The sequence below is a fragment of the Phocoena sinus genome, chromosome X (assembly GCF_008692025.1).
Source record: "Phocoena sinus isolate mPhoSin1 chromosome X, mPhoSin1.pri, whole genome shotgun sequence".
Classification (NCBI taxonomy): Eukaryota; Metazoa; Chordata; class Mammalia; order Artiodactyla; family Phocoenidae; genus Phocoena; species Phocoena sinus.
The window spans coordinates 117,638,316-117,782,494 of NC_045784.1; the positions used below are offsets into that span (position 1 = coordinate 117,638,316).

Genomic DNA, 144,179 nt, shown 5'->3' on the forward strand with positions numbered 1-144,179 from the left:
ACCACGAACCGGTCAGAAGAAAGTCCATGAGCTGATCACAACCTACCTCTTTGAACCATTTCTATAAAACTCCTCACTCTCCCCTCCATGTTGGGACACACAGTTTTGAGGGCATTAGCCCACTGTTGTCCCCTTTGCCTGGCAAAGCAATAAAACTATTCTTTTCTACTTCACCCAAAACTCTGTCTCCAAGATTTAATTCAGTGTTGGGGTACAGAGGCCAGATTCAGCTTCCACTGTTGCCTTTTTCCATGATGGACTCTCCATATGACCATAATTCTCTGATGCCTTTTCAGAAGAGAGTTAGGACCAGGATTAGCACTTTTCTTCAATATGCTGACATGTTCATAATATTTAGAAGAAATTTCTTAAAATTTCAAGTAGGTGAATAGCACCCTTACCTGGTCTCCAGAGATGAAATAGATCCCCTGCCACCCTTTTAACTCCTTTGTTTATTCCACAGGTGGATACTCGGGAAGAAGTAGACACTTTTATTCAAATCCCATCTTAGGCAGAGTTCCCAAAGTTTAGTTTAAACTTATGAACACACATAAACATTCAGAAAGGAAATTAAATTTCTCAGTTCCAAATATAAATGTCCTGCTACATGACATTTGCCACTTAATCTAATGCACCTCAGTCCAATCAGTGAGGTACAGTCTGAAGTGCACTGGTCTGGGACCGGGAGGGTCACATAACGAAGTTTGTGACCAAGGTAAAGGGATTTAATTTTCAATTTCTCCTTTTTCTCATCTGTAAAAAAAAATGTTTGGATTAGAGTGAAGTTCTCAACCAAACTATACAGAAGTATAGGAAACTATGCAATATCTGTACTGTGAACCTCAGGAATGAACAAATAGGATACAAGGCAGAAGAGCGGAAGAGGGTATGTTTTCAAGGCATGAAATAGAAGGTACTAAATTAACGTTCCTTCTAGCTCTGATATTCTGCTACAGCATGTGTTTTAGTGTGTGACAAGACATTTCTTGGAATTACCACAGTCTCATCAAAAATGGGTTCCACATTCCCAAGTGGGAGAAGTGTATATATGTATTTACACACACATACCATAGTGGTTGTTTATTTTTATATTTTTAGAAAGTTTATGCCTTTGTACAGTTCTCAAATTTTCTACCCAGCCATATATTACATATTTTATAATTAAAAAAAGAAAATGATCATTCTCTCCCCATAATGACATACTCATTTGGTAGGGGGTTGTCCAACAAAAACCAATAGACTACATAATATGTCCCTGTCAGTTTCCAAAAGGGATCATACAGCAGCAGCAGCAATAATGATGATAGAAAACATTAAACCCTTATTTGAGCCCCCTTTTTGTTTTATACCTCTATTTTTGTGTTATATAATACAGTGAAACTTTCTTATTTACCATCTGCTAGGCCCTGTTCTAAGCTCTTTAATTTAATCTTCATAAGAAACCTATAAAAAAGGCACTATTATGATCCCTATTTAATAGATAAAGAAACCTGGGGATATGGAGTTCTACAATAACAGAATGACACACCAGCACATGAAATAGCAATGGGGGATCACATTAACACAAAGAACTCTGCCAAGGTGAAGTCCACTTCTCTGTCAGCAGAGCATTAAGGAAGTGCTTCCTCTCTTTGTTCCCTAGAGCTGTGGGTCTCAATTGTATTGACCTGACACATAAGTTTTGAGAGATGTGAGACATATTTTGTTACTAATACTAGTTCAAAGACCAAAGTTTGCTAATTATGTACTTTTTATTTTATTTTTACTTTTGCTGTGCCATTCAGCTTGCGGGATCTTAGTTCCCCAACCAGGGACTGAACCTGGGCCCGGGCAGTGAAAGCGCAGTCTTAACCACTGGACCTCCAGGAAATTCCCAATTATGTACTTTTTAAAGCTAAAAAAATTGTGTACAATTTAGTGGGTTTTATTATATTCACAAAGTTGTACAAACAACACCACTAATTCCAGAATATTTCAACACCTCAGAAGGAAATCCCATACCCATTAAAAGTCGTTCCTCAATCTTCCTTCCCCCAGCTCATGGTAACTGCTAATCTACTTTCTGCTCTATCAATTTGCCTACTCTGGACATTCCATATAAGTGGACTTGTACAAATATGTGTCCTTCTTTTTTTTTTTTTTTTGCGGTACGCGGGCCTCTCACTGTTGTGGCCTCTCCCGTTGCGGAGCACAGGCTCTGGACGCGCAGGCTCAGCGGCCATGGCTCACAGGCCCAGCCGCTCCGCGGCATGTGGGATCTTCCCGGACCGGGGCACGAGCCCGTGTCCCCTGCATCAGCAGGCGGACTCTCAACCACTGTGCCACCAGGGAAGCCCCTATGTGTCCTTTTTTGTCTGCCTTCTTTCTCTTAGCATCTTTTCAAGGTTCATTCACGTTGTAGATATGTCTGTACTTTGTTCCTGTATGGCTAATAATATTCCATCATATAGATACACCACATTTTGTTTATCCAGTCATCAGTTGGTAGACATTTGTGTTGTTTCCACTTTTTAGTTATAGTGAATAATGCTGCTGTGAATATTCATGTACAAGTTTTTGTAAGCTACTATATGTAAAATAGATAACCAACAAGGACCTACTGTATAGCGCAGGGAACTATATTCAATATAGTTGAATATAGTTGTAATAACCTATAATGGACAAGAATCTGAAAAAGTTTTATATATATAACTGAAAAAGTCATATATATATATATAAAACTAAATCACTCTACTGTACACCTGAAACATTATAAATAAACTATACTTAAAAAAAAAAAGTTTTTGTGTATATACCTAGGAATGGAATTGCTGTGTCATATGGTAACTTTATGTTTAGGTTTCTGAGGAATTGCCAGACTTTTTTCCAAAGTGGCTGCACCAGTTTACATTCCCACCATTGGTGTATGAAGATAGCAGTTTCATCACATCCTCACTAATATGTGTTACTGTCTTTTTAAAAAAATGTAGCCATTTTACTGGGTGTGTTTACTGCAATTTCATTGTGGTTGTGATTTGAATTATCTAAATTACTAGCAATGCTGAGCATCATTTCATGTACTTATTGGCCATTTTAATGTAGTCTTCAGAGAAATAACTATTCAAATCACTTAACCATTTTTAAGTGGGTTATTGTCTTTTTATCGTCAAGTTGTAAGAGTTATTTATGTGTTCTGGTTAATTTCTAGAGTTCTCAAAAAGTTGATTTAGAATTTTTGCCAGTGCTCTCATGGCTTTTATGAAGGAAAATATTTTCATAGGCCCTAGCTCCAACATTCCCAAAGGCCTTCCCTAATTAGATACATTTTAAAAATAAATTTATTTATTTATTATTTTTGGCTGTGTTGGGTCTTTGTTGCTGCATGTGGGTTTTCTCTAGCTGCGGCGAGCAGGGGCTACTCTTCGTTGCGGTGTGCAGGCTTCTCATTGTAGTGGCTTATCTTGTGGCAGAGCATGGGCTCTAGGCATGCAGGCTTCAGTAGTTGTGGCTTGCGGGCTATAGAGTGCAGGCTCAGTAGTTGTGGCTCACGGGCCTAGTTGCTCCATGGCATGTGGGATCTTCCTGGACCAGGGCTCGAACCCATGTCCCCTGCATTGGCAGGCAGATTCTTAACCACTGTGCCACTAGGGAAGTCCCACTAAATTATATACTTTTAATAACCAATCACTGGAAGATTATTTGCAAGCTATATAACTGCCAAAGGATTCATACCTAGAATACATAACAAACTCATAAAACTGTATGGTAACTTTTTAAAACTCCAATAGAAAATAGATAGAAGTCATGAACAGACATTTCAAAAAATAGGATATAATAAAATGGAAAATTAAAACATGAAAAGAATGTTCAATATCATTAGCCACTAAGGAAAATGCAATTAAAATCATAATGATATATGTTATGCACCTGTCAGAATGGTTAAAATAAAATAGAATATTGACAACGGCAAATGCTGGTGAAGACGCAGAGAGTTTGGATCACCGTATGTTTATGGTGGAACCTATAATAATACAGCCATGTGGAATGTAGTCTGTCAGTTTCTTTTAAAACTAATTATCAGGGGCTTCCCTGGTGGCGCACTGGTTGAGAGTCCGCCTGCCGATGCAGGGGACGCGGGTTCGTGCCCCGGTCCGGGAAGATCCCACATGCCGCGGAGCGGCTGGGCCCTTGAGCCATGGCCGCTGAGCCTGCGCGTCCGGAGCCTGTGCTCCGCGATGGGAGAGGCCACAGCAGTGAGAGGCCCGCGTACCAGAAAAAAAAAAAAAGAAAAAACAAAAACAAAACTAATTATCATATGACCCAGCAATCACACTCATGCATTTAGCCCAGAGAAACAAAAACTAATGTCCACACAAAATCCTGTATGTGAATGTTCATAGCAACTTTATTTGTAATAGCTGAAAACTGGAAGCAACACAAGTGTAGTTCAGCAGGTTGATAATTAAACCAACCGTGGCACATCCATACTCAGAAATACTATGCAACAATAAAAAGGAATGCACTATTGATACATGTAACAACGTGAATGAACCTCAAGGGAATTTGGCTCAGTGGGAAAAACCAATCTCAAAGTGTTACATTATGTATGATGGCATTTATGTAACATTTTTTTAATGTAACATTCTTGAAATAACAAAATTATAGAAGTGGGGAACAGATTAGTGGTTGCCAGCTTTTATGGATGGGAAGGATGAGAGGGAAATGGATGTGACTATAAAAGAACAATACATGGGATCTTAGTGGTGGTAGTTACACGAATCCATACATGTGATAAAATTACATGGATCTTCACACACACGAGTGCATTGTAAAACTGATGAAATCTGAATAAGCTCTGTAGATTGTACCCATGTCAATTTCCTTGTTTTGATATTGTAGGATAGCTCCCATTGGGGGAAGGAGGTAAAGAGCACACAAAGTTCTCTGTACTCTATGCATCTTCCATGAATCTATAATTATTTCAAGATGAAAATATAAAGAAATCAACCAGAGAAGACTTGTGCTTAGTCCTACAGTTGTAATGTTGCCCTCTACATTCTGATAGCTTCCCTAAAGTGCAGAGAAGAGGTGAGAGGAGTCAGAGCTAGTAATCAGGAAATTGAAAGGAACCACAATAGATCCATGTGAGTGAATACCATGGCAGAAAGAAAGGTTCAGAAACTCCACCTTCTGTTATCAGAGAGTAAAGTACAAGGATAATGTAATAATGGGGGAGAGTTGTGAGAGTATAAGTTTGCTTATTTATGTGTCTTTGTTGTTAAAATTTTACCCTGTAAATGTTTTAATAGTGGATTTCAAAATGACAGTCTCTCAACCTCACTAAGGGTAGTTTTAGATCTAGGGCATTTTCCCACTATATTTCTATTTTATACTGTGGGAACAATTCTGGTTCTGAGAAAATGTAAAATCTTTGATGTGTTCTCACACTAGCAATGCCAGGGAAGAAGAGGCAGATGAGTTTTCCTTAAAAAACCCAAGGGACTGAACTGACTCTAGTTCCATAATTGGTGGCAGAAACTCTGTTATTTGCTATGATATTGCTAACATCAGAACGTGGTCCTCGAACACTTTCTAAAGAGTATACCTAGCATTCTAGTCAATAGGGTAATTTAATTGTAGACATCCTATCTTCCTCATTAGATTATATTCTTTTCCAGGACAAGGATCATATTTATTTCATCCCCATATCCTGAGCGCCTACGTAAGGCCTGGACCTTAGTAAGAACCCAATACGTTTTTGATAAATAAAGATTGAGTGTAGCAGATGAGGTCATCGTTCTTGGAAAATGTTTCTTTTGTGGTCCCCAGTCTTGATAGTAAGGGTAGCATATTTCATTCTCTTTACCATTTCTGTGAGTTTTACTTTCAGTGTTTGAGGTCCAAATATGGTCCAGTGATAGAATAGTTCTAGATCCAGGGCCAAGGTAATGTATGAATAGACTGGAAATTGCCTACGTACTATGTTTTGAGGGAAGGACTTCACACCCAGTTACCCAGAAAGCCTTTATCTTGGTCCATTCTGGTTGCTATAACAAAATACCACAAACTGGTATTTTCCTGGTAAAAAACAGGAATTTATTTCTCACAGTTCTGGAGGCTGCAAGTCTGAGATCAGGGTGCCAGCACTGTCGGGTGAGGGCCCCTCTTCTAGGGTGCAGATTTCTCGTTGTGTCCTCCTATGGAGGAAGGGGTGATGGATCTCTGTGTGGTGGCTTCTAAAAAACACTAATCTCATTCAATAGGCGTCCACCCTCGTGACCTAAGCCTCTCCCAAAGGCCCCGCCTCCTAATACCATTACACTGAGAATTGAGTTCAACATATGAAATTTAGGAGGGACGTGTTCAGACCATAGCAGCCCTCAGTAGACTCCTAGACTGGGTTAACTGGAGTATCCTTAAACATTGACTCTAAAACCCTCATCTTCCAAATAAAAAACCTGAGAGAGGAGAAGTGACTCATTGTAGATCATCAAGCAGGTGAGGGAGATGGCTAGAACTGGAGTGTCTATCTCCAAAATTCTAATAAAATAATGAAAACCACACTCAGCTTCTTTCTCCAATGATAGGCATTTCTTTAAGAAACAATGAGCTGGAATGGTCTGGAGCATGGACTGACGGATGCAGTGTGGGATTAGACACGTATAAAATACAAACAGGAAACTTGTCAGTATTTCCTAATGCACATTTTGAAAATAACTTCCTTGTTGTCATTAGAGCAAGAGAACAAAAGAATGAATGCCTAAAGTGTGCTCCCTACAGAAGTGTCTAGGAACACAACCAAGAGAAAATTCCTGTTCGGCATCCTTGGTCATGTCGCAGAGGACTTGAAGTTCTGATGGTCAGACTGGTCAATGACATGGTCAATGCCGAGTAGAAAGTGACAGCACAGTGAAGGGATCTAAGGTGGCTCTGGGAGCTTTAACCATCAACAGATGCAAGAATACTTTGAAAAGGTGGGACTTATTGGTTAAATAATCAAAGTTTATGCTGAAATGATTATTGAAAAGTGAGAACATTTAATGTAGTGTGGTTACTAAATAATAGGAATGGTTTTTTCCTTCTGACCTGAGAAAATTTTTTGTAGCTACACCTTGTAATATCTGGAAAGGCTGAATTTTATGGATTTAGAAAAACATTGTTGAAAGGCTCAAATAACTACCAGATAGCACCTTTATTTATAAAGGCTACCAGGAGAGGAGGTGAGAGAGTTGGAGGAAGACCACACGTGGAAGAGCCTCCAAGGGCCAAATCCAGAGGTTTAGAATTGATCAGACATTGTCTAATAAGGAAATAATATGGCCTAAAGGATTTTTAGGACGTTTATCTAGCTGGGATAGGAAGGGGAGATAGTGGGAGACAAGAGCATTAATTCAGGTGGAATGTTCCAGAGAAGGTGGCTGTAAGAATGGTTAAAAAATAGAAAACAAAAAGCAAATAAATATTTGGCAACCCTCAATGATTAGCCATGGGAGATGAAGAGGCAATGCAAAGAACTTGTTTTTCTGAGCTTGAAGCTGGTAAGAATGGTCTTACTCCTGATTTGGGCCAGCTTGTGGGAAAGCCTAGTGAGTTCAATTCGTTATTGATGTGGAGAAATAGCTAAGCTTTAGGGGAATGTCTACATGGGCTTGGGGCATGAATTAGACTTAGCCAGATATTACGATTTGGAGATTCATTAGTCAGCAATGATTTGTGAAAACAGGAGATCAGGTGAGCACTTGGAGTGGATGGAAAGGTAGAAGATTAAAGTGCAAGCCTGTGGGACAGCTTCAGCTACCCAGATAAGGACCTAGAATGTTTAAAAGCTACCTGGGAAAGAAGAACAAAGTGGAAGGAATTATTACCAGACTTCAAGACCTACTACAGAGTTACAGTAATTTAGACAGAATCAATAACTATACCAGTAGGACTGAATAGAGAGTCTGGAAATAGACTCACACATACGTGGTTATTTGATTTCTGTCAAAGACACCACAGCAGCCTAATGTGGAAAGAAAAGTCTTTTCAGCCAGTGGGGCTGGATATCCATATTTAAAAATTAACCTCAACTAGGACCTTACACCATACACAAAAATTAATTTGAGCTGGATCATAGTTGTAAATTTAGAAGCTAAGGATAAGACACAAAAATCAATAATAAAAAAAGGAAATTTATAAATTAGATTTTATCAAAATTAAGATTTCTGCTCACTAAAAGACACCATTAAGACAATCAATACAAAGGCCATAAACTGGAAAAGAATATTCACAAATCATATATCTGACAAAGAACTGGTATCTGGGTTATATAAAGAATTCCTACAGATCAATAATAAAAAGACAATGTGATATACATGGGCAAATCAGGGGAGCACCCACGTCACACAGGAGGATACATGAATGGCCAATAAGCACATGAAAACGTGCTTGACATCACTAATCATCAGGGAAATGCAGATTAAAGCCAAATGTGATACCTCTACACACATACCAGAATGGCTAAAATTAACAAGACTGGATACACCAAATGTTGACAAGGATTTGGAGCAACTGGAACTTTTTTTTTTTTTATGCGGTACGCGGGCCTCTCACTGTTGTGGCCTCTCCCATTGCGGCGCACAGGCTCCGGACGCGCAGGCTCAGCAGCCATGGCTCACGGGCGCAGCCGCTCCGTGTCATGTGGGATCTTCCCAGACCGGGGCACAAACCCGTGTCCCCTGCATTGGCAGGCGGACTCTCAACCACTGCGCCACCAGGGAAGCCCAACTGGAACTTTTATACACTGCTGGTAGGAGTGTAAAAGAAAGTACTACTTTGGCAAAAGTTCTGACAGGCTCATAAAATGAACCATACATCTACTCTAGGACACAGAAAATCCACTCCTTGGTATTTACCTAAGAGAAATGAGAGTCCATGTCCACAAAAACCTGTGTAAAACTGTTTATAGCAGCTCTCTTCCAAGCAGCCCAAATTTGGAAACAGCCCAGGTGTTGTCAACTGGAAATGGGTAAGCAAACTGTGGCTATAGTCATATTTTGTAATACTACTTATCAGTAAAAAGGGATGAAAGACACACGACAACATGGATGGATCTCAGAAACATTTTCCTGAGCAAAAGAAGTCTTACAGGGCTTCCCTGGTGGCGCAGTGGTTGAGAGTCCGCCTGCCACCGATGCAGGGGATACGGGTTCATGTCCCGGTTCGGGAAGATCCCACATGCCGCAGAGCGGCTGGGCCCGTGAGCCATGGCCGCTGAGCCTGCGCGTCCGGAGCCTGTGCTCTGCAACGGGAGAGGCCACAACAGCGAGAGATCCGCGTACCGCAAAAACAAAACAAAAAAAAAAGTCTTACACAAAGAGCACATATGTATGACAATATTTGTAATAAGTTCTAAAACAAAAACAAGTCATCTAAGGTGAAAAATATCAGACCACTGGTTGCCTGTGGGTGGTGGATGCATATTGACTGGGAAGTGGCACAAGAAAACTTGCTGTGGTGCTGGAAACACTCTATATTACAGGGGTTTGCTTTCCATGGTGTATGCGTTTGTCAAACCAAACTAATTGGTACACTTAAGAAGTTTGTACATTATATGAAAATTTTAGCTCTCCTTCCCAAAGAAGTATACAAATAGTGTGTGTGTGTGTGTGTGTGTGTGTGTGTGTGTGTGTGTATGCGGGCATGCGTAGGTGCATGTATGTGGTGGTGTATGGAGAGGGAGGGAGAGAGGTTATTTTAAATAAATGTGTAAATCTGAAAATTCCAAATAAACTGTATTCAAAGGAAAAATCATTAAAATGTACATTTTAGATGGAAGGAATTTGCTTGAAGAAAGTTTTCCTTTCATTATCTTGCTGCTGCTTTTCTTTCTCTATATGATTGTACTGGTCAAACAACCCATATTGCTTGACAAATTCTTTTCAGAGCAGGCAAAGAACAGATTGTTCAGTAGAGAAGGGGGAATTAGTAAGACCCATCCACTCCAGTCTAATAAGCAAGGCTGTGAATCATACTTTGCTCAGACAATTATCTTTGATTTTTGTCTACTGAAGAGAGTAATTTACTCATCAGGTTTTTACAAAACATATAGAGCAACTAGGTTTCAAAGACAGGCCAATAATCCAGACTTAGGTGGCTCACAGCCTCTTTCTGGCAGTGAGACATAATGGAATGAAGCACTGCGGGGAGGTTATTCTTCTCTGGAGCATCACTTGCGTAGCAGGGGCTCTGCCTCCTATCGTCCAGCTACACTAGGCTAACTGATGTTATCTGGACACTCAATGCTATTTAATGACTCTATGCTTTGCTTATATTGTTTTCTGTCCTAGAGCCACCTACACTACCTTTCTAGCTCATCTTTTAAGACTCAACTCAAAGATCAACTCCTCTTTGCAACTTTTTCAGTTTCCCTGATCAATTTCTTCCTCCACTGTGTTCTCCCAACACCTTGGTTATACGTTTTACAGTGTGTATACTAACTGACTAAATTTGATAGTTGCATGTCTACTATTCTAGACTGAGCGTCTCTGGAAAGTAGAACCTGTGTATTTGGTTCCTAGCACAGTTTAGTCACATGATATATTACTTGATGCAGGTGACTCCAAGGAGATTTGAAGACCTCCTGACTGAAACCTCCGAGAGCAGGTAGCAGGACTCTTTATTCACTGCCCTGGCCGCTACACACACACGCACACACACCATAGGGCAGTGTTTTGTGTGGATTTGGCATACAGTATGTTGGTGAACGTAATGATGGTGTACTTTGAAATGTCCCTAAGACCCAGGAAACTCAAATGTTGTGCAAGCTGTTTTGTTCAGCTGTTTTATATTCAAGGGAAAACTGTAGTACAGCCAGCCTTTGAGAACTAATTGAACCTAGTTTTGCAACTTTTAAAGAAGAAAAGAACACTTGGGTTGTGACCATCCAGTTTGTACCAGGGTATTAGTGATGGAGAGGTTTACATATACGAAGAATGTAAAGCTGAGCAATTATTTCCAGTTGGAATTCCACTTTATTAATTCCAGTAAGGAAGGGAAATTTCCACGTTGCTAAAACCCCAGAATCTCTCTTTTTCTGCAAGACTGACTCAGTCTCAATCCGTTTGTCCTTGCGTGAATGCTTTCTCCACGGCTCAGCTACGTGCCGCGCTGCACTGACAGCTTATAAGGTGATAAACGACCTGAGCAACTGACTCCAGGAAGCCAAGCTTTTACTCATTCATTGCCCTTGTACATTTCTCTTACTTTAAGCATTAACTTTACAGAATCAAAAACAAATTATTTTAAGAGTGCACACAATTATTTAGAGTACAGAATGTTGCAGGCATGCTCATTTGTTGTGAGGACACACCTGGGCAATCCTCCTTAGTGAACAGAAGTGTCATAGCTTCAGAAGCCATCTTACTTTATTCTTCCTGGTATTTTTTGAAGTATGGCTGACATATAATATTCTGTTAGTTTCAGGTGTACAACATAGTGATTGATATTTTTATCCATTATAAAATGATCACTATAAGTCTAGTTACTATCTGGCCCCGCACACAATTATTAAAGTATTATTGGCTATATTCTTTGTGCTGTACATCATATCCCCGTGACTTGTTTATTTTATAAGTGGAAGTTTGTACCTCTTAATCCCCTCACCCCCCCTCCCCTCTGGTAACCACCAGTTTGCTCTTGGTACCTATGAGTCCGTTTCTGTTTTGTCTTGCTTTTTTTGTTTTGTTTTTTCCGCGTTGTCACAAATGGCAAGATTTCATTCTTTTTCATGGCTAGTACTCCACTGTATATTTATATACCACATCTTCTCTATCCATTCATCTATCAGTGGGCACTTAGGTGGCTTCCATATCTTGGCTATTGTCAATAATGCTGCAATAAACTTAGGGGAGCACATATCTTTTTTAGGTTATCTTATTCACATTCTTTTTTTTTCAGTTGAAGTATAGTTGATTTATAGTTAGTTTCAAGAGTACAGCATAGTGATTCAGTTATACATACATATATATATTCTTTATCAGATTCTTTAAAATTAATGTTTTTGTTTTCTTTGAGTAAATATCAAGAGGTGGAATTGTTGGATCATATGGTAGCTCTATTTTTGACTTTTTGAGGAATCTCTATACTGTTCTCCATAGTGGCTGCACCAATTTACATTCCCACCAACAGTGTAGGAGGATTCCCTTTTGTCCACGGCCTCACAACTCTTATTATTTCTTGTCTTTTTTTTTTTTTTTCTTTTTCTTTTTTTGCGGTACGCAGGCCTCTCACTGCTGCGGCCTCTCCCGTTGTGGAGCACAGCCTCCGGATGCGCAGGCTCAGCGGCCATGGCTCACAGGCCCAGCTGCTCCGCGGCATGTGGGATCTTCCCAGACCGGGGCACGAACCCGTGTCCCCTGCATCGGCAGGTGGACTCTCAACCACTGTGCCACCAGGGAAGCCCTCTTGTCTTTTTGATAATAGCCATTCTGACAGGTGTGAGGTTAGGTATCTCACTGTGGTTTTAATTTGCATTTCCCTGATGACTAGCGATGTTGAGCATCTTTTCATGTACCTGTTGGCCATCTCTATGTCTTGAGTCCTGGCTTTTGAAACTTAGCTGTCCCAGCCTCCCTACTGAATAGACATACGTCATCTTCCCAGAGGAACAGAGCATCTCTGAGAACTTTCGGGGGCACATCTATGTGTGTGTGTATGTGTGAAGCGACTGATGAGAGACAGAGAGGCAGAGTGTGTGAAACAAAAATTAACAGGAAAGGAAATATTGGGTTGACATTTGGTAAATTAGTTTAGAATCCTAATACTGAAAACCATCCATTCCTGCATAATGACAGAATTGCAGCTGTTACAAACCTCTTCGAGAATGCCCACATAGAAAATGAAACATTCCCCTAAGGATGCCATGTACTTTTCTGTATTTATTATTAGAGTAACTGTGATGAAGAAAATACCATGTACTCATGTGATATTAGCAAAAGGGCCGACTGATTTGGCATAGATTATTGTTCTCTGTGCAACAAATTCAAACTAACCCTTAAAGAGCAGTACAATGCTTAGCGATTAAAGAGGTCCAGGATGTGACGATCCATGAAAGAATAGCACTCAAATGCTATTTCTCTGTCTGGATTTTTCTCCTTTTTCTTTTTTTTCCCATTTAGAGCTAAAGAGCAGCCCAGAATTTGAGGCACATTCTGTTGTGTGTACATGCTTGTAGCATTCCCATTCACTAGGGGGGAAAGAGTGTACCCAAGGTGACAGAACAAGCTAGCACGGCGGCCGGGTGTCTTCATTCCAGGATAGCTAAACACACATGGAAGTCAAACCATGGGACCACATGTTGGCATATAGAGTAATGGAAAGTATGAAAAGTTGTCATTGTCAATAAGGCTAATAATTTGGGGCACAAGTGGCCTACCCTAGCTACAGTTCTCCACTTGTTTTTTGTTTTTAACATCTTTATTGGAGTATAATTGCTTTACAATGGTGTGTTAGTTTCTGCTTTATAACAAAGTGAATCAGCTATACATATACATATATCTCCATATCTCTCCCTCCCTCCCACCCTCCCTATCCCACCCCCCCTAGGTGGTCACAGAGTACCTAGCTGATCTCCCTGTGCTATGCGGCTACTTCCCACTAGCTATCTATTTTACATTTGGTAGTGTATATATGTCCATGCCACTCTCTCACTCTGTCACAGCTTACCCTTCCCCCTCCCCATATCCTCAAGTCCGTTTTCTAGTAGGTCTGTGTCTTTATTCCTGTCTTACCCCTAGGTTCTTCATGACCTTTTCTTTTCCCCCTTGGATTCCATATATATGTGTTAGCATACGGTATTTGTCTTTCTCTTTCTGACTTACTTCACTCTGTATGACAGACTCTAGGTCCTTCCACCTCACTACAAATAACTCAATTTCACTTCTTTTTATGGCTAATATTCCATTGTATATATGTGCCACATCTTCTTTATCCATTCATCTGTCGATGGACACTTAGGTTGCTTCCATGTCCTGGCTATGTAAATAGAGCTGCAATGAACATTGTGGTACATGGCTCTTTTTGAATTATGGTTTTCTCAGGGTATATGCCCAGTAGTTGGGATTGCTGGGTCCTATGGTAGTTCTATTTTTAGTTTTTTAAGGAACCTCCATACTGTTCTCCATTCCACTTGGGTTTTCAATTGGAAATGGTCATCCATTATGCCTCTGCCATATCCCTGTAGAGATTTTGGTACTGTAGTGGGATGCTGCTATAATCAAGACCTAAAATGTGGAAATGGCTTTGACCAGAGGTTGGAAGAAGTTTGAGAAGCATGATAGGAAAAGCCTAGATTGCCTTGAAAAGACTGTTCGTAGGAATACAGTCGTGCCAGTGAAGGCACATTTCAATTTAACCTGTGAATGACACACCTCAGCTAAATGAGGCTTCTAAGGCACATCTGGATGACAGTTATTCAAAACGGTTATCAGCCCTGATTCCACCACCCCTTCTATGCAGATTGGTTACAACCAGACGGTGCAGATGAAAAGGTGATCCTACTGGATATTCATTTTCCCCCATGTGTTCACTTGGACAATGGGTGCTTGGAAAATTCGGAAACATGTAGCTGGCTCCTTTGAAAAGTTCTTCGGTGAAATTGACTGACTGGCTTAGGACTGGGACGGTGTGCTGCGGAGGGAGGTGAGGGCAAGGGCTACAGGTCACTTCTCCCCTCAATCCTTTAAGGATTCCATGGCAATGAGTACGTGTTCTCTCCAGGTACAAGCACAGGTCCTGGAGGAAAATGCTGGCATTTGTTTTTCTTTTAAATAACTGCAAGTAGCTTGAAGAAAGTCGCTGCAGTGGTTGTTGTTTTCCTTATTGGTCTCCTAGGCTCAATACAACGCAAGGATTGGATATACACTCACAGAGAGTGTGACGACGTGAGATTGACTGGGCGCCACAGAGCAGTGGGCTCAGACTGTGGTGGGAGCCCAATCCAGCATGTTCCCAGGCCTGGCCTAAAACCACAGATGGTCCTGGCACTGCCAAAGGCCTGAGGATCACCGTTCTCTGGCAGGGTTAGTATGTGCTCCGTGAAACTATGGCTTCATGGCCAAATAAGTCTGTTCATCCCAGCAGCTCCCAAAGTTAAGCAGGCTTCCTTAACAGAAGACTTTCTAGAATTCAATGTGCTAATGCTCATTTTCAATCCTGAAAGAGAGTGTGCGGGCCAGTGGTTCTCAAAGTGTGGTTCCCCAGGACCAGAGGCCTCAGCATCACCTGGGAACGTAAACATCCAAACACTTGAGCCCACCCCAGACCTACTGAATCAGAAACGCTGGAGGTGGAGTCCACCAATCTGTGTCTTACAAGCCCTCCAGGTGTTTCTGATGTGGACAAAGGTCTGAGAGCCAATAGTCCTTGTGATGTTTTTCCAAAAATATTTCATCACACGTGCGGCAGGGCTAATATTTTCAACCATGAGAAATGATACTGAAGTGTGTGTGTGTGTGTGTGTGTGTGTGTGTGTGTGTGTGTGTGTGTGTGTGTGTAATGAAGATGTGTGAAAGTATCACTGTTTGTAGGGAGGTATTTTGGAGGACGATTTAATTATTGATTTATTTAAACACCACCTTCTGTTAAAAACAACTTGCAGCAGCTCGTTGAGAATGCTGTGACTAAAGGATTATTCCTGGGCATTTTGGCCCCTTCTTATTTATGCCAGGCCTCCCCAAGACACCAAGGTTCTGACTTGTTTATGACTAGCAGACCTATGCTATTCCTGAACAATGAAAAAGCAAGAGCCACAAGCAAACTAATCAATAACCAAACCTTAAAGCCCTTGGAGCAAGAGTTAGACGATAGGGCTTCCCTGGTGGCGCAGTGGTTGAGAGTCCGTCTGCCGAAGCAGGGGACACGGGTTCGTGCCCCGGTCCGGGAAGATCCCACATGCCATAGAGCGGCTGGGCCCGTGAGCCATGGCCACTGGGCCTGCGCGTCCGGAGCCTGTGCTCTGCAACGGGAGAGGCCACAATAGTGAGAGGTCCACGTACCGCAAAAAAAAAAAAAAAAGAGACAATGCACTACTTTTCTCTTCGGACTGAAAATGAGTGGGACTGAATAGGGGGCAGGGTTGAGCAAGTCTACTTATGGTATATGGTACCCAGGCTCCTGTCCAAGCTGGGCAGGCAGCCTCTTTCATGCAAGCTGGACCTTAGAGCGCTGGCAGGATGAAGGCTTAAGACGGGATCACAAGGTGACCGAGCTGGGCTGGACTAGGAGATCCTGCTGAACCTGGCCCAGACATCTTAGGAATGCGCAGCCTCCCCTCTGTGCAAAAGCATGCTGCCTGGGGCCCGGGTAACTTCATTTGATGGATGCCCTGAAAAGTGCCAGTCAATTATGTTTCACCTGTTCCTCCACTCCTACTTACCTACATCGACTACTCTGAAAGCGTCATAACCAGGCAATGGCAGCTTTGGGGAGCTAGTGAAAAGTCATCAACATTGAAAACGTTTATGGTTACACAAATGTATGCCTTTGGCAACTCAACAAACATACACTAAAGGTACGCGCACTTCATTGTAAGTTTTATATTAAGAGAAAAAACTGCAGGCACTTCCCTGGTGGTCTAGTGGTTAAGACTCTGCACTTCCAATGCAGGGGGCGCGGGTTTGATCCCTGGTCAGGGAGTAAGATTCCACATGCTGCGCGGTGCGGCCAAAAGATTAAAAATAAAAAGAGAAAAAACTGCAACGAACATTGAACTCTAGTTACAGATATACATAAGGAATTAGGAGGAAGTGTACATATGTCTGCAATTTATTTTGAAATATGTCAAACATAAGATGGATTGATAAATTGATGGACGGATAGATGTATAGTATAGTAATATGTTAATGGTGGAACACAGGTGTACGTTTACCGACGTTCACTGTAAAAATCTTTCAATTTTAATATATGTTCTGAAATTTTAATAAAAAGAGAAAATGTTTATGTTTTCCTTCAGTTTTCGGAGGTGGAAAGGACTTGAGATATTTAGTCCCGTTCCTTCCCTCTACTGAGAGAAACGAGAAACAGAGAGGGGAAATGACAGAGTGAATGGCAGGGAGGGTACTAGAACATAGGTGTCTTTTGTACAATGCATCGCTGAATGGGAATGAGAATTCTTCTGTTCCAATCTGAAGTTCAAGTACAACAACTAGTACAATAACTACACTTTCAAGAGTGTTCGTGTAAATGTAAATCTCTAGACTAGATTATCTGAGGGCAGTGACCTGATGTACATAATTCAGTGTGTAACTCCAGTTTCTACCACAGTTCACGGCACATAATGGACGCTCAACAAATACACGCTGGAGGATTTTTCTTTGAATGAATAGAAAGAGTTTATTCGGTGCGTATCTGGGTATACAACAACAAATATTAAACAACTTTTTTTAAACTTTTTTGTGCACAGGACAGAAAACTGCCTGTACATGCTATGTCCACTTTTGGAACACAGATTTTAACAATTATTAATGCACAAAATCTTACATATCATGCAACTCTATGCCAAGATTCCAACTTTCTTCCATGCAACAGATATGAAGATCTAAATGGAAACCTAGCTAAGTCTTAAACACTTTTCCAGAAGCAGGTATAAGTATATGTTGTTTAGGGGTAACCAGTCTTTTAACATTTCCTTGTACACAATATTCACGCGCCAAATACAATGACAGGAGGACTTATACATACACAGATAAGACATTTCTTATTTTAACAACACAAAAGACAACATCACAGTTCCTGTCTTTACACAAGAAGCCACAATAGTAGTTTAACATGATAACACAAATGGAATTAAGAGAAATCTATACTTGAGGATAATCTTTTTTTTTTAAGTAATCTTTACTGACTGGGGTTGACAACACAACACAATTTCTACGCACAAAGTACAGCACAAGAACTCGATCAGAATACTACGAATGTAAAGGGAAAAAAAATTTGGTAAAATCACAAGAACACTGTTACCTTGAGCCTGAGATGCCAATTCAGCTTCAACCCTGAATTTGGTTGAGTTGGATGAAGTGACACAGAGTCAACAGAACCACTGAATTCCAGAAATCATAAAGTTGCGCTATGCTAAAGTAAAGAATACATACGACTCAAGCATAGACAGAAAACATTAAGCCAAGAATACAACACGGGTTCACAGAATTTTGTTTGCCCCTACAAAACATTGAAGCAGTTAATTTTGTTCTGTTTTGTTTTGTCGTTTGCTTTTGAAGAACAATGGTGGTCTTTTCAATTTTCTTGGTTGGAGAGCGATTTTTTAAATCAGCATTAGTGCTGTGAAATGTTTTTGGTTTGTCTTCCCCAAAGCATAGGTGAGATCATGAGAAAATTGGGCAGTCCTTCTCCCAGATTTAATTCACTGATCGTGCTTGGCACTCTTTTTTCGCACAAGCTCGTTCTAAATTACGGGGCGTTTGTATGGATGAGAAGAAGGTTTGATGGCAGATTAGAGCAGTGAACTCTGCCTTGTTTGTTTGGTAAACATCATGGACAAATCTGAACTTTTGGGTGAAGGACTGCTAGAATTAACAGCACCTGGAGGTAAGGTTCTGTTACAGAGCCCTTGTTTTGCCCTCACTGGCTACGTTGATTCATTGTGGCTCATGGATTTGCCTCCATTCAGTACGCCGGAGACACTTCTGCTCTTGGTTGGGGTCCCGCTTCCAGATCGGGAGAACTCCGTGAGGTCGTGCAGAGACGGCTCCTTGTACATGGCCACTGCAAAGCACAGAGACACGGCATCAAAGGCCACCGCACTGGCCCTCAACTCCCCTTCTGCCCACTAGGCTTCCAGGCTGGAGGCCAAACCTGAAAAATGCCGCTTTCAAGGACTCAGGAGAGAGCGGACTGGACCAGATGAAGCAAAATCCAGTCTTGGTACAGAAGCGTGTAGAGAATTCTAACGCCTAATTTCTATCACTGATGGTTTTAGATATATGAGAGGATTAATGAAAAATGCATTTAATAAAGCTCTTAGAAGTTTAAACATTTTCAAACACTGATTTCTCTCAGACTTTAAAACGAAACTCTCCAAGACTCTAAGTATCAGCACAGTTCTTAATGCAACAAATGGTAAATATCATTGTTGTGCTGTAAATAACGGCCCTGGCTTACGCTTATGGAGCACTTAGAATGTGCCAGATACTGTTGTAAGTGCTTCACGTGTGTTATCTCATTTAATCCACATGCAAATCCCACGAGGCAGGTGTTTGTATCCATATTTTACAGAAGGAACTTGAGCTCAATAATCTGCCCAAGACTACCTGGTTACTAAAGGCGGAAGCTGGGCTTCGGACCCAAGTAATCTGGCTGCGGAAAATGTGCTGTCAAGGGGCGCTGTGTTGATTTGACTGGATGTCTGCCCCTCCTGTAAACCGCTCTTCTCTGCCTGGATTTTCTACCGCTTCTCCACCACATCTCACTCCTTCTAACATCCCTACTTCCTGCAGCCCATTCCTATCCCTCACCCTTTCTCATTTACTACTAAGCTGCTATTAATGACAAAAAAACAAAATTATGAATGAATGAAAATTGTTGGGACAATACGGTTGGGCCCTTAGAGAGACAGGCCCAAGGAGCTTTCTGATAAGCGTTAAGTATGCACACATTTTAGCACCTGTGTTCCTGTCCAGGGATCATTTGGGCATAATCTGGGGTTCTTGGCTGTCCTGAGTTAGCAATTAAGCTAGTTCCACATAAGAAAGGTGTTACCACGTGCAGATATACTATGGAAAAGTTAAAATCAGGAGATTAGATGCTACTGTCAATGCTTTAGTGTTTTTTTAAGTGTAAAACGTTACTGAATTTTTGTATAAACGCCTCAGTATGGAAGAATTACATTCCACTTTCGAAAGCGTGAAAAAGGATTGATTTCAATACCGATACTCATTTAATCCATAGCTGGTATAATATCAAGTTTACCTTTCAGTGGTTTGGGCAGAAAGTGAGCTGCAGGCTTGTTCTTCTTCACATGGTTTCCTTTCATGATCTCTCCTTCTTTGTTCAGACCCAGATACCACCCTCGGCCTGACTGCTGCTGACGGTATATCATTGATGAATATGTCACATAATAATTTTCAAACACCGATTCTTTGAATTTGCACTCAGGTGTGAAATGTTCCTACAAGAGAAGTAGATAAACAAAAGCTCAATATTTATAGCTATGAATTTCATGGAGAACCATATCCTTCAGGAGTTCAGGACATACTTTGTTAGAGCTTGTTATGACTGGTGTTCTATTTTAATAGCAGAAACTATTATCATTGGAAACTAAAACTATATATAACATTTCATGTGATGCTTTAGAAAAGGCCCTAAGTGCAAGTGCTACTGATCAATGATTAGCTCTCTTTGTAATAAGGTAATGGAAAAATTAGAAGCAGCCACCTAAGTGTAATGTATTGGAAAAATACAGGAGCCAAAGATTGAAAAGACAAGCATAAAACTGTCACATGGAGCTTTGTTCCCTTCCGGATTAAATGAGAAAATAAACATCCGATCCCTGTACTTAATTTTCATAGATTATCCAGTTACTATGTACTATAATTTTCAATTGCCCCAGGCTGAAATCTGTGTTATACTGTTACAATGCTGGCTGCCTAGATTTCTAAAGAGATGCTACAAAGAAAGATTACCTTTTACTTTTAGATAAACCAAATTGATTTTTTTTTCAGATCATTGGACCTTGACTTAAAAAGAAAAAAATAATTCCCTCATCACCCCATCCTTGCCTTACAGTAACATTTCACACAAATCAATATAGAAACAAGGAATTTACAGTAATTCTACAAGCAGACATGAGAGAGCAGGCCAGGAGACTTTGAACCCGGCAACGTGGTTTCCTGCCACGTACGTGGCCATGTTTTCTTTGGACTTGCCCGTACAAAAGAAGGGTTCCTGACCCAACAGACTGTTTTTGAAAACAAACAAAAAAACCCATAAAACCTTCTTTCAAGTTTTGTAATACGTGTATGTACGCAATAAACAGCTATTTAAAATATCCATTTATAAGCAAAGTGAAATGAACAGCAGATTTTAATCTCTAAGTAATCTACAGAGCAGCAGTGGGTCCACTTGGAGTAAAAGATGATGAGGAAAATGCGAAGTGAGCTACATGTGAAAGTGGCACTAAGGAAGCCATTCAATTTGTACTATTTTGCTGAGATATTATCAGGAATAAGTTTGTTTTTTTTTTTTTTTTTTTTTTTTTTTGCGGTATGCGGGCCCCTCACTGCTGTGGCCTTTCCCGTTGCGGAGCACAGGCTCCGGACGTGCAGGCTCAGCGGCCATGGCTCACGGGCCCAGCCGCTCCGCGGCATGTGGGATCTTCCGGGACCGGGGCACGAACCCGTGTCCCCTGCATCGGCAGGCGGACTCTCAACCACTGCGCCACCAGGGAAGCCCAGGAATAAGTTTTGATAAAACCCTGAAAAAAAACCCACCTTGCAATAAAAATACTGCAAGCTTTCTGGACACCTGTCTTTTCTGAATGATGTCTCCATGGTCCTACCTTCCTTCATGTTAGATAGCATTCCAAGCAAAGCACACTATCTGAGCGACAGACAGTGATTTACTATCAGAGAATCACTTCCGCAAAGAGGGACAGATTCCTCAAATGAGGCAGCCTTTTTCTGAAAGTTAAATAATTGAACACTTTTTTCTGGAAATCCACAAAATCTGTTTCACTCAGTAATCTCACTGGTTCCCCCATCTGGCTTCCAGGGTGCACAGATCAGAGTCATCTTTTGGCATAATTTCAGCCTAGGGGCATACTTGATAGATCCTCAGAAGATTCAAACAAATTCAACCTACTCAAGAAGCAATGTACTTTGAAGGCAACTATCACGTGGTAGGAACGAAAGTGTTCTATTTATGGGGCTGTGAACGCTCCTCTTTGTAGAATTCTCAACGTAGGGAAAGCCAAGGTATGTCTACAAAGAAATCTGACTAAAATAGTCTCCATGTGTCCTCTAGGGATGAGGACAGTTGTACAGAATGTTGGTTTCGCCTTGCCTAGCGTAAAATGACAATCTAATGTGACATTTAAAATTCTCCACAATTCAGGGACATCCCTGGTGGTCCAGCAGTTAAGACTCCATGCTTCCAACGCAGGGGGGCGCAGGTTCGATACCTGGTCGGGGAACTAAGATCCCACATGCCGCGCGGTGTGGCCATAAATAAATGAGTAAATAAATAAATAAATCTTCACAACTCAGTCGCTACCTTGCCTTGTCTCCACCATAGAACCATGTGTGCCTTTACAGACGCCGTTCATGTCATTTCTGTACCTCTCCACCTACTGGCTTTCCTCTCATTCCTCAAGGTCTAGCTCAAATATGACTGCCCCTGGAATCATATATGATCTCTCCCAGTCAGAACCGATGACACTCATATTTGTGCTCCCGGAAACTCTATCTACATCTCCAGCATGGCCCCGTGACCCAGGCGTGTGCATTCCTTGCTCCAGAAGACAAGGAATTTGTCTTATTTCTGAATTCACCTTCCAGTCATAAAGGACTGGTCGTACTGTCTAGCACATAGCAGACCACTTGGTTTTGCTTACAGGATCTGCACTGCAGAGATTCAGATTGAATTCGGAAATTCCAGGATTCAGAAGTATCAACCAGTAAAAAGTCTGCAGGGAATTTCCCGAACACCATAGAACGAAATCAGCTGTATATAGAAGGAGGTTGTCATTGCAGGGACAGATCCTGCATGTGTGACTTCGTAACTGTTCAGAATAACAGATACTACACAGATACCGGCACCTACAACGTGAGGAGGAAAAACACTCGGCAATTGTTACAACTATTGGAAAATGGCAAGGAAGGACTCAATGAACTGAATGCTCTGTCACATCCTGGCAATTTCTTAGTCATCACCACTAAATTTGGACTCAAGAACTCAGTAGAGAGGGAGGAAAATGAGGCCAAAAAAAGAATGTTGAAGCAACCAAAGGAGTGCTCTGTTCTCTGTGTGTGACGCTGTCATTTTATCCAGTGCTGGAAGGAACAGGCAGAAGAGGCTTGATTTTTATCAAATGTGGAAAGACGTGAACATCCCACCCAATACAGGAAGGGCCACCAAAGGGAAGAGGGGGTGCAGGTGCCTCTCTGTCTCAGCAGTGGTTCACAGAAATAACAGAGATTGGATTGCATCCTAACCAGAGAAGCCCTGTTCAGAGAATACCAGGTAGACATCTGGCAAGGAATCAATCTCCTTTGACTGACCTGAAGCTGATTATTAGCGCTCTCGAAAAAGGTACCGTAGTGGCCTTGATACACAGTAGGCACTAAACAGAGGCAGCAGTCACTGTGCTCTGTATTTAACATGCATTAGATAAATACCTGTTATCATAATAAATGAATTAAAAAGATGTCAAGCATTCCTTGCACAGCCACTAAGAAATTATTTGGCGTGAATACAAAAGAAAAGGCGCTTTATATCTTCTAACCTTTTATGCATCGATTTCTCTTAAAAGTTGTTTACCTCTCTTGCACACCTATACTAATTTCAGAGGAATAATGTTAGTAATCTTCAGAGGAATAACTCTGAAAAAAATATAGATATTCAATCTCTCTAAAATCTCTTCTCTGTAATCATCATCTCTATTCCCCTTAAAGTTCAAGGTTCAGTGAATATTGAACTTCTTATCCAAGGAATCCATACTAGTTAGTTACTAGATCGTATTTTGGGTGATGAATGAAGAATCTACATAATGAGCAGATCCAGGAGCAAAACCTAATACCTCTCTCTTTTTTTTTTTACCAATTTACTCACTATTAAGGGCAAAATAGTTCTTTGGAGGTTGAAATATCACTGACAAGAAGAAAACATTTGAAACCCTCAACATCAGGTCAGTAGAGCATATAGGAGAATACCTACAGCTACAAATGGTGATGGTCAGCTGCCCTTATCAGGACATACCTCCACACAGACTTCGAGAGGCATTAACGCAATCAGTAACATTGGATATATGCAAAGAACCCCCAGATGCAATGGTGTGCTACAAAGCATTTTGGTCCAGAACAAAGGCTCTGGACCTGGGTAAATTGCTATCCTCTTTAGGGTCAGAAGAAGCAAGAGTGCCTTGAGTTGCCCCTGGCACCAAGGGCAAAGTATGGAGGAGATGCGTAACTCTCTGGCCTCCTGGAGCTGGAGCCAGTTCAGAAGAAGCATGGGCTGTGATGGTGGCTTCCTTGAAGGGAGCCAAGTAAGGGGCTCGTCACTCAGCAGGTGATGTGCAACTGCATCCTCAATAGCCATATCCAAAAAGGTGAGAGCTCGAAAACACCTGTATATCATGTACGTCATTCCCGTGCCCTAAACACATCTACGACAACCACAATACACACACCACGACTAAGTGCCTTCCTGATTAAAAGAAGTCATTCGGCAAACGTAGGCCTTAATATCAGGTTTTTCATACTTTTGCCCCCTGCTTTTGTATTTTCAGCTATGCTACCAACAGATAGGGCGGCAGTGTTTCACTTGAGTCTGTACCTCAGTAGGCTTTGAGGAGTGCCATGACTATTCTGGCTGTGCCATGCGGCATGCGGGATCTTAGTTCCCCAACCAAGGATTGAACCTGTGACCCCTGCAATGGAAGCGTGGCGTCTCAACCACTGGACAGCCAGGGAGGTCCTGCCATGACTATTGTAAACGTTTCCTTTGAACACATTTCTCTCAAAAGAAATCTTTTTTTAAATGGGTTGCGCTGATTTCCTTGCATCTCAAGAGAGCAGCAGAGTCTCCTCAGGTTGTCCGTACATAAAATGGCAACACTAAGGTCCTAGACTGTTGAACAAAGCCTGAACATTGAATATAAGCTTTCGCATATGTATACGCTATGTCAAGCGCACAAATCCCGGTAGAGGTGAATGTTTCTCAATACATTTTGTTCTAATCACATGTAATATTTTCATTGGCATCACAGAACACAGAAAAACAGTTTAGACATCGATGAGTGAGCATTTAAAGAAACTTTAAAAAATGAACCTAGTGAAACATGATTTCCTCTTTTCAGCAGGTGCTATAAACATATTATAACTGATCTATCTCTCCCTTTAATCCTCTCACTTCCTTCTCTTTTCCTCCTCTCTTCTGGCCACATTTTCAGTAGCCTGAAGATCCAATTAATTTAACAATTACTGCCAATAGCAAGGGTCACTCTTCTAATTCTCAGCCACGTTCTGATGACAATTTATTTTCTAGGTTTAAAGTTAGCAGGTTATTGAAGCAGGTCTGACTTGTGTGCGTCAATTATTCCCCAGCCTAAAGAAAATAATATGCAAATTAAAATTAGATTTTCAACTCTGTTAAAAAAGAAAACAAAATAGAGTCTTTAAAATATGGGGGGTGACACTGTAACTACATATATTCTCTATATAAGCTTCCCCTCTATCGGTGATTTCAAAATCCAGGATTAATGATTACATTCAGGATTTTGATCAAGGCGCGAGAAAGGAGAGGACTGGGAAGAGGGAATCAGTACTTAGCCGGTGCACTGTAGCTGAACAAAATTATTAATTCAGGACAAACAGAGTTTGGTTTGTTCACTCAGATATCCTCTGGACTGTGGGATACTTGAGGGCAGCTCCTAGCATGGGGCCTGGCTTAGAGTCAACGATCAATGTAACTCTGGCGAAATAAATAACAGAAAGAATGAAATATCATAGGAAGAGGACTTGGGAGCTAGCTTATACAGATCCAAAAAAGGGTTAAACGTGGCGGGGTATGAATAGAGGGCTGTTTTAGAGGAGAGACCGACAAGTCAGAACTTGCCTGCCGGGGCAGAAAGAGTAGGTGATAAAAGGAGGAAAGCAGTCTACAGGTAAATTCAATTTAAAAAACTGGAGAGGGAGGGAGAGAGGGAGGAGCGAGGGAGGGGTGGAAGGGAAGGATGGAGGGAGGGAGGTGGAGAGGGAGGAAGAGAAGGGGGACCAATAAAGACAAAACTGATGCTGAAGCTGCAAAATAAAGAGATTTCCTGGTAACCAAGATATAAGCATTAGACTGATACTCTTGGTCTTTGGGTCCGCAAATAGCAGACACTGCAACTAAATTCTATTAACTTGATTTTTGTAAAATGGTGCAGGGCGGGGGCGGGGGGGGGGGGGGGAAACACCTGACCTTACAGGATGGACGAGGAGCCAATGAGATGATGTATGTGAAAGAAGCTCTGAAAATTGTAAAGCTCCATACACATGAAACGTGGGATTACTCTGATAATACATGCCCAGAAAACCAAGGCAAAATAAATAAATTCTCTCTTCTTTTCGAAGTTCTTTTCACCCTGGAATCAATTTCTAAAGAAAGCATCTGCCCATCTGTGTTTTATTAACATGGAAGGAGATAAATTCCGCCAAAAATTAGGACTGCACATGAAAGACACTCAGTGTTCTCCTCCAGGCCTGGTTCCCCGAAAACTGTTTCGCTTCCTTCCATTTGTCATTTTGGTCCGCAGTCGGCTGAAAAGGCTGCAGTGCTTCGAGCCACAGCACTAAACAAATGAAGTGCTGAAGAATGGGCCTCGTCAAATACCGTGCCACAGAATGACTTCAAAGTACCCATGCTAACTGGCAACCACTTGTAAAGAAACACATTATGATTAAGAAGATGCACATGGGACTATTTCTCCTCATATGGTTATAGTGAAACTTCTTGGTAGCAGTTTTGTATTCCAAGACATCTAACAGACATTTTCATTTACCTTATGTTGAGCCCACAAAATAGGGAGCGGAGTATTGCTTTTTCTCAACTCTTCCCAAACAAAAAATGAAAAAAACCCCAAAAGTTAATGAGTTTGTCAACCGATGCCCTGTTTAAAACAGAATTAGGATGCAGATATGACCACATTTTAGCCCTGGGTTTCATTGAGTCCTTTGCATTGGCTTGTTCTGGATTGTCATACATCTCTGTAGAGCAGTCTCATGCAATGTCAAATTTCACAATCTGTTTTATAAAATACACTGAGATAAGCTACAATAAAGCAGGAGACAAAACAAAAACACCATATCCCTTACAGAGCCTAAGAGGGGTGATTTTTGTTGTGATAAAAAATTACATGATCCTAAGGCCTCACTCAGCTCCAAACCTGGTCTGCAGATACATTCTGAAATGGAAGTAACTTGCCGAGACTTGTGACGAAGCAGAGGGACAGGCCATACGTCTCCAGGGCTGTATAATTGGCCCAAGGCAGTGTCAGTCTGACCCAAGCCTTGTGGAAGAATACAGATTGGTTAAGAATCCAATTAGCAGAAGATGGATTTCATTTTACATAAGATATGCTACAGAGACTGTGGCCATCATATTATTTTTTTAATCTTACTAGATTAAATCTTGCTGTTGAACAAAAATCTGTGGAAAAGCATGTTTTTTCAGCCAAAGAACAATTCTCTGAAGTGAGTAATTCTCTCCAACTTTGTCTATTATGTGTATTAACTCGTGGTGTTGGCTTTTCTTATAAGCAGGGCTGACCTATGTGCTTTGAAAGGGGAACCAAATATCAGATATGATTTCTAAAAATAAACTTTCCTGTCTTTTGGCTGGTTACTGGAATTAATCTGTGACCATTAGCTAACTATTCTCCATTACTGTGAAGCTTTCTAATTTGTGGCAAGATTCTTCTGTATAATAACTTCACAGGGGGATCTAAGCCCATCGGCAAGAGAATGACTTTGGGAATATTTATAGTCAGTGAGAGAATAAACTTAGTAGGCTGTATCCTTTTAAATAGCTCTTCCAAGCTCCTGTCCAAAAATTCAAAGCCTGGGAACTCTGAAAACTTTTCCTAGACATCCAACAAACTGTCATGTAAAGGAGAAAGGTTCTTTCTGCGTAGATCAATTGAAAAAACTCTGGCAAGGTAGGTGGCCTATTAAAAATAAAACCATACCCACGTGGGTGCATAGCTTGTTCTAGTACTGCAGGCAATTGTGAAGGTGGTAATTCTGATTTGTACTGGATAGCAGTTGTGTTAGATTTGATAGGGTCTGTCTCTGTAGAAGAGAGTCATTTACAATTGCCAGGAGTCTACTTCGTCAAAGACTTTCAAAGAAGACTTCTTATTTTTTCTCTTGCACAGGTAGGAAAGCAATGCCACTGCTCAGAAGGAAATCACTAATGCCTGCTTTGCACCGCAAACCAGAAAACCTGGAATCACAGGGCAGGGTGCAAAGGCCTCATCTATAAACCAAGGATGAGAAAGACGTCGTAGAGGGCTATTGGACTGCCACATCACATAACACCTGCAAATGACTTCTGGGGATAGGAAATCTTACAGAGTCCTATTTCTACGTAGAGAGCACATTTCCACTAACATTTGCCCCTTGAAATGAGCTAATGAAAGGAAGCTTGTGACAGTCACTTACCATGAGTCTGAGTAGTACTCAGGGGTAGTCAGTTCATTAAGTTAAGACTCAAATGGAAGAATTCATTCTCAACTACTCCTTGCCCCGGGAGCCTAGGCCCCTTTGCGTATCTAACGATCTGACTTAATCTCGACAGCAGGCCTCTGTACCAGCTTCAGAATGGCCTGAGAGAGGAGTTCTACCACCTCACAAGTGAGAAAGCCACAGGAAAGAAGCCCTTAACAAGCCATTCCCTTATGAACTCAACTGCAAGTGCGCCTTTTCACCCAAACAGTCACTGTGTAGACAAGAGCTGTGATGTCAATTCTCTTCTCAACGGACAGTTCCAACATTGGCTGACGGTTCAGCCGCCCTTCCTCCTATTCGTGTGCCCTGGCTCTCTGAACACCAAAGAGCTCTGTTCAAACCTGCCTCTTCCACCTTCCAGATTTCTGACTTTGGGCAATTTACCTGGGCTCTGATCTTGCATCTCTTAAGAGGAGAATAGCATCACGTGCCTCCCAGGGAGGACTGCAGGGGAGCACGGAAAGCAGCTAGTGTATGTGTTGGTGCTCACAGACTGTGGCATCCCTTGCCTTCACTTAATTTTCTGTTCACGTGACAGCAAGGAGAATGCAGCGTCCTCCCAACTTGAAACTGGTATGAAAACTAGTGGTTGGCAGTGCGAACAAACGGAGTAGAGAAGCACCTTTCCAGTTCACAGAGAGGTTCATGTTACACATTAACTGTATGGGTGAGGATTGCTTTCGTTAGTGATTCCTATGCAAGGGTAACAATACATGAGCTCTTAATATGGGGCTTAAGATATCCTAGGATTCTAAAATTGGAATTACTGCAATGTGTATCAGTGAACCCACATGATCTTAAAGAGATCTGTGAACTAATCCAGTATTAATGGCCCAAATGACATCTACATGTCTCATTTTAATGCCACAAAAGTACAACATTATCTCATTTCTTTTGTTCTAAACCAGTGTTTTGCTAGTTCTACTTTCATAATGCAGGTTACTAATAACAATACCGAAAAATCTAATAGTACCTTATGTTTAAGCAGTGCCTACTTTTAAAGTTTTCTACAACTGCTTAAACAGTTTTGGCATTCGAATGAGATAAGGGACAGTTTAATAATGATGATGATAAGAAAGGTAATGATTACAATGGATTTGGTGGACCTTTTTTTTTTTTTAACAGTTGAAGAAATGAAACCAGAGATATTAATATACTGGAATCTGGCTTTCACACTTTCTTTTAGAGAATGAATCCAGAGCAGGGAAGCAGCTCCTTCCAGAGGAAGCTGAAATCTGTTTAAGGTAGCTGCTGTTGACACGCGAGAGACCCTTATTTTAAGGCAACCTGATCTCTAAGGGCTGAAAAACACCGAGGACCCAGCAGTGCTAACTGGCCCTGGGCTGCAGAAAGAAGGAAGAGCTTTAACTCAAAGCACAAGCCAAGCCCGCCAGCCTGTCTGCCACTGGCTTCTCCACCAGGCCAGGCAGCTTCCCATGGATCTTAAGTAAATGTGTCCATGGAACATTCTCCTAGCTCATGCCATGAAAACTTCATTCTTCTACTGCAAAATACTCATCTCTGAATCTCAGCACACTTGGGTTTTTTTTTTTTTTTTTCTTTTCAGGGACCTCTCTACACTCAGAGTTTTTAGGGGATGACGCCAGAGCAATTTTACTGAAAGTCGGCACAGAGGTGGGTAACCGGTCAGAGTCCTGCATGCGTGCATACGCTCGCAATAGAGACAGACAGACTGACAGACGGGGGTGGCAGACAAAAAGAGAACAAGAAGTGAACGCAGAGAAAGTCCATGCGATGATTTCTTCTTTTTCCCAATTCTGTAATCCTGTGGCCTTTGAGAAATGCCTGCTATTCCCCACCCCGTACAAGGGGGAAGGTGGGAAAGTGAGCCATCTCACTTGTTGGAGAAAATCTGTTTCCTGTCCCGATTCCCAGCTGTGCTCAGACCTCAGGGTAAAATCTGAGAAGCCACCTAGGGCAGGTTGTTCTTCTGTTAGTATCTATAGAGGAGCCTGATAAACGAATAAACACATTTCTTCCCAGAGATTTTCCTATATGTAATGTACATCCATCTCTGAAAGAAAAAAAGGGAATCCAGGTCTTTCGAGAAACTCAGGATGAGTGCAAAGTTCATTAAAATAAGATACTTTGAAAGATGAACGTTGCTATCATAAAGTGAATTATATTTTCATAAGAGGAATGTAATGCTCAGATGTGTAGCTATGGTGCAGTAAACAAGACAACGGTTCCCTGTTTATGACCAAACTGTGGTCACCTGTGATGCCGTTTATTATAAGCATCACCTGATATCATGGTCAGGGAGAAACCACTGCAGGGAAGCCTGAATTCTAAGAACGCAATGCTTTACAGGAGTGTTTAGGCCGAGTATCCAGCTACAATTCATAAATGAGCTTTTGATAGCTTAGTTTAAATTAAATTGGGTCTGTTCTAGATTTCCTGAAATACCGCAACATTTTTAGATTAATTTTTTAAAGGGTTTTGATGACATTCAATTTTGAGATAGGCAAATTACAGTTCTTTATCAAAATATGCAATTTCAATTTTCAAATATTTGTTACCTTAAGTATTACCGGAGTTTGAAAACACAATGCAAGGATATAATATAAACTCCGAGGATATATCAAAATGATTAATACTTCATAAGCTTTGCACAACCATGACCTGTTTGCAGTAATTTTCAGCTTCCATTTTCAACAGTGTAGACTGTTAAAGCATTTGCACGAGAATGCAAAATTATCCCTGCAGGGAACACTTAAAACTTAAGGTAATTATATAGCATAGAAGTGACTTCAAAGAACTCCAACAAAATAACAAATAATTCTACAGTCACCCTTCAAAATGCTTATTATTCTGTGTTACCAGTGATCTTGACCACTAAAATCCCTCTCTTTACAATTATATTCACATTATCAATTCTTACTTTGTTCTTTTACCATCAAGCTCTTACAGCTGGCCCTGAAAATTTGCATGCTGTAAAAGCTGAACTAGAAAGCTAGTAGAGATGAATTCCCCAGTTATATCCATGCTGTGAACAGAACCATAACACCCCCTTAATATATCTTATCATTGCACTTTTATACTAAACACGCATCCAAATCAGGTCCTATTTTTTACATTCCTCCTGTTCAAAATCTTTTAAGGGCTCCCTGCTGCCTACAGGATAAAAATCCAAACTCCCTGGCCTGGTGTTCAAGCCCTCCACAATCGCGCACATGTGTTCCTACAACTTTAGCATAAGATTCCTCCAAACCAGCCAGACTGGAGAAATAAGGCCAGGACCAAAAGGAGCAGAGATTGTTTCTTATGAATGGAAAAATATCTCCTCCAAACCAATTAGTGTGCTTCGGAAGCTGGGATAGTCACTGTGATTAGAGATAATATATATATATATTTTTATATTATATATTTTATATATTTTAATTCAAACAAACGCCTTGCGCTTCTGGAACAACCGAGCAGCCTCATGTCATGGTTCCACGCGCTGTGACTTAGCAGGGGCTGCCCCCGGGTATGCAATTCTCTGGGGGCCACTTGCTAATAATCGGCACCTCTTCCTTTCACAGCACATGGAGGAAAAAGAGTCAAATGTCAGCGTGCTAGGAACCTCCAGGCTCAGCTTCGGCTGGGATGCAAAAGCACTTTACAATTGATTATTTCTGAAGACTTTTCACAGTATCGAGGAAGAGGGTAATGAAATCGTATCTGAACAGAAGGAAGCTAAATTATTTATCTCATACTAATTTATACCAGACGGCTGGTGATGAAAAATCTATACTGGCAAATCTGCTGTATATATTACTTTAAAGATAATCAAGGGGGCTAAAACCTTAAATGGTCACAATATATTTGGATTTAGTTTTATGGCTCCTATCGATTCCATACATAGGTTCTTCTACGTGCACGTGATTGGGACGTGATAAATCGTATCACCAAGTCATTAGAAGCTGCATCATCTATTCATGAATTACATCAGCAGTTGGATTGCTTCTCTTTCTTTAACCCGCAGAGAGAACACATTTGGGATGTTGCCACACGAGGGTGCCTACTATAGCCCCCTGCATCAGGAGGGTGCAAATGACACTCCTTCCCCAAGAGAGAGAGAAGGAGTTGGCCCTTCAGCGAGATCACAGTCCTCAGGATGAAACTCCCTCACTGAGCTTCAGGCAGAACGGGTTAAATGCTGACTTCCGACTACAATAAACAGTTGATGACTGGAAGGGAGATAGGGTGTACCAGATGTACATCCTTTTCCTTTTCTGCCCAAGTTATGTGTCCTGGGAGAGGGTTGTATGGGTTCAGCATCCAATTTGGGCCTGTCCTGGATCCACCTCCTCTCTGCTCTGAAGCTCACCCCTGGAGAAAGCCCAGCCTTGTCCTTTGGTTGACTCTCAAATGCCAATTGTTCGGGGAAGGATAGAAGACGTTCAATTACATGTGCTGGTTCATATCAAACGACGTTCACATGAGCCTAGCTACTCGATACTGTTCTCCAGGTAAAGCAGGTAAAACTTCTGGCCCTGGAAAGGAATCGGTTTGTGTACAAAATCCCAAAGTATGATTCGCCTAGTGAATCAGAGCTTCTCTGAACAACATCTTTATATAATGTTTATTATTTTGCAGAACGTGCAGTATCATCTCTGGTTGACTTATGAAGACCAATTATCTTACATAATTATGGGGGTTATATGCCTTCAAGTCAACAAAGATTTTTTGAGTGCCTATCACATGCACCATTTTTCCTAAACTAGATGCCGATACTCATGGTGCTTTAGCACTCTGGGGAGAGCAGCTGCTGTCCCCCAAGAGCTGTCCAAAGAGCACTTCCCAAGCTGCAGCCAGAACTCATGCAATGCCCCCAAGTGTGTCCTTACGGTGAGAGACAACAGACCAAAATTGAGTTCCACAGTCTATTGTGGCCAAGCAAGATACAGACCTACTGTGGGTGAATATCTTCCCACTACGATAACCTGATTGAGCATTTATTCCATTTGCAAAGGATTCATTTAGTAGTCTCATCTGTTACAGTTACGTGTTCTGTCAGCAGCAGCAGCAGCTAAGCATTTACCAATCTCTGAAAAAGTATGACCATCCCAGGTCAAGGTATAGATTAGAATGGTAATAGCTTATGTTGAAACCTAAGAACAAATCCTTCAGAATCACGTGAGAATGATCGAAGTTGCCACTGTGATATTACCTAAAGGAACATAGAACCCGTACATTCTATGACTAGCCAAACTCGAGTTAATTTAATCATAGTAACTAACTGCAAGTGATACTGTACACCATCTGCCAATATAAGATAATAAGGCTCCATTGTTAAATCACTGTCCTGCACGGCGAGGTTACTAGTACTCCAATCACCAGCAACAGTATGCCGTAAACACACTTTGGTGTCGCTGAAGTTATACTTTCTGCAATTCTGATTTATTGAAAGAATGTTTTCAGAAGCCAGACATTTGCAGAAAATCATAGGGAAAAGGCATGAACGGGGGGGGGGGGGGGGGGGGGGGCTGTGAGTTAAGTGACCAGAATAAAAGACAGTACGAATACTCCTTTGAGTGAACACTAACAGAGTTTCAAATCTCAGAGCTTTGGGGGTGACTCCATAGGCCATGCCCAGTTGTCAGGGACTTTGCTAATTTTCTAGCGTTACAAAGAACCAGGAGGGGGCAAATCAAACGGATGTGACGCCATCAGAACTTCGGTGTTTAACTTTGCGCCAACGCATCAAATTACCGGTGGGTTCCAGTGAGAGAGCAGAGATGGGCGTATACACAGCAACCCGTCACTAAAGGACAGACGTAAACACAGAGTCGGTGTGAGAACTGCTGCAGATCACATTTTGTCTTCTTAGCAACATTAACTCTCTGTTCTTTTAAATAGTCTTAATGTTTATCCAAAGTTGCTTACTGTATCTTGAGTGAGCAATAATAGGTTCGATTTTCCCTGAGCCTGAGTCACAGCCTGGTAGTAAATTAGCTGCTCAGGAAGGTGCGTTACTTCCTTGAGGCCACTGAGCCATCATTTAAGGCATTAAAGCTTGCTTTCATTTATGAAGATGCTACTGACTCACTTCAGTAGGAGTTGTTTTTCCTGCACTGCTGATGCCTGAGTTGAAGGAATGTACTCGTTTTTTTTCCTCCTTGCAGTATGGATGGACTGGGCTAATGACACGTTCTTGTCAACTGCATTGTGACCCATGGAGCAAATGCCCACGATGTTTATTCTGCAGCTGCAGAACAAAGCGAAGTCCATGAGGGCTGGGGGAGACCGCAGATTCCTCGATAGCGTCCTCTAATTGACATTGACTGCGTAAGTGGCCACTAGTGCCATAAAAGCCACCCTTGTAGTAAAGCAATAATTTACCACATGAGGCAAATCCTGTCGCTCCTCTACTCAACACCCTCCAATGGCTTCCCTTCTCAAGAATCAAAAGCAAAGTCCTTACCTTGGACAATAAGATCATATGTTATCTGATCCCAGTTATTGATACTTCTCTATTCTAGTCTCTCACTTGCCCCTTTTTTTTTCTTTCACTTTATGTCAGTTACACTGGCTTCCTAGCTTGTCCCTTGAACATGCCAACCATATTCTCACTTAAGGGCTTTTGAATTTGCTGATACCTCTGTCTAGAATTTTTTTCCTTTAGATGTCCACCTGAACCCTTCCTTCCTGTCCATCAAATGCCACCTTAACAGAGAGGCTTTCCCTGACCACCCTATATGAAAGCTGCCCCTATCTCTCAGCATGCCCTGTCCCCCAACCCTGCTTGTTTCTTCTCCAAAGCAAATTATGTATGAATTTGTTTATATCTACTTCTGTCTACCCGCTCTAGAACATAAGCTCCACGAGGACAGGGACTATATTCTGTCCATTGTTGTATTCCAGTACTTGGAACAGCGCCTCAAGCTCTGTATTCACGCCGTAAAAATTTGCTGAATGAATAGACGGGTGAATTCTGGTGGCGTGATAAATTGAAGGGACAAGTCGGTCCAGATTATTAAGGTCTCTGCATAAGTATTAAAGAATTAGTTCGTCATAAAATGATATTTTGGCTCCTTTGAGGTACAGTTATTGGGGCGTTCATTTTCACTGTGGTTATGAACTGCATTGTAATTGTAAACCAGCAACTCTACCCGGAGAAACAAAATAAACCTTTACTAACATTCTTTTGAACTATACATGAAAGGCTATTCATAAAAAATGGTAGGTCAACATGAAAGGAAATAGCTAAAGAGAATAATACCTTTGAAAAGTATGCCAACAGGTAATTAATCATTGAAAGCAGCAAATCCTGATGGCTAGTAAATTTCAAGGGCTTATCTTGTAACATATGAAAGTGCAATCTTCTCCTCAACATATTAGAAATGTCAGTTCATTGTACTGAACAAAAGAATAAATGAAGAATACGTCTTTCCCAAGAAGATGCTATTATTTTTGATGATTTCATTAAAAGACATTAAATAAAGATTAAAACACTAAAATATCAAGAAGAGTTTAGCTAGGGCCCTAGTGCTTCACTCTGATGTGTTTTTCATGGGGGTTTAATGCCTGATATGACTTGTGCTTACATTGCCCCGTGTAGAGCACAGGCACCTCAGGCTGAACAGATGCAGTGTAGAAGGGTTCACATCTCATTTCCTTGCCGTGGACCACATTTCGTCTTCCACTTACCGAAACAAAGATAACGATTTTTAAAGAAAGAGGAATGTTAAAGAAGAGATAAATGCCACAACTTGCTAATTAAGTACAATGGGATACAAAAACCACTTCAGTGCCACACTTTAGATGTTGTTTAGAGAAAGGAATAATTTGGAAGGAAGCACAGTGAAGGAGAAAGAAAAAAGAATGGTTTAATTGTGAATACACTTTGCATAAATAAACATTTACATTTGTCAACAGCAATAAATGCAAACCTTACCACTACTGCACTCACTGGATGATTACAGGAGACAAGTGCCTTGCTTAATATGGACCCAGAAGGAACTTTATCTAACCAAATGCCTGGGATGGTTCTGCCAGTAGTAGAGGTTCAGGGCCCTGATCCAGGTGTAATGAAGAGGTTTGGCTGTATTCCCTGTGAGATAGTCTCTTTTGGATATAAACTAATGGACTAGATACTGGAACCTTATAAAATAAAGCAACATGCATATTAGGCCTCTAGTTGTTCTTTTCATGGAAACTGGTTTGTAAGATATGCTCACTTCAATCAAACGTCTTGGCCTGTCGATTTTGACACACGGGGAAAAGGAAAAGTAGATAAACAGTCCTAACTAAAGGCTAATGGCAAATAGCAGCCCAGAACTGTCGTACTTTCCACTCTCTTCTTCATTTTATGTTCTATATTAAGGCAACTTTGCGCACTGGTTGAGAAAATAGGTTTTCAAGTCAGACAGTGGCCGAGCACAAATTAGAACCCAGGTCTGTCTAACCGGGTAACTTTGGGCAAGTACTGTAACCTCCGGCCTTAGTTTCCTCACCCTTAAAATGGGAAAAATAATTTTATTCATAGGGTTGTTGGGAGGATTAAATAGGTTAAGATTTGGACTAGGCTGCCTAGCCCATAATAAGGAAGAGAATTTTCTAAAGCAAATGTTTTAAATTCAGGAACGAAGGGCACTATTGTAGGACACTGGCATTCACGTAAAGCACAATTACTCTGTGCCTGAATGAAACATCGGGGCAGTGCTGGCTGCTAACAAAGTCGTGTCACTCCCCTGTGCGAACCAGAGCGGGGCTGACAACCAACTCACGCCTGCGGTCAGCATCACATCTGCTTCGGGATGCTTTAGGCGTTTGGTTCTGAAAATGGGGTGGTGGCAGGTACTGAAATTCTGTGAACTCATTTTTGGGGTAAAGTCGGTTTTTCTTTCTGTCCTTAACCAGTCGTCCTTCGAGCGGAGGTTGGGATCCTCTCCCTTCAAGAACTGAAACAACAGCTGGTAAACATCTGGCTAAGAAATCCCTGGGGGGTTTCTCTGGATATGCTCTTCCACTCCTCTGCTCTTTCTCAGCTTTTGAGGAGCGAAGCCGCTTCTCCTGTTGCCAGGCAATGAATTCCAAGAGCTTAATTTGGTTAGTGACTACTAAAAATGCATCTCCTTCTAGTGCACCTTCTTGCCTACATCCTAGTTCCTAGGCCTTCTTTGTTTTTTGTTAATGCTGACGTCTAAAATTACTGTTCAATGCTGCGCTGCAACGGTGATCTGTTCATGGTACTCTTCATCTGCGAGTGGTCGGGTATTAGTGAAAAGGGGACCTTGAGTGGGCACTTGATTGTAATTAACAGTTCAAAGTCTGTTTCTTCCATTTGACTCTAAGCTCAGAGAAGGCAGGGGCTGTGTTTGCCAAATGTCAGGCAATCAGTGGATTATTGCTTGAATGGATGGATGGATGGATGGATGGAAATATATATACTATAGGAATCTATTATGAAAGGAGTAGAAGGACTAAAGATTCAAAAAAGAGAGCAAGAAACATTTATTCAGGATCTTACTAACCCGCTAAAGTAAAACAAGAGGAGCTGAGATTGGGTGTGTAATTTGGTGAGACAGTCAATAGTAGGTGGAAAAAGTGAAGAGAGAAAGGGTTAAGATGTGCTAAGGAGGGGCTACCAGGGTTGATCTATGCGTGTGATAGTTACTTGAGAGGGAAACTGCCTTTTAGGGGCTGCTATCCTAAACAGATTTTAGCCAATCAGTATCGATATTACATAATGACGGCGTGAAAGGATAATTATTTAGTATCCAATCAAAGGATGTGTAATTAATATGAAAGTGTAATGATTATGTTGCATCCAACCTGAGGTTAACATTTGGAGCTCAACTGCTAATATGAATGCTTTGCATCTGTTCACAGCACATACGTTGTTATGCTAACCCTATGTTTGGGGGGTGTAACTGGAGAATGCACACCTTCTTTGGGGCCACTCTCGCACGTGGGGGTCATACCTGTGATCCTAGGATACTTCATTCATTCACTCAGCAAACATTTATTGAACACCTACTACGTGCATGAAAAGTTGAGACACTAAGCTAAGCACTAGGGCTACAGAAGTGGACGAGACATAGCTGTTTTCTTCTCTTCCGGAATTTACGGTCTGGTTAAAGAAACGAGAGGTAAATGTGCAAGTACTGTTGGCAAGGTGAGTATTGAAGTAGGAGTTATCACGGTACACTATGGGATCTTGGAGGACACACAGTTAAGCTATCTAGTCAGGGAAAGAGTTGCAGTTTGGTAGACCCAGGTTTAACAGCCATTTTATCCTGAGGGCCACTAGATAGGCTCAGTCACAACACTGGATATTTGATAATAGAAACGGCCGACATTTACTGAATGCTCACAGGATGTCAGTAACATGCACGGGGCTTATCCTATGGAATAGGAGGAAATACCATATGGAAATCCCACAGGTGCTGGGAGGAAAAAGAACAGAGTTGCCTTGGGAAGTTTTCTAAGAAGGCTTTCTCTAGGCTGCAGTGGCTTCTCACAGCTGATAGCAACAGAGAACAAGAGGCATCCCGTGGCCCTCTCTCTTGGTTGGCGAGGAGTTCACCTGAGCTTGTTGGAGGGTGGAGCATAGCACCTTGGGGTTCTCGCGACAGCCAGTGATTGCACAGTGCCCGTCACCAGAAAGAAGTATATGGGTCGAACGTGAGTAAGTTTTCTGGCAGACGCCAGCAGGTCACTAGCTTAATGCTGGAGGGTAAAAATGGTTTTAAAAATGGTGGGAGGAAAGGAAACAGCCTTCTCTTCAATCTTCCACGTAGCTATTACTAAAGTATGAAACAAATGACAGGTGGAGAGAAGACAGACGCAACGTCCAGGGAAACAGAGACGGCTGGGAAATCCTCATTTGGGAACATGGTGAGGCATCTTAACCATGGACGTGCCATATACAGAAAGGAAGAACGTGCCAGCTACAGGCATTGTTAAGGCCTAACTTCCGCAGCCTGACTGACAGTGTTGTATTTAATGACCCCTATTGAAGCTTTTCAGAAATGATGGCATTTCATAGATCACCCCTGTACACTCTGAGCTCGATGCCCAATTATTGGTAAAATGACTTCTTTATAGCGTCCTCCTTGAAGGAAGCCTTGTCTTTAGGAGTTACAGAAAATCAGTCTCAGCAAAAACAAAGCTAATTAATTGACATAGGTTCATGGATGGCCTATGGGCAGGGTACTATACTAGATTCTTGGAAAGGAATGAAAAGATTTAATTGAACCTCTGGCTTTAATTTTGACCCCCAAGGGTCGCATTTATTATGAATAAACACAACCCATTAAAATCACTAACTGACAGATTAGGTGTCTATGTGACTCCATCAACTATTAAAGTAACATTAATCACTCCATATTCTTCAATGATCTTACTAGAACCAAACACAGATTCATCTCTAGCAGGCACTGACTTCATACCAGAGTGAGCATGTAAGAGATGGACATTTGCCTTTACCCCTAAAAAGCCAGTAACGGGAGCCTTCACTCAAGTCACATGGGTATGCACAATCTATTTGAAAATATTTTAAAACTTTGACCCAATGTTATACGATGATATCGCGTGTGATGCTGGAGTCACATGGCTTACTTTTTATTATCTCAACTTTTCACTTCATGGGTACGGCTATATGCTTAAAGAAATCAAATCTTTTACCGATGACTGGGCTTTATGGAGGCTTACTCTGGGAATTCACAACAGAAATCCAGTTTATTTTCCAGTATTTCACCTGCTGAAAGAAATCACCAGCCCCCACCATGATTACTGCTCTGATGCCACCAATCACAACCTGAAATATTTGATGACCCCAGGCTTTTGACGATTCTGTTTCCTCCTCAATTACTAGAGAAGACAGCAGAAGAGTCTAGTGAAGATCTCACCTTATTGATTTGCTTCAGATTTTTAAAGTGAGCTGAGAGTAAGGTATTTATTATGTTTAACTGGTTGGTTTATTTTCTTGAGTATCAGCATGAAAGTACAGACTGCGAAATAAGTTCCATTTGCACTCAAGTCATTTTCCCAAGTCATTTTCAGAATGAGCAAAAAGCGTGAGCCTGTCGAAACGGACAAGATTCCTTTAAAGAAAGGTGTGACCAAATACAACCAGCAATTAGGAGCAGAAATCGCCTTCACTACAACAGCCATCAGCTAAGGCGCACAGCACATGTGGGAAACTAATCCTTGAAAATCTTCTTTCCTTCCGTACGGCTACTTAAATGAAAGCACCTAGCTAATCCAATTATTCTAACTGTCCCTTTAAAATTAAATTTTTGATTTATTTTGGCTAGGTAGATAATTCAAAAGTTATGACAAATTTGAATTCAGTTGACCGGTATAGAAGAATTATCATTCTTCGGAAGTATTACAGAAAAGAACTTTCCAGTTTGTCTGAAAAATGTTTGTGCATTCAAGGGTCTGGAGTAGCTTCTGTAAGTCCAGTTACATTCTTTTAGATCAAGGAGTTCTAATGCGGAGGGATCCTGGGCTCTGTCACCCCATTTCACTAAGACTCTTACTAACGTCTGGCAAATGCTTTGAACCTTGGGTTTTACAATTTATATAATGGAAAGTATGATACTGACCTTTCTCATTCATATGTTAAGGGGTGATGAATACTATTTCTACAAAGCCATATAATTACAGCTTGATGTTTTTCACATAACCGTCTTTAAAGAGGAAGTTATGTTTTAAAGTGGAAGCCCTCATCTCCTGCATATTCTGACAAATACCTCAAATTGAAAGAAACTGCCCCACATCACACTTCAATGATATAAGGCGAAATATAGGATCTTAACTCAAACTGATGGTGAAATACCAGCTTGCTTTTTCTATCAATCTTATATAATCCTGAAAGTTGGTCTTCTTATCTCTCTAATCCTTCTGAAATGTGAAGGACATGAGTAATGGCTTGAAAAAAAAAAAGAATGACAGATCTTCACCATCACATTAATACCTTCTAAATCAATGACCTAAAAAGGTTCCACAGAGTGATTTTTTAAAAATTAAATGTAAAACAAACATTGGAAACATAACCATCTTTCTTGTTTCCATTAGCCATGTACTTTTGTTAATTTAATGTATACTTGGAGTATTCATGTCTAAACAAAGGTATCACATAGATTATTAACTCATCATTGGTCAGGGGAAATAAAATTAACTGGATTTCCAATTTAATCTGTCAAAGGAAATCATTGTTAGAACCCACTCCTTTAAAAGTGAAATGGTATAGCCTTCCCTGAAAATCCTTTGGGTTGCAAATAAGTGATGGCAGCCTTATAATCTTTTGTTAATCCATCTGTATATTTTGTTTAAATAATTTACACCTTGTCTAGCAAGGCAAGCCAATGATTTGGAGTGCCCTTCCTAGAAGTACTCTATGGAATACATTCTATTTGAATGCCGCTCTATCTATGTAAGATACTTTTCATTTTTAGAATACGTGATTTGCAATTTATTATATTTGCAGGAGTTACATAGGGAATACATGCTCACTTTAGTATTCACCCAACAAAAATATAACTGAGAAGAATAATTTCTGCACCAAAGACCATCTTGTACAGTCCAAGGATCCAACAGAAAGACATCTGAGGAGTTCTGCTCCTTTAGACAATATACACTGTGTTCTTTCCAGAAGTCTATTACCACTACTACTGATTTTCTGGAGGAATCAGAGCTGGTAAGTGGATAACAAGAGACCCAAACTGCGTGATTGCTTGGCTAGTATATGTCATTTTCCCTTCTTGCCCCAATCTCTATCAGAGCTGTCTTACTCAGCCTTCTCTTTCTGTTGCACACTGAATAAATAAGAGCTTGGGAAAGTTTATTAGCAGTATAACCCTCAAGTCTCACCCTGTCAGATGCTTGGTGTTCCTCTAGAATTGGCATTTGTGGACGCAGAATAGTGATTTGCTTTGTACCTATTCCATAAATCTGAACTGTGATTCTCTTCTTTACTGAGAGACCTACAACGAAGTAAGGCTCTAGCTTTCCAAGCTCCGATGCTGAGTCCACTCAGCACTCTGGAGCCCCAGTGGGGATGAATGAAAATATTTCACTGTGAACTCTGGTGATGTTACTGCCGCCGCGTTACTTTACCGTATTAGATGCTTTCCATACCCAGGAGTCCAGGAGGCAGCATGATTCTGTCGGGAAGTCTTCCTTGTTCCTCATATAGCCTTCTGTTTCAGCAATAATATTAGATAGTAATTTAATTTATCTGCCTATGATTACTTTGGTTAAAAAAAATGAGAGAGGGAAAGAACTGCTAGATTCGGTGAGATAAAGATATAGGAATAAAGATGGATACTTCTTTATTCACGTTCACGGGTAGTTTGCCATTTTCACGTGTTTCGTTCTGTAGGAATGGTTTCATTTTATTTGATTCGATAACTGGGATATAATGAGAAATAGAATCAAGCTGTGAAGATGTTCATGACAAAATCTCTCTCGCTAAACACTAGTTCTTTAAATGTGATGCAAATTTCATCAGGTGCTTTGAACCATCGTTATCACCTTAGTCTTTGGGAAGAAGAAAACACAATCTTCAGTAAAAATTCTAACTTGTATATTAACCAAGTTTTGCTTCTCTCTGGAGGAAGTAGGATAAGATGCAAATAAACAAAGCTTCACTATAAGAAATGAGGGAATTTGCACTTACATAAAGCCTCATCCGAGTCTATGTGAGAAATACAAAAAATTCCACGTCAGTCACGTTGAAATTCATGAGGTCCTAATGATGTTCCTGATTTCTATAGGCCTGGCACTGAATGATTGACTTCCTGAGCTCTGACAAAATCAGATCCATTGTCCTTTTAATTTTATTATTTTTTCCTACGAAACAGTTCCTTTTTACACAAAAGTACAGTGATAGGCAACGACAAGTACAATAAAACGGAAAACGTTCCCAGTTAACAATGAATGATTAAACTGTCTCAGTAGCTGTCAATACGGTTCCATATTCTTGCTGAATGAAAAGACGCCTTTGGAATATGCTTTAACCATGATTTTAATTTATATATTGTTCAGCACGAAAAAATTAGCTTACTAAATAATGCTTTCTAAAAAGCATTATCCAAAAATAAATCGCAGCAATCAGCAATACACATACTGAAATCTTCCTGTCCAGGAAATTCCCACTTTTAGGTAGAGTAAAGCATGTCTCCGTGACAGAGGAATAAAATGTAATTCAGGTAAAATGGCACGTCTGACTCTGAAAACATTTGGATTCCGTTCAGAAGTTGCTTCTGAACACTAAAAGCAGCAAGGGCCTCTTCAGTTTTCCATTTGCTGATTGTTTCTAAGCTACTCTGCAATGAAAAAACACGCCCACGCCTTACTAGTGGATGATCATTAAGAAGGAGAGAATGGCTTTTAGCGAGCTTCCATCCACAGTCCAGAGGAATGCATGGGCTATGGGGCAGAGACTCTGATGGCTGCTGAGTAGTTGCCGGGCGCTGTCACCAGGCAGCTGACAGACAAGATAGTTGGAGGGTCCCTTTGCTCCAGAAGGCTCTCGGCTTTCACATTTCCTTTTTCATTGTCTGCTCCAAAGCCATATTTAGGGTTTCTAAACTACCCGTGCTTTCTAAGGAGCTTCAGCTTGGACAGGACCAGCTCCTCCCCCACTCCCCAAAGTCAGATTCTGGACTAATGGAAAGAAAAAAAAATCAGCGTAAGTTATTCAAGAGAACAGATTGACCTCAAATGTGTTCTTGGAATTCTGTATTGGGCAACATGGTGTTCAGGGCAGAAGTCTGTCTTCCTAATTATATTTTGCTGAGGTGAATATTAAAATGATTGTGTATTTTCTGAGCCTCCTTAGATACGGAGGAAGAACTGGGAAGTCTAAGGCTGAAATAGCATGGAATTTAAAATTTTCTACATGTACAAACCACAATTTTCCATGTCCTAGTTGCTTCTAATCAATTCTGAGCCTGACTGCTCAACAAAATCCATAAAGTAGTTAACATTACCTTGATTATTTATACACAGATAGTTGAAGGTTGACTAATGAGCCTTAAGGAACAAAATCTACACAGCAGCTGATGCCCTTCATGAACGAGTACACAGTAAATCCACACTAGAAACCAGGAAAGTTGTTTCCAAGCTCAGGCCTTGGGCAGAGACACCCATTAAAATCTTGAGAATGGCAATATTTGAGTTACATTCGCATTCTGTATCTAGTCCCAAATGAGTCATCCTTAACTACTCTCCCTCACTCTCCAATATGTAAGCATATAGTAAATGAATGGACATATGGTTGCGGATAACCTTAGCCACAGACATGCAAATAAACCAGCACATGTTTCACTTATTAAAAAGCAAACTGGCAAACTATCTAAAATCCAAATTTATATGAGAAATAAGAGCTGGAGTGGGGGGGGAGGGGGAGGCGTGCACACACTCTGTTCTATATTTTCAGTGCTTTGTACTTCACCAAATCGTTGCAGCTGAAACTAGTTATTTCAGAGTCACGGTGGGGAAGCCCTACAGAAAGTCCCACAGCATCTTCTGTGAGTCACCTGTCTCTTTGGTATTCTTTGTTATTTGACAGTCTACTAGTCCCATTTAGGTCCCTTAAATTTAGCACCCCTGCCTCCTCCCCCTCCCCTCCCCCACCCCCCACCACAAACAGGCAGCTGCTTCGAGAGTGTCTTCTTAAATGGCTCCATAAATGAATAAGTAAAGACTATGGCTGTTCCAGTGGCCTGTTTTGGCTCAATGGTACAAACTCCCAGCTGCTGAATTCCCCAGGAAGTACCGCTACAAGAACAATCTGTTTGATTGATGCAGTGAAGTCTGAAAATTGTTATGACATGAAGTTCCCTATCCAGATTGGAAGGAAACTTTGGCTAATACAATCTTTTGAAGACAATAATGTGAGGGTCCACCTTACATACTTTAATTTTTGGCCAGGGCCATCATGAAGCTCAGTTATTCCGAATTACTAGTTGGTTTTGAAATATTATATTTGATACTTGAACAGGCTCTGAAAAGACACATCATTCCTTTGTTCCAGTGAAATGACCTCATTTATAGGATATTTTAGGAGAAAATATTCAGAAAAGCAAGCGATAAAGTTCAGCTGAAGAAGGGAAGTTGTTCCAAGAGAGATTAGTTGCTCATTAATCCTCAACACTAGTCTGAGGTTGTGTGTGTGTGTGTGTGTGTGTGTGTGTGTGTGTGTGTGTGTGTGTGTAAGAGCGAGAGAAAAAAAGGAAAATTAACTAAAAAATTAAGAAAAAAAATTTTCCACAGATGGCTGGTTCTGGAACACCAGGCGGTTTAGAAAATGCCAGAGGGTTTCCCACATAGGGCCAAGAAAAACTATTATACCTCTTTTTAAAAGAAACAGGGGCAGGAGGACCAAGAAACAGAGAAAGAAAGAAAGACATGAAAAACCTGAACCTCTGTCTACAAATATCCAACGGTCTGGCTGCAAGAAGTCAGGCAACATATAGTAACTAGTTTGGTGCTGAGAAGTGCAAAGAAAAGGAAGTGTATGAGAGAAGTTCCCTTCTCACCCTTTCTACCTTCCTCACCACTGCCCCACTCAGTTTGCTTCCTCTGTTGTTTTTAAATTCAGCTGTTCATCGACCTCAACACTCAAGGACATGCTGGGTCCACCGAGCTCCCTGGAAATGAGGGGGCACAGCCAGGATCTCTGTCTGTACAAAAGGGTTCTCAGTGCCCTAGAGTGTGCTCTTTTAGTTCCTTCCCTCCCCTTTAGCCTGCTAGCCCTGGAAAATATTCTCTAGGTCAGAGTGGGCAGAGGTCACCCCAAGTCAAGATCCAGGCCTTACTTAAGCCTAAAATTCCTTCCTTCGTAACTAATTCCTTCTTTCAAAGCCAGGCTGTCTGCTTCTCCCTGGTCTTGTGAGGCCTGGGAACCCACGTCAATTCTCCTTCAGGTATCGTGTTGATTCTGGGGCTCAGTTCAAGCCAAGGCTCCTGTGGTTTCAAGTTATTTTTGATCTGCAATTAAGATAGTTTCATCCCTGCGTGCTGAACAGCTATTATACTTACTGCAGTTGTTCCTGCTTGGTTTGATCTGCAATTAAGATAGTTTCATCCCTGTGTGCTGAACAGCTATTATACTTACTGCAGTTGTTCCTGCTTGGTTTGAGGGAATAGTGAGTGAGCCATACCTGTGCATTTTAAGAAGACACAGGGAACTTAATTTTGCAAGATCTCACAAACTCTTAGAATCTATGTATCTACAATGTGCCCTTCTGGCTGGGCCTTTGGGAAATGTATCTTAAGCACCTAGCATACTATAGTTAATCAGACATTAATTCTGAGCAGAGGGACACTATGAAAAGCATTTCATTCCCGTTTATGAGGAATACGCAGGTTACCCTGCAGTAGGTTGTTTCAGTATCCCGTAAGTGCTCGTTACATGCAGGCAGTTTGGCTGAGACGTAATGGCACTTAATTCTTGAAAGAAAAGCAAAGTCTTTAGCTTCATATAAAACAGATGGCAAAAGTGTGTGCCCGACCACTTTCTTAACAGGCACCAGGATAAAACAGAGCGTCAAAAGGTGCTATTTTAAAAGAAAAAAAAAGCAACTTGCTGAGAAGAAAAAAAAAAAGCAAGGAGCAATAATGTCATCAACTAAATTAAGGCTGATACAGGACTGGAGGCACTTTGTCATCAGTTTCCCAGGTAATCAGGTGAGGAGGGACCCCATCCTGGGTACAAGCACGTGAAGCCTCTCTCTCATTCTCTCTGTATCTCTGTCTCCGAGACACACACACGCACACACACACACGTGCACTTCTCACTCCTGTTCCACTACCTCCTGGGAGCCTAACTGAGAAGAGGACTAGATGACACACATCAACTTCAAGTCTGGCTACAGGGTAGGCTATTCTCACTCGTTAGCCAGTGCCATTTTACTTTAACACGTACTCTATCTCTAAGAAGCTGTAATAGGGACTTTCTGTCCTATGCTTTAATTCCCTGGCATTTACACTGTGTTTCTTAACCTGACCATCCACACTTTCAAATCAAGATGTTCCAACTGTGAATGACTGCAGTCCAGCCTCCCTAAACTGTTAGGGCAAAAGAATGGATTTCCCTCTTTCTGAGAAGAGCCCAAGTTGCTATATAAGGTACCTTGTGAACATCATCAATGCATATCCAACATCTAAGAGTTTTTTCCCAAGTATAATACACAGCATATTTGCATTTCTGAAAGGAAAAAATGTTTTTATTGTTAGAATCTAGCCGTATTCTCTTACTGCTAATGAGAAAATTGGTGAGAAAGCTACATTCTCCTAAGTCACGATCAAACATGTGTAAGAAGAGAATATTTGAATAAGAAATGATAGTAAGAAGCATTTAACTAAAGTGGAGAAGTTGGGACATGGCAAAATGGACTGGAAAGAGGACTGGTTTGGAATCAGAAGACTTGAGTTCAACTTCCAATTCTGCCACGTATTTTTGAACTGTGTGTCCTTTGGCAAATCACTTCATCTCTCTGGACATGTGTCCTCATCTATGAAGACATAATAATAAGCTGTGCCCTGTCTATCTCACAAGGTGGTTGCAGGGATCAAACAAAGAAATGAACACAAAACACTATACACTTTAAAGTGTTAGACTAGGTCAATTACCATTATTATACATGAGCAGGATACACGACAATATATAATCTGTAAGTCAAAGACCATTATTAACTATTCTGTTTCCTCCCATTTTTTCAAGGATTCAAGTGCCCTGATCTAGACATAGAGGTTGCACACATTTAGGCATTTGGGTGTTTCACAAAAACAAAACTGAAGAAACAGAAAACAATGTAAATAGACTATTATTCTTTAGCCATTCAAATAATGATGTGGAAGAATATATGAGGGAATATTCATGACAAAAAGAAAAGGCTTCAAACATGGTATGTGTAACACTCCTATATATAAAATAGATAACTAATAAGGACCTACTGTGTAGCACAGGGAACTCTACTCAATACTCTGTAATGGCCTATATGGGAAAAGAATCTAAAAAAGAGTGGATATATGTATATGCATAACTGCTTCACTTTGCTGTACACCTGAAACTAACACAACATTGTAAATCAACTATACTCCGGTAAAAATTTTAAAAAATATATGTATAGAGAATTCTAAATATATATATTTATAGAGAGAGAAAGAGAGAGGTAGAAAGGGAGAGGTAGAGAGAGAAAGAAACAGACAGCCACTCAAAGGAACTATAATAGAATATTAACATTGGTTGTCTCTGTTTAGGAGGATTTTTTTAATGGATACTTTTTCGTATTTTCCAATTTTTCTACAAACACACATGACACTGATAAACAGAAAATTAAAATGCACAAAATCAGGTATTCTGTTAGAGACAGGGACGGGACAGAGGGAGAAAAGGAGAGAGAGGGATGGACAAAGAGAGAGGGAGGGGCTCAAAATTCTTGTCCCACCTACGATGATAAGAAAGTTACGAGGATATTTCAATAATTACTGAAGAGACTTATGAGGGTAGAGCTTCTTACGAGCAGACCAGCTGAATTTTCATGAAGCACCGGACTGGTGGGGTAGATTCTGGTGAAATGGCTTTGAAATCGAGTTCCGATACACCTTGGCCATGCAGTGGCTGCCCGTGCCCTCTGTATGGGAAACCCTGCCCTGCGCTCCCTTCAGTAAGCATACAGATAGAGTGCAGACCAGGGTCTCCCAACAGCAGCTGAGTAAACGTTCCACTTCAGGTTTTGTCTTCAGTTGTGATTTTAGGTGGAAATGGATGGCTCGCTGAGTTACCTTTTCCTTTGGAATTGTCCTCCTGCAGTGAAGAGTACTGGCTGATGAGGGGAGACCGTGACCACGTGGATCAGTTTGTCCCCTGTGAATAACTGTACTTTTGGACTTTCTATAAATCCTTTTAATTCGGCCTTAGAAAAAAAGGCAAAATCTGACAATATAATACATGATAAGATCCTCAGTCTTCCAAGAATTATAGGCTGAAGTCAGCATGTCACTATATGGACTGTAACAGCAAATAATAAGTTGAACATTTATTAACTCTCTGTGCTTTTCACACTGTAAAATGCTGTGCCTGTGTTATCTCATTTAATCAATCAATCCTCTTAAGGACTCCATGAGGTCTATACTACTATTACCCCCATTTCAGAAATAGGGAAACTAAAGGACAGAAAGATTAATTTCTTTATCCAAAATCAGAAACCTTATAAGCAGCTGAGCTGGGTCTCCAATCCATGTCACCTGACAGAGCCCTCCCTCGTAACTCTGCAAGCATCTTGAAGGCAAATATTAAGTGTCATTTATTAACGATACTGGAGCCTGCTTAAACCCAGGACATCAAAAGGCTGTTGCCACAGGGTGAGAAGTAGGGTTATTCTGTTCTATTTTGGAGATAGAGACCACGGCGCCATTGTTGGCTATCTATCTTGAGTCTGAAAAGCCATTAGCAATAGACAAATGTAGAGATGCAGTAGCCAGTTGGATATACAGGTCTGGTTCTCAAGAGGGAAGCTGTTTGCATATGGATAGGAACTGGAGCCTGTGAATAGATTTAATAACCTGAGAATGTGTGCAGAAAAGAAGACAGCCATTGAGGCCGAAACCTGGGGGTTAGCGACGGCACCAACATTTAAGAAGAGACGAAGGAAAGGGAGGAATCAAAAGAAAAATAGAGAGAAAGGAGTGTTGGGAAAGCCAAAGAGAAGAGTTCGTTTCCATGAGGAGGAGGTGATGAACCTAGTCCAATGCTGCATGAAGAAGAAATAAGGTGAGGACTGAAGGGAACAGTGGATTTTGTTTGGTGGTCACTGGTGACCTTAGCAAGAGGAATTTAAGGATAGTAATAAGGGCAGAAGATAAAGTAAAAAGCATTGAGGAATTAAGAAGTAGATGAGAAAACAGACCCAGCAAAGGTAAAGTTGGCTCTTGGTTATCAAGGGAAAGAGACAGTTTGAGAGGGAAAGAGTCCCAGGAGAGACTTTTTAGGGTTGGACTCCTGAAATGATCTGTATGCCAATGGGAAAAAGCTAGTGGTCAAGGAGAGAGTTAAAGTATGGGAAAAAGAATAATTGATGGATCTAGGTCTACATGGCTTTGGGAAATGACACAATCAAGGGAAAGATAGAGGGCTTGGTCCTGAAAAGGATTTCTTTTGGGAGAGGGAGGTTGAACTGAATGACCTGTAAGATCATTCTCAATATTAATACTCTTTGATGAAGGATGAAAAAAATCTTAACGCTGTTACAGTGAGTTTTGGATGGCGAGGAAGGAAAAGTACTCCTATGGACTCAGGCTTGTTCTATGTGGCACAGAACAAAGTAATGTTAAAAGGATCCAGTCTACTTCAGACAACTACCAGTAACCCCCTCACCTGATGCTAAACCTAGACTTTTTTCAGCAAAGAGGTCTCTCTCTCTTTTTCTGTCTTACTGGATTTCTTCTAAAAGCTCAGAACGAAATGTGATACCTTTGCATGAAAATGACATGCAACATACAATCTACATGTACACTGACAAGAATATATTGGAAATATGTCACTTTAATAATGTGGATTGGGGCTCCCTCCCCCACTCCTGGCCCCATGCTGTCCTTACTATCTCTAGATTCCCCTTCCTGCTTCTCCCAAAAATACCTTTAGGATTTCTCCTGTGTGCATAACAAATAACAGCATGATGTACATTTCAGCACTCCTTCAAAGAGGTTCCCAGGTGCGGATACAAGCAGTAGAAGATCTTGTGTTTTTTCCTTTAGATCTAAATAGTCTGAATCTCAGTATTGCTCATGGGAACTGTTTCAAAGGCTGAAGTGTCAGAATCAGAAAGGAAAGAAATGTGTGGGTGGCAAGTTGCTACATGCAAACCTGTCATATTCTTCTTTCATTTTCAGACCTGAATATTCATGGATGCAGAAATTATAGCTTATTCCAGAGTTTTTATTGTCAGCATCAAATATAGCAAAAAATGTCAAGAAGATAAGATTGGTATATTTAAGTGTAAATGTTCAACAAATTTGATCTTTAACTCAAATATCTCTATCTGTTAATGAGCCCTTTCATTCCCTTTGAATATACTTTAAGGGAGGGTTCTGGGGCAAAGTACAGAGTAAAATCTCATTTATTCAAATTTCACTACTTTGAAATTTACAGTAACTTAAAAACAGAATGGGGAGAAACTTATCCTTGTTTCGTGATCAATTTAGACATGAGTACAAAATAATGACACTGAAGAAGAAACTTTAAAAATATTTGTTAATCAAATTTTTTAAATGTATGCATAAAGACTGTTTTATGACAACAATAAAAAAGAAAACATTCTAAACATTCATCAACAGAGGACTGGATAAGCAAATTATGGTACATACATACAACAGAATATTACCCGCTTTTAAAAATGATATGGATGTACATTTACTGACAAAATATGTGCACAAGATGTAAGTGAAAAAAGCAAGTTACAGAACAGCACATACAGAATTATCACATTTATGTACAACAAAGTACATATATGTGTGTGTGTGTGTGTATATATATATATATATATATATGTATATATATATATATATATATATATATATATATACACATAAAGAGGCATATGGGTGACAGACACTGAAATCTCTGGGTGGTGAGTTTGTGGTGATGTTTAACTTCTTTTCATTTTTATATAAAATAAAAAACAGAAGGAACAAAGTACCTCTGAACAAACTTTTCTGGAATTCACATGTAAACAACTGAGACATTAATTATACATCATTTCATTAAATCAGGTCATCTCAGGACCCTTACCAAAAAAGGAATAAGCATAGTTTGAGTTAATCTAGGGAACAGGTGTTATTGCATCTCTTTAAAAAAATACTTTATAAGACTGACCCACTTCGTAATTCTTTTTTAGTAGTGAGTGGGCTTTGTGTGTGTGTGTGTGTCTGTGTGTGTGAATTGAACAGCAAGTCTCAAAGTTGTTCTTTAGCTGTGGCACACACACACACACACACACACACACACACAATCACCACCATCACCACCACCAACCACCACCACCATTTCCATTATTAATCTACATCATCATAAAGGATATTAAAAGATATTAAAATTGATTATATAACTCTTAGTGGGAATAAATGTATACTTAAAATACTCATAGTGTTTCCTAGCAACAAGTCTAAACAAATGAGAAAGGAATCAATGGTTGGACTATAGGAGTTCAACATAAATTAGGCTGAATGACATCTCCACTTCATACAGTGGGATACTCTTAGCCAGAAAAACCTCTGGTTTTCATATTTATATTTACCAGTTCTTTAAATAAATCACCACTTCCATATAATGGAGTAGGATAAAATTATGAATCTTACAAACATAGTCAACACTTATCAATGTCTTCCTCACACAGAACTTGGATATTTACCCGTCATACTGATTTGAGTTTAAGCTTTACCCTTGGAAGTTGAAGCACCCACTGTATGTCAGGCACTGTTCCAGGCACTGAAAATAGGTCACTGAACAAAATAAAGACCCTGCCCTCAAGGAGCTGACATTCTAGTAGAGAGAGGCAATAAATAAACATGTACATATTCTTTCAACAGAAACAGTGAACAAAACAAAATTCTTGCCTGCATATAATTTATGTTCTAGTACATGGATACAAAAAACATACAAATAAACAGTTTATTCAACAAATATACACTGAACATATTTATCATGATTTGACCTATTTATACATACTACATAAATTATGGACAGTGGGAGATGGAGAATAAGGGGGACAATGTGCTATTTTAAATTAGGGAAGCTTTACAGATGAACTTATTTGCAAAGCAGAAATAGAGACACAGATGTAGAGAACAAACGTATGGATACCAAAGAGGGAAGGGAGGGTGGGATGAACTGGGAGATAGGGATTGACATATATATACTAACTAATATGTATAAAATAGATAACTACCAAGAATCGACTGTATAGCACAGGGGACTCTACTCAATGCTCTGTGGTGACCTAAATGAGAAGGAAATCTAAAAGAGAGGGGATAGGGCTTCCCTGGTGGTGCAGTGGTTGGGAGTCTGCCTGCTGATGCAGGGGACGCGGGTTCGTGCCCCGGTCCGGGAAGATCCCACATGCCGCGGAGCGGCTGGGCCCGTGAGCCATGGCCGCTGAGCCTGCGCGTCCGGAGCCTGTGCTCCGCAACGGGAGAGGCCACAACAATGAGAGGCCTGCGTACCGCAAAAAAATAAAAAAGAGGGGATATATGTATACGTATAGCTGATTCACTTTGCTGTTCGGCAGAAACTAATACAACACTGTAAAGCAACTATACTCCAATAAAAATGGATTTAAAATAAATAAATAAATAAATTAGAGAAGTTTATTTGATAAGGTGATATTTGAATCGGGACCTGAGGGCAGTGAGAGAGGGAGCAGTGGGTCTAGCTAGGGAAGAGGTCCAGAAGAGTCCAGTCCGAAGGAACAGCCAGTGTGAAGGTTCTACAGCAGGGGAGGCTTGTCATGATGTGAGGAAGGAACAGGATAAAAAACACTGTCACTTGAGCATAGTGAGTGGTGAGTGAGAAGCTAGTGAGTATGGGGAGGGTGCAGTCAGACAGAGAGCTGGGGGACCATGTCACAGAGGGTCTTACAGTCCATACTAAAGACTTTGAAGTTTGCTCTGAAGAAGCCATTAGAGGAATCTGAACAGAGGAGTTATTACACGATCTGACTTACATTTAAAAAGGATGAGTGGAGAATCGAGTGGGGAAGCATGGGATGTAAGAAGGAAGACTAATTAGGAGGCTGTTGCCATAATCCAGGTATGAGAGGGGGAACCTAAAAGGTAGAAATGGAGGCGATAAGAACTGGCTTGGTTCTCAAGCTGCATATATCCCGAAGCAAAAGCCAAGATCTGCTGATGCACTGGGTGTGTAATGTTAGAGAAAGAAAAGACAAAGACAACTCCAAGGATGTTGACCTAAGCAACTGGAAGGATGGGGTTGCCATTTATTGAGATGGAGAAGCTTGTGGGGTAGAGCAAATCTGGGGAAGGGATATGAATATTTCTATTTGGACAAGCTAAATGAAGGATGCTAATTACGCACCGAAATGGAGATGTTAAGGAAACGATTGGAAATAAGATTCTAGATTTTAGATAAGAGATCCAGGCTGGAGGATTTGGGGAGTCACCCATATATGGATAGTATTTACAAGTCATGAGAGCAGTACATCCAGAGAGTAAATATAGATAAAGAATAGATCCAAGATCTGAGTCCTGGGGCCCATCAAAGTCTAAAGGTGAAGAAGATAAGAAAGAATCAACAAAGGAAACTTGGAAGGATTGGCCAGTGAAGGAGGAGAAAAACCAAGAGAGTGTGGTACCCTGGAGGCCAAGTGAAGAAAGTGTTTTTAGGAGGAAGGGGTGGTGAATTGCAGCCACCGCCAGGGTTAGGTCAAATAAGAGGAAGAGTGAGGACTGGACACTAGATTTGGAAATGTGGAGGTAACTGGGGATTTCGAGAAGAGTAATTGGGTGGAATAATGGGGGGGGGGGGGCGGCTGGCAAAAGCCAGACTGGAATAGGTTTAACGGAGAATGAGAGAAGATGAGGGGAGATGCACACACAATTCTTTGAGGGGTTGTGCTGTAACAGGAAACTAATAAATGGATTGGTAGCTGGTGAGGGATGTATAATCAAGGGAGATTTTCCTTATTTAAATGGGAAAAATGAGAGCATGTTTGTATGCTGATGGGGATTATATGTTAGGAAAATATGATGACATAGGAGGGATCATTTCTGGAGTGATCATCTTGAGTAAGAGATGTGGGATTGAATCCAGTGGAAAACTGTAAGGGCTGGCTTTATATAGGAGCAAGGAAAAAGTGACATAATAACAGGGGGGGAAAGGCAGAGTATGTAGGCACAGATATACGTAGGTAAGAGATAAGCTGGTGGAAGTACAAGGGAAATTTTATTTTCTCTTTTCTCTGTGAAACAAGAATCTTAGCCTGAAGAGCGGGAGGAGACATTCAGGATTTTAGGAGAAAGAAGTACGAAACAATTAAGTAGGTTGGTATACAAGTAACTCAACTAGGGAAATTCTAAAATACTAATACTAATATGGAAAAGGAGGTAGAAGAAGAAGGCTTTATATATGCTAACATATTTAAATCCCTCGACCTTATGACTTAGTTTTCTATTACTATCCCCATATTACAGATGAGAAAACAGAGTCAAGTCAGCAATTCATCTGTGTAGTAGGCTTATTGGGCAGCATGGATGGTCCACCAATGATCAAGAATTTAAAGTGAAATCAGATGGTGGCACTGTGTTCACTTCCAGCAGCACTTGTACAGATGTTGAATTGGCAAAGATGTGAATTTAACGAGGGCGGGGGTGTTGCCAGTGATTAACAACGGGGGGAGAGAGGGGAAGTTGAATTAAATTGATAGCGTGTGAAAGAATGATTATCATAATGAATTGTGTCACCTAAGCAGGGGAAGGAGATAAGTGAGGAAATGGAATTGTTAGAGTCTGGGGACTAGAAAGAATGAACTGTATAGGCAGAAGGTGGTAGTCAAAGAATGGGATGCTTGAAATTGCGTTGGGGGTAAAGGCTACTTTGAATGATAGTCTAACGTTTTCCTTAAGAGTGGATGGCTGAGGTAGGGTGGACAAGATCATTGGAGAAGCAAAGTTCAAGGAACTGAGAGGTCAAAGCACTTGAGAGTCATCTATACGGACACCGAAATCATCAAGATTTACAGCAAGAGTAATGTGGGGGGTGTTTGTCAAGGGGCAATAGATATTAGTGTTGGAGAGAATGATAATCAAACACAAGAAACACTCCCTTTATCTCCTATTCATAGAAGGTACAACCAAAGCAGGACTAAAAAGTGATGTATGGCCCAAGGGTAAACTAAGAATGGAGAAAAAACACTTGGGAGTTCTCACGGTTATGGTTCCGAAGACCACCCAAAACCCTTGCCATTTTCCCAAATAATCAGTTCACTGTTCCTATCAATTTGCTACTTGCTAACTTCTGCTGCTATGAGCCCGTTAATTCTATGGCTACTCTCTCGTGCCCTTTTTTCCCAATGAAGCAAACTAGACTCTGTACGATGCAAAAGCAGAGCTCAAGCATTGCGATAGCTCCAAACAGAAAGCTTGCTAGATGTACACATTTTTTAAAAAGTCCTAGTTGCCTCGTCCAAGAAACGGGATTTACTCTACACAAAGGCAAAAGATAAATGAAATCTAAATCTCTCTTAAATTTGAACTACTCATGATTTCGTCACGAAAATCTTGAGGAATCGTAATAGTCATCTGCTACACTTGAAACTACGCTCTATACCACACGCAACAGTAATTCTGTGAAAGGAAAATTCTTATGATTTTTCTATCTTATTATTTAATTAACATATTTTCACATCGGGGCAATTCTGATCATCTAATATGCATCTTAGTGACAATGTCACATATTAATTAAACCAACACACACACAAAAGGGAGTGAAAAGCTGAAGTAACTTAGACACTGTCTAAAGGACACCCTGTTTTGCTTTTTTATCTTTTATAAAGGTAATATAATAAAATTAATTTTGGAAACTTTGATAAAGGTGTAAAAATAAGAATCGCATATGATTCTACCATGCAGTAATAACCATTCTTTAATCTTTTGGGGTATGTGCCTCTTTTCTAGGAAATGAGAGCCAAGAGATGGGGCCTGAATCCTCTAAGAGGTTTTGTTCTTGTTCTTGTACCTTCTCAATCTTTGCATTTTGTAATAATTCAGGCTCCTGTTAAATTATGGAGAAAATACATGCTAGTTGTTAAGGCATCATGACTATTAATGAAAGGTTTTGCTCTAGATGAGAAATAGCTGGTTTGAATGAATAAAAGCATCTTCAATCTGCAGCAGAATGGCTTAGTATAGAGGTACTGGGGGGTGACCAAAGATTAGAGACAGCAGAACAAAACGCAGAGAGGAAAAAGCTAAAAAGCCCATACTTCAGTGAACCTGCAGCTGTTTGGTCCTTACAAGATCTGACAGCCCGGCAGCCTAGGAAAACAGGGTGAGCTGAAACTGGCACAGGCGAGGTTTATGGGGCCATTCGAGGTTCGAGAGCGTGTCAAAAAGTGGATGGGATTAATGCACTTGGGAAACCCAGTTAAATGTCTAGCAATGATTTATTTCCATGAATATATGTTTTCTTCCCCTGTATGCATCACTGAATTCAGAAAGCCTTAACTGGTCCCTCAGTCTCCCTATCTATAATAAAGGTAGGCTGTAAAGGGAAAATGGTACATTATCTGAATCTGAGTAGATCACTTTTGTGGAGACGGTAGTGATTTCCTTATCAGGAATTCACAAAATTATGAACTCCTGCCCATAAATCAGCCAATCAGAAACTTAAAAGGCTGGGGAATATGATTAACATTGCAAACGGCTCTTTCAAATTTAGTTGATTCCTCCCCAGAGAGCTTTTCATACTTCACTACGTCATATGCACGGCCTGTTAGAGTCATGCACTGATAGAACATCTCTGCAAAACAGAAGAGCGGAGCCGGTGATGAACTATGGGTTGATATCTTAGGGAATAAAGCTGTGTTCCAAATAAATTATCCTGTAAAATGGATAGCTAAGCAGTTAGATTCAGTCATGTCAGCTTTTCTTTTAGTATCTTTCATGTGTTCTGTGTTCCTTTGGATAGATGGCTATACCACTCACACCTATATTGGGTCCAAATCAAAGCTAGAAAGAGGAAAGCGCTGACTGGGAAACTATCGCGATGCCCTACTTGTGCACATTTATGACTGGACCATATGGTTTTCATGATAGATAGGTGAGCCATGGAAATTTTGAGCTCTGAAATGGTCCCAGACTTATATAACATGAACTTGCATGAGTGTAGTGTTTTTTGGGGTTTTTCCACTGCTATTCTTCAGTTCATTTAACTTAGAAGAGCTTTCAGCTGATAATGAGCAAAGAAGTACACTCAACCAAGTAAAACAGGATAACAAAGCACCCAAAGAGACGCTTTTCTTTATAAAAAAGTTTCATAAAACACTCACAAAAAAACCCGATTGCCTTTTCATAAGCTGCACTTATATGCTAAAATTGAATCTTAGATTCTACAATTGCACGAGCCTCATGAAAAGTTTCCGAAACTTTTGTTACATAGAAGGATGCCTTAAGTCCAATGTTCGTTCAGCCACAGCGATGCGGAGGCAAACATTTGTTGAGGACCTGTGTATGTCAGACAATTCACAGAAGTAATCTTCATGAACCCCAGACATATGTGTTGGGTTGGCCAAAAAGTTCGTTCGGGTTTTTGTAAGATGGTACAAAAACCCGAACGAACTTTTTGGACAACCCAATAATACCCCATGTTTTAGATGAGGAATCTGAAGGTCAGAAATGAAAGGTAACTTGCCCAAGGTCACACAGCGGGCAAGTGATAGTGAAGGATGGACACGCTTAAGATGTTTGTACTGTGTCTCAGGTGTGGGTTCTCCTAAGTCCTCTATTTTCCGTGACCCTATGAACATGGAAAATAAGGATGGTATAATTCTTTCCCTTACATCCCTATAAATGTGTTTTGAGAGAGAAAACTTGAAGCATTGCCATGTCTAAGGAATATTTACACTGCCCCTAAAGATTGTACCACTGAGGTGCGCTGTGTCCCTAAGACAGAAAAAAAACTACTGAGAGTAGAAAGCTCCATCGTGAACTCTTCAGCACAGTCCTACAAGTTAAATGTGCTCAGAATCCTCATAGCTCCTAACAGAATTATATACATCTCCATCTTCAAGTATATTTTCAAAGAAGGGACCTGGGAACATTGATCTCACTGTGTTTCTCTACAATGAAATAATTTGTGCAGAAATAGGAATTTTATGACAGATTCTATTGTCCTCTAAAAGTTATCTTTAATTTTACTGCCATGTAGAGATCGATGAAAGCAAGGAGACAATAAACTATGAAACAGCTTTTCCTGGCTCATTTATGAAGGAATAGGACAGAGCTCCTCGGGTTTAATTTTCAGAAATCCCAAAGGCCAGCATTTTTGGTTCTCGAGGAAATTCAATATAAAGGAATAGATAAGCAAAACTAAGTCAAATCTGGTACATCAGACCTTCCTCTCCCTTCAGACCACCAATGTTTGGATGTTTTATCTGCTACCAGTTCCTCCAAAGAAATCTCAAGCATGTTTTCTTGCCAGAAAAAGTGATATAAATTCTAGGGAATCATGACTTGATAAATGTGTAGAAGAGAGAAAATGCCCATGAATATATCAGAAGCTTGCTGATACTTTGTAGTAACACTAACAAAACCTGTTAACATAGTATATTAACTAGGGTAACTTTGGGTGTAAATTTGTTTGTTTTAATTTGACCTCTGATTATATATTTGTTAAATCGTACATATTCAGTTATGCTCAGAGATCCCTTTTGATAAATATCAAGTTTTCAAATACTGTTTTACTGGGTTTGGAATGAAACTATAGAATGGATAATTACTATCCGAGAGAGGAAAGCCTCTAACTACCACAATTACCCACATTAATTCAAATTGCATGAAAAGAGAAATAACAAATGTTTAGAAGACTGCACTATGGGGGAAACTAAACAAACCAGCACAAAGAAAAACCTGATACTAACAGAGGGAGGAAATCATGTATTTTCTCCTGTTGTATGGGGTAATGAGATGCAAGCTTTGAGTCCACTCGACTTGTTTCCCGGGTCATTACCAGTGGGCAGGAATACAGGCTAGGCAAGTGAGCCCTTCATTAGGTGATGTAATAACTGAGTGCACCACAAAAGCCTATTTCTAAGCCCAAATGAGAAATTTTCACAGTTGAGAAATACCTAGTTACGTACCTTACCATTTTCAAAAGCTGTCTACCTCCCTTTATACAAAGCAAATTGCCATATTTTGACACCATTCAAACATTCATTTATTATATGAGTCACAGACCATGGAAATGTGACATTTCCCACAGTTCAGCGGGATGAATAGCAGGACCATTAAGCGGAGGCGATTAGAAGACACAGACAGTCATCCTTTATTGCTCAAGCCCAATTACGTCCCCAGTGGAATCCTAATGGTACTTTTATATAAATAAACCAGATAATCAAAGGCAGAGAAAAAGAAAATAATGTTATCATGAAAGATCCATTAGAAACTGATGACAATCGTTTTGATCACAAGTAGAAAATAACCGTTCCTTTCCCCAGGTACAACCCATCTATTTCAAAGATGATCCCCCGCCAACCAGTACTGAGGAGCGTTCATTAGGTCTGCACTCTACTCAACACCACTGCTGAGGATTTTATGAAAAGACTTAATGATGGATGCAAACTTGAGGCATTTATGGCTTGCAAAATAGATTCCAGGAGTCACAGGGATCAAATGTAATTTTCTCATTTCATGTAAGGAAGGGAGCTGACTGAGTTCATACATTCACTTGAACAGGGCTTAGAAGAGGCATCCTCAGCCTTCTAGCTCAGTGTGCTCACCTTGTAACTCCCCGTGCAACTGCGACATTACTACTTGTTCAACCAGTGTTTCTCACGTACGATAAAAAGGACCTGATTAACCAAGTGGCATTTTATGCAACCCTATTTTGGAATGGTGACAGAGACTTGGTAAACACGCAAGCCTCCATGAGGAAGGGGGAAACCCACGTGTAGTCTGGCTCTCCACATGGTTCCTTACTAAACTGTACCATTCTTGATTCAGTCATCTCTTACTATGTAAATGAAAGAAATCATTTCTTTTCTCTCAATCTTTGGCCTCTAACATAGCGAAATGTTCTTCTATCATTTACTAAGTGTTAGTAAAGTGTCTACCAGGTATTTAGTAATGAATTTGGTATGGGGGAAATATAAAAAGAGAAGGCACCATTCTCATCCACAAATAGCTTAAAATATGGTTTGGGGGTGCCCGACTTACACAAAAGAAACATCTGGGGAATAAAAGAGGTACGTGAAAATATGACACACATTCTGCTCTGAGAACACAAAGTGAGGCCCTGTGATGCTTCTACAGGCTTTTATAAGGTTGTAACATTACAAGGAAATTGTCTGATATTATCAGATACTTCTTTAATCTCTGTACTTAAAATTGGCTTAATGAAGCCAAACAGAGTAGGGCCTTAAGGATGTGTAATCCAGCTTCTATCAAGGGACTTCTGCTAAATAAAAATTTGAAGACTGTAAGTTCTCCCGCGAGCAATTCAGGAGAGAAGGGAACGACTGAAGACAAAACAAACAATGAAGCAAAAACAAACAAGATAGTCTACCTCATTTGAATTCAGAATGTCACACTTGAAGGGAAAATGAACTACCAGGTATTCTTAAAAAAGAAAATTTCAATTAAAAGCAGGAATAAAAATTGAGTTGGTAAGGAAGCTTCTTTGAGCAACCACAAAGACACACAATAAAACTGTCTGGAGGAACAATTTTCCCTTGAATTAAGTGGGATGGCCACATAATTGTTTGGGGGACTACAGTCGGTATCATAACGGCAAGAAAAACTTTCTATATTTCTGGAAAATATATGAATCTGCCACAAGGTTGTATCAGAGGTGGTGATACTGAAATTCCACAGAAGATTGAGATGCGCGAAACAACTAAAGAAAAGTTCACGTCTGTTGCAAGAAAGCCACTTAATATTTCTTGGCCACACTGCCTCACGTATAAACATTGCGTACATACCTACGACTTCTGGAACCATGAAGAATTCTTTCAGCGTGACTCTAGCCCACAATAATCAAAAAACTTTTAATGGACAAAAGGACGAATTTCACGTTACTCTTTTTTGGTTTATTTGTTGTCACAAAATATACCTATTTTGACTTCGCATTTAATCCAGCAGTATAACATCGTAACCCAAATATAGCAGTTTTTCCTGATCGTTTGTTACATACACATACCGTGATGTAAGCAATAGCGCTCGGAAAGAAGAAATCACCATATTCGATATTATGTATTTTGATATTATTATTACACTGGGTTGTCTCTATAATTCTACCGGTAGGGTCCTAGAAACAGGAAAAACTTAGAATAAAACTCCTTTTATGACAAGTTTCTTTCTCATGACACAAACTAAATTCTCTCAAATGGGATGCTCCTTTACGGAAAGAGTACATGTATATCAAGGGTCCCCCATGAACTTTTGACTCATCATGGATTCTGGTAAAGCAGCTCTGTGTATGGCTTCCTGAAAGATTAATTTCCTCAATATATTGAACGAAACACTGGCTCATGACGAAATGGTAATGGGTTTGGTGGCAACAATGACGACAAATAAAGGTTTAATAAAATCTCATAAAAAAAGACAAATTTTCTCTATTACTGCTGTACTTAGATAGACTCTCCATGAAAAATGTTACTGTTTTTTAATGTCTTGCTGCTAACTTTTAAGAACAAAGTTTTATCTTAAATTCTAAGAGAAAATACATTATTTACGCAAAAGCGATCCTGGTTGGCTTCAATTTTCCCGTAATGTTACAACAAATGTTTGAAAATGCAGTGTGGCCACTTGATTGGGTGAAGCCATATGCTAATTTATAACCTATGAAATAGTCATTCATTCATTAAGGAATTAAATGTTGGTAACATTCAGAAAAAGAAAGTGTTATTATAAAAGTGAAATGGGAACACGATGAACAATTTGTGAAGTAATTAACTAATGTGCCAGAAATGAGCAACTTCCTGATGAGACTTCCCAGGTTTTTTCACAGTGGGTCCTACTTTCATTTCCCCTAACTTGAAAACACCAGATGAAGTTTGAGATCCCTCAGGCTGAGGACTGCTGAGCCATTTAAAAATCAGGATTTAATTACTAATAGATGCTATTTACTCAGGAAATCAGTGGGTTGGTATCTCAAACTATTATGACACATTTCATATAGAGAGATCTCTATACAAATGATAGTGGGGTCTCGGTAGAATTTCTTGGATTACTGAAATCTGGGTTTGATGAAATCTATATACTGCTAGCTAGAAAAATTATATCATATTAAAGGAATGACTCAGAAACTGTACGAATGACACCTATACTTCAGGATTAAGCAGTTACACATAGAAAAATGATAGAATGTATGTTTGTAAAGCCTCTCAAAGGATGACTTAAGTCACCATTCAACGATGCATAACAACACTCCAGGAAATAACAATAATAATAAACACTCAATTAGGCATGGATGGTTAAAGCAAAGTAAAAATCCAAACCCACTAACTGTCCATCTTCTTTCAGCATGCTTTTGTTTTCTTAATAAGGAATCAATTTTATTTGGCAATTTATTATTTTAATATCATTCGAATTTAAGTATTTTTTATGTTTTAAAATGCAACAACATGTCTACAATTACCTTCTACTATGGAGAGTAAAGTTGGGTTTTGGTGAATGGCAATTTTTTTTTAATCTTTATTTTATATTGGAGTAGACTTGATTCACAGTGTTGCGTTAGCTTCAGGTGTACAGGGAAGTGATTCACTTATACATATATATGTATCTATTCTTTTTCAAATTCTTTTCCCATTTAGGTTATTACAGAGTGTTAAGCACAGTTCCCTGTGCTATACAGTAGGTCTTTGTTGGTTATCTATTTTATTTATTTATTTATTGTTTTAACATCTTTATTGGAGTAGAATTGCTTTACAATGATGTGTCAGTTTCTGCTGTACAACAAAGTGAATCAGCTATATGTATACATATATCCCCATATCCCCTCCCTCTTGCATCTCCCTCCCACCCCCCTAGGTGGTCACAAAGCACTGAGCTGATCTCCCTGTGCTATGTGGCTGCTTCCCACTAGCTATCTATTTTACATTTGGTGGTGTATATATGTCCATGCCACTCTCTCACTTCGTCCCAGCTTACCCTTCCCCCTCCCCGTGTCCTCAAGTCCATTCTCTACGTCTGCGTCTTTATTCCTGCCCTGCCCCTAGGTTCTTCAGAACCATTTTTTCTTTTTAGATTCCATATATATGTGTTAGCATACGGTATTTGTTTTTCTCTTTCTGACTTCACTCTGTGTGACAGACTCTAGGTCTATCCACCTCACTACAAAAAACTCAGTTTCGTTTCTTTTTATGGCTGAGTAATATTCCACTGTACATATGTGCCACATCTTCTTTATCCATTCATCTGTTGATGGACACTTAGGTCAGCATGCTTTTCTACATCAGCATTTAGTCAGTACAGTAACCACCCTATCACAGCACCGATCAAATCTCATTATGGTTCCAATTTTTAAACTCAAGCAGCTCACAATTATCCTGACAAAAATGCCAAGTACTTCCCTCTCCCAAAAGGAAGATCGACCATATAAAAAGACTATTGTATAATTGCTTCTATATTTGCCATTTAAAAAAAAAACACTTTGTCAAATATTCTGACAGAAAATTCTAAGTAAATTAACAGGAGAGCCTGAGCTTTAGGTATGTGATCAAACAATCTAAAACCTGCTTGCAGAGCTACCTGTATGAATATTCGCACAAATGGGCAAAAAAAAAAAGCAATGATGGTAAACTTATTTGAAAAGATCTGCCATCATACAATCTCCTCTACTGACTCATTGAATTTCTGCCATATTATGGCAGATCTTTACCACTACGGTCGGAACAGGGATTACGGTGCCTGGGCCAGGTGCTCCCACACTGTTGACCGCTGAGGTTGGAGCACCGCCCTTACAGCCTACTCAGAATTTCAGAGAGTACTAATAACCTTGTGGAAGAAAGAGTGTTTCCTTTTTCATTTTGGGTCCCTGAAACTAACAAGACTGAGGTGTCCCCAGCTGTCAGAAGGAAAGTTCTGAAACAAACCTGGACCAGAACTGTTTCAAAAACATCTGGAATTCTTCTATTTCTTTACTGTTATTACTCCTCACCAGTTTGCTTGCATCCTTTGGATGTTTGGGCGGTACACAGTTACAAGAACAACACTACCATCCAGCCAGCTGTTTGCCAAACTGCCTCTCTGTGTCCACACAAAGGAGCAAGCTAGGAGACCAGAGCCCTTACCTCTCCGACAGCAGGAACCATGGAAATAGAATGGACTTGAGGACACGGAGAGGGGGCAGGGAACGTGTTACAGATGTTGAAAGACAAACGAACAAAACAAAACACCCCCCACCCTCACCTTGATGCTGAAATCCACCAGTCTTGCCAAGGCTTGAGAGGTTCAAGGCAGCTGCCGTTGAGGATTGGCAAATAAAAGGATGAATTACGGAGTGGAAAAAGGCCCCCGTCAGAATCTGGAGAGAAGGTACACCGAAAAAGCTTCCAAATCATGTAAAATAAAACGCTGCTCTGCGTGCCCTCAGTGTGGACAGAAATCAGGCCAAGGTCCAGAGCAAAGAAAAGTACTGAGCAAAACCACCCATCGCGGTTCTGTCGATCTCTTTTCTCCAGGTTAATTATTGGTTTGAATAAAGTCTCCTGCCTAGATCAGAGACACTGGCACTTAATGTGTTTCCTGAGCCTATTATCTTACGTGAAGTTTAAGAACTGTGAGATTCAAATACGCTTGTGACATAAATAATGCTTTGATTTATGGGCAGCCCTACTGGAAGCAGAACTTTTTTTGTCTGAGCAAATAATTCTCTTTGGGAATATAGGAGTACAAAGAATCAAAGTCAGTTGGCTGGGTGGCTTCCCTTGCTGGTAAGGATATTAAGAATGAAAATATAATAAACAGCTTTAATAAATGTGCTTTTTATCCACTTGCTGTCTCTAGTGTTAAACGCCTCTCTAACCAGCCATCTAATCAGAGAGAAATGGTCCCTGAGTAACAGGGATCTCAGAGCAAGAGGAGATGCGAGCGTCAAAACCTCGCTCCATTTCCTCATCAGTGATGAAAATCACTGGTAGGAAATGAATTCCATTCTGGATAAATGAGCACTTGGTATTCCCCAAAAGATCAGATGTTAATATATCTTGCATGTTGTAACTCCAAGAAGGCGCATCTCTATCGATGGGTCAGTATTGTTTCTCTTCGCTATGCCTACCTACTACTGCAGCATGACATTCCAGAAAAATGGAGGGGAAGATGTCCCCATGTCACTGTCCAAACATGTGAGTTTGACTCTGATATACCTTGAAGCTTTGGTTGGTTGAATCCACTGTAATCCATCTGTTACCCAGGTGGGAGATTTTTTTTAAAGAGTTGCACATTTATAAAACTTCTAAAGCACTTCAACATATCTTTTCTTGATATAACTGAAAACCATTTTTCCCACTGCATTCAAGTTTACCTTGCTAGGACATATAAACGTGGTCTTAATGTGATCTGCTGAACACTATGGTGTCAATCACCCAATATATAGTCAACACAACCGGTAAATTTCCATAATGATGCCCCCCTACTCACCCCCATCCCCAAGGACGTTCGAATTATTTCCCTATATGGATTTTCTTACAGTGAGTTCTAGACTAAAAATAGCATTGCCAGGCTGTGGAAGTTGGGAAGGAACAGTTTATGCTGATCCGTCCAGTAGATCAACTGTTAACAGTTAGGGCTCTGAACTTAGGACGAATCTCATGTGCACTATAAATTCCAGCCATTGTCAGTAGAGATCAATGTGATCACTGGGCTGCCTAGTACCTTGTGGATGTTCCACAGATATCTGGTCACTGATTGGTTGATGAAGCTCCTGGACCATTTCAGGCGCAGATGTGTGACTGGGCTTTCTGAGACTGGAAGAATGGAGGGAGTTTTCAGGAAACCTTTACTTGAAAGGTTATGATAACACAACATTGTAAATCAACTATACTCTAATATAAAATAAAATAAAAATAAATAAATAAAGGTTATGATACAGTATAGAAACACTCAGCTTCAGATCTCCCCGAGGCTCTGCCTCTAACTTCTTCAGCGCAAAGGGTCTGCAAAGTGTTAACACTTGTATTACAGGAAATCATTGTTATGATGTGGGCAGGAACCAGGGAATACCGTATACAATATTTTGGAGAATTCTTTAATCAGACCAACAACCAAACATTTTTGTTGTTGTAGCCTTGCTGATTTTGTGACCAGATTATAGGCATCTCACTTCTGAAAGCTATCACTGTCATTTTCTAGTGTATCTTTGTCAATTATGAGACTATTACGGGATGATTCACACCCTCCCTCTGTTAAGCATTTTTCATTCTCTGTATTATTACAGTCTACATTCTAACACCTTGGGGCAGTTATTTACATTTGACTTTTCCAAATCTCTATAATAATTTTTTTCTCAGGTAAAAATGGACATCATCTCTCATTTTGGCTACTCCTGTTTTATGCTGAGCCAGAATTCCTATAGAGCCTACATCCGAGGCTCTTATGGAAGGGGATGTTATATATCATGGCTACTGGCTATATGTAAAATCTTTCCAAGAAATCAACTGAGGCTTTTCCAGTACTTTCACTTCCAGGAATGTCAAAAGCACTTAGTATCAGAGTATCTGATGAACAACTTAATCAGAATTTTAGCACAGACGTGTAATCTATTCACACATTCAGCCTGGGCAAAACATATTAAATATATTAGTCGGGGGCTTGCCAGTTATTAACCTTGGTTACAGCTATTATAATGATCAGAGAAACGCTTTCATTTAAAGTTTCCCTGTTCAGAAGTCACAATTCCCTTTAAGCGGTGTAACCATTGAAACCAGTACTATTGCCTTCATTTTTTTTCTCACGTCTCAGTAATTCACTTTCTTATGTAATCTTGAAACGTTAACACTTGAGAGAATGCATGAAAAGTTATAATTGGGCCCTTTCACGTATTTTAAATATTCAAAAGCCTTGACAGAAATAATGTGATTTTTCTTTACTTTTTGTTATACACATCTTTATTAATTATTTTAATGAATATTTATTTAAAAGATAATTTTTGCTGGGTATTGCTCTATGTCTAAGAAGGGGGTGGAGAAAAATAAAACCAGTTATTACTTACTGAGCATAGGATTTGGTAGGTAAACTATTTTAAAATATTTAACTTTCACGGAAGAAAAAGCATAGCAAGAAAAAGGGTCTTGATGGGCTCTGTGTTTTTCTATCACATGGTGGATTAAAATTATACAAACAAGAAGGCAGGGACTAAAAACAATGTCTGCACCAAGACATGAGATTCACTGAACGATTAAATGAAATATAGCTAAAAAGTCTTATTTGCTCTGTTTTATAAAGCTATCAAGCATTACAGAATATGTTGCCAGAGCAATCTCTAAAGGTATTACACGTTCAGTGCAGGGTATGTATTTAAAACAGAATTATTTTAGGAATTCCAAAATAACTCATCCCGTAATAGCAACAGAGCAATGAGCATAAGATTGGTTTCTTCCATTTGTCTTTCGTGTATGTGTGTTGTATGCGTGTGCATATATGTGTACGTGTGTGCATTATCTCCTTATATCTGGTTTTATTGGCTAAAATTCTTCTTTGTTATTCTTGCCAATTATTTTATTCTTTAGCTCCAACACACTGGCTTTTTTCCTACAACTATGAATTTAGCTCCTGAGTTAAAGCCATGAGACACTCTTTTAAATATGTACCCCATGACCTTTCATTTGGATTATTTTTTCAACTTGGCCTCAAAAACGCAATACAGAGCCAATCTTACTCTATTTAGCCATGACTACTATTGTCTCCTTGATTTCTGAGGAAGTATCGTCCTCGGTCATTTTTTTCATCTAAGAAACTACGACCTTCACCCGGAATAATTTCTCAGTTTGGTCATTTTTTTTTTTACAGAGACCATAAAGAGAAGGCCCTTGACTCTGAAGGCACAACCAACCAGAGTCATCTAATTTCACTCACATTCAAATAATGTCAAGCTAGATTTTCTTTCACATTTGAATGAAACTTCCATTAGCTGCAAAGAGAACTAAACATGTGAAATAATCTGTGACTTGGGAAATCTATTTTGGGTTTGAAAATTATGCTGATTCACTGGTATTCTGAAGGAATATCTAAAACGAATACAGAAAGTTTGGTATATTTTTCAGTACAATAATTGTAATGACCTCTAATTCAATAGCACCAACACAATAACTACAAAAGCCTCTTTAAAACATAAAGCTTGTCTGCTTGAGCTTAGCAGAGCGATTCATTAGCAAATAAAATCTGCTTGTTTTCTCTGCTTTTCTTCCTGTAAAATAATTCCATGTCTACATTTTCCATTTTTAGTGATACCACTCAGAAATAGGGGTGTATGTGTACAATCCATTAGTCTGAACTGAAAATGCCCATCAAAACTGTTTAACCCCATAGCCACTGAAAATGAAAAAGTTTTCTAGATGTAGGCACCAAAATTGGGAATCTAAGTTTTCAGAGTCAACATTTTTTAAATTTTATATTAAACAAATCAAATTCAACAATTTGTGAATTAACTGAAATATACAAATAAGCTAATGCTGTAGTTAGAAGTTAGAATTTATTCGTATCTACTCGTTTTGCAGGGGGGTGATATATATGATGGCTACTGGCTATATGCAAAACCCATAACGATCATTTTCTTCTATATTGGCTATGATAGCGCTCATGTTCATTTTAAATATATTTCCTTTTATAATTGAGTCAATCCCACCTCCTTAAAGAGCTGTAATGTTTAAACCAGTGCCCTTGCATTTAATTCTATTGAATTTATAAGTCTCTGTGATAATAACCCCAGAAGTTAAACTATACGAACTTGCTGATATACAGATTTGACATAACTCAAACATTTTACATGCTACAAATGTTTGCTGGGAGAACATTCATCACTCTGAAGTGATCGATGAATTCATCTAAATTTTAACATCCTTTCTGTACTACAATATGGTCTTGAGCTGTGAAGCCATATCACTGAAAATTAGATCTTAAACTGTCATACACTAACATCAGAGGAACTAAAGAAACCTGCAAATGAGTAAGGTCGCAGTTGACAGCGAAATGTCCTGAACATCTGAGGCATGTTAACATAAACCAAGACCCCACACATAGTATGAAATCAAAACATGTATCAGAACCGATTTTAATTCACCTGGACAATTTAAACTAACTTTCCATTAAATAATGGTATGGAAGCCCAGTGACTAGAATGGTGAACCCAGGAAATCCTTGCTGTTGGATCCTATTTTCTATGACACTTGTTCATTTGGGGGAAAATGTGTTAAATTTTCTCTACTTCAATTTAGCTATCAGTAAACTTATATGGCCTATCTAAAAAAACAGAAAACAATGGTCATTTCTCAATTTATTGACTAATTATCTTATTTTTCTAAAGAGATTTGGGATACCTGAAAATATAATGTTAAAAACTGGGTTCTTCAGAGCAGGTATTTACTCAAAGTGTCTCCCAATGGATTGTTTACTAGGTACAATAAAATAAAATAAATTTTAAAAAGCAACAACTACACAGTGGAAAATCAGTCAACATCTTGAATGGATCATCAAAATTAACATCTGTGAGGGGAGAAGAAACTTGCTAAGTTTAAGCTAAGTAAAAATAATTCAATAGAGAAGGAAAATATGCCCCCTTAGTTCAGATTCAAAGTCTGCCTGGGGCCCTGGGATCAGTAACACACACTGCCTCATTCCCATGGCATCAGGCGGACTCTTAGAGAGACCTGCTTCCTGGTCTTGCATCTAGTTTGCTGTGATAGTCCCAGGACCATGAAACACAGCAGTGAAATCACTCCTAAAAGCCCTCTCTAGAAATATCTGAATGGAAAAGGTTTACTTGTCAAAGGATTTCTACTTGTCTACACATGTTAGCTATCCCAACAACAACCCAAGCACCACAGTGTACTCTGGAAATGGAAAACTAGTGTTGAAGAACAGGAAATAATTAGGCAGGGAAAAATGCTGCTGCCAAGTTCTGGAATATTCCAAAAGCAGAAGAAAATGCTTTGGGCTCAGCTTTGAGTCTTTATTATCTTGTTTCTAATATCTGTTATTACTCCTCTATTAAGATAGTTACTAGGACATTAATAACATTTTTACATTTAAGACTCTTGTTTTCCTAGAGCGAATGTTCCTTTATTTCAAGCAGTTTTGAAATATGTATTACAAATGGCTTTATACTATTAAGTTTTCAGGAACTCTCAAAAGCTTGGGTCCAACTCATTATTCTTAGTAAAGGAAAACCAGAGGTATGAACAAAGTTCTCTATACACAATGAGTAATAATTTCCTTACAGTTCTAGAAAGACTTAGTTATATCATGGACAAAAGTAAATATGTTATGAAATAATGGCTAATTATGAGTCTCTGTGCCACAGATGGTTTCCCACTGCCACTTGAGCCTACATCAAGTCTGTCCCCCATGGCAACAAGGAAAAAAGGGAGGGGGAAGGGTGCAAGGATCCTGAGATTAATCATGGAAAGCAAATTGCTATCTCTGCAGCAATAACAATGTGGAGGTATTGTTTCTTTATTTAATGACCAAAGGGGGTAAGAAATGGTAAAAGTGTAAAACTGAATTTAAAAGAAACCGAGGAGAAAAAAATAAAAGAAATGGAGGGATGTAGAAGCAGAAATGCAAAAGAAGATAGAAAAAAAGAAAAGGAATCTCTCCGAAGGATCAGCATTTTCTTTCATCTCAAGAAACAAGCCTTCAGAAATGTAAAGGCAATTTGTTTACAAGTACAGAAAAAGAAGGTCAGCTTCAGAAATTTCAGATATAGGACAAAAGTGCCTATAAATTCATGGTTTCTGACTTCATTGCGGGGGGGGGGGGGGGGGGGGCGGGCAGTTCTCAGTGCTATTCAGCAATCATTTTTCTTAGTTGTCTATCAGTGGTTTTCAACCCAGGCTACACATTAGAATCATCTGGCGAGCTTTGGAAAATAGTACTGCACAGACTCCACCCTCAGATATTCTGATATTATTGGTTCGTGTTCAGCACAGAGAATGGAATTTTCTTAAAGGTCCTCAGGTGATTCTAATAGGTAGCTAAGCTTTCTATCATCTGACTAGGGCGTCAAGAAACGTTTTTCGGTAAAGGACAAGATAGTAAATAATTTATGCTTTACGGGCCACAAGGGCTCTTGTTGCAACTATTCAACTCTGCTGTTGTATCGCAATGGCAGCCATAGACTTTTGAATGGGTGTTACTGTGGCCCATGGGTCACAGTCTATCCACCCCTGGTCCGCATCTGTCCTCATCTCTTTGCCTCCTGTTGTAGAAACAGCATCTCTTCAAGGTGAATCTAATCCTCTCACTTCTACTCAGTTCCATCACTCTCTCCGACTCCTTTGGGACCCTACTCCACATAGGGTCCCATCTCCTATGTCTTTAGCACCTCCCTCGGTACTAGCTCTTGCCCTTCAGCTAACAAATATATTCAAGAGTTTAAACCAAAGAACCCTCAAAGCCTTCTTCAATCCCATGTCCTCCTCTAAATACTCACCCATGTCTCCCTTTCCCTTAGAAAGTCTACACCTACTGCCTCTACCTCCTCTCTTCCCATTCATTCCTCAAGTCACTGCAGTCTGGCTTCTGTCCCCACTACTCCACAGACAGTGCTCTTGCCAAGACTGCTGAAGACCTTCATATGGTGTGTTCCTAGTTCTTGTTTTACTTGTTTTCTCCGAAGCTTCTGACATTGTTGACTCTTCTGAAAACTCTCTCCCCACTTGGTTTTTGCAATGCTGTGATATCTGCCACAATTCGTTCTTTTGCTGCTGGCCGCTTCCGTGCTAGTACTGCCTAATATTATTCGACAAACTCTTTTCTCCTTACGCTATGTATTCCTCAACTCTTCTCGTGGCATCAACCACCACCTACATGTGGTAACTCCCGCATTTTATCTCTAGCTCACATCTCTTCCTCAAGCTCTAGGTTCATATTTTCAAACATCTATGTCAAGTTGTACTCAGGTATCTTTTTTTCTCCCCCCAATCTGTAGTTTTTCCTTTATTCTCCATCTTGGTTAATAGCTCACTATCAACTCAACTGCCAAAGGTAAAATTCTCACTCTCCCTCAGGGGCCCTAATAACCACTGCTGTGCAAATTTTAAAAAATGTCTACCTGAGGATACTTTATTTCCATCTGTGCAGTAAATGGCAGCTATACATGTTCAACCATACATGGTGTTCCTACTCTCCCTCCAAATCCAATCAACCACCAAATCCTCACGATTCTACCTCTGAAATGCCTCGCAAATCCATCTCCATTAAGCCATTGCCACTGAAAACGTTCTAAGGCAGACCTTAGTCAGCCCTCACCAAGATAATTTTCAATAACCTCCTAACAGATTTTTTTACTTGCCCACATCAGTAGCCTCTACTTCCTTTTCTTATTTTTGCTTCCTCCCTAAGGTCTTTGTCCAAATCTTATTTTCTCTTTGTTAACGAAACTGCATACAGTATTTCAGTAGCAGAAGTGCCACAGTTTTATGTAAGGGAAGCTTTCCCTTTGGTGACCGACCCTCTCTTCCTGATGAAGCAAGATATTTCATCTAGCTTTTTGGTCTTGTATTGTTGAAGTCACTAAGACAGACAATATCCTGAGAGAGTCTGAGTACTATATTTTTCTTTTTTTTACTTTTCTTTATTTATTTTTTTTGCGGTACGCGGGCCTCTCACTGCTGTGGCCTCTCCCGTTGCGGAGCACAGGCTCCGGACGCGCAGGCTCTGTGGCCATGGCTCAGGGGCCCAGCTGCTCCGTGGCATGTGGGATCCTCCCAGACCGGGGCACGAACCCGTGTCCCCTGCGTCGGCAGGCGGACTCTCAACCACTGCGCCACCGGGGAAGCCCAATATTTTTTAAAAGATGATAATAAATGGAGTACCCACTGAGGATAGTGATCAACGTGGTGATGGGACCCCAAACCACAATCAGTAAGAAGTAATGAGAAGAACTGGGTAATTTATCCTGGAGAAGATTCTGATTCTTTCCTGGAGCAGACTAATTTGGGTATTTCTTCCTCTACGAACTCTAGGATTATCAATCAGACATCTCTCCTCCTTAAAGAAAACCTCGTTTCTTTTCCTTAATAGGAAACACTTACTTAAGGTTTCCCTTCCTTAATAGGAAATGCATACAAAGTGGTCCACATTTTGCTGTATATTGGCCTGCCCACCAAAGAAAGGAAGCCCATCCATCCACAATGCTGATTCCCCTGGAAAGCCTTCCTTAGAAATGAGCTCACGTTGACATTTACCATCTGCTAGAATAACGGTCAACTTGAATGGTAGGCTATGAGTTTTTGACATCAATTCCCTACATGTAATACTGCATGCCCTAATTTTCTTGAGTGGGAGCACGTGACATACTGCCTAACTTACATGCCAGTTTCTCATTTTAACTTACATATTATTTGCGAACTGTTTTAAAAAATTTACTGTTGCCAGATTTTAAAAAAATCAACCTTTCTCATCAGGGCACTGCAATGGTGACCGCACAGGCTCAGTGAAATTCTGGATGCTTTACCAGTAATGATTTCCTACACCATCTGGTATTACCTTCTCAAAAGTATGCCCTGTATATTCCATTTCCTTCCCATACCTGCATAGTAGTTGCAGAAAGCAGTCATTTATTTTATGAAAAACCTACCTTTGCATCTGGTCCTGATGAGGTAGTCTGTTGATCTAAATGAGGTTAATTAAAATCCTTTGTTACTAAATTATCTTAATGCACAAATCTGAAAGACAAATCCCCTTTCCTATTGTTTATAATAATGGCCATGTATTAATAAAGTGACAGATGTCATGAAGTTTGCAATAAACTCAAATCTTGCATTTGTAAAAAGAATAAAACCCCTGCATTTATTAAACAACAAGACAGTTGAAATGGCCTGATAGGAATGCTGATCGTGATCAGGATTTGAAGATTACGCTTCCAATCTTTTATTGTGGAATCTGAAATGCACTACCCAGGTTTACCAAATGAATAGGCCCTTTGGTCTCACTCTTCTCCCGTCCCTCTTTCCCATCTTGGTCTCTGAAAAACAGAGTTATGACATGGTTTCACCAGGTCTGAGAGTCTTTCTACATACCTGGCTTTGAAATAAATTTAAGGAACAGGCCAGGGCAAGGGTGTTTAAAGGTAACCACTTTTGCAGTTTGAGGAACAGATTTCTCTAGTCATGGTAATAGCCTACTTCAAGGCTATCTAGAAGGAAGTTTGAGAAGCAGTCTTCTCCATTTTTAACATCTTATCCTTTTCTTAGAATATATGAAGTTCAAAAACAAAGATTAAAAAATATTCATATATTAAGTGGTCTCCTGTACTCTGCATCTAGATCTACTGCTAAGAATAAAATCCTAACCCTGGTACTGTACCATTTCTGCCTATGTTTAAGTGTAAAAATTTTAAAAGTTTAATGTGGCCCCAGGTTCCTAGCTGAACTGTTGTCTACATGGTTTATAAATTTCTTGGAAAAAGTTTCATTTTGTACTCTGTACATTATAAACTTTTAAGAAAAGGCAAGCAGGAATTTGTAAGGAGATTGAACTGTGCTTGATGGAAAAACAGAATTTAAAGTAGAGACAGCAAATGTGACCTAACTGAACTGAAGATAAGATACAGAAACACTTCTAAAACTGTTCTTTATGTCCTAGAGGTGATTTGAGGATGAGGTTTCATTAATTTCTTTAGGAGTAAACATGGATAAATATATGTTGAACTGAGTTATAGAAATGGCTTTGCTTCCCACAGCTGCAAAGCACCACAGCAAGACAGACCATTATATCATATGCTACGCAAAATAACAACCCATATGCCAATGTATGCAAAAATGTGTAGTGAATCTTTGAATTTTATACCCAAACTGCTAGCTTCAAATGATTAATTAGTAATAGATATAATTTTCACTGGAAATTAATGTCTTTTCAAAGATATTTCCATCCAGACCACTCTTCCTCAAATCACTCAAATCTGCAATGATAACACATATGCAGCCTATTTCACTTCATATCAGGTGAAAACTAGAAAAATCAAAACATGAACACAGTGAAAGGCTTACCGAGGTGTACAGGTATCCCTCGCTGTTCATTGCCAAATACAGCTTGGTCTGAACTCCTTGAATAGCCACCACTCGAAGACCCACAGGGATGAGGTTAAACAGAGCTGCAACCAAAAAGAATTGAAAACAAGGTTATGATTTCGAATTCCATAGCTTTTCAATGTTTCCAGCAGGACTGTCTGGTCTTCCAAAAGTAATGTGTGCTTGGTAGGAATATTCATATATATATATAAATATATAACTCCAGATAGATAGGGCCTCTTCTACCTTTCAGTATTTTTTTTTTTTTTTTTTTTTGCGGTACGCGGGCCTCTCACTGTTGTGGCCTCTCCCGTTGCGGAGCACAGGCTCTGGACGCACAGGCTCAGCGGCCATGGCTCACGGGCCCAGCCGCTCCGCGGCATGTGGGATCTTCCCGGACCGGGACACGAACCCATGTCCCCCGCATCGGCAGGCGGACTCTCGACCACTGCGCCACCAGGGAAGCCCCCTTTCAGTATTCTTGATTCATGGTTGCAGTCATATAATGGGGACTATAGCTACATATTTTTAAACACCCCGGAGAAAATGGAAGACAATTCCATGGTTTGTATAGTGTTGGAGGTGGGAAATCTTGATGCTTCTGTAAAGATCCAGTTCCAGAAATTGGTCTACATATTAAATAGCTTTATTTTCAACCAGCCAAGGTTTTAAACTACTCCCTTAGACAACTGCTGAAATTCAGACACAGATATGATCTATCAGCTGGGGAGAGATTCCTAGAATCTTAGAAAAGACACTAGTCCAACTCCTTCACCTAAATTATCTGTATTATTTCCGACGCAAGCAGAAAAAAAGAGTTCCAGGCCTTGAAAAAAAAGGAGTCTTACGTTCCCACAGTAGTATTTCTTAAAGAACATTTTCTAAGATTGGGTTGAGATAGGTTGTCTTTTAGTCTCTGGGAGCAAAGGTTATAGGAATAAAAACAATGAACTTGAGAGGTTTATTTATTTCATTTTTTTTTTTTTCCTAAATAGTTGTAAGTGGGCAGCTGGCTGGTGCCCAGGAGGCCTTCATTTCTCCATTTGAAGGTTTGATTGCGTGAAACTTACACCCCGGCTCTCCTCACAATCACACACCACTCACTGGATGAAACCAGTGGGCGTCTTCCCCCTACCAGCTGTCTACTCCCTCCTACACCAGGAATAAAAATAAAACAGTACATTTTTAAAACGTAGTGCTTGCCACACACATCTTTTGAAAATAGCCTGTGCACCTTTCTCTCAAGAGTCCTAGACCAATGTTGACGATTTTTGCCTTGGTGTGTAAGTTTATGGAGGATGATAAATTGGTCTGCTATCATTCCTGTGAACGAGAACGTAAAGCAGTCACCCCGTGGGTAAGAATAGTTTCTCTCAGATCTCTTATCTTGGTGTATGTATGTTCTACTACAGTAGGTGGGGTTACAGAGTTGAGAAATATTAATGAAGAACTCAATATTCCTTGGCGAGCCTACAATGTACCTTTCCCTTAAAGTCAGCGTGTCACCAGAGAGGAGCTAGGACATTGTACGGTTCAAAATACAAGTGCTCCTACCACATGCCACTGATGGCATTTCATTCAATACTCATCATATTTGAAGCTGTGCCCTTCTGTTATGTGAGGTGAAGGAAAGTAATTGCACAGATTGCAAGCCAGGATCTAATGCTATATTTGACCATGCAGTGCCCAGGAATGAAGTCTGATCTCATTGAGCATGTCACGTATACGTTCTATCTCTTTCTGTTGATGGTATCTTGCTCACGGCAGGTGCTCAACACACATTTGTGGACTGCTAGCAATCTGTATGGTGAAACCATGATAATATTACATTTTGGGAATGTAATCGATCACAATCCCATTATATAAAAGCTCATAGTTTTAAATTCTGATATCTAAAAAACCAAATGAAACCAAACAAAAACCTCCATATGGGTTTGGCTTAAAAGCCATACCACTAGACAACTAGAACACCAGTGTATGTCTGAATCCTAGTTTAGTCAAACTAATAGATGATAATAGATGATAGATGACAGGTAATAAAGGGCGCTCAGAATTGTTTCTAGAACTTCAATTTTTACAATATTCTGAACCTTCTTAGTTCTCTGAATGCAGGTGGTAACGAGCAAAAAACAGAGAAAGAGAGAGAGAAATATTTGATTTTCACCGTGTGCCCTAACTCCTCTCTGAGGTGGGTTTTAATGGGCAATAAAATGCTTAAGTCCCAAACATCAGATAGCAGTAGGAGGAAGAGAAGCAAAGAACATCAGTAACCCATGCCCGGCATTATGTATTCCTGAATAATGGTATGAACTCTATAGTGGCCATGGATTTTTCACTACGTACCATAAATTTCTGTGAAGCCTGATTCAGAAACAAAAAATACCACTCTAAAATAAAAAATTGAAGAGAGCAGCAAAAGTGGAGAGTGACGGGTGATACCAGTCCAATCTTTTTTCTTTTGACATTCAAGATAGATCATAAAACAGGTTTGTTTCAAGTCTGTCTAAAGGGACAGTATTTCCAGATAAAAATGCAAAGAAATTGCATCAAGGGTGAGCTTGCACAGGTTCAATATTCTCCAATATGCCTTTGCTTCTCTAAATCTGGAGTACTTCATGGACTTAAGGTATTATTTTGATTAGGATGAAAATATGCTGAACATGAAAACAATTGATTTTATTTGTGTATCTAAAACACATTCACTAAACACCTAATATCTTTTTCCATTTCTGCCAAAATTTTGAAGATTTTAATAAATAAAAGGGCCTTCGTTTCTTGTTTTCTATTGTGTCTACGTAAAAACAAACTCCTTCTACCTCGAAGGGACCATTTTTCTCAGAGATGTGCACACAGTTGGCACTCAGTGTTTGCCGAATACGAAAGCGAGGCCATCCTTTTTTATCAGTTGGGTTAAGATCAATTTCTCAAAGGGAGTAATTTAAAAAGTATATATTAATGTAGACTGGAAAGAGTTGACCCATTGAACTGGTAACACTACTGGAGTTTTGAAAGGAAAGCTGCCTATTCTAACATCGCCCTCATTGAACCCATGGCAGGTATAATAAAACCACTCCCTTGAAATGTCTATCATCTTTTCCTTTTCAGGGGGCAGTAGATAATTTACAATGGTTGACTTGCTCATGATGAGAGTTTATTGGACTAACATTTATCATTGTACTAAAGCTACCTAAGGTCAGCTTGAATGCATAACATCAAACGTATGTTTTTAGAAACAGATGTATCTGGGTAAACGTGAACTGATTTGTTTTACCATGATCTGGCTTACCGTGTCAGAATTAAAATATCATAAAATCAACCACGTTGAATTAAGAAAAAAATGAAAAATCCTAAAAATTAATAAAAATATAAACATAATACCAGGAATGCATATTAAGGAAACAGTATTAAAATGAAAAAGTGATAGTTGGGAAAAAAAACTTGTATTTTTGTTCCACCCATTTAAAATACTTAATTAAATAATGAATGCCAAGAAAACTGCTTGGCTTAGGGGAAAGAAAAAGAAGCCATCTGCACGGCTAAACTTCCATTTCAATGATGATCATTTTAATGATCACTTTAACCATTAAACATTCTTGTTTCATGATGACTTACACCCTACAATGTACTTAAGTGGGAAGAAAAGCTAGCTCTCTGGCCCCTGGTTATACTTGGCAGCATGGGTAGAGTGAAGCCCCACAGACCTGCTATTTATTTTGAGATACTTTTCATTTGTATGCTTCATGTGATGGTAATACCATCAGCTGACGCACCTCTCATTATTTCATTGTGCCTAAACACAGATTCTGTCTCTTTAAAGGCCTGACAATATCATTAGTATACAGAAATGCCATGCATATCAGTCAGTTATAGGACAACCAAAAGGCACAAGCTATGCATATGCAAGAATTGAAAAGTAAAACCTACTACCTGATTCCATAGTTAAGAAATGGAACCTTGATTTACATACATATGTGTGTGTGTCTGTGTGTATATATCTACGTGTGTGTGACATCCTAAAATGACTACATATACAGTGTGATCTTGATGCGTATGCCATATTGCTGTTTATAAACAAATGAATTGTCTGGGTTTTTTTTTTCCCTTTTCAGGAAACGCATGTGAACACTGGACCAAAAATAAGTTTTTCACTGATTTCCATCTGCAAAAAAAGTTAAAAGTAGATGGGGGAAAACCTGACCGCGTGGGGTTCATTCGCAGCTGATCGTGAACTTCCTTCCAATAACGCCCAATGAATCTGTTTTGCTGAGGCACTTTGGAAAACGGAGCAGCTTACATCCCCTAATTTCTTTCCCAAACACCTATTTAAACATACAATTTATGGGAATGTTTTATTACTGGTCATAATGGACTCATGTCTGTTACAGGAGTGCAGTAAAACCTTCTAGTTACCCTTGACTCATTTTTTTCGAATAGAAGAAAGTATGCATGAAAGAACATCTAGCATACTCATCGCAGAACTTCAGGATCACAACAGTAACACTGCATTTTGCAAAACAGTGCAAAAAAACGAGTAAACCATTTAAGTATGGAACTTTTTCACCCTAGGTACCAACAGAGCTTTCTTTAAGGGTAATTAAAGGTGACTTCCTCTTGAGGTCTTGCATTGGCCGTCAATCAGCCCACCAGCCCAGGAAGGTTTCTTAAAGGATGTGAAAACTCTTTTAACACTCAACATTGGAACCCTTGTCTATGGCTTTGTCGTCTCTAGCCCCACATCTCTGAAAATGCTGCAGAGGACTTGTTAGCATTCAGATGGGCTTTCCTTGGCAATGGGACTATTTCTGGGAAAATAACAAAGCCTGAGGGAAATGCAATATAAATTAGGGAAAATTGGGAAGGAGTGGTGAGAGCTAGGTGGTTTAGCCTCATGGAACACTGAATAGGTCTGCAGCAACCTGCTAATTGCAAAACCCCACCAATTATTACCATTGAAGAGGGCGTTACTATTTGTGAGTTTATGTTTTGATGACTCCAAATAAATAAAGCATATGTAACAAAAGGTTATATAATATCTTGGAATCACTATCCTTCAGTAATTGGAAATAAAATTGACTTTCTTTTTGATGTGTTTCTCTTTTAGGTTCACCGTGATGGAGACTCTCCAATTCGGTCCTAAGACCACGGTTAAAAATAAAGCACTCAAAGAAATGTCTTTACCCACCTGTGGAGGTATCTCAGCGTTAAAATCCCAATTAGTCTGAGAGTTATCAGTGTCTGTGGAGGTGGGGGGAGCAGAAGTGAAAGCTTGTAATGATGAATTCTCCTGACATGAAACCTCTCCTCTCTCTTGGGATGAGACCGGTTCTTAAGAGTAGAGATAACCGTGCTATTTCAGGATCAGTGTGTGGGTGAGTAAATTTTCTGTGGGAAAAAAGTAATAAAATCCAAAGGACAGCCATAAATCTATCCAGATTACCATGGAGATGACATTTGGATTGTTCTTTAGAATGGTGTCAACATTATTTGCTACAGTTCACTATTCTAGATATTTTCATGTTCCCCTTCCTTTAGGTTAACCTGCTGAAACAGGATTATATAGTGTTGACTCTATTTTGGATTTGCTTTGGGATTTAGCAAGGGTTGTTAATTTAAAAAAAAAAGAAAGAAAACACAGTGTCAACAACATGCTGGGATATACTATTATTTATTTTGCAGTCACTTACTGTAAGTGCTGTCCTCATCTTTCGTGCCATCAATGGTTCCATCTGCCTGCAGCTGCAAGTGGTAACCTTGTCGGCTGTATAGTTTGGTAACTATACCCTTAAGCTGAGGCTCTGCAAGGAGAAGGATGGTTTGGATCAATTGATAAGTTGTACATATATAGTTGAAAAGACTCAGATTTCAGAACTCTAATTTTATTTAAAAATTTTAGTGGAAAAGGTCAGATGACACTTTTAAAGAGTCCCCTGAAAGAAAGAAAACAAACCAACAAACTCCAAGCTTCAGAACCAACCTCCGAACTGAAGAAACATTTGATTTCTACCTGGTAACACTGGTAAAGCCCTAAAGCTACTGACAGCAGAGACAGTTTCTGATAGCGTGTCCTTTGGCTTACAGAGTGGCACTCTATCTCACTGAGCATTCGAAATGGGTTGGCAAATGGCATATTCTGCCTTTTAACAACGTGCTACTTCTTATGTGGAAGGAAAAGGAGAAATACTAAGATGATTTAGAGTGGTTTACCAAGCAGGGACCAAAAACACACTAGCAATGATTTCCCTCAGAAATACCACAATTAGAATAAAGAACTCCCTCCATTCTAAGAAGGTTGAAAACGCATAAATAACCCGGAACCCCATCAAAGGACTTCTATTTAGAAAATTGAGCCGCGATACAAAAAAAGGGGGAGGGGAGAATAAAAGAACCATTATCATACCCTATCGTATTAATTATCCTTAGGGAAAATGGGTGCAAAGAGCAGGGGTTTTGTTGGTGGGGAGGAAAGAAAATTAGTTCATATTTATTTTCAAATTTCGTATCAAATATAATTATCCAAAATATTCTCAAAATGATTTTCAATAATGAATCACCATAGATTAATGAAGTGCCTCATTTATCAATAACAGCCATGTTATCCAAAATTTGCTTTTATTGAATACAGACACTTGCACTGAAATGATATTTACGTGATTATTCAGGCCACATAATCATGCTTTACCACAGCTTAAACCTGTTTAAAAACAAGCCTAATTTACAGCTAATGCCTTAAAAACTTCGAGCAAGCAGAAAATGTGTGTCTGCATTTCTATTCCAGGATGTGTAGAACACACAAACAGCGAAATAACAGATTGTTGAATAAGTCTGAAATTCTGTGATATTTATCTAGTAAAAGGAAGGAAACAGCTTAAAGGATACATTTGGTTGAGAATAGCCAAATAAGCTGCCTCTACGCCTGAAGGTCTACCTTGACGCAACCCGACACCTCTAGCTGTGTGAATTTCCCCTGGCACCGGAATACCGCGCTACTCTTCTCACTGAACAGGCTCAAAAGGACCCACGATCTGGCTCTGAGTTTAAACTCTCTTGAATCCTGCATTTTAGTAGCAAGTAACCACAGTTTGACTAGTCTCAACCAGATCACTAAGCTCTTTGCCACAGGTTCTAGGAATCCACCCCCTTCTCTCCAGCAAATATTTCAAAGCTGCACCACAAGTCTGTCCCGATAAGCTTAAAAGTGATCAAAGAAACAGAATGCCTAGATAGCGGAAGCCCACGGCCCTTGGGGGTGGAAGCTGGAGGGGAAGGGTCAGAGCTTCGGGGGTGAAGGCAAGGGAGGGATTCCCCGGGTTTCCTGGGGTGGGGGGTGGGCAGGGGTCTGCCCAGCTCCGCGCCTGCAATTACACGCCACTCACGCGATAGCCACGTCTGGGTCACGCCTGCCCAGAGCCCACGGGCTTGCACACATGTGGCCTGCCTGAAGCTGACTGCGCGCCCGCTGGGCAGGGTATGCCCCCAGGCTCTGCGCCTGTCCCACGGCAGTTGCAATGCAGCAAGCCTGTTACTGTTACGAAGGAGGCGAGAAAGCGATCGCTTCCCACGCACGCACACCAGCTAGGTGGCCACATCCGCACTAGATGGGCCGCCGACAAACTCACCTCCGCTTCCATCCACGCCCCCCAGCCCCCTCCACACCCGTAAAGTACGGGGGGGCGAAAAAGCCAGCCAAGAGCCCCTTCCAACCTGGTCTCCTTCTGCGCCTCTTCTTGGAGCCGAAGAGTTTGACCCGGGAAAAGACGTTTAACTTGTTCTTGTCGCAGCTGGTCTTGCCTTTGCTGGGGCTGCTGACACACTTGCAGGCGTTCGATTTCTCACGCTCCCGGGCTTGTCGCTTCTGCCGGATGAGCGAGCTGGCGATAGCCGCCGCCATGGCCACGACGCCCACCACCACCACTTCTTTCCGGGCCCCTCTCCGGGTTCGCCTCCTCCCCCCGCTCCTCCGCCGCTCGTCCGCTCGGTCTCGCGCCTCCGCCGCCTTCGTCTCCGGAGCCGGCGCTCGCCCGGGCTGCTCCGCGCTCGGGCTTCAGCCGAGGAGGGGGCTCAGCATGCCGGCCGAGCTCCTCCGGCGGTGGTCCGGATCCCGCGCGGGCTGCCGGCTGCCTGGGTCCGAGCCGACGCCACAGCCCCGGGCCGGGATCGCGGACGAGACTGCCAGGCGGAGGCAGAGCTGCGCGAGTGCGTGCGCTCGGCCCCTGCGCCCCGAGGACACTGTGCGAGTCCAAGTGGCTCGGGTCGGAGTTTGGCGGCACCCACCGCCCGGTGCCGCGCGGCGGGGGCCGGAGGAGGGAGGCAGGCGGAGGGAGGGAGCGCGGGCGGGAGAGAGGCCGGGAGCGCGGGCGGCAGCAGGGAGGGGGGGATGGAGGAAGCGCGCGGGGGAGCGCGCCCTCGCCCTGGCCCCTCCGAGCCTCCGACTAGTCCTTGCAACTTCTTGGCCTGCCGATCGGGAAAAGTTGGCCTGTGCCAGCTTTCCGACGGGGCTCAAACAGGTAATGGCCTTGCATCTTCGCTGCCGCCGCTGCCGCCGCTACCGCCGCTGCTGCTCTGGGCGCGGCACAGACTCAGTACAGGAATTCCGTCGCCGCAGGCACCCTCCGGAAGAGCGCGACGGCCTCCCGCGGCCCCCTCCCCCGGCGGCCCCTCCCTCCCGGAGCCCAGCCCGCTGGCTCCCTGCCGCGGGCCGCCCCCACCCGCCCCACCCCCCAAGTCCCCGGCGGGCCGCTCGGGCTAACACCTGTAGGGGCTCAATCTCCCAAACCCTTCTCCCCTCCTCTTCCCCGAAGGAGCTTAGGGAGGAAACCGTGATGGAGGAGGCACTGGGATGAGGCAGTTGGGTTGGAGGAGCCGGGGGTTGCTTGGCGATGGGGGCGGCGGAGTGGGATGTTCCGTTAGTGTGTGACTCTTAGCTGGCCAGGTTACGCCCGGGCTGGAGCCCCCGCCCCAGGCTCGGACTCACAACACCCACTCCCCTCCAAACACACACTCGCTGAGGTTTTTCGCATGGCGACACTTGTAGCCATTGAGGAAGGAGGCCGGGGCTCGCAGACTGCTTTAGCCCCCGCGGCCGCGGCAGCAGCAGTAGCAGCGGCGGCAGCAGCAGAAGGCACTGCAGAGCTGCGCCCGCACGCCACGCTGCCACCCGGTGCTTTTTGCTGACTTTTCATTTCAGGCCAATGTGTGCGGCCCGAACCCCGTTTTTCCTCTCCACAAAACAGAATGCGCCCCCTCATCATTCTGTTCGGCTTTGGGATCCAAACAAAGAGCTTGGGTGGTGTACCATAAGCAGTATCTGGGAAATGCAGGGCTGAGCCTCTTTATTTAAGCTCTGGCGCGTCTCCAATACCCTAACTTTCCCCACCCCCTCAAGCTCAGGCAGCCTGCCTCCCTTCAATTCAGGAATCAAGTCTGGCTTGTTGCTCACTTCGCTCAGTTCACAAGTTCTGTCCCTTCTCTGTTCTATATTTTAATCTGGAGAAGAAAGAAGGAATTTTGAGGTCAAATGTAACAAAAAGAATAGTCCGTCCACATCTCTCCCTTCAAACAGACATGATGGTTTTACTATGTTAACTTGATTTCTGATGCCAGAAAGGAAGCCCCCCAATAGTAAGTCTGCTCCAACGTGGAGCTACCACTATGCTGTTTACTGGACCTCCACCCCTTTGCAGATCTTTGCAGAGTTGATACAGATGCAAAACCAAATGCCTAGACTCTGGTCCTTTCCTGAGCTCTTTTGCCTGAACCTCAACTAAGAAACTGAAATCTTTCAGGCTCCTTAGCCCATCAGAGTTGAATCACTTGAACCTTCTGTAAATTTCATTGCTCCACCGGGGAGGCTGCTGCCACCTCCCTTCCACCTTTCCCCAACCTTGAAGTGTCTCTTGCCCTGTCAGAAGCACGATTATGTGTCTGCTAAAGTGGGCGGGGGTGAAAGTGCAGGGACCGAAATGGATAGATACAGGAGAATGATGCCGAATGGTCTGAAATCCCCTGCAGGTTAGTCTACTGCTCCTTTGTGCTTTGCACTTTCCCAAAAGAAAAGGAAGGACAAGGTAGGAGAGTTTTAGCACCTCAAGCCCATCGGAAGTATCTTCAGACCTGAATTCACAGGGGAAAAACCCTGGTCTGCTCCCACAGAACTCTGAACACCTTAAAAATTGGGACTGGGGCTTGGTCACCACTATATTCCCATCTCCTGGCACAGTTCCTGTCACATGATTTATGCCCAATAAAAGTTTATTGAAAATAATTGACAAATGACTGATCGATACTGATTCTGAAGGGTAGGAAGATGTTCCCTGGCTCAGAGTGTATGTGATTTGAATTCCAAGTACCACGAAGGGAAATAATCTCACCAAAAGAGGGGTCAAAAGGAGCTCTGACCAGGACCAAATATCTGGGGTGTGGGACGGACAGTTATGAGATTCCTCCTCACTGGCCATGTTTTTACCTTCTGCTGAGTACCAACTCCAAGGGCCTTTTTTTTTTTTCTTTCTTTCCTCTTGCTTCTCTCTTGGGACCTTGAACCAAAGCAGGCATGACAAAGCTAAAGAAAGACAGAGTTCTGATTCAGGCAAGGGAGAGAACTTGGGAAGAATGAGGGAATGGTACTGAGAAAATGAGGAGGGCTTTCCCAGGCTCTTTCCTCCGCTTCTCCACCGGGAGAGCACTCATTGTTTGCTTGTCCAAATGCCATTCACAAGGTATTTTCAGGTGGGTATTTGAGGTAGACAGGCACGAAGAAGACTTCAGGAATATATAATGAAGAGGGGGGGAACGTCATTACAAAGTCACAAACACAAACATGTAAATACGCCAGCTCTGTCACTAACCCCTACCCACCACCTCAGGCTTTTTTTTTTTTTTAAATACATTAGAGGATTAAACTCTATGCCATGAGCATGGAACCACTGGGTCAAAGCTGATAACCAAATGATTCTATGGGTGTTTATAGATATCTTTCTTGCTCTAACGTCTCTTGAAAAATGAGAGGTATGGGGGAACCAGACTCTGTGTCCCATGTCCCTGTCAGCCCATAAAATGTACTTCTGCCTATTTATATCCCCCCTTTATTCTTTCAACTCCATGGACAGGAAAACGAATGACGTGTGATGGGTGAGACTGGAGACAGGGGCAGCTAACTCTCTGTGGTGTGTCTGCCTACAGACCCCATGTGTTCTCCTGTCTCCTTCAGTGAGAGAACTCACAGAGGTCTATCACTGGAGAGGGATCATGGTGGGCAGCGGGTGGCGGGGAGGGACTGAATGAAAGCCATTTTGACTTTGGGTCCAAACTGTATTGTACAATCACGTTAACCACTAATGAAGCAGATATTTTCATCCTCTCCTAACTCTCGTGTGTATTTCTCAGGTGCTCTCAGAGAAGAGTGTGAATATAACTCTGAAACCCTCAAAGCAGATCTGTGCTAAAACCCCATTCATCTTTTTTATTTCTAAAAGATTTTTTTGATGTGGACAATTTTTTAAAGTCTTTATTGAATTTGTTACAATATTGCTTCTGTTTTATGGCCGCGAGGCATGTGGGATCCTAGCTCCCTGATCAGGGATTGAACCTGCACCCCCCTGTATTGGAAGGCAAAGTCTTAACCACTGGACCACCAGGGAAGTCCCAAAACCCCATTCATCTTGGGAAGGCAATAATGAAAGAAAGACTCGCAGGCCACCCTAGAGAAGCATATTTTGCCTTTCCTTTCTGTCTTACTGCCACCTCAGGCCAGCAGCATGACATTTCAGTGGGAGGATGAATAAAGAACATTCCTTTGACACTTCCAAAGTGTCTTTTGCTCCTGTCTTGCTCTGTTGCTACCAGTTCCCCCTGCGCCCTTGTTAGGGAACTTCCTGGATCTCCTGCAGATCCAGAGTTTCAATTCTCCCTGCTTAACTCCAAGGCTCCCAACTCTTCTATGCTAGGTGGGCCTACTCGCTGCAGCTCCTCCCAGACCTTTGCTCCCCACTGCCCTAACCACCAAGCTCTCTCCTCCATCAGATTCAGGAAGAAAGCATCCTTGGCTCCTTTCTCCGAGTCAACTCACAAAGAGTTCTAGCCTGGGAGACAGGAGGCATACCCTTGAATCCTGTCTCTACCACCAACTGGCTGTGTGACCTTGGACATGTCGTATCTCCTGTTGGCGCTTCATCTTTCCCACCTTTATTTATTTTTAAAAAATATTTATTTATTGATTTGGCTGGGCCAGATCTTAGTTGCGGCAGGTGGGATCTCTTAGTTGCAGCATGCAGGCTCTTAGTTGTGGCATGTGGGATCTTGTCCCTGACCAGGGATCGAACGCCCCCTGCATTGGGAGCATGGGGTCTTAACCACTGCCCCACCAGGGAAGTCCAAGCTTTCCCATCTTTAAAATCATCCTTGAGACTTGATGAATGGCTTTCAAATCATATCCTGCAGAGCCCTAAGAGTACACAGATGTAAGTTCCCTCACCCGTGTTTCAACCATAGCACTTCTTTCCTCTCTTTTATATATTGGGACTCATTGTGTGATTTCTTATGAAAAAGATAAAAATAAAAAGATTCCACTACTAAAAACAAAACATTTGAAGACCTCTGGATGAGATGTTCTGGAAAGTCTTTTGGGCCCTGGGAGCCTATGATTTTTCTGCCTGTTCCTCCTACCTCTTCACCTTGCCCTCCTCATACTTGCCCTCTGCCCTTTCTCTTCCCATCCCATCAGAATATAAACTCCACATGGGATCCCCAAGAAAAATACGAGTCTCTTCGGCTCCATTCTTCACGGCTTCACTTGAGAAGCAGGCTTTGGCATTCTTTTCAGGGAGAGTTATGTGAGTTATCAGAGGAGAGAATGCTGATTGTTGTCTGCCAATCTCTTTTGGCAGGCCTTGGCGGAGCTGGAAAGAAGCTGGGGGGACCTGCTCTCAAGAGGCATCTCCAGGAGAGAGGCAGAAACCCAAACAGATGTGACTGTGACGAGTAAAAACGAGAGAATTCAGACAGCCTATTCAGGAGCAGCCTCAGTACTTTCTGAGCAGGAAGGAACTGGCTGTCTTTCTGAAAAGATTTCAAACACCCTTCCTCCACGAAGTGAAGATAAACACACTCAGAGCCACTTGCCAGTTGGCTCTCCAACTTCACTGACAGTCCATCAAAACATCTCAGTGACCAGCTAGTTACCAGGTCAAGGACTGATGATGAGCTCAAAGGGAGGGAAGGGGGGCAGGTTCAAGTGCACCATGGTCAAGCAGCACTGGGATCCAGCTGGTAACTGAGTAGGGCAGCAGAGGGGGTATTGAAGAGACCGGGCAGCAAGTACCACCTTTTGTCGTCTATTTAATTATGTCCAAAAGCTGAGAGAAACGACTGGATAGAAATACAAATGAGGAGATTAGAGAAACGCCATTAGCAAAGGCTCCGGCCACTTAACTCCAGCCAGGAAGAAAAATGAAATTTAAGGAAATCTCGTCAATGTCACACTGGAATTCTAGAGACAGAAAGAATGACTACTGTATTCTGTAACATAACCTGACAAATGTATTAGCTGGCAAAGAGTCTCTCCTAGTCAGATCATTTAGGGGTATTATGCTTCAGAAACAAAGATCTCCAGAATCAATTTTTTTAGCAATTGATTGGCTCTCTCCTGATTTGCATTCGGAATGAAAAGCCAGGGAACCCTAGGCTTGCACTGCTCTAGAATAGTGGGGTTGGTCTTCATTATGTCCCCTTTCTGAGATCATTCTCTAAATACTTAAGCTATAGAATGTACTGAAGCCACCTCTGGTTTATATTTAAATCAAATAAATAAATAAATAGATAGATAAATAAATAAATAAAATCAATTGGGAACACACTAATTAATTCTGATCCTTAAGAGGAAAAATCCTATAACCCATATGGAAATTTCATTGTGCAGTCATAATTCATGAACATTAAAACCATAAAGCACCCTGATGCTATTAACCGTATCTATGAATTCAGCTCCTTGCCATTTTAATTAGCCATAGCAGCTGCAGCATCAAGAGTTCAAGGTCCCCGATTACCTGCTTGGTCACTTTAATCAAGAAAACCTGGACAGGACATGGAAGCAACCTAAGTGTCCATCACTGGATGAATGGATAAAGAAGAAGTGGCACATATATACAATGGAATATTACTCAGCCATAAAAAGAAACGAAATTGAGTTATTTGTAGTGAGGTGGATGGACCTAGAGTCTGTCATACAGAGTGAAGTAAATCAGAAAGAGAAAAACATATATATATGGAATCTAACACATATATATGGAATCTAAGAAAAAAAATGTCATGAAGAACCTAGGGGTAAGACGGGAATAAAGACACAGACCTACCAGAGAATGGACTTGAGGATATGGGGAGGGGGAAGGGTAAGCTGGGACGAAGTGAGAGAGTGGCATGGACATATATACACTACCAAGTGTAAAATAGATAGCTAGTGGGAAGCAGCCGCATAGCACAGGGAGATCGGCTGGGTGCTTTGTGACCACCTAGAGGGGTGGGATAGGGAGGGTGGGAGGGAGATGCAAGAGGGAGGAGCTATGGGGATATATGTATATGTATAGCTGATTCACTGTGTTATAAAGCAGAGACTAACACACCATTGTAAAGCAATTATACTCCAATAAAGATGTTTTAAAAAAAAAGAAAGAAAAAGAAAACCTGGAGAAAAATATCGGATTGCTGGGGTGGAAGTTTCTCCCTTGATCATTCGGAGAGGGGAAGGATCACAAGAAAATGAGCTTAAGCTTCAAGATGTGGGGATTGAAGTTTTGTACGAGGAAAACATTCTTTTCAGCAAGGGTTGTCAAATACCATAGCTGATTGCTGATTTTCCTATAGAAGCTTTTGTGACTACAACAGAAACCTTATCTACCTTGGTGGATATGTGGACTCAAGGCTCTCATTCTGTCATTAAAACTACACATTCACATACCCATGACCTGCAACCAAGAAGGGGTCACGAGGAAAAGAGTAGCAACACCATTACTGAGAAAGCGTAAGGCCCTGTCTGATGGGGCATGGAGATAACTAGTGCCTTTGCCTTTGGAAGATCATATTGGGTGAACTTGGAACATGTGGGTCAAGGCAGTCGCACCCATTTTCTAAAGTTTCTCTCGTTTAACGTGTGGGTAATACTTTGTACATACAATACATTTATTCTCTACTACATGGTTTGCCCCAGTGGTGACAGAGCATCCAGGGCCAGCAAAAGCACCAGCTTCTCTGAGATCAATTTAGTTTTATTCAATAATATTTGAAGATCTTGAAGGAACAGTTGTTATTTTATGAGGTGACTGGTGGCTAACAAACATAAATGAGGTGTTTCTATGATGAAACACTTCTGGCAGATGAGAAATGTGCAAAACTCAGAGGCAAAATATCTGTAACACTGGGTTCATTTCTTGCCCAGTGAACTAAGTAATCTAAATGAAAAGCTAGGGGGAAAAAAGAATGGAGGATTTGAGGCAGAAGCAGACAGTCATTTTTCTGGATCTAAGCTGTTTCAGGAAATAGGATTTCTGGAGGAAGGTGACCTAAACTCAAGATGTGTGGAAGGGAATGCAGTGTTTACAAATGATCTAATGTTCACTGTTACTCAGCATAGGGGGGCAGGATTCACAAGCAGTATAAGGAACTCTGGATTGATTTCCTATTTGCCAATGGCACTGTTTCCATCAACTTCCTGTCAAGAGTTGCCATCTTTGAAAGGAGCAGAGAGGTATGGGAAACTACTTCAGTGCTCTTTCAGGATTAAGTCTTAACACATCTCTTTTCAGACAGCAGCCAGAATTTGGGCAGCAGAACCTGCCGAATTTGGAGAAAATGGTATCCTCCAGATTGTAAGGAGGGGTCAAAGGCCAGGTCGATGATCCCCCTGAGAACTGTGCAGATGCCCTAGAGGATTTTTAAACTCTCCGCTCTGCTTTAGTTGTTGTTCATTTGTTTTTCCGTTTGGGTTTTGTGTTTTTGTTGTTGTTTTTGCCCAAACTGGGGTTTCAAATGGTGATAACACTCGATAAATACTGTGGTTATAATTGGATAAGCAACTTAAACCTTACAACACCTGTAAGGTAGGTGTTGTCATTATTGCCATTTTATAGAAGAGGAGAAGGCAGTCTAGAGAGACTAAGCGATATATCTATGGTTTCCTGGCCTGTACGTAGGTGGCAGTGCCCATATTTAAACTAAAGATCCTCAGCCAATACAATGTTATGTGTACAAGGCCAGCCCTTTTTCTTCTTGGCACCGGGTTTGGAATTTGGGTCGCTAAACAGTGGTGCTCGGATATGGCTATCTCTTGGCTTGGTTAACAGAAAAAGATGGAATATGGCATGCTTTTCAACTCAGCTATGCTTTTTTCTTTTTTTTTTTTAAAGAAAATTTCACTACCTTTCTCACTAAAATTCAATGATTATAAATCACTGCTTAATGCTACTCTGGGTTTCTCAGTCCAGGGAGTAAGTACTTTGACACCAGGGCCTGGTCTGACTCAGGTAATCTGGGGTTTGGGGATGCTATGAGACCCAAAAGACATTCCCCGGACTTTTTCTTCACCCCTACTTAGTGGAGACAAGAAGTTAAAGCTACTCCCAATTCTCTCAGTTCTTTTCATACAGGGAAAACTGGCTTTCCACACTGTAAGCATTTTTGTGCCATCTGCTTCCAGCTACAGGAAGCTTGAGTTCAGCCAAAAGAGAGAAAAATATTACACACAATGTATTCACTTCCATGCTCTGACGCCCGTGACTATTCTTTTGCAATCGGGTTTCTCCAGTATCCATTCTAACGAATTTGCTCTAACTTTTCCCTTCTGACAAACAGCTAAAAGTATCATCAACAGATTGAAACTATTTACTAACTTCTCCTGTAACCACTGAAGACCTCAAGCAATTTGAGAAGCTGATTTCATAACAGGGGCCTTGATGCTCAATTAACAACCTCACTTTAGAGAAGGGATCTGAGGCAAGAGAAGTTAAATGAATTTGTCCTGGGCCAAATTGTTCATTCATTCATTTAAAATCGACTGAGAACCATTTGCCATGTACCAAGCTACACCCTGAAGGGGTGCGAAGGTACCTTGAAAGACGCAAAGGTACGAATAGCTACAATGGGTTTATCGAGCACTAACTATATCCCTGGCACTCTTCTAAGTCCCTTACCCTTATTGACTCACTTAATACTTAACAACCACCTTATGGGCTTATCCCCATTCTACAGATGAAGAAGCTGAGGCAAAAAGAGGTTAATGAGTTCATTCAGGTAAGAAGTAGAGGATTCAAATCCATGCATTCTGACTTACATCCCGTGTTCTTAAAACTGCTCTACTGCCTCTCCAGTGACTGTCCCTGGCCTCAAGTGGAGGAGAAAGAGAAGTAAATAAAATGACTAAAACCAAATGTGATGAAGCACAGTAAGAGTGGTACCAATGTCCAAAGTGCTGGGAGCATGCAAAAGGAGGCACAGCTAACTGTGGGCAGAAGTCGTCAGCTTCAGAAAACACACACACACACACACACACACAAAACCATCCCACTAAAGATGGATTTTGGAGGATGAGAAAGAGCTAGGAAGTCGGGGAATGAAACCGGGTAAAGCCAGACTTCAAACCTGGGTTAAACTGACTCCTGGTGCTGAGTTCTTACCAGGCTATGTTACTTCACCTCAGGTGAGAGGATTTACACAATCTTGGATTATGACGCCCCTACACTTTGAATCACTTGGCAACAAGTTGATCCCCTATTGTAACCATTCTCCAGGAGTGTACTTTTCTGTGAAATATTGATTACAGGTATGGTCGTGAAGCATTCTGGGGATTGTGCTAGGTGGAGGCTCTGATGCACGTTTGTGAGTTGTTTATTTCTTGCTTGTAAACCAACTGTCTTCCCTTCCCCACTCACTGATCGTGTTCCGCACAATATTGTCAATGGTGATGTTCAAGTGTACAGTAGTTTATCGATTTACAACTGCCATCAGCAGAGGGTTTAGTAGAAGTAATCCTTTTGGAAAGATGCCAATCAAAATGAAAATTAAATTGGCATGTATGCCACAGTGAGTCATGCATTCTCCTCCTGCAATAACTGGGGTGAGCTTAGCAACCAGAGATTTGCGTGTGGGCAGTTATTAAATAATTTTATGATGATGATGATAAAACTTTAAGCTAACAAATGAAAGATTATGGGGAGGGCTTCCCTGGTGGCGCAGTGGTTGAGAGTCTGCCTGCCGATGCACGGGACACAGGTTTGTGACCCGGTCTGGGAAGATCCCACATGCCGCGGAGCGGCTGGGCCCATGAGCCATGGCCGCTGAGCCTGCGCGTCCGGAGCCTGTGCTCCGCAACGGGAGAGGCCGCAACAGTGAGAGGCCCACGTACCGCAAAAAAAAAAAAAAAAGATTATGGGGGGGGAAATGACTGTCCAAGCCACGTAATCCTAGTAATTCCTCTATGTAGATTTCAGTATTCCTATTGGAGAGGGACAAGTAGGATTTGGTTAGTGTTTGAATATATTTAAAACAAATGAAAAAATCTTCCTACTTACTCATTCCTCTTTCCTGCCGCTAAAATACCAGTGCCTACTTTCTCTATCAGAATATTGGTATCCTTTGGTCTGAAAAAAATATACTTAAACAGAATTGTTAAGGAAAACAACAGTGCCCTATTTCATTATAAGAAGAACCAAGACAACATGCTGTATGTACGTGTGTGTGTGTGTGTGTGTGTGTGTGTGTGTGTGTGTGTGTACACTCCGTGTAGGCTTCAGGCAATGCTGTAAAGCCAGCACCTCAGCCCAGATGCCCACCGCCCTTATGAGGCCCCAGCTCTTGCAGATAAGACTTTAGCATCCAGGTTGTCCTAATTCTTCTCCTTCATTAATATTGTCCTTCCCCATATCCCATCCCTGGGTCGGTGCTTTCCAATAAGACAGCTCCTCTCAGCTCCTCTCATCGGTGCTGGGTTAATGATTACTAATAATGTCCTCATGACCCCTGCCCCCTGCCAGTGGCTCATTCTAACAGAATTTATGGAGGCAATATTATATTGTACTACAAAAGAGCGCCTCTAGTGGTGATATTAAAATGACAGAACAGCCTGCCAAAGTAGCTTCGAGGGAACTAACAGCTTTGGAGAATCCCTCAGTTTAAAGGTCCCCTGCAGGGCTTCCCTGGTGGTGCAGTGGTTAAGAATCCGCCTGCCAATGCAGGGGACACGGGTTCGAGAGTTCATCCGCGGAGATTCCACATGCCTAGGAGCAACTAAGCCCGTGCGCCACAACTACTGAGGCTGCCTGCACTCTGGAGCCCGCGCGCTGCAACTACTGAAGCCTGCGCGCCTAGAGCCTGTGCTCCGCAGCAAGAGAAGCCCGCGCACCACAACGAAGAGTAGCCCCTGCTCGCCGCAACTAGAGAGAGCCTGCGCGCAGCAACAAATACCCCACATCTTTACCAACAATACCCACTTCCCTTCTTCATATTCACCACTCACTCTAATTTTATCATATATTATGTGTGTGTCTGTGTGTATATATTCCTGGCGATTCCTCCCTATAGATGTCAATATCCCTTTTAGAGAGGGACAACTAGTATTTGGTTGACCTTTGAATATATTTAAAACATCAAAAATATTCCTACTCACTGCATTCCTCTTCTTATGCTCCTTCAATCGTTCAATTGTTTTGCTTCAATTCTGGAAATTTAGCCATCAACTCTTCATCTACTGCTTCCCCTTAAGTCTCTATTCTTCTTCTGAAGCTTCTATTAGGTGTATGTGAGACGTCATTCTCTCCTCCATTCTTTCTTCTCTTTCCTAGTCCCATCTCTTTAACTTTGTAGAATCGGGGTGCTTCACCGATTCCCTCTCTAGTTGGATTTAGTCTATTGCTTGATTTTGTTTTTATTCCACTGATGCACACACAAATACTGTATTATACATAATATAACTCACATATAGCATATTAAAAATTATATATGTATATACATACATGCATGTGTATACATACATACATACACATATATACTTTTTATAATGTCTGTTTCATCTTTTCTAATATGTCTGCTATTTTTTTCACAGCATGCTGTTTATACCTTATGGTTTCCTATTCCTTCCTTTATCCTATGGAACATTTTGAAGATGCTTATGTTAAAGTCTCTTTCATATTGCCTTATTACACAACTTTTCTGGAATATAGATCACCCTGTTTATTGTCACTTCTGACTACCCCTGCGGTGTCTTATTTCCCTTCTTGCTCTGTAAATTTGACTGTGGGCTCACCTTCAGCCGGAGAGTTCTTTTCTGTAGAAGTCCTATGTGAACCCTGCATGGCAGACTTATCCATCTCTACGATTCTGTGTTCTTTCTCTGCCAGTCTGCCAGTACTCTCTGAGTTTCACTGGATCAAAGTCCATTTTTAAATTTTAATTTCCCAGCTTTTTAGTATCAATTAAGACGTGGGGCTTTGATTTCTTACATTCTAGGCCCAGAATGCACACTCTACCCATATTCTGCATCCCCAGGCCTTGAGTCCTGATTTATCATGAGCTGGACAGGACTTCTGGCTCCTAGCTTTATGCAGGAAGCTCGAGGCTCTGCATCAGGGCTGTGGCTTCACCTTAAGCCCCAAGATATATATCCAAGTCTAGTACTCTTGATGGCCATGTAGCTTTAACGGTTGCACTTTGCTTTGGCTTTGAATTGCTGCCTTGTTTCTGTCACCTGGGAAGTTTTCTTTTTAGATTTTGAATTTTCTTTCATACTGTCAAAGACATGCTTCTGTTTTATCCACTCTTTCTATGTTTTTATGGAAGGATAGGGGCTTCTGCAAGACCTTAGTTCAACATATTGACTAGAAGTCCTGATTCAAACTTCATTTCCACCATAACACTAAAATTGCTTATACTAAGATCATCAATAACCTTCTTATTGTTACTTGCAATGACTGCTTCTCAGTCATTACTTTACACAACCCTTCGGCAGCATTGGATGCCACTGACCATTCTCTTCTTGACATTCTTCCATAGGCTTCTCGAGGCTCTGTTCTCCTGGTTTTCCTCCTACCTATATTTCACTACTCCTTCTCAGTCTCCTTCTCCTGTTACTGACCATTTGAGTTCCTTAGGATTCTGTCTTAAGCTGTGTAATTTCTCCCTCATTCGCCTCTTTGTAGGTATTTACTCTTCATTCGTCCACTCAACGAGTGTTCTTGGAGTACTTACTATGTGCCGGGCTGAGTTGTAGGTATACAGCAGTGAACAAGGCAGATGGGATCGGGCTCACATGGACATGAGAGTCCCATGAAGAGCCAAAGAGCGAACTCTTAAACATAAATAAGTAGTTATAAATTGTGATTGCTGCCGTAAAACGAAAGAACAGAATGCTAGTCGAGAGTAATACCAAAGAAACTAATTGAGATTGGAAAAGTCAGGGAAGGACTCTAAAAGGAGATGACACCTAGCTGACTCTTGATATATGATAGGGACCCAGTCTCACGAATAGGGTAGGAAATAACTACCTTTTCTACTGTAACAACTCCAGAAATATCCATCATTTTTGATGGAGTTCAGGACATCATGCCCCTAAATATGGCACATTGAAAATGTTAAGCTGAAGGAGTCTGAGAAAACAGCAAAAGCAGGAAAGTCACTCTCACCTTCCATCCTCCCTTCTCCCCAGACACACATCATAAAACCCTCATGTGATGGGCTTCCCTGGTGGCGCAGTGGCTGAGAGTCCGCCTGCCGACGCAGGGGACACGGGTTCGTGCCCCGGTCCGGGAGGATCCCACATGCCGCGGAGCGGCTGGGCCCGTGAGCCATGGCCGCTGAGCCTGCGCGTCCGGAGCCTGTGCTCCGCAACGGGAGAGACCACAGCAGTGAGAGGCCCGCGTACCGCAAAAAAAAAAAAAAAACCCTCATGTGAGAAGTGCCCTTCTCGTACCCAGGGGAAAGGAGCATCATTATCTCCAAAGGCCTTGCTGAGTTTCCCCCAGTTTACTACACTTACCTCATACTCCTTGGCCTATTATATTTCTACATGACTGCCCATTCTTCATCAAAACTAGCATAAAAATACTCAGGTCTAATTGTTCCTTCTGGTCTGCATTTCCTTATGAAGACTCTTAAGTCACGTTAACCTGACGCTAAGTAATTTTGTATGCTTTTCTCTTGTTAATTTGTCTTTGTGTGCTGTTCAGACCCAGCCAGGGTTGAGGCTGGGTCTGAAACCCAAAAGGGTTGAGGAAACCTTTGTCCTCCCCTACACTTTCATCAGCTCAGATAGCTCCTCTGAGCTCTACACATGGATAGTTCTACCCGAATGCCATTCAGGACCTCGAACTAAACAAATCTGAAATTGAACTCATCTCCCCAAACTGTTTCCTCCTCTCTTATTCCACGTGGCTATTACATGTGTTTCTCGTAGCCTATTCCTTTCTGGATTCATCCACCATCTCAATCAAGCCAGGAACTTAGGTATGATCCTGTGTCCTTTGCTTTCCCACCTCACTTCCAAGGAGTAACCAAGTACTGCAGGTTCTGTATTCTTACTGTCTTCTGTAAATCCCTATTGTTAAGACTTTCACCTATTCCAGTTTTATTTCTCGCCTGAATTTCACCATGGCCTCCTCTCTGCTCACTGCTCCAACGTTAACAGACAAATCTGATCATGCATGCCCTGTTAACAACTCTCGGCGGCTCTCCACTGACAAGCCTTCCATTATGAGGCCCCAGACTTCCTTGGCACCCTTCCTTTCTCAGCCGCATTGTATTTCAGCCATACCAAAGGACTTCCCTTCCCCAAGACACCCCTTCCAGCCCTTCAGCCACTCCAAGTGCTACAGCCTTGAAAATTCTCTTCCCTCTCACTAGCAAATGCTTTACGATTTATTTCAGGCGTGATGTCCCCTGGGAAACCTTCCTCAACAATCCCCCTGTAAAGACAGTTTCTTCTTCTCTGCTCCATAGCTATTATGGCATTTACAGTGTTCATTTTCCGTCGACTTGTCTGTCATGCCCACCAAACAGTGAGCTCCCACGGCAGGGACTGAGCCCTCATTTCTGGATGCCCACAGCTACAAAGAGTAGGGACTCAATAACATGACTGTTTCTTGGCTAAATGAATTAGCTAACTGTCCCTTTCTCTGTTTATAAAGGAGGCATCTGGAAAACTGAAATGCAGGAAGGGTCTATTTTGATAAGAGTAGGTTCACCTACAAATGCATGTTAGAAGGTAGCCATGTTTTCACATAGACAGAAGAACTATATAGTTCAGGCATCCAACTATAAGCCGGGAATGACTGGATCCTTGTGAAAGGGAAAGAAGTTAAATCACGTTGGTAACTAGGTTGGCCCATATTTCATATTAAAATAATTCTTCAGAAGTATACAACACGTTAAGGTCTGACAGAGCCCTTTTACAACCATTGTCTGATTTGATATGCTTGAGAACTGGTGACAAAGCCAGAGGAGATTTCAATTGGCTCCATTTTACAGACCAGAAAACTGTTTCTCACCAAGAGGTCACGGTTTGCCTACCATCACACACCTAATTTATTGATTGATCAGTTGAGGCCCTGCCTCATTCCAAGGAGGCAGTGTAGTTGCTTACAAAAAGGTATCCAGGGAAATAGAGGGCAGCGGAGTGAAGAAAGAAGTCAAAGGGTAGCAGAGGCCAGCAGGCTTTCAAACCTCAGGTTTCTGAGTCCTAGGCTCCTTCCCTTTCAGCTCCATTAGGCTGTGACTCCAAAAGGGTTTCAACCACTGGGCAGTGATCGGCAGGAGTTCTGTTTGCATTTAAAAAAAAAAAAGAAAAGAAAAGAAAAGAAAAAAGGAGCAACGATTTTGACCTCACAAAGCAAGTAGCCCGGTATCTGTTAGAATAATCTCCCCTCAAATGTAAGCACTGACAGTTAAATCCAAACTTGAATTACTGTAACTATCCTGCTTGGACTAGAAACCTAATCAACCAACAGAGAGAGGCATGGTGAAATGAGCTGAGACCACAAAGAAAACTGGCCCACGAGGGTACAGGGGCTTGGGTTTGGTTTTCAGAGAGAGAGAGAGAGAGAGAGAGAGAGAGAGAGAGAGAGAGATTTATATATAATTAATAAATATATTTAATACATATACATATTAAATATATATATTAAAATTAATTAGATCAAGAGGTGACTCGGTTTCTGAGGTAAATGAATTCAATTCTGATCACATCCCATTTTACAGTCATCCGCCTGCTCCTAGATTTTGATGAGAGTTTAAACAATGATGTGGCTTTACTTGGATCCCATGCCTCAACCAGAATCACAGTTACCATTTTCCTAAGTGTTTTATTGAAATTGAAAATGATAATACCTATAAAACCTCTCCAGGGCTGACATTTCCAAGTCTTTTTCAGCACAAACAAAATTAGAAAATGGAAAATATAACCTTTCTCGCCCTGTATTTTCTTCACAGTGTATAAAATTGAAAGGTAGTCTCTATTCCAGAATCACGACCAACCAGCAGGAATAATAATAATGATGAGGAGTGATAACAGAAGCTAGCATGTTTTGGAGCTTTTACTCTGGACCAGGCTCTGTTCTAAACCCTTTACGCGTGTTGGCTTACTCAACGATCACAGCAACCCTATGAGGTAGGAACGATTGTTATCCCCATGTTACAAAAGAGAACAATGAGGTACAATGAGGTTAAAGTTTTGGCTAAGCTAGTGACTGCTGGAACCGGGTTCCTAACCCAGACAATCCTGCTACACTCAGATGTGCAAATAATCTTTTTTTCTTTAATTTTTCTTTTGATTCTTTTCTCTTTTTAAAAAAATTTATTTATTTATTTTTGTCTGTGTTGGGTCCTCGTTGCGGTGCACGGGCTTCTCATTGTGGTGGCTTCTCTTGTTGCAGAGCACGGGCTCTAGGCGCACAGGCTTCAGTAGTTGTGGCACGCGGGCTCAGTAGTTGTGGCTCGCCGGCTAGTTGCTCTGAGGCATGTGGGATCTTCCCGGACCAGGGCTCGAACCCGTGTCCCCTGCATCGGCAGGCGGATTCTTAACCACTGCGCCACCAGGGAAGCCCCAAATAATCTTAATTTATAGTTGTTTGGTCAAACAGATGGATTACAGATTTCATGGGTCACTTCTGACTTTTTCTACTCCTTGTTGCTGTTTTCTGTTTATATCATTGTCAATTACCATTCCAGTAGTAGAGGCTCAGGGAAGTAAAAACCTATAGGAAGTTGTATGAATTTCTTCAAGAAGTGGAAATATGTTTCAGGGTTTTCTGTGGGTTTTTTTTCCGCCTTGATGCCCGTTGCAGTGATTTCTATCGTACTTCGCAGCTTTGAAATCACTTTTTCCCCTGTACACAGCTAACCCTGGTGTTGCCATGGAGACTGAGATCAATGCCACAAGAGGGGCCCTCATCTGCATATTTTGTTGATTAGCAGGGGTATTTGCTAATCCCTTCCAAATTCTCCCATCCACTACCATGACTAATCTCACACGTTGGCAATATATGGGATTCAAGAATGGTAGGAACTGATCCTCTCAGGTTATTTAACACTTGAGTTCTGTTCAGTAACAGCTTAATTAAACCTCGAGGGAAAAAAAGTCAACAGAAAAATAAAAGTAAGTCTTTAAGGAAGTTTGTTAATACGAAGGGAAAGTCAGAATTCACCGCTGTGAGGAAGAGCGAAGAATACAATAATATAAGACAACATAAATGGTACTTTTCATCCTGAGTATTCAGGAGTTGCTCATCCTGACCAAGTCTCCTGTATTAAGAGTCTTCTCTGTGCCTGGCAATGCGCCAGGTGCTGTCATATCTGTTACTTCATTTCATTTTCACAATAATCCAATGAGGCCCAGAGCAGCTGAGTCACATGCCCCAATTCAGACACCCACCAAGTGATACTATCTTAACAAAGCTGGACCACCCAAGTGTCTGACTCCCTCCACGCCCCTGGAGTGAGTGGGACTGGAGATGGGGCTTACTTGCCATCCAATAACTTGATTCTCTAGAAGATAGCAATAGGGTCAATGAAGAGAAACTACAAGGAAACAGATCAGGGCTCACTTTGACAATGCCATTTCTAACAATAGGGGCTGTCCAAAATTGGATAGAATGGATTCTCTCGGGAGGTAATCAGTGCCCTGTCATTGGAAGTGTTCAGATAGGGGCTGCGGGGTTCACACAGGCCTGGTAAACTCTTATCAGATGTTGTAGAGAGGATTCTAGCATTTAGTGAACGATTGAATCAAATCATTATGGATCCCACTGTCAAAGCCCAACACAAAAAGACCACCAGAGAAGCCCGCTGGTCATAAAAACATGCTGGGCATGAGAAAGGCACCCCCTGAGTAGTGGCTCAAAAGGGAGAGTTAGTGGAGAATACTTCGAGCATTCTAGAGGCTGGGATTGGTCATAAGGTGGTTTTAAAGCAGAATTTTGTTAAGCTCAGTCCTTTCAAATCCAGATCAGAATTTGTAAGTTAGGTGAGTTGCTGGAATAGTCAGTGGTCTTATCTTTGAATCACAGGAGTAAATGTGGATTTACTGTTAGAACAGTCCAAGCTAAAAAACAATAAGACACAAAGAAGCTGTCACAGACCAGAAGAGATGAAGATGTGACGATTAAATGAGATATGGTACCCTGGATGGGACTCTGGAAGGGAACAAGGCTATTAGTGGAGAAACTGGTGAAATCTGAATAAAATCTGGGGTTTATTTGATAGTAATGTACCAGTGTTGGTTTCTTAGTTTTCATAGATGTACCATAGTAATTTAAGATGTTAACATTAGGGAAAATTGGATGAAGGGTAAGTGGGAACTCTCTGTATCATCTTTGCAACTTTTCTGTAAATCTAAAATTATTCAAAAAATTTTAAGTTTATGAAGAAGCAGTTTGAGTTTCATTTGTCTTGTTCATCATGGCTTGCTTCAATTGATCTAGTTTTTGAGTCATAGATCAATATGTTTTACAAGTTGTGGTCTGTTTTGTTTCTCACCTTGATTTGGAAAACATTTCACGGGCCTTCTAGTCTGAATAGAGTTTCTATGTAACCTGAACTATGGGGAAATAAGTAATCGGATTTGATGGGGATGGAAAAGATGTGTCTAAAATGAGACCTATTTTTTCACTTTTTTTTTTCCAATTTTATAATTTCCTGAGTTAAGGGGACCATCTTGAGTACACAAATGATGCTGTACCAACAGGGCAGCGAGAAGAAAGCCGCTGAGTTTGTAGGGAAAGGCACGCACGCCCTCCATCACTGCTAATAGAAAAGCACTAAGTAAAGACTAGTGAAGCCCATGATATGGTTATTTACCAGGGGATACAGCTCGCCGAATCTAACACCCAGAGCACGAGAAGTTGACACAGGCCTAGGACAGCTCCTTTCTGTCTCATTGAATCAGAAACTGCACTCTTGTTCTTCCTAAGCTGTACTGGGAGATTTCTCAGCTAGCAAGCACCAGACGTTACGCATTTCAAGTTTTTCCCTCTTCAGAGGAGCCGGCTGCAGATGGTGTTTGTGACTGCAGCAGAGGAAATGCCACTGAAGGCAAAGAGTATTGATAATATAATAGCTTCTTTCCTAACTAAGGACATTTGTTTTGGCATGCATTTCCACTGACATTTCCTTTTACGTGCCCGGGAAGCTTGAAGTTCCTTTTCTCCTCCCTGCAAAAATATTGACATTATTGGTAATGGACAAAGCATGACTTAGCATTTGCAAAAGCAAGGACTAGGCGTTGTATTGAGGCAACTTTTGTTACGGGTTTGCACATGATAATTAGAAATAGTATTCAGTTGTGTCCAAGGTCAACTGTCATTTCCACTTTTCGAACTACAGGCTTGATGGAATGATGGAAAGAAGAATCCTGGGCCTGAGTCTCAGTTCTCTTCATAACTTGTCTTGAGACTTTTGGAAAACTGTCTGTACTCTGTCTAGATGTTTCCTCATCTAGAAAATAAGAGGCCTATGTACACAAAACCTCTTTGAATTTAATTAACCCACCACTAATCAGAAAAACAATGGTCATGGGAGTTTATCACATAGCCATAGAATTATTTGTCCATCATATTCACTTGCTTCATCAAATTGAAAAAGACATGAAGCACAGGAAGCCTGAAGCCCCAGGGCAGGTTCTCCACTTAATACAGAAGATAGTGGGCCATATGGCAAAGTGGTTAAGAGCACAAACTCTGCCACTAGAAAACTTAGGTGTGATTTTTGAGTCCATACCACGGGAGCTGTGTGACCTTAGAACACCAATTAATCTCTCTGTTCCTCAGTTTCTTCAGCTGTAAGATGAAAACAACTACAGTACCTATCTCCTAGGGTAATTGTGAGAGCGAAATGGATTAATATTGGTAAAGAGCTTAGCATGTATTTGGCATATAGTATATACACAATAAATTGTACTTGCTGCTTCTGTTATTCTTCTTGTTGACACGTCTTATTAAAGTCAATTTTATCTGCACAGATATCTTGACAAAAACAGCCAGAACCTTCCATCTAGTACAGACCAACAGAAATGACTAATATTCAGTTGAGACCTCCAATGGGATCCGATCTCCTGAGCCCGCCCTGGTCTGAACTGTCTGGAATGGAAGAGAATAATAGCAAATACTTACATCGTACCTACTGTATGGGCCAGACACTGGTCCATTGCATGTATTAATTAATTTTATCCTACTGAAGAGGTGGGTACTATTATTCTCCATAATTTGGGGGATGATAAAACTGAGGTATGAGGAGGTAAAGCAACTTGCCTAAGTGGCAGCTAGTATATATCAGAGGCAGGATTTGGACCCTAACCGTCTGGTTCCAGAGTCCCTGCTTTTTTTTTTTTTTTTTGCGGTACGCGGGCCTCTCACTGCTGTGGCCTCTCCCGTTGCGGAGCACAGGCTCAGCGGCCATGGCTCACGGGCCCAGCCGCTCCGCGGCATGTGGGATCTTCCCGGACCGGGGCACGAACCCGTGTCCCCTGCATCGGCAGGCGGACTCTCAACCACTGTGCCACCAGGGAAGCCCCAGTCCCTGCTTTTAACCCTATGCTTTGCTGCCATAATAATAGCTCATATCTATTAAGTGCCCACTGAGTGCTACACTCATTACAAACCTTAACTCTAACCCTTACGGTAACCCTGCAAGGAAGGTATTATGCTTACCTCAGTTTTTAACAGACATGGAAAGTGATGCTGAGAAAGCCTAAGTAACTTGCCCAACACCACAGAGCGACGGAGGGCTAGAGGCTGTCTCTTTAACCCGTGTTCTGCCCACTCTACTGCATTGTCTCTTAGCAAGAATGAAATTCCTGTTTTTTAGCTTAGTTTTTTTTTTTCTTCTCTTAAACTCAGAGTCTTTCTAGTGGGAGATGAAGGTAAATTTTGCTCAGTGACAAATTTCTGGAGGGGCTGGATAACTGCAACACCAACGTTCCCTCTGGGAAATCTGCATAGCGGGCCCATTATTGAGGGTCAGGAAGCAGTAGCCTTGGGTGAAGGCCCCCTGCTGCTGGCCCAGGTCCCACAGGCACTGAGGAGATCTGTAGATCTCTCCAACAAGAAGATTTTCTCTTCTATAAAGGGAAAGCGTTGCTGAAGCACATAAAGAAAGCTTTCATATGAAATTCAAATTTGCTCAACCTTCCTGAGAATGAATCTTAAGGGAACAAAATAACATTCTGACTAAAGCCCATAATCACATCACTTTTTACATGATGAAATACAATGAGATGCCTGGAAGAAATCACCGTGGAACAAATTCACCCGACTTAATTCTATGGGAGAACCGTTCTTCTAGATGTACTCTGGAAGTACACAGGCTATCAAAGAAGCCAACACATTTTTGTGATCTACTAGGAAAACATATCTAGTAAAATGTGAGACAGAGCCAATGATTAATATTCCTTGTCCTTAGATGCTTGGAACCATGGCCTACAAAGAATGCTCCAAAAGGCATTACAGTGAACAACAAAGGGCTGGAAAAATGTATCAGCTCTGCAGTGTTTATGCTTTTCCCACTGGACATTACTTTTATATAGCTCCTTATTTCAATTTTGTGTAAAAAAAGTCTCCCAAGTTCAAGAGGGTCACAACACTCAATATGAAAAAGAAGACAGACTGAAAAACTTATATTTTAAATAGAACAGTGAGTGACTTTCACTCACCCAGTATTTTAATATTATATTATCTTTTCCAAAGCTGCAGTTAGCAAAAACTGAAGAAAAATGTGTGAATTCATACTGCTGAGGAACCTTATAAGCAGTAAAATATGAACACATTTATATTAAATAAAAGCCTTTTATGAATCATAATTCATCATGCAATAGCTTATTTGCTTATACTCTAAGCTGATACATTTTTTGTAGCTTTCCTGTTTTGGCTCTGTGGATTATAACTCCAGGATATGCAAAGTTTCAGAGGGAAGTCACTCTCTTATCTAGCATTTAAATACGGGTAGACAAGAGATAACATTTTTCCCTTCTCTCGTTGCCAATGAGCCATAGCCCCTTGACCCTACAGAGAGCACTCGTGGAAATTTACCATGAACAAACTCTGACCTCCAAATTGGAGAATGGGTTTAACCAGGCCATATGCATAATTATCGCATAGTCAAGCACGCACAGAATTTTGGAATATTATGTGGTTGGTGGATTTTTACGAACATTATGTTGGGTGCTCTTACTTCTGCAACAATGGTACTCAAGCACAGATCTAAGATATCATGGTAAACAAAACTCAGAAAGTAGGAATTAGAACTCTTCTCATACTCTAGGCTTTACAATGAGTAGGAGACAGTGGTCATCTGCCACTGGAGGAGGGGCAGGAAAGCCGAGGGAGGCATCACCCGCTCCTCAATCCTAGGTGCATAGCGTGGGGAGGGCGGGAATAATAACCCGGAGAAACCCCACAGGCGCTAAGGACCTGGAGTACACTGAGTACCAGCCAGTGGCCCTCTACTGCTGTGATGGGCAAGAGAATAAAGAGAGAACACCCCCATCTGTCAGGGTTCCAGTTTAGAGCCTGCTAAAGCCCGGGGTTGAGGAAGGAGAACAGAAACAAAGGATCCAGGTACACAGATTGAAAGCCCTGCTAAAGAGAAAGCTGTAATCCTGCTCTTAAGTACGGTGAAGCCTATTGTGAACTGAATAGAACTAAAGCAACAACAAAATTCAGCTCCAGATCAATCTCACAGTGGACTGACCCCAAACCAAATACTAATGGCCTAATAGAAGAAAGGTATTCCCAGTTTGGGACACTGATATAATTTACCTCAGTTTCTGTTCTTTCACATATAGTAACTTGTATTCAAGCGGAAATTACATAAACAAACAAAACAAGACTTCCAAAAAAGGAAGAAAATAGGAAACTTTCTCAAGAAATAGACTATAGAACCAATCCCAGAGATGGCCTAGATGAAGGAATTATCAAACAGGGACTTTAAAGTAACCATGATAAATATTTTAAAAGATCTAGTGGAAAAGGTGAGTAACATGCATGAATGGAGATAGAATTTCAGCACTGAGATGGAAACTATGAATAGAGAAAGATGGAAAAGCTGGAAGTGAAATGTAGACTCTCAGAGATGATGAATTTGTTTTAAGGCGTTATCAGTTGACTGGCTATAGCACAGAATGAAATTTGTGACTTGGATGCATGTGAATATGAAGTATCTAAAAAGAAACAGAAAGAAAGAAAACAGTAAAAAAAAAAAAAAAAAAGGAACAGAGCATCTGATATCTGTGGCACAATAGCAAACCAGCTGACATACGAGTAATGAGAGTCCCTGGAGGAGAAGAAAGAGAGAAATGAGCAGAAGGAATATATGAGGGGATAACTGCCAACAATTTTTCAAAATTTATGGAAAGACAACATCTTGACTATCCAAGAAGCTCAGAGAATACTAATCAGGATTAATACAACAAACAAAACCAGCTAGGCATATCAGAGTCAAACTACTAAAGACACTAGGATAAAGAGACAATCTTGAAAGCATCCAGAAAAAACAGAAATACTACATACTGGGCAACAATGATAAGAATAACATATAACATCTCATCAGAAATGAGGAGACAGAATACAGTGGAATACCATCTCAGCCCCTCGTTGAAAGAAAAATAAAGCCTGTCAAACCTGAATTACATATCCAGCAAAAAATAGTTTTCAAAGATGAAGGTGAAAGAAAGAAATTTGCAGGAAAGAAGAAGCTGAAAGAATTTTTATGCAGCAGAAATACACTATAAGGAATACTCAAAATAAGCTCTTTATACTGAAGCAAAATTATACCACCTAGAAATCTAATTCTGTAGGAAGAAATGAAAAATGCCAGAAGGAGCAAATATGTTGGTAAATATAAAGAATCATTATTTTAAAAAATAGCATGTACATGTTTACATGTGTGTGTGTAGAAATCACATCAAAGACTATTGACTGTTTATAGTAAAATAATAATAACATAACAAGGAGGGGTTATAGCACATATAGAATAAAACGTATGAGAAAATGATCATAAAGGCAGTGAGTGGGATAATTGGAAGAATAATTCTGCAAATTTCTTACATTCTATGTGACGTAATAGAATATACATTGAAAGTAGCAGAGATAAAGATGCATACTGTAATCTTGTGAAACTGCTAAAAATAATACAAAGAATGTAATATAAAAATATCTGATTCACTTCAAAAAGGCTGGAAAAAAGGAACAGGGGGATGCAGAGAGATTGGACAAACAGAAATCAAGCACCCAAATGGAAGATTTAAATCCGAACATATTAATAATTATGATATGAATGGTCTAAGAACCCTAAATAAAAGGCAGAATTTGGGGACTGGAAGAAAAGAAATGACTCAGTTACATGCTACTTACAAAACACACTTTAAACGTAAAGACACAAAGAGGATGAACGTCAAAGGATGGAAAATATGTATTTTGCAAACACTGAGCCTAACGTTGATGGTGTGGTAGGTAGGCTTCGTGGAAATGAATACCACCAGAGATAAAGAAGGAAATTTAATAATTATACAATGGTCAATTTATCAAGAATATAAATTCCTATGTGTGCTTGCACCTAACAGAGGTATTACATATATGAAGCAAAATTTGATAGCAATGAAAGAAAATACGGATAAGTTCACGATCATGGTTTGGGGTTTCAATACTCATCTCCAAGGCACTGACTGATAGAATATGTAGACCAAAAATTCAGAGTATAGAACTGAACAACACTATCGGTCAATTTGACCTGATATAAATTTGTAGAACACTGCACTAACCAATAGCAGGAAGCACATCCTTCTCAAGGCCACCAAGCAGACTATGAGCTCGGCCCTCTAAATACTTTAAATAAATGTCTAAAGATTAAAATCGAACAGAATATGTTGTCTGATTGCAACAATATTAAGTTTAAAATCAACATCAAGAAAGTATACTAGTCCCTCCACCCCAATTTGGAAATCAAATATCACATATTTAAATAAGCCATGGGTAAAAGAAAAATCTAAAAAGGAAGTTAGAAAATACTTTGAACTGAATGATAATTAAACACAATATATCAAAAAATGAAATGAGTCTGAAGCAGCCCTTGTAGGGAAACGTATAGCTGCTTTAAATGCCTTTACTCAAAAAGAAGAAAGTTGTAAAATAAATGAGTTATATTTCCACCTTAAGAAGCCATAAAATGAAGAACTAAATCCCAAATGAATAAGGAGGAAGGACATAATAAAAATGAGGCTTTCATCAGCGACACAGAAAACAGATAATCACCAAAGCCAAAAGTTGATTCTTTGAAAACATTAATAAAAATTTAAACCACTAGCAATACAGATGAAGAAAAAGAAAAAAAATACAAACTATGAATATAATAAATGGAAATGAGGACATCGCTAGAGATGCTGCAGACATTAAAAGGATAATGAGAGGCTGTTGTGGACAACTCAATAATATGACAGAAAACACACTGAAAAATAGGCCAAACCCTTGAACAGATACTTCAGTGAAGAAGATATACAAAGAGCCACCAAGCTTATGAAACAGTATTCAGCATCCTTCATCATCAGGCAGATGAAAATTAAAACAAATGTAATACCACAATATGCACACAACAATAGGAAGAATGGAAGTAACTGTCAACCCCAAATGTTGGTGATTATGTGGAACAATCAGAATTTTCACTCTTGGGAGTATAAAGTGATGGGAAACTGTTTAGCAGTAGCTTAAAAGTTAGGGAACTCCCTGGCGGTCTAGTGGTTAGGACCCTGCGCTTTCACTGATGAGGGCTCGGGTTCAATCCCTGGTCAGGGAACTATGATCCCGCACGCTGGCTGTGCAGGCAAAAAAAAAAAAACAACCCCAAAGTTAAGCTTCCATCAACCTTAATACCCAACAGTTTCACTGCTAGGTGTTTGTCCAAAAGAAATTAAAACATGTTCACGAGAAGATTTTTAAAAATTGTTTATAGAAGCTTTACTCATCGTAGTCAAAATCTGGCAGCGGTCTAGACGTCCCTCAGTGACAGAGTAGGTAAACAAGCTGGCATATTCATTCAATGGAATACTTCTCAGCAAGAAAGTGTCATGACTTACTGATACACACAGACACCTGAGTGAATTTCAAAAACCTTATTCTGGGTGAAAGGAGCCAGACACAAAAAACCCCCACCTACTACCATGTTTCCATTTATATGAAGTTCTAAAGTAGCAAAAACAACCTATGATGATAGAAATAAGTTCAGGGATTGCTTCTGGCAGCAGAGGGGTGTTGACTAGGAAGGGGCATAAGGGAACTTTCTGGGGTGACGGAAATGTTCTCTACCTTGAATATAGATTACATGAGTGAATGTATTTTTCAAAACTGATCAAACTGTCTACTTAAGATCTGAGCACTTAACGGGATGTAAATTATATCTAAATAGCAAAAAGCAAAGCAAAACAAAAAACTTTAAAAAGTAATACACACTCAACTTCTAATGTGTGGATGTGGGAGGCTGGTGAGGGAAGGAGACTGAAGACTGGAAAAAGAGTAATGAGTGGAGAATAGTTCCAGGAGGATTTCTCTAAGTGAGATATGATATGGAGTCCTTGTTAGAATGTATCAATAGATTCTTGGGTCCCAACCAAATCAGCCAGGAATCGCCAATTTTAACCAGTTTCACAGAGGATACTGATGGCACACACTGAAGTTGGGGAACAGCTGGGTTACAAAACTTTCAGCCCAGAATACAGAATTTTACCATAGGGAAATAGTGTAGTTAGACAACACTGAAGCTAAGGCTTGAAATGTGATTTTGGATATTTTCATGAGTGATGACTGTTATGAGTCTGCTTTCATATGTCTATAAAATCAGATCATTTTATTTTACTGAGAAGAGTTGACATTGTAATTTTTGGTTGGATGCTTGAAACTTTGAGCATCTGACAGAAACTATAACATTAACCGAGAATCTAAATTTTCCTGTTATTGAGATGAATTGTCAATATGTATTCATGTAAAAAATGTTTAAGGAAATGGAGTTATATTGTATCAAAACAATAATTTTGCTTCTATTACGCATAAAGCAGTCATAGAATTGCTATTGGAACAAAAAGACATGAGCTTGGGATTGATAGCAACCTATCAACTTTTTTTTTTTTTTTTTTTTTTGCGGTACGCGGGCCTCTCACCGTTGTGGCCTCTCTCGTTGCGGAGCACAGGCTCCAGACGCGCAGGCTCAGCGGCCATGGCTCACGGGCCCAGCCGCTCCGCGGCATGTGGGATCCTCCCGGACAGGGGCACGAACCCGTGTCCCCTGCATCGGCAGGCGGACTCTCAACCACTGTGCCACCAGGGAAGCCCCGGACTATCAACTTCTGACATTGGCATTTTAAATATATAAAGATCTTGCAATCAGAATAGTAACAATCAGCCAATCAACAAACCAGTATTTGTTCAAAATCGATTATACCTGGGATAGTATGGCATTACATGGACCTATTTTAAAGACTGGCTCCAATGTTCATGAACTGGAGAGCTCGGTCTCATTATTTAATCTCTCTGAGCCTCAGTTCCCCCAGCAGTAAAATGAAGAAATTATTCACCTCCCTTGCAGGATGGTTGTAAGAATTAGTTATCAGTGTACAGTATTTAAGCTGGGGACTGGCCCATAGTCGATACTTAACGAATGGTAGCTGTTTTCTCTTGGTCACACGGTCTAACCACTAGGGTTACTTTAGCTTCTTTTTCTTAATGAGGAAGAAGGAAACTGCTGACCAAGAACAAGGATCAAATGGATCACATATTTAGAGAATGAAATAATATGGACAGGAAAAAATAAGAGTCTGATTGGATGTTTTCGGAGTGTTAGGGTCTATAGAGCAGGATCATGATGTGATTTCGGGGAAAGGGACCAAAAAGGCTTCTTCTAGAGCCTTTTTGAGCTGCTTCTAGACTATATATTCCATGGTTTGTACTGTACATCCAGAAGCCGGCAGAGCACCTGTAACACAGTAGGTTCTCAGTGTATATCTGTTGAGCGAATGAAAGGGGCCAAAAGGAATCGTCACAGCTGTGTGCAGTCCAGGCTGGTTCGGCAGTAGTGAACTTGACTAGTTGTGCTCTATCTTGGTATTCTACTACGTAGCAGTGGTTAACTGAGAAGTCAAGGAATTCTCAGGACCCAAACAAGAGTTTGTGAGTTTGTGTTTTCACATAAATGGCATTTTATGTTACTACTGTGATTAGTCCTGTGCTATTGATTAGGGGGATAAACAAAAAGAAGGGTTCAATGTGAGCCTTGCCTCCAAGGAATTTATAATCCAGTGGGGAAATGAACACAAGGTTCAAAACAAATGAAGGAGTTTAGAATGAGTGTCACATGATTGGTTTAGCCAGTAAGTCCTATGAGAGCTCTAGGGGTGAAAGAATCTTATTTGTCTAGGGGAGGGCTTTGGAAGGGCATCTCAGAGGACATGAACCAAAGTCGAACATACATTTAAGTCCCTGGTTAAATTACACCTTCCGAATGAGGCCGTCCCAAATGCAGCCAGCAGAAGGCTGCTATCCTGGTCTTGATCCCCCGTGGCTTTTTGTATTTCCATTCCAGCACTTGTCACAGTGCTGGGCAACCAGACTATGCCTTCCTGGAAGCCAGGCCCTATGGCTCTTTCATCTTGGCACCTTCCTCGGTGTGTAGCACATCACGGAGAGGATGCTGCATAGAGGACACGTTAATGAATTGGACAAATTCCTCTCGATGTAATGGAGGCGATGGGATTGGTTGAAGCAGTTCTTTTAGGGAAGGATGGAGATAGGACTGGAAAGCTATGTTAAGCCAGCCTGTTGTGAGCTTTGCTTACAGAATAAAGTCGACCACCCCCTGCCCCCGACTTGTTGGCATACAGAATGAAGCCAGTGAAGGTTCTTCCAGAGAGAAGGAACATGGTGAATGTGGCATTTGAAGACCTCGTCATGTTCCCTTACACTAGCTAGTGTTAGAGCTGGAAAAGTATCTTCTTATTCAAGTATGCAGTTAAGCCCTAGGAGAACAATGAATAGTACAAAGAATGCCGGAGAGGCATGCAGATAACCAACCAAAGAAACAGTCCCGGTAAATACCCCCAACTCCGACTCCTCTAGAGGCCTCGTATATGCCTAAATAACACCCATGATGTCATGCAAGGAAAGGCTCCTGAATCAGCAGTCAGTCCTCTAAGAACAGAGTAAAGCATGGAGTATGTTGGGAAAGGGTTACTATTTGGACATTGCAGCTACATGTTGAACCAGACATGGGAAATTGGCATAGGTAACAGAGTAGAGTTTTGGGTCCAGGAGACATGCGCATACCCTCTTTAAATATGTAAATGACCATACCTGTTATTTACAACTCCCTTTGAGGAAAGTTTTTTAAAAATTCTATTTTTAGAATAGAAGTAGTAGCATGTCATATCAGATAGCTGCTAAATCCTAAGAAATGCTAATAAATTACTCAGAAAATTGCAAAACAAGGTAAGCAGATTCAAATGCAACCATTTTTGACATTCTCACAAATGAGGCACTATTAAAACATACTTCAGCAAGTCCTGGTCAAAGAACTCCTTCTCAACAGAATGTAGATATGTTTTCATTCTGGTATACAATATTCAGACTTCCCAATGGATAGATTAAAAAGTAATCCTTTAAATTACATGTATTATAAAAGAAGTCTTCACTTTACAAAAACATTCACGAGGATCCTTTCTTACTACACACCCCGTGTGGATTTCAAATGGTACTTGATTTACATATAATTTTCTGGAAACAATTTAATTGTATAAAGCAAGACACACTTGTTCTGTAGACTGAGATATGCTTAAACTTATAGGCCATGCCCAGTGGCACTGCTGGAATTAAAAGAAATGTTATGGCATATTCATCTTTCTCCCACAGATCAGATTCCCATCTAATCTGTTTGGTTAGATTCAAGTACAAACCAACTTTATGCTTACAAAAGACTTCTAGATTGACTGATGAAGTGTTATAAATAGACGTGTCTGTAATATCCCCTGGTATTCCCAGGGGAACTTACAGAACTTTTTCTACCCAAAAGGCACTTGCTTCCTGTAGATACTCTCCTTCCTTCTCAAGAAGGATGAATTGTCCCACCACCCAAGATCTCTTCACTTCCAATAGTATTCCCAACTCCAAGCCTCCAGTTTCTAAAGCAAATGGCAAGGGCAAATACACACTTCCACTACACATTCTAAAGACACGATTTGAAGGTAGTCGTTTCGGTCCATTTTATAAGATCAGCTTAGATTGTTTAATCATTTGTCCAAAGCAAATAGATTGAAATATCTTTGAGTGTTCTCTATGCAGCCATTGTCGAGATATTCATTCGCTCAACAAACACTGAGTATCTACTAAGCCCCAGGTCCGGGGCCAGGCAGTCAGAGCTATGTATTATAAGAAAGTACACTTTGAAGCACTGCCCAGGTTAACAGTGGCCTCAATGTTTGAAACGAATGATCTATGGAACAGCTGAAAATACACATCTGCATCCCCTGAAAAATAGACTAAGCGATCACTGATAAAAAAAAACAATTAATACATACATCATTTCCTAAGTGCCTATCGATAAGAAAATGAAACAAATATACTGTTTCCTGTAGTTCCCAAAGAAGGGGAAATCTGTCTTCGTATGTTCTAAATTTCGGAAATTCTCAGTCAACATGATACGTGGACTATTAGGCAGAGGTAGGCATAGCCACGAAGAGAAGGCCCACAACCAGCTAGAAAAAGAAAAGAACACAAAGGGACCTTGAAAAGCTGAAACAGTAGTCACGGGGACAAGCAGAAAGCAGCACAGCGAGGATATAAACACTTAGAGAAATAAATGGGTGAGCTACAACGGGACTGGTTAGACACAAGACTTTTAATAGGCTAGAGAGGCTTAGGATCCTTCAGCAAGCATGATCACGAGGAAGGGTTACACAGAGCACAGCTACTGTCTGTTCTCTGGTTTCCCTGCGGACCAAATGAGAGCCACCAGACTTAAGTAGAGGAGGGGGGATTTAGGGTGGATGTTCTTGCCCTGAGAGAGCCGTTGAAATGAATTCTTTAAAGAGCTTGTGTGTGTGGTGGCTGAGACAGTCTCACCTGTATAAGAGAGGTGAAGCGTTCTCCAGTCTAAAGGCAAAGAGATAAACTACCTGACCTTTCTTGGGACTCATCGTTCTTTGGTTGCATAATCCTTTCTCCTGGTCTCATATGCACTGTGTTACCATGGACCCACAGCTTACCCTATATCGCATCAGGTACTTTTTAACTTTCCTTTCAAAGAGACACTGCAGCATCCTCGGTTGCTACCAACCTGTCCCTGAGTTTGCACTCATTTCTGCAAAGGGCCTTGGTTTGCCATGAACATACACCTATTTAAAACAGACACGTCTATTTACAACACTTCATCAATCAATCTAGAAGTCTTTTGTAAGCATAAAGTTGGTTTGTACTTGAATCTAACCAAACAGCTTAGATGGGAATCTGATCGCTTCCAATGAATCTATGCACTTGTCAGTGCAGTAACTGTTTGGTGAGAATTTCTTATGGCACAGACCTTACTCAGCAAAGAATTAATGTATGCATTCCACTCAAATACTTTACAAGCAAAGGGACGAGTTTAAATGTTTCTGCCACGTGTACTATAAGGGACGTGGAGTCCGTAGTTCCCTTAAGGATGATTATAAGCCGTGCCCCATCTGAGTGGTGGAAACTTTGGTGGGTTTCTTGCAGGCATGAGTTGTGAAAATAATCAGAAAATGAAATGCTGACCCAAACTCAGAAAGTCTCTAATGACTTCCATCACTAATATTGCCCGTGATGCCCTAACCGTTCAAAGAAGCTTTTCTCTCCTTTTCATGAGGAGATCAGTTGAAAATAACCAACTAAGCAATGCCCATGCAACGTGACAGATCAATCGTAACCTTCATCTGGGGATGCTCCGGGACCACTTCGAGTAGTTCAGGAGATCTTGTGAAGTTCTCAGAAGGGAAAATCTATCATCAATCCCAGTTAATTCCATGAATAAACACATGCTACTCAGCAGTTTTTGAACAGGGGGGAAGGATTTTGAAGAAACAAAAATTGCAAAGAGTAATCATGCATCTGGATGAAGTGTCCTAGCAAAATAAAAAACATTTAGAGGGGTGAGCATTCTCCAGGGTCCTCTCGAGTTCAATGATCAAGGAAGTGCAAAGGGCTGCAATGGAAGCGTTTGCTTGACGATGCTACTTCATTCAAATAATAGGAAGCCTGGCATAAAGTTTCCAAAGAAAAGATGCCATTTTCCATTTAGTTACGTGTTAACATTCCTCATCAAAAAGTAGCCAGCGGAGTGGGTGACGCCCTCCCCAAGAATCCCTGTCCTGTTATTTTCAGAGGCTGGAAAGTGGCTGCTTGGGCAACCTTGTCTCATTTTGTTTTCCTCCGTGAGCCGGAGGCTCTTGGGCGTTGGTTCCATTAGCTATCTGCCGCATCTCCCTGGCCGCCATGGAGGAACCGATCGTCTCCTAGTTTCGCTTAGATATGGAGTGCCTATCTTCTGTGATTTCCCTGAAGATACGCCTAATAAGATTCTCAGAATTAATATGTGATTTTGTCCACCTCCCCTTAGCTCTATGTTGCCTTCTCTTTCCTTCCTTTCCTAAGCTAAAAGCAACATACATTCCAAGCCTATTATAATTATTTATTCCCTTTTCTTCCTTTAGAAATTCAAATGAATGTTTTGTGCTGTCTGCCCAGAGTAAAGGCAAATCTGGAGGTAGGAAATCTCTCTTGAAGCAGCTTGTGTCAGTTTCCTAAATACAAACAGGGCTTTAAATAGACAAACATTCACTCTTCTATAACAATTAATATCCAAAATTCCTTAGGCAAAAACCAAAACAAAACAAAGGAAGCAGTTTTCAAAGAGTCTATGTTCAACAGCCACACATCATGGAGTACGGGGGAAACTCAAGAGCCCCTGTCCATCCAGAAAGAAAAGATCTCGACAGAAAGATCGCCAGCATAATTTTGTTAATTTCCACAAAGGCGTTAATGTCCAGGATAAGCTCTCAAATCTCTGCCCTTCAAAAACATTGCTTAAATAAATCTTACCTGAATACGACTTCCTTAACAAAGCCATGCTTCTTTATAAGCTGGTCCTACCCAGACAGTTGCTGTCTACATTTGGAGCAGACACAGAGAAAGGAGATCAGAGAAAGTTTAGGGCATATCTAACGTATTCTCCAAGGTACTGGCCAGAAACATCAAGCCCATACTCGCGGTATAGAGAGATCATTAATGGGCATTAGTGACAGACCATTATGACTCTCACAGATCATTAATGATTCATCACGCAGCAGTATTGTTCTGGCAATAATCAGACCATTGCTTGGTCTCAGATATAAGCTTTGCCCATACTATTTGCCTAAACTTATTATTTCCAAGCAAAAATTGTATTTTGCCTTCTAGAATTACGAAAAATGGTCTGTAACAGGATCCCTCCACATTAGAGGAGTTTTTGGAACTAGCTGCCTTCTTTGGTAGATGCCTCTCCCACGGTCAGAAATCTTGTTGTCTGAAAGGCTCCCCAGTAGCTTTTGGGACGTAGACAATGTGTCTTTTATTTTGAAATTGAGTTACTGATGAACTGGACATGCTACAAGCAGAACCAACATTTATAAGAATTACAGCTGTTCAATCTTCTGTAACAATTACTTGTCAAATGTTGAAATTTTACCTGAATTTTGAGTTTCTTGCCAAGAAATGCATTTTCATATCGAAGTCCTTTGTTAAAAATTCAGAGAATCTACTAGCAGCTTATGATGAGGCTTTCAGCTAATTATAACAAAAAGCAAGAAACATTTTAGCATTATGCCATACACGTTACGGAAGCACTCAACAGTGTTAATGTAGGAATCAAAATTTTAAGGAAAAGTGAAACCCCAAACCAAATTGTCATTCTTTTTATTTCTGCCTTATGGAAGATCCACTATTTTGGTTAAAAATTCAAATGGAAATGGAAATAGAAATTTAGTTATTCCGGGAGCAAATGAGTCTTTCCTATTGAACAGATTGGATTCTCCTTCTGTGTGGCTCTGGGAAAATTTCCCTTGAGTCAGAAAGAAAGGAAATCTGTCTCAAGGTCTGAATATCGTCACTATCAATGAATATTGAAGGATTACTGACACCCACAAGGAGCTATATTTATTGAGCCCATCACCCATACTCAGTGCTATATGGAAAGGAAGATTATGCATACCCAAAGGCATTCCATAAACTTACATAATTTTTTTTCCCTTAAACGTCTCTGCATAATCAAAATTGCCTTGCGCTCTCTCCCTCCACTTTTCCATCCAACACAAGAGTATATGAGACAACAGCTGCAGACGGGAGCCCCTCCCAAAGGGATCCAGCCTCAAGCGAAATTGGTTTAGCTGTAAGGACGGGATTTCAGCAGTAGGCAGAGGATGGAGAAAATTTGTTCTGCCCTGAAATCAAGCATCCTCCCCCGCCCCTTTCCGCCGCCCACAGCCCAGGGGCCAGAGCAGCAGGAGCCCTCAGAACCCACAGGGGCCAAGGAGTTATTCCTCAGCAGGGAAGTGTGTCCCGGTTTTGTAAGCTTTGCTGTCACCGTTAGTTTTTGTTTGTTTGTTTTATTTTTTTTTAATTCTTAACAATTTTGGAACAGAGAGCAAACATTTTTAACATTTTCATTTTGCACTGGGCCCTGCAAATTAAGTAGCCAGTCCTGACCCCTGCCAGCCATTAGTCAGTCATGCTAAGAGGGGCAGAGTGTGGCCACGGGGTCTCCCCCATGGCCCTGGGGCTGGCAGGCCACCAGACACACAGTTGCATATGCTCGGATCCCTGTTTGCAACCCAAAATGGCTAATGGGAGAATTCAGGCTTCAGTGAACTCCTTACACAGGAGAGATGCCAGCTTCCTTCAAACAAAAATAGAAAACCCTAATACGGAGGCAGTCTCTCTTGGCCAATGGAAGAACTCTTTTTAAAAGGCATTTCTCAAGGGGTGAAATTAAGTCATCTCAACCTGGGTGGTCTCATCGGGTCTAATCAAGAGACTCAGTCTTTCTTGTAGCTGTGCCATAGCTTCTTCTGGCCGGGCAGGGGCTGCACTGGTCAGTGCACCGGAGAAGGAGGTTCCCCTGGGATGAGAGCAACGCAATCTTTGCCTGTCTAGACAGCACAGAAATAAACAAAGTGAGGCTGACACGGAGCCAAATTGCAAGGCAGGTGAAATTTATTTCTGCTCTCCTTTCTCTCCTTTCCCCCAACTAGTTGCCAGGCGCTCGGGGCCTAGGTGCTGCTGTCCAGCTGCTGGAACTCCACTGCAGGAGGAGCCCCCTACTAGGTGTGGCAACTCCCTCCGTACCCCAGGCCCTACCTTCTCTTGCCTTCCATGTCTCCCCAGGTCAGGCATCATGGAGGAAAGCAATCTGATTAAACTAATTCACACGAATTTGTGAATAAATGACAGCTCTCACAAAGGTGTTTTCATTTTGAAAGAAAGTGTCTTGTTCTTCGACTGGCATACCCTTGGGGAGTGGGACCAATGGAAGGACGTCAAGCAACAGAAAGGTACAGGGGATGTTAGTGCTCACCTGTTCTATTTAGCCTTAGGTGGGGATGGACTTCAACGTTTTCATCACTTCTTGCTTGATTTCACTTTCTAAACCTTAGGGCTAAGGTCCTCCCACCCTTTCAAAAGTAGCAAGGCGGGGATGGGTTTGGGCTGAGCCAGCCCATTGGTTCACGGTACCACTCCCAACCTCACAAGCCAGACTGATTGAGTTCTCGGAATGTACCAGGCTCTTTCACACCTCGGCGGGTCTGTTCAAGATCTTCCCCCAGCGTGGGGTGCCCTTCGCCCTTTGTCTGCCTACTAATCTTTCAAGTAGGACATCTACTGGGAAGACGTGTCTTCCAGCCTCTCCACACTTCTCAGTTGACCATAGCCTCCTTGGTCCCTTCACTGTACCCAACACAAACGTCTATCACTGAACTATTCAACTTGACTGCATTCAGCTGTTTATATTTACCAGCCTGTAAGTGGCTCGAGGGCAAGGGCCCCATGTGACCTGACAAGCACCTGTGGACAAATGAAATCAACAGAGAACGGGGTAACCTAAATGGTGAATGCACTAGGAGTCTGAGCCTACGCGGCTGTCATAATTGTGACAAACAGATTCGCAGGCTGTAGGGCGCAGTTTTGCGCTAGTTGACTTAGACAGGGGTTGCATGGGTGCCTTCACTTCCTTTACGAGGATTTCATCCAGGTAGAATTGATACTGGGGTCAGCGCTCAGTGCTGTGTCACTCACCCTCTTCTAAGAGATGCCATCAGCAACTAACTCTCTCTTTCTGCCCATTGGCCAACAGCACCCCTCCAAAGTCACAATCTATCGTCTGCCCCTACTGGCAGAGTCCAAACTAAACAGAAGTTGACAAATCTAGTTAACTCTCTGGCGAGTGGCCTTTCAGCCCAGCCCAAGAAGTTACAGATCTCCAAGCTTTCATTGCACTGTGGTCCAGCAGCCCGAGTTAGCATCCTGCCTTCCTGGAGGCCCCAATCAATACTCTGCCCACCTCTTGCAGCCCAGACACATCAAAAGCAATAATGCCTGATATTTAATCATTTCCCATTAAAATGCAAGGCTCTGCCTCCAGGCCCCCTTGACAGTCTAATTGTTTTAAAATGTCTGCAGAAGCCGATGTAAACAGATTTGTAGTACGTTGTTTACATGCCGCGCCATCACAGCCTCTTGGCTAATTAATAAGAGCGTTTTGCTGCAAACTCGGCATCTTGGCTGCACTGATCCCTCATGTCGGGAAGAAGTTATCGGAGAGAGGAATTTATGGGAGTAAGGACAGATACATTTTTCATTAAAAAGTACCAATGCCTTGAAATTTTATGCATACAAAAAAACCCTGCATGCAGATGTTTATAGTGGCTTTATTCATCATCGCCCAAAAGTTGGAAGCAACCAGGATGTCCTTCAGTAGCTGAGTGGATAAATAAACCGGTACACCCAGACAATGAAATATTATTCAACACTAAAAAGACATGAGCTTGCCGGCCACAAAGAGACATGGAAGAACCTTCAATGCATATGACTAAGTGAAAGCGGCCAATCAGAAAAGGCCACATACTGTGTGATTCCAACTCTGTGACATTCTGAGAAAGGCAAAATATGATGACAGTAAAGTGTTTGCCAGGGATTGGGGGGAGGAAGGGATGAATGGGCGGAGCACAGAGGATTTTTAGGGCAGTGAAAACACTCTGTATGATACCATGATGGATACATGGCATTATACATTTGTCCAGACCCACTGAATGTATAACACCAAGAGTGAACCCTAAGGTAAACTATGGACTTTGGGTGATTACGACATCACTCTAGGTTCATCAACTGTAACAAACGTACCACTGTGGTAAGGGATGTGGATAATGGGGGAGGGGACAGGGGTATATGGGATGTCTCTGTAGCTTCCCCTCAATTTTGCTGTGAATCTAAAACTGCTCTAAAAAATAAAATTGAAAAGTACTGAGTACCTAGTATGTTCCAGGAGTCCATGTTTTCTCACTGGATTCTCAAGACAACCCCGTAAGGTTTTCTTTGTTGTGCTTTTTGTTTTTGTAAATGAGGAAACTCAGGCCAAGAGAGGGGAAGTTCCTTGCCCAAGGTCACGTAGCGGGCAATTGGCTGGAGTTTTGTCAAGGGTTTCAAAAGCTTGCTTGGTGGTTAAACTGGATGCCCTTTATGGTTTCTCCCGAGCCAGAGTTTTCACAATCACGAGTCCCTCCTCCCCTACAGAGCGTTCTCCAGTGAGCCCAGCTGCTGGAAGTCCGTCACCAACTGCCCGTGTCTCTCATTTTCCACAACACCAAAGAGTCCCAGGGAGGAAAGGAAATCTCCCACAGGCAGCCCCACCCCAGTCAGAAGATAGGAACGGCTTCACCCCTGTCAACTGCCAAGGGCCGCATCTCCCTGTCAATTTCTCTGAGTGCAGCAGGGGCAGAGAGGCAGCCAGGGAGATCCACTTCTCCCTTACCCCCATGAACACAGGAGTCAGCTTCAATAACAGTTCATTGTTTATCCTGCCCACAGCTCAAACCCCAATCAGCACCTGCACTGCCCTTAGGTACAAGAGGCACAGATGAAGCCTTGGCCACTCCCAGGAATACTCATTAAAATTGAGTATTTTAATGTAACAGTCACAACTGTGCAACAAGTTAGGCGGTGGGGTCGGGGTGATAATCATTTCTTCATTGGGCTACTGTAAGAATTAGATGAGAAATTCACGTAAAGTGCTTAGGGCGGTGCCCGGCACACTGTGATCGGTCAGTGAAATGAGTCCTCTTCTCTTCCCCTCAGTCCCTACTGGCCCATTTACTTGTGTCCCCTGTAATCTCATCATTATCCTTCCCGACGTTTTTTGGCAGCATTTTTATGGAAACTGATCAATAAGCAAGCAATCTATGAACACTAACTGAGTCCTTACAATGTACCTTGGTACAATGTACCTTTGCCATGTGCAGGAGACACAGATGGAAAGAACACACATACACACAGAGCTCAGACTCTAAAAGGATGATAAACATGAATGCAATTTAAAAATATCACTCAGCACCCAAGGCCATCAGGGATATGCTAAAGGCAGAAACTGGAGCTACGATGTTGAAAACAAGATTTGATTTGTCTAAGTCACTGGTTATACAAACTACGGCTTCCCAAATATTGATCGTGCTGTCTGTGTTCTCCCATTACGGTCTTGTAAGAACTAGTGCACACAAGCTGGATACTGCTCTATGTGCTCTTAGTAACAAGAGCTGGCTGATAGCCCATCTCGGATACTTGGACGGGTCTTCTTCTAGAATAGTCTATTCTATGTCAGGGTTAAAAAGCAACGTAGCACACGCTTTGTTCTGCTCGATTCTGCTTCTGACATCGTAGTAAATAACACCTGAATTTGTCAATGAACAAATTCAAGATATACCAAAAATCATACATTTTTAAACTTGATGCCTGGTCTTTTAAAGGTGCTGAGGGTGTGTGTGTCTGTGTGTGCGTGCCCATATGAGCACACATGAGCAGGCAGGCACACATCGCACCTTATCAGCAGGAAGACTTGTTCCAGGCAGACGTGATTTTCAAGCATGATGGAAGACTTATTCATCTCTTGCAAAACTGTATGCAATGCAGGGACAATAGAAAAGTTGTTTGGTTTCTGCAGTTTCTCTGAGGGAGAACAAATTAATGAAGAACCGTTTCTCTTTGTGTTCATAGCACCCCCTGGCGGAGAGCTAGCATATTTCAGTTGCACGCTAATCCTCCCCGCTTGAACAATTTTTATTTTCCTCTCAATCTATGGAGGGAGGGAGAAAGAAATTAAATATTTTGACTTTTCTAGATTTATATTTCATGACCACAGGAATAAATTACTGTCCACTTTGTTCACTTACTCTGAAGATTCTCTTGACTGAATTTAAAATTAATGTCAAATCCTTATTCTAGGGAAATTTCTTTTTATTCACCAAACATTTCCTGAGTGCCTATTATTATGTGCTAGGCCTGTTCTGGGTGCTTGAGACACAGGAATAAAGAAGCCCGGGTCCCTGCTGGGGAGGAGCTTGTCCAGAGCTGAGAGGTATCTTGGAAGGCCATCTTCAAAAGTGCAAGGCTGGGAGGCTCAACCGGGCCTGGTAAGACTCACAGACAGTGACCAGGAACCACGAAGGCGTCATAGAGAAGGTGACGGTTGACCTGAGCATTGAAAGTTGAATAGTTGTTCACAAGGCAGATGTGGTTGGTGAGGGACACAAGGTATTCCAGGCCGAAAAAGTAGAAAGAGCAACCTGAACCCACATGGGACTTACCGGAAGGTGACGTCGTTTAGCATGGCCACAGGGTAAGGGACGAGCGAGCGACGAGCAGAGGATTTTGGAGGCGTGAACTGAAGAGGCAGGCAGGCGATCGTTTAGAAAGCCAGTTTAAGGAGTTTGGACGTTACCCCAAGCGCAACTGGGTTTTACACTAGAAATGATTAAAAGTGCTCTCATAAAGGTAACGTGGGCTGCAGCGCGTAGAATGCAGGGGAGGGGGGAGACGAGACAGGGAGCTCTGGTAAGTGATACAGTGAGAGATGATGAGGGTAGAAAGTGAAGTTGTAGGTTCCTTCTGAAGACCCCACCAAAGCCTGGATCATTGTCTATATCAAAACAAAAGACAAAACAAAACAAAACAACCCCACAAAAGACAAAACAAAAAAACCCCTAGTTCTCTTCACTATAAAACAATTGATTCTTGGGTTGGGGGAGGGGGCAGGCAGTGATTACGTCAAATAGTCATCTAAGCTGCTCTTTGATTTGGCCAACACCAGGCAGATGGGCTCCATCCCACCTGTAGATTCACAACGAAGTGAAACTAAGTCCCCCTAAAACCAAGTTCTTTTGCCAAGTTTATGATCAACCTCTCTACCCAAAACGTTGTTCCCTTCCTTGTCCCACCCCTGCTCCCCCTCAAGATTGAGGAGAATCAAAGAAAAGGAGGGACTGCAACTGAGTAGCACCCTCTGGGATCCTCCCAGGTACAAAAGCTTTTCCGTGTCCCCCGTTTCCTCTTTGTAGGAAAAAGGCTTCAGCCTCCTAGACCTTCCCCGAGTTCCAAAGGGCAGATTCAAGCAGTTATAATTAGAGGAGTGAGGGAATGCAGGAAGAAACAACAGTGCAGCCATGGGGCAGGGTCCTGGCTCCTCCTGCAGGGTGGTGCGTAACAATGTGACGCATATCTCTGAGTCCTTCTATGGAACTAAGATCCCCACCCAGGTGGAGGATGGTAACTTCAGGCTGAGCACAGGCACGTGGGCCCCAGACGGGTTGGAACCAGAAGGCTGATGACTGAGATTCCTAAAACACCACCCCATTACCTCACCACCAACCGTCGGGGAGTTTGGGCTTTTTGAGCACTACCCACCCGTTCTCCTTGCTCGGCCCTGCAATAAACCTTTCTCTGCTCCAAACTCTAATGTTTCAGTTTGTTTGGCCTCACCGAGCATCAGGGTGAAGTGGTGAAAAGCATGGGCTCTGGGGCCAACAGACAGAGACTCGAGTCCTGGCTCTGCTACTCGTCGGAAGCTATGCTTCCTTGGGCCTGTTTCCTCACCTCTCTGAGTTTCAGTTTCCTCCTCTGTAAAATGAATGTAATCATTGTACCTATCTCTCAGGGTGCTTGTAAGAACTCAATTAGGTAATGCACGTAAAGCACGTATTACAGTGTCTGGCACATAATAAGCAGTTGATAAAAGCTAATGTATCTCCCCTTCCCCTTTCTTGTTCAGCGCACCCAGGAAGGTGAGCGTTTTGTAAGATGCCTGCCTCGGGTACTCTACCTTGGGCTGTCAGGAAAGCCTCTATTTGAAAGGTACCCGATGATTTCAGCAGTCTGTTCCCTTCCTAACCAGGACAGAGTCTAAATTCCACAGGGAGAGCTGAGAACAAGCCAGGCTCTCTCGATCCAGACGGCCTGCTCTGCGTACCTGCCAATTCTTACTGGAAAGCACGGAGCCTGGAAACAAGGCTGGCAGCAGAATCCTATGGGATTTCTAAGTCAGCCAAGAAAGAGACAGGTGAAGAGGAAAAGGCCCAGGCAAGATAGCTGGACAAGTGGATTTGGCATTACTGGGTACGGATGCAGAGAGGCAGAGAGCAGAGCTAGGCCTGAAGGAAGTCCTTGGGTCAAGGTGCACCTCCCACAATGGCTTTTTACAGGAGCCTCCCAGAGTTAGCATTCCTAAGAGTGAGTCCTCGGGAACACTAAACCGACCAAGACGCTCTGACTGAAATGATTCTGTGATCAGTAAGTTTGGAAAAGGCCATTCACCATGCCCTACTCGTGGAGATTCATGTTCTACATTTGGATGGCTGAAGGTTCTCATAAAGCCTACAGTAAAGAAACCTATTATCTGTGAGAAACTCTGGGTTAAACATACTCATTTGCCCCTGGAATCGTTTATTTCCCACATTAACTACTAGTGTTACTTAATACCAGTATTTAGTGAAAAACATTGGGGACATGTCGGGCTAACGTCTCCTTGGGCACGAGCCTCTTTAGCCAGGGCGGAATCACTCAGGGGGCCCCTGTGAGTGGCTCCAAGGGTTCTAATCCTAGGTTGGCACTGTATTTTCCACATATGTATCAGATGACCCCAGAGGGATGGGGTCGGAAAGATGCCCCGGATAGGGCTGCCTCCGCGACTTCTGGTATTTCTGGTTTCCAGGTGAGGGCTCCCTTAAGGAGGTTTTGAAAACCTGGTACCCAGAAAAAGGTAAAACTGAAGCCCTTGAAGAAGGCAGTCCACTTGACTTAGAAGGAGTGGAGCTTCTGGGTCGGCCACAGTGCTTCTAGGCTTCTGAGGTAATGAAGGGCTGGAAAAGGGAAAGAACTCAAGTATCATTTCTCCAGCTCGAGGGTGCCCCGCAGGTCCACCTGCCCCAAACCGCTCCTGCAGCAGAAACTCCCTCCTTTGACACACGAGGTAACAGAGACTCAGGAAGTTTGATCATAGGTTGGTGTTACAACCAATCCTGCTGCTTTTGTTCCAAGACAATTTAAATATCGTGTTTCATGGAACTACACAAAATGCTGATAACCTTGCGATGTGATACTTGTTCTGGACTGAATTGTGTGTCCCCCCCAGAATCCCTATGTTGAAGCCCTAGCCCTCAGTTTGGAGATAGGGCCTTTAGGGAGGTCATTAAGGTTAAATGACATCACAAGGGTGGGGTCCTCATCTGACAGGACTGGTGTCCTTATAAGAAGAGGAAGAGACACCAGAGAGCTCAGGAAATCTCTCTCTAGCTCTTTCCTACCACCCCTCCCCCAAGACTATGTGAGGACACGGCGAGAAGGTAGCCACCTACAAGCCGGGGAAAGAGGCTTTACCAAAAACTGACTTGTTACAGCACCTTGACCTTGCACTTCTAGCCTCTAGAACTTTGAGAAAATGAATTCCTGTTTAAGCCACACTGTTTCTGGGATTTTGCTATGTCAGCCCTAGCAGACTAATGCTGTACCTCTTTCTTCTAAAGCGTATGTAACTTTGCATTTCTTTTCCAAACAACCCCACCTAGAGGACAAAATAGTCCAAATTTGTAAAACTATATAACGCTTGGAAAAGATGCAACCAGGAGCAGTTTAAAAACAGGAATGCAACTGTAATGAAATAGAAATGAAGCAAAATCGCGATGTCCAAATGCAAGGTGAAATCAGTAAACATTTAATGAATGACTAATCTGTACCTGGCTCTGTGCTTGACAACAATAGGCAGCTGGGGTGGGAAACACGATGTTGAATAAACTCTAGTCCCTTCCTTCAAGGGATTCTGCCTTTAGTGGAGGAGACAGAGAAACTTTTAAAAAGCAAAGGAGGAGTTCTGTGTTAGAGAGGAGGGACTTCTAACACATTGGTCGGGGTTTGCGAGGCTGGACTCAGGAAAGGCATCCAGAAGAGGTGATATGAAGCTGAAACTAGAAGCAGAAACAGGATGCAATCAGGTGAAAGCAGTTAACTGCTCTAGGAACAGGCACAACCCAGAGGAATCACACAAAGTCTCTACGCTTAAATGAGCTCTTAGCTCCCAGGAGAGAGCAACCAACACACATATAATTCATTACCTTACAAGGTAGTAAGTGTAAGGACACAGATGTGGCACAAGTCATTATGAAAGCACAGAGGGGGGCACCTACCAAACCTAGCCGTGGCGGCAGTCAGAGAAGCCCTTCTCAGAGCATGTGGTAGGAGCTGACTTTTGATGGCCAGTGGTCAGTAGTCAAGTGAATTGGAGGGGGTGGGAAAACGTCTGGGATTCCAGGCGGAGGGAACAAGTACAAAGACATACAGGCCTGAGTCGATCGGACCCAGCTGAGAAATGCAGCAGTTCGGAATGCTTGGCACACAGATTCGCAGGAGTGGGACGAGACGTGGAGCTGTGAAAGTTGCTAGTAGGCTGGATCATGTGGCACCTCGTGGACCACAGAAAGGGATCTGCTACAATCCTGTATGCCCCTGGGGGGAATATGCAAGTGTTTTAAGTGAGGGAGAGACCCGACCCGGTTGGCATTTTAGAAAGAGCTCAGCGGCTGCAGTGTGAAGATTAGTGTGGTGGTTGCCAGTACGAGACTAGAGGCAGAGGATGACATCTCGAGAGGATGTTTATCCGGGGAGCAATGTCGAGAGCCCAAATTAAGGAACTGATGCTGTGAACAGAGAAAAAGAGGACTTCAGAGCCGCTGTAGATGCAGAGTTGATAGAATTTGGTTATGGACTGGAGATGGAAGGTAAGGAAGAGGCAGGTGTCAGGGAGTACTCTAGGGTTTCTGACTTGGGCAACTGGATGGTTGGGGTGTTGTCATTCATCAAGATAGGGAACCTTGGAGTTCATTTTCCCAATTTTCTATTTTTACAGGTGAGGAAACTAAACTTGCCCCACATCATTCGAAAAGTGAGTGACAGCTGGCACTAGAAGCCAGTATTTTCTGATCCTTTGCCAACTGTTATGTGTGCACGCACACATATGCACACACATGCACAAATTCAGTTTTGGATATGCCTGCGGGGCCGTGGAGATGATCTAGAGTTAGTAGGCCTGGGATGTGGAAGAGGGACCTGGATTGGAGATAGAGATTGTGGAGTAAAGAGCAAAGAGACGGTAATTGCAGTCCTGAGGGGTAGGGAAGATGAGATGAGATGCCCTAGGAAGGATGCCTGGAGGGAGATGCGAAGGAGGCTGAGGATGAAACCTTGAGAAGTGCTAACATTTATAATAGAGGAAGAGGAGGGAGTGAAGGAGGGGAAATAGCATCTTTCTACTAGCACCTTTTCTTCACTTTTTGTAACCTATGTTGTTGAAAGGTACCACTTTTGGAGATGTGCTTAAAGGGAGTAACCACCTCTTCCCTTTTTGCTTTTTTCCGTGTCCATTAGCAGGAAATTATGTCCACACGCTGCAAAAGAATTTTCCAGTTGGAACAGATCTTACATCAGACCCTATTACAGAACGTATCCTATCAAGTGGAATGTATGAGGGGTATCCACAATCAAAAGTAATGGGGTCATGAGGGTGAAGCCTAATTAATTTCATCTAAGAAGTGGGGAATTAACCATGTTTGCCACTGTTATCATCATCATCATCAACATAGCAATTATTATTTACATTATTCACTTATCCTATTTTATGGATGACAAAACAAAGGCCCAGATTATGGATAGTAGAACCTGCTCAGGTTCACACGGTCAGTAGAAGAACTTAGACTTGAACACATTTAAGTCTAACTGTGGCTATGACAGTCCTGAACAAGAAGGGTTTCCTAATAATATTCAACAAATATTATTATGAATTGAGCACCTTCGATGGACCATACTCTAGAAAAGTGGTCTCCCAAGTGGGATACATGAGTCTCAGGAATGGGCAAAGGAATCAGATGTGGGGAGAACATATTGGAACTTCAATTACATGTATTTTACTCATCCTTTTTTATTTGTATGCTTGTGTTTATTTTAGAATATATTTAGAATATAATTAAAATATATCAGTAGACATGTACATATACATAACTTGTACATAAGTAAGTATGTACACTCAGGTAGAGGTGTGTGATCAAAAGGTTTGTAGATGACCGGTGTAGAGACAGCGATAAACAAAACCTCACTAGCCCTGACCTCTTAGAATTTACACATAACGCTGTCTGTCTCCTGAGCCCACGTTCCTGAGTCTCTTTATTTTATACACCTTTGAAGTACACAAATCCTTTGTATTGCTTGGACCAAAGCACAGACCACAGATGTAATTTAAAATATAGTTTTGTGAACAATTTATTTTCCAGACATTTATCCCCAGAGGCTATTTCTCACTGTCAGAAAAAATCAGAGGTATCTATGTTTGAATCAGCACCTTCCATTACTCATTTTTATCGATGATGATTTTCTTTATAGTTGAAACATGAAAAGAATTTTAAAATTTGAAATACATACCCAGATAACTGACCATATTACAGGTTAGCTTCAATTTTCACACATTCCCTAAGCACTATTTTTCTTTTATATGTTGAATCCACCAATTCTCTCAGACATTCACCAGATATTTGGGAGCATCCTGGATTCCAAGCACTGTTCTAGGCACTCAGGAATTCAACTTGTATGTCAGCATATCTCCAATTTTTGTCTTTTCCAAAAGCTAACTGCTAAGGAGAGCTTTACTTATCTGGAGTGTTATTTTTTTCCCTTGCTCTCAGTTACCCAGCCACCTACAGCAAAAAGGAAGGCCCTGTCAGGTATTCAGTGTTAACTGTCAGATAAGAATAGAGCAAATATGTAGGAATTTATTTTATTGGTAGAAATGAAGTCACAGTTCCAGAAGCGGTTTCCCTTTTGATGGCTATGAGCTACGCTTTGAATTTTTAGAGTGCAAAGATCAGGATGTATCTGAATTATTAAGCATCTGTCCTGTCAGTATGTTAGTTTCAAGAGAGCCTAATTCAGCCAAGAATCAACAATGCCGAACTATAAGATTCCTGGAAACTCTGAGACGAGAATATGAATCCTATAACCATCCTGACCGTTCTAGTTGTGTGGTCAAATCTGGGCACTGTTTGAGTCTGAGACTTAACTCTGTGAAAGTAAACTTGGTTTTCATGAAATGTCTCAAGGTGAGCTGAGAGTTAAGCTCAGTGATACAATATGGTGACAGGATTGAGATGGCTGGCTGGACTAGACAATTAACAAGCATACTTCAGTCTGTTAAGTAGCAGTATTCTTGTTGGCTTAATCAAAATTGATCAGAGGGCTTCCCTGGTGGCGCAGTGGTTGAGAGTCCGCCTGCCGATGCAGGGGACACGGGTTCGTGCCCCGGTCTGGGAGGATCCCACATGCCGCGGAGCGGCTGGGCCCGTGAGCCATGGCCACTGAGCCTGCGCGTCCGGAGCCTGTGCTCCGCAACGGGAGAGGCCACAACAGTGAGAGGCCCACGTACCGCAAAAAAAAAAAAAAAATTGATCAGATCCTAGGCTTCTAACTGTGCTCTTTTGTTTGACTAAAGCTGGTGAATGTTTTCTGGACTGGTTGTGTCTTCCTGCTCTCTGAAGAGCTAACAGATTATTCCTCACTCTTGTTATCACCACCATTACCATCACCACCAACAAAATCATGCTGCCAACATATAAACAGATTCAGATTAGGAGACTCACAACTGAAATAATGCCAGTCTTTGATCATAGCAGTGACAAGTGGCTCCCACTTTAAAAACCTACCTTATCAGCATTTACTATGTACATGTAATAGGTTACTTACACACAAGCCTAGCTGGAATTTTGGATAGAAAATACCTTCTTGTTTTTTTTCTAATGAAGGAGCATGCCAAATAGATTTAAATGTTCATGGTCTGCTTAAAACTAGAGAGAGAATTTCCAGTAAAATGGATGTGGTGTGATTCAGCCCATGTAGATAATAGGCACTAAAATGTAGGCTCTGTGAGGACAGGAACATTTGTTTGGATCCCTATCATGTCCTCAGTGCCTCACATGACAGCTGGCACATGGTAGGCAGTCAATAAATTTTGTTTTGAATGAATGAATAAATACAAGTATCACAAAGAATGTCCACTTGATTAACCTGACTCCTTCCCCTCTCCCCTCAGGCAGACGGGGGAGTTTCTTTTAGTTTCATGAATCAGCCATGCTCCCTCTCCCACTGGGACTCTGCATCTTTTGTTCCTGCTCTCTGGAATGTTCATTTCCAGAAAAATGAACCCCTTGGTTCCCCCTCCTCCCCACATTACTTCACCAACTTAACTGCCCTGATACTGCTGTCTTTAGAAAGGCCCGCTTGCACAGTTGGCCCCTTGGCTGGTGTCTGGAACTTGGCTGACAAAGAGTTCCCTACACTCATATGAGGCTTGCACAAAATGATAAATGTGATTCACTGCATTTAAACAATTTCGTACAAACAATTTCGTATTGATGCTGAATCCTATCTGTTTTCCTTCTGGGTATCTGGAATTTTGCCATGTACCAGGCAGGTGGTGCCTACGTGACCAGCCCTCAACAGAAACCCTGGGCACTGGGTCCCTAATGAGCTTCCCCGAGAGACAACCTTTCACATGTGTTGTCGCGCTTGTTGCTGGGGGAAATAAGGGTGTCCTGGGTGACTCCACTGGGAAAAGAATGTTGGAGGTTTGAGCCTGGTTTCCTCCAGATTTCTCCCCATGCATCTTGTCCCCAAGCTGACTTCGCTCTGTATCCTTTTGCTGTAATAAACCATAGCCATGAGCACGACTATATGCTAAACCTTCTAGTGAATCACTGATCCTGGGGGCGGTCTGCGCAACTCCCGACATATCTCCTACTATAAACTCATCACATTTCATGAAATAAACAATGGCCTCAGATCCACCCGAGACTGCAAGCTTTATGGGGGCAATAACCTTGCTGGTTTTGTTCACCACAGTATCATCAGCACCCAGCAGAGTACCTGGCACACTGTGGACATTTAAAATATTCGTGTGACGCACGGATCAATGAAAGAATACATAAGCTAGAGAACTACGTATGGGAAACTAAAACCTTAAGGCTACACGTACAAACTCATTGTTAAAGGTAGAAGGATGGTTAAACCCAATATTGCTTCTGATTTTTACACCTCAGGGTCCAACAGTTTCTTGCAGAATACATATTTAAAATTATAACAAGAGCTAATTCGAAAATATGATCTAATAGATTCAGCTTTTTTCTCTTGCCTTTAACATAGCACCTGGCATATATAAGACACTAAAATATAGTTACTTAAAAAAGAAATTTATATATCTATATCTATATCTATACATATCAAGTTCAAACTCTATAATGAAATTGCTACACTAGTTTGCTCTCAGAATAAGAAATCAGCCTGGACTGTGAAAATCCATTCGTTAGCGAGTCATCACAAATTTGCATTTTTTTTCTGGAAAACTTACCCATACTTCATAGAATCACTTATTTTTGGAAAATATTTCTAAGCTTCTAGCTCTAACCCATTTATCATAAAGGTCCAGAGAGGGAAAGAGCCTGCCCAAAGTCTTCACTGTACGAGCAGTGTATGGGGGATTGAATTTTTACTCCAAATTCATATGCTGAAGTCCTAATTCCCCCAACACCTCAAAATGTGACTCTATTTGGAGATACGGCCTTTAAAGAGATAATTACATTAAAAGGAAGCCGTTAGGGTGGGCCATAATCCAACAGAAAGTTGTCCACACAAGAGCAGGAGATTTGAACACAAAAAGAACCAGACATACACGCACACAGAAGAAAGTCCATGTGCGGGCGCAGCGAGAAGGTGGTCATCTGCAAGCCAAGGAGAGAGGTCTTTGAAGAAACCACCCCTGCTGACAACTTGATCTTGGACTTCTAGACTCCAGAACTGTGAGAAAATAGATTTCTACGGTTTGAGTCATGCAGTCTGTGGTGTTTTGTTATGGCAGCCTGAGCAAACAAATACAAATGTCATCCTTCAGATGACAACCTTTTGCTAAGCATCCCCATCAGACCAGAGAAAAGAGAAGGCAGCTGGCAGCCATAGATTCTAGGAGCCCTGGGCAGCTTCACCCCCCCTCCCGCTGCCCAGTCAAATTTCCGGCTGGAGAAGCCAAGGCAGCGGGACGGGGCTGCAGTGAGGCATGGGGAGGAGCCCGCCCTGGCAGACGGTTTGAAAGCAGGCTGCTGGGTGCTGGTCATTAGCAAGCAGGTTCCTGGAGATGGCAGCATTAGCTAACGATGACTCCTTCAGGCAGGCCAGCTGCCTTTTTGCATTTTCCCTAACAATTTACAGAAACGGTAGGATAAGGAATGGATCCAAATAAAGCAAGGACTCTTGCCAGGGCCATATGTTTCTAACTGGGGTGGGAAGCCCTAGCAGAGCTTATAGAATGTCTTTCTCTTGACTAATTTCAACGCCCCCCCCCCCCCCCCCCCCCACCTCCCATCCCTTTAGCAGAGCACAGTCTCCATGAACGCCAGGCTGCCTGCGGGACGATTATACCATTGCATCACTCAGTGTGGGTTGCAAATTTCCCATCCCAGTCATCCTGGTGAATTTACAGTCCTGCCCATTCCCCTTCTCTCCGCCCATCCTTCCTCCCCGCTACCTCGGGGCAATGTACCATGCATATTTCTGGCTTCAGGCTTGTGTTCCCACTGTATCCTCCATCTGGAATGCCCTCCTTCCCTTTGTCTAATTCCAATCCTTTATCTACTTCTAGGCTGAACGAAGCCCCTGTCATCCATGACGGCTTCCTTGGGCACCACAACCTGCAATCAGGTCTCTTTCCCTGCATCACAATGATGCGGTGTGATGAGCGTCCTATAACAGAGCTGTATGCGAGAAGCTGTGAGATGGGAGCAGGGGGTGGATGGGGGCAGGGCATAGAAGCTAGGAGAAACAAGCCTGTGTGTATACCTGGTGTGGCACTTAATCACATGCTGCCCTAGGAACATGTATGACATTGTGGTTTGACTCCCAGGTCACATTACATTTTCTGCATGTTGATCACGGCTACGTCAGGGGTCCCCCTGCCAACATTACCTCCCTCCTCACACCCCACCCCGCCATCATCTCTGCTTCACCTACCGTGTGTGTGTCACTGGCTATTTTCCCAAGCTGCTTGCCACTCTGTTAACTTAGTACGTGTTGAATATTACTGTAGAGGTGAGTTTCAATCCAGCGTGGCACCTCACTGAGTTTCTGAGAAAATCTAAAAATAACTGTCTTGTGATTGTTTTCAGTCATCATTAAAATGTCAGGAAGCGCTTGAAGGAAGAGCTAGCTGCTCTCTGCGAACTCTTCTGTGCCTAGAAATGAGTGTGAGCCCAGAGGGAGCTAGCAAAGGAACAGAGGCTGGAGGCCACCAAAAAGCGCCTAACTCAGGATCCCTGACGTTGAAACGCTCAGATGACTGAGGAAGCCCATGTACTGAGTGCTGCAGTGAGCGGTGGGCGAGGAGACCTGGAAGCCGGAGAAGACAGAGAGGGAGCGGGAAGAGAAGAAAGCTGATTGAGGACCAGCTCTACACCAGTCTCTGTGAAGGCTGCTTTACCCGGATTATCTCATTCAACTCCTTTGGCAACGCTGTGAAGTTGGTACCATTACCCCGCCCATTTCTGACATGACAAAAAGCAAGATTCGTTGATTAGTCCAGAACTGCACACCTAAAAAGTAGCAGGGGTGGGACTTCCCTGGTGGCGCAGTGGTTAAGAATCTGCCTGCCAACGCAGGGGACACAGGTCCGAGCCCTGGTCTGGGAAATCCCACAGGCCGCAGAGCAACTAAGCCCGTGCGCCACAACTACTGAGCCCGCGAGCCACAGCTACTGAGCCCGCGTGCCACAACTACTGAAGCCCGCACACCTAGAGCCCGTGCTCCACAACAAGAGAAGCCACCGCAATGAGAAGCCCCCGCTCACTGCAACTAGCGAAAGCCCGCGTACAGCAACGAAGACCCAACGCAGACAAAAATAAATTTATTAAAAAAAAGAAGTAGTAGGAGCGAGATGTGAACCCACGTCAATTTGACTCCAGCTGGCTGTTCTATCCACCCCTGGGCTGACCCGGCAAAAGTAGCACTGAACACCAATGCCACCTAATGCTTCAGCTCTGATGTCTTGGGAGGAATGAGAAAGTTGTGTCTGCCCCTCCAAGTCAAGGTGTAAGGGGAGGAGAAAATGCAGGAGCAGACAAAGCCACGCCTGACAGTCACCACCTGACAGTCACCATCACGGTACTTCCTCCTCCCATCAGACCCTGGAGGGCCTTTGCAGCTGGTCCTCCCTGCTCAGTGTACACAATGAGGGGACACACCCTGGCTAGTGGAAGGGGCCTGCTCTGGGTTCACAAGGCCTTCTCCAAACAAGGGTTAGGGTTAGGTTAGACTTTTCCATGCAGTCTTTCCCAGACACAGTCAAGGGAATCAACAGCCCAGAGGCCATCAACTGGGCCACTGAACTGATGGGGGAAACAGAGCAAGTTCCTGGGTCCTAGTGCCCGGCACCCAAGCTCTCAACTCAGCTCTTCTCTGGCTCTCAGACCCTCCCTTCTCAGTAACCACCATCTGAAGGTTGAGATGATGGGGCCTCACCCTCCCCTCACACAGGAAATGCAAAGCCCTTGGCATATCACATGCTCCCTCCTTAAACTGCTGGCCCCCTTGGCCTGCCCTGAAGCATTCTGGTCCTGCAGCAATTTTTGCTTTGTAGCAAGTTTTGATTACAAAATCTGTCCGAAGTAAAATCATTTATCCTTCTTAAAGGATGCAGCCAAAATCGATATATGCATTCTATCGTCTATAACAGTCATTTTATTTATGCTAATTATAGACCCACAATCAATTATTTGGCTATTTACTAATGGAAAATAAGGAAAGCGGCTCATGTGAATAAATTCACGCCCCTCCCTCCATTTTTAACCATCTTGGGATGGTCTGCACTGCACCTACTTCACTTTAATACAAATGTGCTCGGATGCCACGTCTGGGGGAACAGCAGGCCGCTCTCCTGGCTGGTCTCTTTAAGGCCAACCAGTAGCCAAGAGCAAAGTGCAGCCCTTTCGTAATGTGTGGGAATCGAGAGGGTAAAAAGGTTTACTGCACACAGCCTGCACTCAGTTTTCATTGCAGGTTGGTCAAAGTCATGGTTGGCTTTTGATTCATAAGTAAAGAAGCAAATTTCTGGTTAACTGTAGACGCCCAGACCAAGGACTGAGGATGACATCATGAAACTGATGAAATCACTTTTGCTTCAAGATCTAACGCTCCTAAACTTTTGCAATAGATCGGGAACACTGCAAACACCAAGTGAATATTGGTGCCCTGACATCTCCTTAGAGCTTATTTCAAACTGGTCACCTTCCCTGTAAAGTGCCATTTCTGGCAACTGGCTGAGAGGGAGCTATTTATACTAAGCAAAGCAGGGCATTGCTCCCGCAGACACCTCAAGTGTGCTTGTCTCATCACCTGGTTCTCTGGGCTAGCAAACATGGGAAGAATAAAGTTCTAATATGGGCTGAGGAGAAAGATAATGTGTGGAGCAGTTACAAAGGCCAAGCTTGTTGATCCCAAGCCCTGGGTCACAAGGGGACAGGGCAATGGGATGACCTTTAACCCTGTTTTCTGCAGCCCTGCCGGCCTCACTCTGGGGCCGGATCCTGGCCTCCTCATTGTCTCCTTTGTCTTACTTCTTAAGCGCAGTGTGTACAAGTGGAAAGGGTACAGCCTCCAGAGTCACAGAGACCTGGACGGACTCCACCACTTAGGGGCTGTGTGACTTGGAGCAATTAGGTCACCTCTCTGAACTTCAGTTCCTCCTCTGTAAACTGGGGCTATGCAGGGTTGTTGGGAGGCTAAGGGGAGATGATTCGAGTAAAGCAGCTGACACCTAACAAGACTTCAATAAATGGCAATTGTTCCTGCCAGTACTGAAGGCCTGGATCCTGTATTTCCCTTCCCTATTCCTAACCATTAGCACAGTTACTTCGTGAATAAACATAGCCTTTGATGAGTCCATGCTATGTGCCAGGAACCGTGCTAGCTGCTCTTCATGCCTTGTTGGGTGGGGGAATGTGGGGAGATGATGGTTATAATTAAAGGAACAGTTTGGTTCCTGAACTTCTGCCAACCTCAGCAACCATTACTCACCTTAGAGATGCTCGTGTCACAGACCCTAAACAATGCACAGTTAATCCAGATCAAAGTTATTTACACGTGTTCCCCTAGCACATCTGACCTCCTTGAGCAATTCCTTGCATCCATCCTAAGCTGAACAGGCAGAAAGGAGCTGCTGTATGATCTGAACGTCTGTGTGCGTGTGCATGTGTGTGCCACAGAGAAAGGCAAGGGCTAGAAAAGCTCTGCAAGGGTTTGCAAGTGTTTACTTTACATGAACCATCCCCTTCCAGTGCTGACGCTTGCAAAGAGGAACCAGGAAGCCATCTCAAGCCCACCTGGGTGTTAGTCCCACTTTGCAAGGTTGCAGCCCCCTTAGAGAACTGACATTCCAGAACCCAATGCGGGCGGGGTAGGGTCTTGGGGAGCGCGGCCAAAACAAAGGGAGAAATTAACAGACAACGCATTGCAGATTAGAAGACTGAAGGCTACAAGGCTTGCCTTGGTCTACACCCCCTCACCTCATCCCGGCCTCCACTTCAACTACTGTCAAGGCCTCCAGTTTGCCTCCGGTAAACTAACGTACCAGAGGGACTTCAGCAAGAGGTCACTGAGTCAACAGCAGAGCTGGGTTAGAACCCACATCTAAACTGTGTGAACCCTGGCCCTCTAACACTCCACTGAAAGTGATACCTTGTAAGCTACAAGGAAAAGAAATCCTGGCACAATTGAACAAGGACAGGTCAACATGAGACCTCAACTTTCTTCCAGCTCCTAGGAACACGTGTCTGGACATACATCGCGCTATCAGAGACACTGGTCAAAATCCTGAACGTGCAGATTTATGTTCCTCTCTGGCTCTGATCTCAGCAGAATCATCATGTTAAGTGGGCTGGAAAGAACCCCAGGGGGTTCATTTAAGTCAACTCAAAGGGCCTCTGCCCGTGCTTTTTATGGTCCTTGAGATTTAATATTCTCTACCATGCTGCCTGGTCCTCCCTCACCTGCCATTCATTTCTTATTAATGATTACTTATGAATTTGACAAAGGTCACAGACACGATTTTTTACTCTCATTACCAAACTCAGTCATAACTTTTGAATTAAATAGGACTGCTCCCCCAGAGCTCTGAGCACTTCATCACTCCTGGAACGGCTTTGGAAATGTTCAAGGCCAAAGGCTTTGAAAGGGCCACGGAGGCAGCAGGCTGCTCAGGAGTCACGCTGCCGTCCACACTGTTAAAGCTGGTGGCAAGTTGGGCTCTCAGAAAGCAAATGAAGGGACTTCCCTGGGGGCTCAGTGGTTAAGAATCCGCCTGCCAATGCAGGGGACACAGGTTCGAGCCCTGGTCCGGGAAGATCCCACATGCCGCGGAGCAACTAAGCCCATGCGCCACAACTACTGAGCCTGTGCTCTAGAGCCCGCGAGCCACAGCTACTGAAGCCCGCACACCTAGAGCCCGTGCTCCACAACCAGAGAAGCCACTGCAATGAGAAGCCCGCGCACTGCAACGAAGAGTAGCTTCCGCTCGCCGCAGCTAGAGAAAGCCCGTGTGTGGCAATGAAGACCCAACACGGCGAAAAATAAATTAATTAATTAATTTTTAAAAAAAAAAGAAGCAAATGAATAGTGTGATGTGTGCCCCACTGGACTTGGGAACAGGAGCCGGGGCTGGGCCCTCCACTGTCCAGCACAGTGTCTGTCATAAAGCAGCTCCACCGTCAATGCCCACCAAGGTGGCACCAAGCGCCCTCCTATTTATCAAACCCAGAGGGTATTTTTCAACTAGACTTCAAAAGATCTGTTTGCCAGCACTTGACATTGAGAAGCACACTTTGCTCTTGGATATTCACCCACTCTGGGCTTTCCTGACCCCACGTTATCCTGCTTAACTTTCCAGCTTCTCCATCCCCTCTTCTGTCTCCCTGACGGCCTCATTTTCTACTTCAAACTTCTAATCATGGCTAGTACCCAAGATTCTGTCAACACCTCTCTTCTCTTCTTCTTCCTTCGCTTCTCTCTAGATCTGAGCTGTCCAGTGGAACTTTCTGCAATGATGGAAATATTCTATATCATTGCTGTCCAATATGGTAGCCACAAGTTAGATGCAGCTATTGAACAAGTAAGCATGGCTAGTGGGATTGAAGAACTGAATTTTAAACTTCATTTAATTACAAATAACTGAAACTTAACTAGCCACACGTGCCTAAGTGTGATCTTATTGGCTAGCACAGCCCTAGACACTTGTGTGTGGCAGTCTCGTACCTTCACCTGCCTCCAGGGAGCACTTCCGTGTTTATCACTCCTCCATGTCCTTTGACTTGATAAAACCAAGTATATGTGGAAGAATTTCATAGATGCCACTTCCAATGAAATCTCCACTTACAGGCCCAGCACACAGGAGAAATACTCGTGAAATGAGAGTGTGAACAAAGGGCAGTGAGTTCATTTTAATTTCATCCATTGTTGTGAGAACTAGATTTTTGGAATGAGATCAAGACTGTTCAGATGAAGAACAAATGACTTAAGCTGGCTGTTGAAAGACAGAACCTACGTTCTTCTCCAAATGTACTGCATTCCTTTACCACCTGTAGGACAGGAAGAGCTCGGATTCTGTCCTCTGAAGAGGCAGCGTGGGGTTGGGTTTAACATCTTGGCACCTGCAGTTGGACTGTCTGGGTATGAATCCTGGCTCCACCACTTGCAAGACAGAAATGTGCGCAAGTTACTTAACCTCTCACTGCCTCAGCTTCCTCACTGTAAAATGGGGACGATAATCACAGCACTTACTGCATGGACTTATAGTGAGGATTAAGTGCAATAACACATAAAAGTGTACCTAATGCAATATCTGGCCTAGAATAATGGTTATAATAGTAGCGAATCTTGACCTAGATTACAAGCTTCCTGAGTTCACTAAATCTCCCTTAGACATGCCATCCATTAGGAAGTCCAGGTCTAAAATGAGGACCCAGGAGTTCCTGGTGGTGCAGTGGTTAAGAATCTGCCTGCCAATGCAGGGGACCCGGGTTCGAGCCCTTCTCTGGGAAGATCCCACATGCCGTGGAGCAACTAAGCCTGTGCGCCACAACTACTGAGCCTGCGCTCTAGAGCCCGTGAGCCACAACTACTGAGCCTGCGTGCTGCAACTACTGAAGCCCGCGGGCCTAGAGAAGCCACCGCAATGAGAAGGCCGCGCACCGCAACGAAGAGTAGCCCCCACTCACCGCAACTAGAGAAAGCCTGCACGCAGCAGTGAAACCCCACGCAGCCAAAAATTAATTAATTAATTATTTTAAAAAGTATATAATTCGATGGTTTAAAATGAGGACACCTTTAGGGGCAGAACTGCCTAGTAGGCCTAGTCCTGTACACTCACTTCTGGAGTACTCTCAGCCCCTGGGTTTCCAAGCCTCGTAGGGCTGCTCACAAGTTAATATAATTGTTTTCATAGCCGACTACAGAATTCTGGAAGATATTCTGGATTTATAAAGGGACAGTTCCCAAACTGGCTGAGTTTTTCATCATAGCTCATTATAACTAGAGACAATGGAGCCCCCCCCCGCTTGGCTCACAACCAGCTTGGGAAAAATACGTACATGTATACATAATACACAATACAAAAATATATGTATATATATTACATTGCATATATATTTTATATAATATATACACATCAACATGTATGTATATATACATAATATGCATATGGACATATAAACATATACATAAACCTATTTTTTCCCAAACTTGCTTTGAGCCAAGCAGAGGGCTCCACTTTCTCTAGTTATAGTCTATCTACCTAGATATATAATATAAATATACAATATTACACACATCATATAATATATGTAGTATATATTATATCTCGTACATACATACATAACATATCCTATGTAACGGAGGGGTTTCCCCTATTTGAGGTGGTCTTAATACCTGGAACTCCTCTAGCTGGGAACCTGTGTGTCCTTGCTGGTTTGGGGATAGACACATGGCTCACTCCACGAATATTTGCAGTCCTTCCACGTCACATCCGCTACATCTGCCTGTGCACAAAAGCATGGCTCTTGTATCTGTAAAGACTGTGTCTCCTGTACAGCAAGCAAGACAACTGGATGCTAAGACCTTAAAGTCAACATTTGTTTGGGGATTGAATGTTCTGGTAACAGTTAATTAGCACCCTCATTCATAGTATTATCCTCAATCCTAAACCATGAACCTTAAAACAAGGGGCTGCTTCGGCGGATACTGAAGAGTTGGCATCCTTCCCTTGACGTACCACCCACTCCCTGCCTTGAATTCACCAGCTGTCCAGCAAGGCCTTGCATGCTTTGGCCACATGGTAAGTTGCAGTTCTGTGCTCCATCTGGTGCTAAGAATACATCCTCAGCCACGGGACAGCATGCCACTCTTGCATTTATGTACTGGGCAGAGAAAAAACAGAGCTGGAGAAGTGGTTGAATCGGGGCAGCAGAAGTACAGCAAGTACTCACACCGTCAGCTGGTTGCTCTGTAGAAAGAAGCAAGTGGTTACCAGCCAGACACCCTGCTTCCCACCCTGCGCTCGAGGCACAGAGGAAAGGAAGACACTGTCACTTCTTCGGATCCAGTGGTCCCAAACGAGCGTCCTTCCCCCCCTGCATGAGTAGCATTTGCTGACTGTGTTTCTAGCTTGTACCCTGAGCTGAGAAGCCCCTTCCTTTGCCTCGGGAGCCTCAGATCCAGGCCCCACCAGGACAGCCCAGCAGCGCAGGAACCAACTATGATTAGGAAGCATGTCAACCCTGAACCCGGGCCAATGGACTCTTGGCAGCTTTTCAAGATGAAAGCATGTGTAATTAACTCTCTGATACGCTCGTGGAATAAAATCAAATTCTATTGTTTCACCTGAAATAAAATTCGGGTATAGGGCAAAGCTCTAACCCTTGCTGATGGAAACACAAACCTTTTAAAAAATCGTACAACAGTCCCTAAGTGGGCACCCTTAGGCCTGCTGCTGGTCCTTTTAGTGCCGGGGTCGGCAAACTATGGTATGGCCCCAAGGTCAAATGCAGCCCACTGCCATCTGTTTTTGCCCAGCCACAAGTTAAGAATGTTTTTTTTCATTTTTAAATGCTTGAGAAAAATCGAAAGAAGAATAATGTTGCATGATACATGAAAATTATATGAAATACAAATTTCAGGGTCCTTAAGCAAATTTTTAATGGAACACAGCCATGCCCATTTGTTTCTGCATTGTCTGTGGCCGTTTTCTAACTACAGTGGCGAAGTTGAAACGTTACAGCAGAGGCTGCAAAGCCTAAAATATCTACTGTCTAGCCCTTTATGGAAAGAGTTTTCCAACCTCTTTCTTAGTGTTCCAAGAGTCTCTTTTATAAACTGCTATTAACTGTACCTTTATCAAATTAGATGATGGGTTTAAATGCACCTTCTTGGGGATTCAAAAGGCAACACAGAGGCCAGGAGGAAATCTGGGGCCCTATAAGAGATGGCTGTTACTCCTCTTCTCAATCAGTTCCTTCACATTTATAGCAAGGATCTACTCAACACAATAAACATGTACTAAGCCTCCGAATGGCAAAAAGCAAAAAAAGAAAAAAAAAAGTGGTCAA

General features: G+C 41.9%; 1 protein-coding gene across 1 annotated transcript; it reads right to left on the reverse strand.

Moving 5' to 3' along the window:
- Positions 1-17,323: 17,323 nt before the first annotated feature.
- FGF13 (fibroblast growth factor 13) lies at positions 17,324-84,927 on the reverse strand. The gene is made up of 5 exons (XM_032620928.1): positions 84,080-84,927; positions 82,063-82,173; positions 76,358-76,461; positions 19,939-20,137; positions 17,324-18,735 (listed from the first exon to the last, which is right to left on the reverse strand). The coding sequence occupies exons 1-5, from the start codon at positions 84,264-84,266 to the stop codon at positions 18,599-18,601; spliced, it is 738 nt and encodes a 245-aa protein (XP_032476819.1). The 5' UTR covers positions 84,267-84,927; the 3' UTR covers positions 17,324-18,598.
- Between the last annotated feature and the right edge of the window lie 59,252 nt (positions 84,928-144,179).

Excerpts from the sequence above, each read along its gene's own strand:
- FGF13 (XM_032620928.1), bottom strand. The coding sequence starts at position 84,266 with ATGGCGGCGGCTATCGCCAGCTCGCTCATCCGGCAGAAGCGACAAGCC. Across the intron at positions 20,138-76,357 it reads AGGGATACCTGTACACCTCG|GAACATTTCACACCTGAGTG; the intron begins GTAAGCCTTTCA and ends CTTCTCTTGTAG. Across the intron at positions 18,736-19,938 it reads TCTGCCCAAACCACTGAAAG|TGGCCATGTACAAGGAGCCG; the intron begins GTAAACTTGATA and ends TGTGCTTTGCAG.